At 37.2% G+C, this 118,600-nt stretch overlaps 2 protein-coding genes and 1 long non-coding RNA gene across 43 annotated transcripts; 2 read left to right on the top strand and 1 right to left on the bottom strand.

Annotated features, from left to right (window-relative positions):
* Positions 1–13,943: 13,943 nt before the first annotated feature.
* LOC110007329 (uncharacterized) lies at positions 13,944–14,465 on the bottom strand. Its single transcript, XR_016047448.1, has 3 exons — positions 14,351–14,465; positions 14,179–14,240; positions 13,944–14,047 (listed from the first exon to the last, which is right to left on the bottom strand). It is a non-coding gene; the product is annotated as an uncharacterized LOC110007329 (long non-coding RNA).
* A 2-nt stretch (positions 14,466–14,467) lies between these two features.
* Positions 14,468–78,035, top strand: LOC18435190 (DNAse I-like superfamily protein). Of its 39 annotated transcripts, XR_016047432.1 has the most exons (15): positions 14,473–14,558; positions 14,731–14,950; positions 18,668–18,831; positions 30,676–30,741; positions 30,849–30,901; positions 34,894–34,974; positions 64,257–64,347; positions 65,819–65,911; positions 66,002–66,034; positions 66,184–66,281; positions 66,706–66,823; positions 67,049–67,134; positions 67,217–67,301; positions 74,382–74,601; positions 75,629–75,853. XR_016047432.1 is itself a non-coding variant. In XM_088855645.1 (14 exons), the coding sequence occupies exons 2-14, from the start codon at positions 14,894–14,896 to the stop codon at positions 75,689–75,691; spliced, it is 1,128 nt and encodes a 375-aa protein (XP_088711771.1). In that variant the 5' UTR covers positions 14,468–14,558; positions 14,731–14,893; the 3' UTR covers positions 75,692–75,853. The 39 variants fall into 39 exon arrangements, 25 of the variants coding, with proteins under 25 accessions (XP_088711771.1, XP_088711770.1, XP_088711768.1 ...); XR_016047446.1 differs by lacking the exon at positions 74,382–74,601 and having other exon boundaries at positions 14,468–14,558; positions 18,628–18,831; positions 66,184–66,418; XM_088855645.1 differs by lacking the exon at positions 74,382–74,601 and having other exon boundaries at positions 14,468–14,558; positions 18,628–18,831.
* Positions 78,036–83,937: 5,902 nt separating this feature from the next.
* On the top strand, positions 83,938–100,807 carry LOC18435192 (stem-specific protein TSJT1). Of its 3 annotated transcripts, XM_088855639.1 has the most exons (6): positions 83,948–84,424; positions 84,557–84,797; positions 85,077–85,197; positions 85,675–85,781; positions 100,183–100,232; positions 100,361–100,807. In XM_088855639.1, exons 1-5 carry the CDS (start codon positions 84,222–84,224, stop codon positions 100,189–100,191), a joined length of 681 nt encoding a protein of 226 aa, XP_088711765.1. In that variant the 5' UTR covers positions 83,948–84,221; the 3' UTR covers positions 100,192–100,232; positions 100,361–100,807. The 3 variants fall into 3 exon arrangements, with proteins under 3 accessions (XP_006845306.2, XP_088711765.1, XP_088711764.1); XM_006845243.4 differs by lacking the exons at positions 100,183–100,232; positions 100,361–100,807 and adding an exon at positions 89,010–89,226 and having other exon boundaries at positions 83,938–84,424; XM_088855638.1 differs by lacking the exons at positions 100,183–100,232; positions 100,361–100,807 and adding an exon at positions 86,531–86,748.
* The last annotated feature ends 17,793 nt before the right edge of the window (positions 100,808–118,600 follow it).

The following is a 118,600-nucleotide window of genomic DNA, read 5'->3' as shown; positions in this document are numbered from 1 at the left end:
GGAATATAGAACTACCATATGACAAAAGGGAGTCCTGAACGATCAGAAATAGCTTGGTTATTTGGCTCAATTAAATGGCTCACTACGAATTATGAAAAGTAGTCATTCTTGTTGAGGATTAGGAATATAGGATTGCCAAATAACAAAAATACCCCAAACCTAAATAATTACGGTATTTTTTCTAATGAAAAACAAGAATGGATGTTTTGGCCATTTTGCAATTCCATTTTCCAAACCTAAATAATTACGGTATTTTCGTAATTTCTCTCACGCAACTTAAATGGGCATATTACCAAACTTTTGTTCTAGATTGTACAACAACTTGGGATGTCCTAAACTAATTTTCGTGGAGGTTCTCTTATGAAATGAAATTTAAAAAGTAAACCCCCTTCAATGATTTTATAAGATAATTTAATCCTTTTAGATTTTCCCCATAAATATATGTTAGTCCCAGAAAAAAAGCATATCTATCTTGAACATGTATGGTTGCATCATTAAAAAAATCTATGACATGGAATATTTGACCAGCAAGAACAAACCAACATGAGAAAGAATGATCAAAATAAAAATTAATGCTCCCTAGGGAGCATGGTGGCTATTTGTTCCCTTAGGCAAACCCCACTTAGAAGTACTTTTAGCGGTCGTTTAGAAACCTAAAAATATATTGACTGTGAAATATATTACTGGCGTAATACATTACTGCGTAATTACTATGCATTACCTGGAAATGGATTGTTACTGTTTGGGTAGTATTTGGATTGTTACTGTTTGGGTACTATTTAGATATAACCTGGGAAATATATTACCCTTATTTGACACGGTTTAATATGTAATTGTTTACATTGCACCTTAAATTTGCTCTGACATGTCTCTTAAACATAACGATTTAATATGGAATTGTCCACAAAAGGACCATTTATCTTTTGTATGCGCAATCATTCGCGTCCTTTAAATTTCAAAATGGGTGGTTGTATTAATGTCAATGAATAAATACAAAATTTCAAAAAAAAAAATCACTTCATGACTCACTTCAAGCCATCCAAATTGAGATTTAATATTTGAGAATGATTGTGACATCCATTCACAAAAGATAAATGGTCTTTTTGTAGACATTACTATTTAATATTGAAATGCATAAATATACCTACTATACCATGCTTGTCATGCCTTTAATATTGAAATGCATATATATACATAGCATGACTATACCATGCTTGTCATGTCTCAAAGAATAATAACTTAATAGTGTGAATTAATATTGGTCATAAACATTGAGTGAACTATTTTTGTCACACCTTTAAATATCATTAATTTGTAGTTTAACTAGTAAATGGTGATGTATTTTTTAAAAAATTTATTGTGAAATGGTAAAGAATTTTAAAAATTAGATTGAGATATTGGAAGAGGACAATGTGTAATTAATTCATCACTTATTTATCTGTATCTAAACCCTAATCCCAAAAACTCTTTTTTTTTTCCAAAAGAGTAATCATTATAATTTAAATAAAATATAATTTATCACTTCTTTTTTGTCTTGATCTAACCCTAATCCCTGAAAAAATCCTTTTTTAAAAAAAAAATTTAATGATCATTATAATTTAGCTGCACAGGTTGCTTGGAGAGAGAGAGCAGAGAAGGGAGACTCGAAGAGGGACAGATAAAGGAGAGAGAGAGTAGATAAGGGAGGCTCGAAGAGTAACAGAGACGCTGAGAGGACTGACTATCAAAAGGGCAAACATAGAACATTTGGTTTCCATGAACGCATTCCGTGATGAAGAGAGACAAAGGTTGAGGAAGCAAAGAAGATGAGAGAGGGTGGATTCAAGCAAAATGATGGGAGGTGATAAATTGATACGATAATTTAGAAATGGCATTGAATCTCAAAATGATGGGAGGAGATAAATTGATACGATGATTTAGAAATGGCATTGAATCTGGAAAATAATATCTTGAGAGAGAGGGAAGTGGTAGGCTTACTAGGTTGAGAGGGAAAATGGGAGCTTGAGAGGGAGAAAGTGGTAGGCTTACCGGGTTGAGAGGGAAAAGGGGAGCATGAGAGGGAGAAGAGGATATACATAGGAGAGATGGAAAATGGTTTTTTAGATGCATGCAATAGATTACCCGTCACGGGCATAAAAGATTTCCCAGCGTGTAATAGATTTTACGATATTTGGGTAAATATTGTATAATATATTTTCATTTCCTTACTAATAAATTTAACTAGTGTAAATGTCATATTTCTTAGTAAACTATTTTCTTATAATATATTTTCAGGTACCCAAATATCCCCTGGTTTCATAGCCATTTAAACACCATTATCTCTTGGTTATCTTATGTATCCAAATTATTATTTTTAATACCGAAGTTATTACAATATTCTTAACTTTAGTGGAATAATGGGCATGTGCATTAGAACAATTTATCATATGTCATGATGAGCAAGCTCTTGGAATTAGGCCGCGACAATATCTCTATAATATTCGAAGTGGGCAGGAAGAGTGTGTTACTGCACTCTAAGCCTCTAGCATAGGCAATTGGATCTTCACCACAAGACTAGTTTGGGTTTTGATTCTGTGATGCATCGACTAGACTAGGTTCATTAATACCCCATCGTTGCCGATTGTGTCCAATGGTAGTTAAAGTTTATTAGGTACCTGTAACGACCCTGAATTTTCGGAACTAAAAAATAATGTTAATATTATTGATAGAAATAAATACAAACAATAACAAAAATAAAAAAAAATAAAAAAGCTCTTTATAGTATGATGGTTCATATAGGCATTATGGTCCTTAAGGACCATCATTACTCTTATTCCATTTTACCCTTCACCTTTTCCTTTCAATTGGCACGCCCTTTTTAGTTGACGTGGGTTTTAAACATTACACAATTAATATTAGTACTACACCTCATGTATGAGGTGGAGTTTAATAAAGTAATATAATAATAAGTTTTAAGAAGTTAAATAAAAAAAGGGTAAGGACTCTAGCCCTGTATAACTTTCTTTCTCGCTCTCCCTCTTGCAAACACGTTCTCCTTTTTACAAATGCGCTCTCCCTCTTGCAAACACGTTCTCCTTTTTACAAACGCAGTGAACTCCTTCTCTCTCTAGCCGAATTTTATCGAAAATTTCCTATTAAATATTATAGGTAAGTGACCTCATTATTTTGAAAAATAATATTTTTAGTAAAATTGTGATATTTTATCTATTGTTATGAATTTTAAATGCTATAAATTATTAGAAATAAAATTTTAATTTTCCTGTCTATTGTTCAGAATTTTAAATACTGTAAATTATTAGAAATGAATGTGATATTTTTGCTTTTAGTAAAATTATGAGATTTCCTTATACTGTTTTTGAATATTTAGACATTGTAAAATTCATATGCAAATGTCTGCCTTATTATTTGAAAAACTAATATTTTTGCACTTGATTGTAGTATTCCATATGAAATGATTATTTACAAATTGGCAATTCCATAAATTATGATAATTCCGTATTTAATTTTCGATTCTCATAAAAGTTCGTCTATTGATACTAGACTGTTATCATGTTAGATTTCAAGAATGTTCTTCAGAACTGTTACCTTTCATAAATTATTGCATAAAATGTTTAAATGGCTACTTATAGATATTTCAATGGAAGTGATTGTTATTAAACTGCTTCAAGTGAATTCATGTTAATGTCTTCAATGATACTTCGCATATATGATATTGTTGTTTCTGATGTTTAAAGAGTTTCAGATATAATTTTGAGTATAAGTGGACCTGCAGTGATTGTTAGGACCTATCCGATTATGTCGGTATGGACTATTTGGACTCATCCGGGACACCGGTGAGGTATGTTCGGACTTGTAGAGATTGTTAGGACCTATCTGGCTACGCCGATAGGGACTATTTGGACTCATCTAGGACGTCGGTGAGGTATGTTTGGACCTACAGAGATTGTTTAGACCTATCCAGTAGGGGCTATTTGAACTCATCCGGTACGCCGGTGAGGTACGTTTGGACCTGCAGGGGTTGGTTGGACCCATCAGAACGCTGATGGGGTGTATAGGTGACTTATTTGGGATGCCAATAGGGTATTTTATGAAATCCTTCGAATTATGCATCTTTTTTAAAATGTTTATGTGCATTTCCTTCATTTGGGTTATGTTTGTTATTCATAAATGCTTTTGCTCGAAATTCTTCCTCAGGTGGTTTTAAATATACATTCTTCATAAAATGTTTATATCTTCCAACCATGATTATTTTTAGGACCATGATGATCACTTACTGAGTAGCCAAACTCACCAAACTATAGTAAATATTTTTCAAGGTAATTGCAGTCTCATAGTTAAATGCACATCAGAACCAGCTTGTGAAGAAGATACAGTCATGTCATAACTAAATTCTCCTTTGTATCTTTTGTTTAACTTCACCACTGTAAGTTTTTGTTCTATCAACAGATGTATACCTAGATTTCATGTTAATACCAGTTGTGAGCAAACTTTGTACAAATTTTAATTAATAGCAAAATTTATTTTGTTACAATATATATTAATAGGAATTTGAATTTGTTCATAGTATAAGATTAGTCTGTCGCACATCGGGAATGTTAGAAATCTTGGGGCGTGACAATTATGGTATCAGAGCTAAGTTAGTTTAAGATTCCTAGGAAATTTGAAAAGAATGTACCTTAAGTCAAATTTATTGTATGTACAGACTGGTAAGAGATCAAGATTCAGAATGGCTGAAGATAATATGGAAGGAATTCATTAAGCCTTGGAAAATATGGTTACCCTAATGCAACATCAGATGGAGAACAACAATCCACCCAGGTAGTCATTTATGGGAAATGGTGGGTGTAATATCGAACAATTTAATAAATTGAATCCACCTTCTTTTAAAGGTGCTGTAAACCCACTAGAAGCCGAGGGATGGATTATACAATTGGAGAAAATATTGGAGGTAATGGAATGTCTTGATGATAAGAAGGTGGCCTTGGCAGTTTTTATGTTAGAAGGTGAAACACAACATTGGTGGCGAATGGCAAAATGAGTATTGGTCCAAGAAAATAAACCCTTGACTTGAGAGGTATTTCTAGAGATATTTAATGAAAAGTACTTCCCAGATTTTATTCGAAACAAAAAAGAAATGGAATTTCTGGAATTAGTTCAAGGAAGCAAGACAGTGGCACAATACAAGCCCAAGTATACTGAATTGGCCAGGTTCGCTCCACATATGGTCAACAACGAAGTAAGAAAGGTAAAAAAATTTGAAAGGGGCCTCAGACTAGCCATCAAAAGCAGAATATCAGTCTCAAAACTAAGGAGTTATGCCAAAATAGTGGACAGAGCTCAAATTGTTGAAAAAGACTGCGAAGATTACCAAAAGAGGAATAGTCAGATAAATCAGTATAGGCCCACACCACCTAATCGATAACCCTCTAAAGGAGCGAACAAAAGGCCAAGGCCGACGTCATTTCAAAGCCCACTATATCCTTGTAAAAAATGTGGGAAGAGACATGGGATGAAACCCTGTTATTGGGAAATCAGAGCTTGTTTCCAATGTGGGAAGTTAGGGCACAAGATCAAAGATTGTCCTGCCTTGAAAATGCAGCAACATTCGGGGCCTGAAGAGGCAGCCCAAAAACCTCAGATGAAGGGGAGAGTATTTGCAATTACCCAGCAAGATGCTCAGGCCTCAAAATCAGTGATCCAAGGTACTCTTACTATCTTTCAAAAAGCAGCTTATGTTTTGATTGATCCTGGATCTACTCATTCATTTGTGTCACCACACTTTGCATGCCACTTAAGGGTAAAGCCAGAACAATTGGAATACATTCTAGAGGTAGCCACACCTATGGGGAATTCAATTAATACCAATCTAGTATATAAGTATTGTGTGATAAGGATAGAAGAAAAAGAAATGTTAGTGGATTTAATACTCTTAAAAATTCAAGATTTTGATGTGATCTTAAACATGGATTGGCTCTTTGCATACCATGCAAGTATTGATTGTTACAAGAAAAGGGTTACTTTTTATATTCCGAATCAACCAGTATTTTTCCTCGAAGTTATCAAGGAAGCCTCTCCACCATTTTTAATCTCCTCAATTTGGGCTAATCGCCTCTTTCAAAAAGGATGGCAAGGCTTTCTTGCCTATGTTAAAGTAGATAGAAAGGAAAATATAAACTTGGACACCATTCCGATAGTGCGAGAATTTCCTGACATATTTCCTGAGGAATTGCCAGGGTTACCACCTGATAGGAAAATTGAATTCTCTATTGAGTTACTTCCCGAGACAACCCCAATTTCTAAGGCCCCTTACCGAATGGCACCTGTGGAACTTAAGGAACTTAAATAACAATTGGAAGAACTGATGATGTTCCCAAGACAGCTTTCAGAACAAGGTATGAGCAATATGAATTTTTAGTCATGCCTTTTGGATTAACCAATGCACTGACTTCATTTATGGATTTGATGAATCAAATCTTTAAGCCTTTTCTGGATAGGTTTATTGTGGTAGTTATTGATGGTATTCTAATTTATTCCAAGGATCTGGAGGAACATGAACAACATGTAAGATTGGTGTTGCAAATATTAAGAAAACAAAAGTTGCATGCCAAACTAAGTAAATGTGAATTTTGGCTTGAACAAGTGAAATTTTTAGGACATGCGATATCAAAGGAAGGGTTATCAGTTGATCCTTCAAAGGTTGAAACCGTAGTTAATTGGAAACAATCAAGTAATGTGACTGAAGTGTGGATCTTTTTGAGATTGGCAGGATATTATAGAAAACTTATAGAAGGATTCTCTCAAATTGCAACCCCATTAACTCGATTGACATAAAAAAATGTTAAATTTGAATGGACAAAGGAATGTGAGGAGAGTTTTCAAGAACTAAAAGATCAATTGTCTTCAGCACCTATTTTAACTATTCTTGAGGGGAGTGGGGGATTTGTAATTTATAGTGATGCTTCACATAAAGGCTTGGGCTCTATATTAATGCAATATAGGAGGTAGTGGCATATACATCCAGACAGTTGAAAGAATATGAGAAAAAATATCCAATTCATGACTTAGAGCTGACTGCAATAGTATTTGGTTTGAAAATTTAGACACAAATAGTGCTACACAGATCATAAGAGCCTGAAGTACCTTTTCTCTCAGAAGGATTTAAATATGTGGCAGATAAGATGGATGGATTTCTTAAAAGATTATGATTGTACAATCTATTATCATTCAGGAAAGGCTAACGTTGTGGCCGACGCTTTAAGTAGAAAATTTACAAGAGTCTTAGCTTGTCTAATGATCCAAGAAATGAAATTGTTAGAAGAAATAGTGGATTAGCATCCGACTCCGTCCTTTAATGGTGTGGTAAGTATGATTGCCAACATTAAGGCAGAATCCCAATTAATGCAACAGATTTGGCCGGCACAAAAAGAGGACCCTCAGCTTATAAAAATTTAAAAGAGGGGATGTTGGAAAAAAATGACGAATTCTCTATAAGCAGTGATGATTTGTTAAGATTTAGAGGTCGGATTTGTGTTCGAATGATGATAGTGTAAAAAGAGTTATATTTGAAGAAGCACATCACTCCCGCTATACTATACATCTCGAAAGTATTAAAATGTATCAGGACCTGAAGAAAACCTTCTGGTGGAATGATATGAAAAAAGATGTAGCACTATTTGTGTCTAAGTGCCTAACATGCCAGCAAGTAAAAGCTGAGCATCAAAGGTCCGCTGGGTTGTTGCAGCCTTTACCCGTGCCAGAATGGAAGTAGGAGTACATCTCTATGGATTTTGTCTCCGACTTGCCTAGAACAAATTTAAGGCATAACAACATTTGGGTCATTGTAGACCGGCTGACCAAAGCTGCCCACTTTCTACGGATCCATACGACTTATACTTTAGATCGACTAGCCCAGTTGTACATTAAAGAAATAATGCGGTTACATGGAGTTCATGTCAGTATTGTATCGGACAGGGACACTCGATTTATTTCTAAATTTTAGGCTAGGCTACAATCAACCATGGGGACGAGACTCACCTTTAGCACTGCTTTTCACCCCCAAACTGATGGACAATCGGAGAGGACCATCCAGACCTTGGAAGATATGTTGAGAGCCTGTGTCATTGACTTTACAGGAAGCTGGGATGACCATTTACCTCTGATTGAGTTTGCTTATAATAATAGCTTCCAAGCCAGTATTCAGATGGTACCATATGAAGCCCTGTATGTAAAAAAATACAGGTCACCAATTTGTTAGGACGAGGTTGGTGAAAGAAAGCTTTTGGGGTCAGAAATCGTCCAGGTAACCACAGATAATATAACATTAATTCGAGAAAGGCTCAGGACAGCTCAGAGTGGGCAAAAGTGTTATGCCAATAATCGATGAAGAGACCTTGAATTTGAGGAAGGTGATCGAGTTTTTCTAAAGATCTCACAAATAAAGGGCATCATGAGATTCGACAAGAAAGGAAAGCTGAGTCCCCGCTACATCGGACCCTTTGAAATCCTGGAGAGAGTCGAAAGTGTCGCTTATAGACTTGCCTTACCATCCGAATTGGCAAACATCCATAACGTCTTCCATATATCCTCATTACGAAAAAATCAGCCCGACCCATCCCATATCTTGAAATATGAACGTTGACCGATCAGGAAGGACATATCCTCCATTGAGCAGCTAATTTTGATACTGGATAGGAGGGTACAAGTGTTGCGCAACAAGGAAATTCCTTTTGTCCTTATATTATGGCAATACCATTCAAGAGAGGACTCGACTTGGGAACGAGAAGACGAAATCAGATAAAAATACCCCTATCTTTTTCAGTAATCAAGTACACAAATTTAGAGGACTAAATTTCTTTAAGAGGGGAAAAATGTAACAACCCTGAATTTTGGGAACTGAAAAATAATGTTAATAGTTTTGATGGAAATAAATACAAACAATAATAATAATAATAAATAAATAAATAAATAAAGCTCTTTATAATATGATGGTCCATATAGGCATTATGGTCCTTAGGGACCATCACTACTCTTATTCCCTTTTACCGTTCACCTTTTCCTTTCAATTGGCATGTCCTTTAGTTGACGTGGGTTTTAAACATTACACAATTAATATTAGTACTACACCTCATGTATGAGGTGGAGTTTAATAAAGTAATATAATAATAAGTTTTAAGAAGTTAAATAGAAAGAGGGTAAGGACTCTCGCCTTACATAACTTTCTTTCTAGCTCTCCTTCTTACAAACACAATGAACTTCTTCTTTCTCTAGCCGAATTTTATCGAAAGTTCCCTATCAAATATTATAGGTAAGTGACCTCATTGTTTTGAAAAATAATATATTTAGTAAACTTGTGATATTTTATCTATTGTTAGGAATTTTAAATGCTGTAAATTATTAGAAATAAATTTTTAATTTTTCTGCCTATTGTTCAGAATTTTAAATACTGTAAATTATTAGAAATAGATATGATATTTCAGCGTTTAGTAAAATTATGAGATTTCCTTCTACTGTTTTTGAATATTTAGACATTGTAAAATTCATATGCAAATGTTTGCCTCATTATTTGAAAACCTGATATTTTTGCACTTGATTGTAGTATTGCCTATGAAATGATTATTTACAAATTGGCAATTTCATAAATTGTGATAATTCCGTATTTAATTTTTTATTATCATAAAAGTTCGTCTATTGATACTAGACTGTTATCATGTTAGATTTCAAGAATGTTCTTCAGAACTGTTACCTTTCAGAAATTATTGCATAAAGTGTTTAAATGGCTACTTCGAGATATTTCAATAGAAGTGATTGCTATTAAATTGCTTCAAGTGAATTAATGTTAATGTTTTCAATGATACTTCGCATATATGATATTGTTGTTTCTGATGTTTAAAGAGTTTCAGATATAATTTTGACTATAAGTGGACATGCAGTGATCGTTAGGACCTATCCAATTATGTCGGTAGGGACTATTTGGACTCATCCGGGACACCGGTGATGTATGATTCAACCTGCAGGGATTGTTAGGACCTATCCGATTACGTCGGTAGGGACTCTTTGAACTCATCTGAGACGCCGATGATGTATGTTTGGATATGCAGGGATTGTTTAGACCTATCCGATAGGGGCTATTTGGATTCATCTGGTACGTCAGTGATGTATGTTTAGACTTGCAGGGGTTGTTTGGACCCATCAGGACGCTGATGGGGTATATAGGTGACTTACTTGGGACGTCAGTAGGGTATTTTGTGAAATCATTTGAATTATGCATATTTGTTAAAATATTTATATGTATTTCCTTCATTTGGGTTATGTTCAACTGTGGATTTGTGAAAAGTGAGATTGTTATTCACAAATGCTTTTGCTCACAATTCTTCCTCAGGTGGTTTTTAATATACATTCTTTAGAAAATGTTTATATCTTCCAACAATGATTATTTTTAGCCAAACTCACCAAACTATGGTAAATATTTTTCAAGGTAATTGCAGTCTCATAGTTAAATGCACATCATGACTAGCTTGTGAAGAAGATATAGTCATGTCATAACTAAATTCTCCTTTGTATCTTTTGTTTAATTTCACCACTGTAAGTTTTTGTTCTATCAACTGGTGTATACCTAGACTTCATGTTAATATCAGTTGTGAGCAAACTTTGTACAAATTTTAATTAATAGAAAAATTTGTTTTGTTACAATATATATTAATAGGAATTTGAATTTGTTCCTAGTATAAGAATAGTCTGTCGCACCTCGGGAATGTTAGAAATCTTGGGGCGTGATAGTACCGATATAGTCCACTGAATAAATAATGTGGAAAGGACAAGGGTCTTAACCTCATCACATTCATTCTTTGCGACATACACATGACTTCCTTGCCTTTGATTATGAAGCTTCCTGGTATGTTTGGTCCCCAAAAACATGCCCAACAGTCATAAAACCTCTAAACCATAGAACAAATGGACCAGATAATCACCAAGAGGGTTGGAGGATAATCCCTCAATCAAGGTCCACATGTGTGGTTCCATGGTCGTTATAAAGTCATGGCACATGTAGACTTTCTATAGAATATTGTTGTTCCTTATGTGAACTATCTATGGGCTATATGTAGGCCTTTTATGGACGTATTGTTACCCGGTCTGGTATGGCTTGCCTTAATTTTCCAATGGAAAAAGTCTTGACATTAGCCAATCCACAACATGTGCATATGATATATGCATTTTGGAAGCCAACTCTATCAGGATGATCATAGGAGACATACACATGTACTAGAGAAGGCCCCCATTTATGATGCTTGTATACTAATCCCTGGCGGTACACCTGCAATCTACTTTAATGCCAGAATCTAGACATCTATTGGTTAACTTTAAGGACTAAATATGAATCCTTGCTTAAAACCGTAGGTCATGGGTTCTATTAGGCTAATTTAAGAAAATAGTTGAGGGAGGGATAAGCCGAGTGGAGTGTCTAATATATTAACGTTTTTATTATTAAATGTACCTAATTTTGCTCCCAATATTCTTTTGGAAGTCCAAACCAAATCAAAATGATAAAACAAACCTAATAGATAGGTTTTCGATATTTTATAGAGTTTTATGGAAATTTTTAGAGACAAATGAGCTAAAAAAGTTGTTTCCAAAATTTTGAATAAGGACAAGTGGTTGTGCCTAGACACATGTGGGGCCATGGGTATGGTCCTCACTATTCTCACACGTGGATGACATCATGATGATATCACCAAGGTGGTATTATTTTTACAAGACCATGTTTGATAGCCCATATAAGTGTTTGTTGTTGATTGTGTTGTTTTAAATTACACGAGTGAATCTTGGTATATCTTCTAGAAGGGACATAGGGTTTAATATTTGGATTAAAACTTTACGTCTAATGGGAAATTAAAAAGCCTATTTGCGTGACACTTGTCCGACTCAGATTCACCCCATATGCATTCTATATATAAGAGAGAATCTCACCTTATCTCTCTCTTCCTCTCTCTCTCTTCAAGTAAATTGAGAGGGAAGAAAAACCTAAGGGATATGCTCCTCACAATTTAAATTCTCTCTCTAGATCAATAAAAGTAGAGATGGGAAAATTGGACTTTGTAAAATATTTGAATTTTGATTTTGAAAAATTGAATTCCATATCAAAAATAAAAATGGGAGGAAAATTTAGAATTGAAATTTGAATTTGGAGATAGTAGTGTTAATCTCATCCTTGGATGTTAGTTAATTTATTGATGGATGACTTAGATCAAAGCCTTTCTCACCCCTTAAATCTCTATGATCAATGATCCAAATAAATAATCAAATTAACCTTCAACGCACTCTTTACAAATCCTATAAATAAGGGTCCTCTCCTCCAATTTTATCGCCTAAACTCTATTGCAAAGTTATGATACCAAATTGGAGAGAGAGAGGTCCCCATAGAAAGGCACACCCCACCTAAAGAGAGAAAGAGAGTAGCTCAATGCCCTAGCCATGCCTCATGTCCATGAGCACCAAAGCTAAGCCATCACACTTTGTCCTTTTGCCCATGCATCCTATGGCTCAATGCCTCATTAATAGAGCTAAACTTCAACTTTTATGCTTCTGGTTACGACTAATTTGACTTACTTACAACAAGATAATTCATCTATTTAGAAGCCATTAAGTTCAATTTTATGAGTTACCACCATATCTAATTGCATGCTTATGCATGGTGCCTCATATGCGCAATTTAGCCTAGTTTTGCACCACGTAGTTCTTCAAAGCTCAATTTATGATAATGAAATAAGCCTCCATTTGAATGATTAATTGTATAATGGTTATGTTTTGATTGCTTCTCAGTTTAGAGGATTAGAAGGACCAATCACTTGTGCTATGGGTAAGGAGATATGGTATGGGATGTAGTTAAGTCTCAAGGAGTTGATCTCAAGCATTTCTTAATAGAATTGGCTTTCCCGTGGTTGATTGCATCTTAATTTGCAGGATGATGTCTTCGCTGTACAATTTGTTGAGTCATTGTAAAGTGAAAGGTTGTATTTGGGTCAAGAAACTGTAATCGTAAAGTGTTCGATGAAATATTCAATGAAAAGTGTTTCTAAGTATCAATGGCATTGTATTTCTGCAACGTTCACTGGATCAAATGAATGGAAATGTTTAGGGGGCTATATTGAGGGTTTTTTTTTGTCATTTTGAGTTGCAAATCAAGTTGGCCAGTGAATATATTAATTCATTATTAATGTAACTTTTATTTATATGCATATGCAAAAACCGTGTAAAAAGTCACTTGTATTGAAAATTTAAAGTATATGTAACAAAACTGTGGTCTCTATACCTAGCACAAATTTCATCCCAATCTAATATTCGAAAAAATAGCAATAGATGAATATAAGATCAACATTTCTAAACAAGCCCAATAGTCCATACTGTAGTTAATCTAGAATGCCATAATGTCATTTGTCTAATATTGATCGGATTGTTGATATTTGATACAAGTATTTGGCTTTTATCTTTTTTATAATAAGGTGAAAGTTGGGTGTCCATTATACTAGCCTTCATGCATTTGAAAAAAAAGTAAAATGATTAAAATACCCTTAAACCTTTGATGGGTGTGTTGATCATTTTAATTTGCTCCAATCATTTTTTATATATTTTTAAAGAGTAATGATCCTATAAGACCCTCCTCCACTTATGTGTGTAGGACCCTAAAGGATCACTATTAAATTTGACATGGATCTTTAAAAAAGTTATTACATGGGTGTGAGACTTGAGTTTTATAAAGATCCGTATCAAATTTAATGGTGATCATTGGAATCCTATACGTATGGATGGGGAAGGATTCGATAGGATCATTTCTCATTTTTATAATATGCTCTAAACCCTCCAATTTTTTTTTAGATTTGAATTTTATAAAACAATAAAAATAAAAAATGTCAAGGAAACAAATTTGAAAAGAAACAAATTTGAAAATGATATTGTAGTCCATCAACCATGTCCGTGCTTCGTTCTTTCATGGGGGCATGGAACTGCCTGTATCAACTCTTCAGGAAGTTGGAAGTCTCAAACATGCCTTCAGCTGCAGCACAATTCCTGTTATCAAACACGAAAGTGCAAAAACTTTATAGTTTTGGTTTCAAAACACAGAAGTTCCAAGATCAAAAAACACAGAAGTTCCAAGATCAAACACACCAGAAAGAACTACCGCACCTAGAGCTTATGGCTCGAAATCGACGTTTTCTGGAAGTTGGAAGTCTCAAACATGCCTTCAGCTGCAGCACAATTCCTGTTATCAAACACGAATGTGCTAAAAACTTAATAGTTTTGGTTTCGAAACACAGAAGTTCCAAAAATTAAAACACACTAGAAAGAACTACCGCACATAGAACTTATGGCTCGAAATCAACGTTTTCCGGAAGTTGGAAGTCTCAAACATGCCTTCAGCAGCACAATTCCTGTTATCAAACACGAAAGTGCTTAATTCCAAGAATTAAAACACACTAGAAAGAAGAACTACCGAACATAGAACTTATGGCTCGAAGAGCATGCTCCCAGAATTCTATGCCGCATTCGGCCTCATCTTCTTCTTGGTACTTCTTTAGATCAAAACTTCTCGCTCCTGTTGCGGTTTGTGGAAAATCCATATTGTTTAAATCTCCCTCCCTCTTCCCCTCCCTCTCCCTCTCTTTCTCTCTCTCGAAAATTAGGGTTCCCATGAAAATAAGTGGTTCCATCTCCGCTGATGAGACCTGTATTAAGCAGGAGGAGGGCTTGGTAGTCTCTACCCACTGTGGCAAACGTCAAAGGTTTTCAGTAGAGATCTCAGCTAACTTCCAAAGTTCAGACCAGGACTTCAATCAAGAGGTCGTGACTTCGAAACGCAAGAAGCACAGCCGAAGAGCTTCAAAAAAGAGGAGAAAAACTTATGAACCACAACAACGCAGATGGGTTTTCTCTTCCCATGATTTGTCTTCATATAGAGGTGATTTTGCAATTTGGTTTTGTCATTTCTTTTTCCTTTTTGGATTTTTCTGGTTCTGTAAGGGTGGATTACAATTGGAGTTATTGTCTTTTCATTTTATTGATGTGGTTTAGAAATATGTGAGTTTCTTTTATTGTTAACAAACACATTGCGACTGTGGTTTATATCTTGGTGCTTCTTAGAATGAAAGGCTTAGCAACTGAGTATTCGTTTACTTGGGGCTGGGTTTTTTTTTTTTTTTTATTTTTTTTTTTTTATCTTTTCTTTGGGGTAAATCAATGGGAATGGTATTGTAGGGTTCTCGAGAACCCTTTAGCTTGCGGAACCGGGAATCCCACCCAAAATCGATGAATACAAAGTTGATGAATACAACTAAAATTTGAGCACGAGAAATAAAGCAAACATAAAAAACACACCACAACAACACATGATTTTCGTGGTTCACCCTGTAGGGCTACATCCACGGTGTCGGCAACTAGAATTCCACTATCACAATGAAGATTACTGTTTTGGGTTACAAGAGATAATACCTATTGCTAAACATTGGTAAAAGATCATCATCGAACTTCCCTTCTAAACCCGCTCTCCAACACCGTCAATCAACATCCTCATTCTCACCGCAATACCACTACTGGAAAGATAACTTCGAGAGCAACATAGAGATATTCTCTCTCTAGAAGTGAAAATTAATCAACCCAAAACTTATGAGAATACCGCCCCTCTCTCAGAGGCTATGTCTCTCTCTCTTGAGACCCATCTGTACATTGGAGATCTATTCCCATAACCCCAAAGGGGTGACCCTCATAAGATGGGTATTATGTCCTCCTTCACTCTCTTCACTTTCTTGCTTCCCAAGAAAGCCAATTTTCTATTTGCCATAATACCCTAATATTTAGACGAAAATATGGGTATGGTGATTTAGTTATCACCAAGCCCAACAGCCTATACATTTTCATTAATGAAAAAAATAAAAATAAAAATAAAATGCATCACAGGATCTTAGGACCTTTTTGATGGTTAACATTTGTTAGTTTGTTACATCAGCGAAGGGTAATAACATAATGAAATAAGGATGTCGGGCCCTTCAGATCGTTGATTGGCTGACCTTGCACCATATTTAGTGTAGTGTGCTGGCGACCTGGTTTGCTTCTTAGAAAGTATGCTGGATAGACCATTCTATGTTACACAACATTGATAGACCATTCTATGTTACACAACATCCAACTCCTTGAGGAGGAGGAAGCCTTCCTGCTATAGAATGATTCAGGAACGTAGAGTCACTCTTTATGACTAGGTGGCTACAATCCAATTCTAAAGCCAGTTATCCTTTTTCCAAAGCCTTGAATTGTGTGGTATTGTTTGAATTGATGCCGATTGGCAAAGCAAAAGCAGAGAAATAGCAACCGCTGTGACCACAAATTGAGCCATCACATCGTGCTACCCCTGGATTACAAAAAGAAGCCCCATCTATATTCAATTCAAAAAATCCCTCTAGTGGAGAGACCCATTGAACATAACGAACCTTAGATGGTTTAACATGTTTGACTTGCTTCCAAGTCAACTTGAGGTTACTTGTGATAGCTTCCTCACTTGAAGAACTTCTAGATCTTTATGTCTGCTAAATCCTTAACAATTGCTAGGATCAGATGTAAATTACCTTCCCCTTGGACTCGCCTCAGTCTTCAAATATGTGATTCTTCTTTTCACGCCAAAGACATCATATGATAACCAGAAAGAAAGAAATTCAGACATGTGACATATTCTTCGATTTGCATATGTGTATTCTCCATTTCAAGAAGTCTGAAGGAGGTGTTGCCCCACTTGGAAGTATCTACAGCACTGTAAATGATATATTGCCAGAGTAACTAAGGCTATCTACGAGCAAGAAACAAATTATCAGCAGAAATCTCATTGTTATGTCAGAAAAATGTAGCAAGAAGTTAGCTGGGCCTCTTGAGACTTTAAAAGATGAAAACTGGGAAGCTCGGGCTGAAGGGCAAGCCAAGTGAACTCCTTTTCTCTTAGGTGAGTAGGAGCCTTCCAAACTTCATTTAAACCAGGACGAATAAATCCTCTCAAATGAATTATTTCCACACTTATTTGATCGTGAAATCTCCATCAAGTGCACTGACCCCAACAAGCTTATTCTAAAATGGCTCAGCAGGAAGTGGACAAGAATCTATTGCACTCCAGGCTGAATTAAACCTCTTGAAGTAGGAGTGGGCAGGACCCAAGCCTGAGTTGACTCGTGAATGAAAGCAGCCACTTTCAAAATGGGGGGGAGTCCCATGCTCTCTATGTAGCTCTAGACCATATATATCCAAACTCCAACCTTCTAGAAGCCAAGGATCCACCCAAAGATTTACTGGCTCCCATCCCATACTAGTACCCCTCCAAGCATGTGAACAGTTCTTCTGGATAACCTGCCACATAGAAGTATTGCGGTAGTATTTGTACTTTCTTTTCAATTTTCTTCCCTTCTCTGAAAAGATGATCGTTTTATTGTAATTTTGGGTTAATTCTAATCCTGACTGTATTAAGTAATGTTTCTTTTACTTCGGTGTATATTTGACTCAACTGTCAACTCCATGAACTGGAGCGACCTTTGGCCTTCAGTCAAATCCTGTCCAATTTATTTTTGTGGTCTTTGATCGAAATTGTTTCACCAAATGGTTGTTCTCATTTTGGAGCTTGCTTAAGTGGACAAACCACATCTCCCTTTTTTTTTTTGGGGGGGAGAATGGTTGACTATTTTTCATTATAGCTATGGCTATTATAATACAAAAACTCCTATAGGCAGCACACAAAGATTGGTGATCTACAACAAAATGGGAAGACTAGTAAAGAAAAATGAAACACAAAGAGCATTTGAATTGGTTGGTGTCATTAGTGTCAATTGATCAAATAGTAATTTTTTAATTCTGATAGCATTTGAATTAGTTGTTATCAAACCTTTGTTTAGTATTTAGGAATTCAACAGTTTTATACCCTTTAAGGGTTTTTATTTCTTTGTAATGCTTTTCGATAAATCTTAATGTTATATGAGTGCAGTTTGCATACGGATGCATCCGTAGTTGTAGAGGTAAGGTGCACCTTGCACCTTCAAATTTTATCATGGTATATAATTTTGATGTAAAGTGTTCTTAGGATTATCTCAAAATCTATTTTTATATCTAATTATAAAATTTTAAATTTAAAAAATTGTTAAAATCAAGTAGATCTATAAACATATGAAAATCTTGAAAATAGACAATGTAGATAATATGTTGTAAAATGCACTATTTCTGAGACTTAAATTTTTTTTGTTTTTCATAATCATACATCTCGATGTCGAGATGATCAATCAAAGGGTTTTTCAACATTAAAACTACCTTTTCCGATGGATTTTTGAGGGGCATCCGTAGTTCTACATTATAAGGCAGCATCCTTATGTAACTCTTTCCATGTTATATATCTGACAAATTTGCATTCTGACATCTGGCCTTCCCATAAATTCTTTAGCAAGTAATGCTTGATAAATCATGTACTACAGGAATTATGTTAGTGTGTATTTCTGACTCTCAATGAATGAAAAAATTGAACTCAGTTTGTTTTACTTTTTGTTGTCTGTAACTTTGTTATGAAATTTCCATCACTGTGCAATCTATATGTTTGTGATTTGTGATCAGTTGTGGCAGAAACCTTCTCAAGTGATAACAGGAGTTTCGCATATTGCAGATAGGTTTGTGATTGTCTCCTATAACATATTAGGAGTCGACAATGTCTTAAAGCACATGGACCTCTATCATCATGTTTCGCCACAAATTTTAAATTGGGACTGGAGGAAGAATCTGCTACATGAGGAGATTAAATGTTATAAGCCAAGTATTTTATGCTTGCAGGCATGTGTTGTTCCCTTTTTAATGTAGTTTTTGTTCATTACGAGGTCAGCCTAGTGATGTTGGCTGCATATGTTTTTGCTATTCAACTTATTTGCTCATACTTTGTAGTTTGGCTTTTCTTGTAATTTATTTAAAATGAAGATTTTGTTAACTTCTTCGGTAAAACCTATTGATGTTGACTATTTTTGATATGATAACAAAACGTGAAGGGCAAGATGTGATGAAGTTAAGCAAGAAAGATGATACTAACGGGTCATTGAATAATGCTGCTGAGGACCTTTTTACTATAACCATTGCTATACTTAGTATTTTAATAAACGGATTTGGCCGCCTGGGTAGCCAGTACGTGGCTAGCTTTCGAGGCGGCCCGAGCGGAGAGGGGTGAACCTAAGGGTGTTGTTGGGAGGTTTGGGTTGGATACCGAACACCCTAGTTGAACTTAAGTAGTAGTCAATAAAGGAAACAATTTTTAAAGTCATATATACATGAGTTTGAATCGTGAAATTGAATAATTAAAACTTTAGAAGAGTGAAACTTGCTTAAAATTTATACAAAATTTTATGGATCATTAAACAATTTCAATATGCCATAGTTAGTCTACACTCCACAATCTATGTTGATCAGCATGTTTCTGAAAGTCATAAAAGTCAAAATTCAAAGACTTAAATGTAAAACAGCAAAACAAGACAACAAATTTTATAAGCTCAAATCTCAAATTGATTACCTCATCATATTCACCACCACCAACACCACGAACACCATCATCTCCATCTCCACACCATCATCTCCATCTCGACAACCACCACCAGATGTATCTGAATCTAATGATGCCAAGCAATCATTATCAAGTCATCCACTTCGACATATTGCTCTTCTTCCTCAGTCTTCTCTGAGTGAGTCTCCTCCTCCCCTTATCTTCTCATGGCCTTCCTTTTAGATTTAGATTGGTGGCTGGCATAGGGCTTAATGGGGTTGCAATAACCTTTTGAACTTGTCTCCAGCTCAAATTCTCTTTACGGAATATTGCATGATCTCCAGCATTGGCCAATCAGTCATCGAAATAATCAATATGTCTTACAGAAATGGGGTCGTGTTGATGGTGATGTTGATCTCGCGCTTTTAACCTCTGATTATACTGAATGTAAACAACATCGTGCGGTCTCTTTTGCTCGAGCTTGTTTCTCGTTATTGTATGCATCAGTTGGATAATGCATGAATGCATGATTAGAATTTAGAAAAGTATAATATAATTTAGGGGTTAGGGATTCCCTAAAGGGACATGAAGACTCTGCTTAGGAAGTTAGGAGTAAAGGACTAGGAAAAAAGTCAGTTACTCGCTTTGGTCCCATATCAACTGTTCTCTTCCCCTTTGCATGTGCGTAGACCATTGGCTTTTGGCCCATTCTTTAGGGAAATACGTGTCACTGTGCTTTGCTCTCTAGGCCAATATGTAATGCAATGACAATAGGAAGCAGCAGATCTAGTCCCCCCCTGACCTTACTAACTCCCTCTTTTTGTAAACTTCATCATCATGGCTAAGACTTGGGTGTTGTCGTATATAAACATAGTAATAGCTCTTGCTATCTTCATTGTTGTGTTGACTACTGTCAACTTGCTTATTGCCTTAAGCATGAGGTTAATGTAGTCGCTGTGCAGGGTGTCCAAATATGTGTATTCTCTTCACCACTAATAAGCAGTTGCCATATTGGCCATACCTGTAACTACTTGAGAAACGTATTATTTACCCCCCTCCTTTGTATATTTATGTACTAAACTAAAAATAAACTGCACATCAATAGTCTATAAATAAAGATATCGCTATTTTAAAGAGTTTTTTGCTAAGCATATATAATAATATAGAGTGAAAGGGTCCACCCACATATTCTTTGAGGTTTGGAGCAAGATCCCCAAAAGGTTGGGATCAAGATCCCAAAAGGTAGGGATCAAGATCCCCAAGAGGTTAATACATAGAGGCTGTGGAGACATGAAAGGAAGGAATCGGAGGTCGCTTAATCGCCCCTGCCTCCCTCCTACCACCTGGAGCGACATCAATGCCTTGTATCCTAAAACACATCTGCATCGTCCCCCCCCCCCTCTGAACTCTTTGCCACCGGCCTTTACCCACAAATCCTCTTTTGTGCAAGTTGTTTCGTCTCCCAAATCTAACCCGTTTCTCAGGTCCCTAGCAGTCCTCCTGTCTCCCCTGTGGTCTCCCCCTACCTACCATTTTGTATCACCACACTTTGGAGGAGACAGAGACTCACCAAAAAACTTTCTGCTTCCTTAATTGGTAGTTTTCAACCGGAACGAGATGACTTAAGAGGAATCGAAAGGTGGGCCAGAAGCCTCTAGGAGGAACCCAACTTAGTATGTAGACGTCTCTCTTGTGGAGATTTGGTTTTTTCCTTCTACTCTCAAGAAGAAGCTAATTTAGCTCTACTCAAAACCTCTAACCCGTCGTTCAAAGGAGCCTGTTGCTCTCTTCGGCGGTGGTCACCAAAAGAAGGCTCTTTCAGGAAACAAAGGTTTGGCTCACCCTCCATCACTTACCGCTTCATGCATGGTCACCAGAGACCTTTAAGAGAGTAGCGACAGCTTGCGGCAATCTCGTGTTCATCCACTGGATCTCCTTGGAGTCTCTACCTTTGGGCTCCATTCGACTTTTGCTAGAAGTCCTGGACACCACTTCGATTCCTCAAACGGTATGGCTCAAAATAAATAATTTCTATTACCCTCTCTCAACCTCCTGGACTTCGGCTTCACCCCCCTCCCCCAATTTCCTTCAACAATCCCACCTGGTTCCTACAACGGAAACTCTTCTCAGCAGTGGATGGTGGTGACTAGGAAAAAACACAACCGTGAGTGGCCCCACCGGCGACCACCCGATAAAACTTTCTCTAAGGTGCCCCCCTTGGATCATCTGCCCCAGAAAAATGTCTGGCGCCCTCGCCCACAGCTCCGGAACTAGAACAGGGGGTTGGCCTCTCTTTCGGTTTTGGATGCGTCCGCCTCGAAACCGTTCTCTGCACCTGACTCAATTTTTTATCCGAGTCGTGGAGCGGTACAACTTTCCGAGCCCGCGTTGATCCAACGATCCGAGAAAGAGGTGGTTGAGGATCCCTCCCCCCCCCCCACCCTTCTCGAGGTTGGGGGCCCCTTGGGTCATCTGCCCCATAAGAATGTCTGGCGCCCTCGCCCACAGCTCCGGAACTAGAACAGGGGGTTGGCCTCTCTTTCGGTTTTGGATGCGTCCGCCTCGAAACCGTTCTCTGCACCTGACTCAATTTTTTATCCGAGTCGTGGAGCGGTACAACTTTCCGAGCCCGCGTTGATCCAACGATTCGAGAAAGAGGTGGTTGAGGATCCCTCCCCCCCCCCCCCCACCCTTCTCGAGGTTGGGGTGATCGACCCGACCCATCTTCCTCTTATCCCCCTCACACGCTCTCACCTGGCCCACCTCTTTTACCCTATCCGTTTCCTCCTTTTCCCACCGCCTCTATCTCTGCCCTTCACTCTTCCCCTTTGCCTGCCACGCGTCCCCTTGAGACACCTAATCCCACAAACCTGGTGACGGCACCCCTTCTACCCTCCCGTGCCTATCACAGCTGTCCAACCCCCTCCATTTGTCTACCTCGGGCTCCACGTTACATCCATCGTAGTCAGGTGTCCCCCAGCTGTCCCCGTCCATTACCGCCTTCCCCCCTTCTTCTCCCCAGGTGTCAGCCTTTGTTGATGCCTCACCTTCGCCTATCCTTTGCGGTATTGGAGCCCCTCTCTCTCTCGATGTTGGCGCCTTACTCGGCCCTCACTCCTCTGTTCACCCCCCCAATCTTCCTCCTAGCCCAGACCCGTTACCCGACCGTCCAGGGCCCCGAGACTTTGAGCTCCTCGAGCTGCCTTATTCTTGCCACCTGGCAGCCATCCAGCCCACAACTGCGTTTATGCCGCCGCGACTGTCTCATCCCACCCACTTGTCCCCATCGACTACCTCTTCAGTACTTCCGTCGGCGCGTCAGCCAAACCTCTCCCATCAGCTACCTTTGTTGGGCCTCACCTCTTCGTCTTCCCCTACTCGGCCGGTCTAGCCCCCTCAGAAGTCCACTTCGCAGCTGCAGAGCCATGAATCTGGGTCAGAGTTAAAGACCGAGACCACCCTGACTACTGTTCCCCCCTCAGTTTCGCCTCCTCCAACCTCCTCTGTGCATGCGCAGAGCCTCGATCCCTGGCCAGAGGTAGTGCACGAAATTTCTCTGCCAACTGCTACCCAGGCGACTCTCCCCCCCTGTCTCTGTCTTCCTCTTGGTTGGTCTCTCCTCCTCCCTCTCCCTGTTCTCTCTCTCTCTCTTTCTACCCCCTCAACCTTGACTTCCTTCTCCCCTAGGGTCAAAAGCCTTCTTCTTAACAGAAGATGAATCGAGAATCTTATCCTTTGGGCATTGTTGCTGCCCAGTCTTTAAACCCCACCCCTCGGCATCTATCGCCGATCTTCTGGCACCACACCTCTCCTTTACCCCACACCTGGTCCACATCCACAGGCCTCAAAGTATTCACTATGTTTGGCCCCCCAATTCCCCCGTTTTTCTTTCCTCTTACACATCCATCCAGACTCACCAATATCTCACCTACCTTCCTACTTTATCCTTTCTCCCGATCGACTACCCACTGCTTCACCCCTTGACCCTGCTGCTATCCCTAGCCTTAATCCTCTGCAGCATCGACCACCTAACCCTTCCCTTATTTCGCCTCTTCTACCCGTGGATACTACGGAGAATTCAGGGACTCCCTAGCATACCCTTATTAACTCTACCCCAGGTGTTTTGCCCCTCCCTGCCCTACCCTCTGATATCTACCCATCCGTCCATCCACCCCCTTTTTCCTCCTAAGCTAAACCTGTAGCACAAATGTCAACCCCCTCCATTTCCCAGGATGGCGAAGTGGTCGAGGAGAATACTGAAGACGAGATCAATATTGAAGAAGATAGAATGAGAACTATATACAGAATAATGGGTTTTGAGTACGACGGTCTTGAAGGACTTGCACACAGATACATCACAGCAGACGCGCAGAGCAGGTTGCAGGTGAGACTCAAAGGCCAAAGAGAACTATGCAATCTTTTCTCTTCCTTACCTTTGCTAGGGAAGCCCATTGATTGTCGCCCTTCCCCCTCCACTATCGACTGCCCAAGGAGATCCCCCTGGCCTCCTCCCCTGCCTTCTTCTCTTATAAATGAAACTGTTCATTTGGAACATCAGAGGGCTCGGACAGCTCGCTAAGAAAGATGCAGTCAAACCTTTCACCTCTAAATTCTCCCCTACCATTTTGGCCCCCCTTGAAACCAAACTACCAGACCCTGACCTCCAACTCATTCGTCGGGTCTGGGGTAGGAGACCGTGCTAGTGGGTCTCTTTGCCGGCGAATGGGGCTTCAGGAGGCATTTGGGTGGTCTGGGATCCATCCGACCTCTCTCTTAACTCCCACTTTATAGGAGAATTTTCAATCACCCTTCTACTCTCTAATATATCTGATGGTGTCCCGTGGAAATTGTCTGCCATCTATGGGCCGGATTCTCTGACCATCAGACATAGGCTTTGGTCTGAACTGGACTATATAGCATCCCTTCCACACGCCATTTGGTGTGTGGGTGGCGATTTCAACATCGTCCGATGGTCTTATGACAGAAATTCCTCGTCCTTAGTCTCCCGGGAAATGAGGAATTTCTCAGATTTGATCGGTCGCAATGAGCTGATCGACATTCCTCTTCAAGGATGCCAATATACTTGGTCCAACCATAGCACCAACCCCACCCTTTCTAAACTTGATAGATTCCTTATTTTTGTCAATTGGGAGGAATGATTTCCGAGATCACTTTCCTTAGCCTTACTACATTGGACCATTGTCCAATTCTGCTTGATACCGATGCTATCACTAGGGGCCCTCGTCCTTTCAGATTTGAACTGCATTGGCTCCACGAGAAGGCCCTACCCGCCCTTGTCCAAACCTGGTGAAATTCTTTTGACTCTCAGGTTGCGGGGAGAGCTGGCTTTGTACTTCAGAAGAAAATCCAACTCCTCAAAATGCTCTCAAATCTTGGAGCAGAACCATTCATGGGAATTTCTCGCACTTAAAGTCTACCTTGCTGGAAAGTATCAAGAACCTTGACCTTATCGAAGAATCTAGATCTCTGAATGCCGCTGAGCAAGACCTTAGGTCCAAAGACCAAATTGGAGAACCTTTCTACTCTAAAGAAAGAAGATATCTATTGGTTCCAGAGATCGAGGGTATCTTGGTTGAAAGTAGGGGACCACAACACTGGTTTTTTTCACCGGATAGCCAACTGCCGCAGAAGAGACAATGCTATCTCGATGTTAAAAGTCAACAATTCCTACATTACCCAACCAGGTGAAAGTCAACATGCAATCTTAGAGTTCTTTCAGAATTTATACTCTTCTCCCTCTAGCCCTAGACCAAGATTATCAACCCTCGACTTTCTGACTCTCACTGAAGTTCAAACTGCTTGGTTAGAGCGGCTTTTCTCAGAAGAGGAGATCTTTAAAGCCGTAAATGCTTTAGGCAGTGACAAGGCCCTTAGGCCAGAAGGCTTCTCGGTTGCCCCCTTCAAGGAGTTTTGGGATATTTTCCACCCTGACTTCCTTAACTTTTTTGAGGAGTTCTTCCACAGGGGAACTCTCAACAAAGCTATGAATGCCACCTTCCTCGCTCTTGTCCCTAAAAAAGAAGGAGCTGAGGAGATCAAAGCCTTCCGCCCAATCAGCCTCCTCAACTCCTCTTACAAGATTCTGGCAAAAGTCCTAGCCTCTAGGCTGCAACTTGTTCTACCATCTATCATCTCTCCTTCACAATCAGCCTTTATCAAAGTCAGACAAATTCTTGATGGAGCTTTAGTGGGCCATGAATGCATTCACTCGAGACATATCACCAAGAAACAAGGGATTATTTTCAAAATCGACTGGGAAAAAGCCTATGACCATGTCGACTGGTTAGTCCTGAATGAGTGCATGGCCAGAATGGGATTTGGGGAGAGATGGAGGAAGTGGATGAGTGGCTGTTATTCCACCCCACACTTCTTTATCATCGTTAATGGAACACTGTTCGGCTACTTCCCTTCCTTGAGGGGTCTCAGGCAAGGAGACCCTCTTTCCCCCTTCCTGTTCTCTATTGCGGCTGAAGTAGTCAGGGTATTTCTTCCTGCCAAAGAAAGGAATCTACCCTTCCATCCCGCCAGGCGTCTGTCTACCTTGTCTAGGACATGGGACCATTGCCGCTTTCTAGGCATCCCCAAACCCAAAGGTAGGCCAAGATAGGTAGTAGGGAAATCCTGGACTTTGCACACCCAATCTGGAATAAATGCTCAAATTTCAGCAGATAACAAGGCTACACCCTACATACTGGATTTTTCCATATTAACCTTGAACTATGTTGCTGATTGGAACCAGCTGAGGAATCTTTTGAGAGCTCTAACTTCAATACGGGTGGCGTCCAGGAAAACCAAGGTATCATCCGCGTATTGTAAGTAGAGAGGAAAGAAGAAAATGAGGAGTCTTTAGAGAGAGAAGAAGAGGTTAAGGAGGAGAGAGAAGAGAAATCTATAGAGAGAAAAGGTGTTAAAGACGAGAGAAAAGAGGCTTAGTTGGAGAGAGAAGTAGATGGGAAGGGGGAGGAGAGGAAGATAGAGAAGGAGGTAGGGAGTTTGGGTATAACAAGTAGAGAGAAATGAGAAGCAGAGAAAGTTTGTTGGGTGTCCAACAATTCGGTGCTCAACCAGAAATACAAATAAATAAGAAGTAGTAAAAGAAAAATTAGGCAAGGAGAGGGAGGGTAAAAGAAAAACAAAAGCTAAAAGAAGAAAAGAGGAAAAAGAAGTGGAGTAATTGTCGGTCTTCAAGTACTCATTTGTGAGCCCCTCCTTGTTTTAGTAAGGGCTCGTTGAGATCATGAGTTGTAATGGCCTTCACCCTTGGCCCAAACTGCCCCATTGCTTCCTACTTAGGCCGTAGGCTTTTCATGCTAGCAGCATTGAAAGAAATTCCTGCTTGATACATCCATTGGGCTATGTACTAACATGCCTGACCCCTATCTTCCTTCTTAAAGCTGTTTTCCATGGTAGTCTGCTTCTTTCCTCAAATTGCAGCCTCAATAAGAGGGAAATAAAAATCTAGATGCCTCTTTGCTCAAGGCCTTCTCCCCCAACCCCTTCTCCTTGTACTAGAGCCCATGGGTTCTCCTTCCTTAGCATATATATGTTTTTCTTCTTTGACTCCATAAAGATTCTCAGATCTTACAATGTCCTTATAATTTTTCTTTCCTTATGTTTCCTTTGTCCTGCCTCAGGATGGGCTAACATATCTCTCTTAACTTCAAGAGGCACCTTTATGGATAGGCCTACAACCACTTTAATGCCAACCAAATGTTCCATTAATTGATTTGTGCCAATATTATAAATCCCATTACAAAATTTGCGTTTTGCTCTATCCTTGTTATTTTGATTGGGCAATATTGCATATTTTCTATCATAATCAACTTGTTTATTTGTACTAGAAAACCACACTGTCACCTTGCCCAATAGTCAACAAAGAACCACCAAACTTAAAGCAGCATCATCATCATCATCCGAACTTTATCCCAACTATTTAGGGTCGGCTATATGAATTATGTTCCGCCATTCTACTCTATCAAGGGCCATGCCCTTTGTCAGACTATAAATCACCATATCTCTTCTCACCACTTCCATCCATATCCTTTTGAGCCTTTCTCCTGTCCTTTTAGAACTTTCTACTCAATCCAAATGGCCCCTCCTAACTGGTGCTGTATTAGGTCTACACTGCATATGGTCAGCCCACCTAAGTTTACTTCTCTCATCTTATCACCCATTGGAGCCACCCCTAAATACCCTCATATGTATTCATTACGAATTCAATCCTTTCATGTTTTGCCACTCATCCATCTCAACATCCTCTTCTTAGCTACGCTCATCTTATGATTATGTTGTTTTTTGACCCACATTCCGTCCCATAAAAGCATGACTGGTCTAATAGTCGTTTTATAAAACTTTCCCTTCAGTTTCATTGGTCTGTGGTGATCACATAAAGCTCCAGGTGCACATCTCTATTTCGCCCACCTAGCTCTTATTCTATGTGTTGCATCTTCCTCAATCAGGCCATTCTCCTAGATTATTGTCAATATCGTAATCTCTTTTAGGAATTTCTTGGACATCAATTTTAACTACTTCCTCGTTCTACTCCTGTTATTACTAAACTTGCATTCTATATATTTTGCATTAGTTCGGTTAATTTTTAAACCTTAGATTCTAGAGGATCCCTCAAGAGTTCTAGCTTTGCTTTGATGCCACCTTTAGTCTCATCAATCAAAACTATGTCATCCGCGAACAACATACACTATAGTACCTCAGCCTATAGATGCATAGTTAACTCCTCCATAACCAACAAGGTTCGAAGTTAACCATTAAAAAAGAAAAAAAAAAAGGAAAACAAAAATGGGGCTGTCCTGAATTTGTTGGAAGTTAGGAGGACTTTTAATGGAGTAACAAGACGGGATTGCGAGCTGTGCTGAGAATATGTTTTGTGTGGAGATCAAAGTGAATGGTGTGATAGATAATTATCTATACAAGTTTCACCAAAAGTCTTTTGAACTTTTAGAATTCATTCTACTAGAAAGGCCGTGTAGTTATTTTTCTATATGTTGCTTTTGTACTAAAAGTTTCTATTTATATGAAAGATTACATCGTGGGGGACACCTTGCAATCATTTTTTATTGTCTATGAGAAGAATCTGTTTTTTTATTCCATGTTTATCTTTCTTTTGGTTTAGTGCACAATAACTTTTTTAATTGTCTCAATTTGTAACTTGCAAGATGATTGGATTTGCATACCAATATAAATTGTTTACTTTTATTTTTGGAGAAGTGGATAATATTTGTGTCCTTGTTGTATCATTCTTGAATATTAATTTCACATTATAATGCATATGTCCAAGCATTATTTCATTAATGATCTATGGGCCCTTAGTACTAAAATATTCATTGGATACGTACCTCAAGGTTAAATTGTCTTTTTGAATTCCTAGGACAGGTTTATTGGTATTGTAGTTATCAATACATAGGAAAGTAACCTGTTAAGGGTTGATCTCCCTTTGCTTATGTAATTTGTTTCCTAAATTTTCTTGTTCGTTGCATATTCTTCGAAGAACTATTTGACATAGTTCACCATAGTTATGAGACCCTCTCAGTGGAATGACCCAATGACCATTCTTCAACATGCTTATGTACAGAGTCTAGTGTGTAGATTGCAACTTCTATAGCAAGTCATATCCATAAGGATGAACAAATGGACATATCACTGTAGTGCAAGGGGACTCTCTCTTATGCACGTTTACAAGACCCTTCTAGGTTGCTTCCCAAGATGTGGCTATAATGTGTACATGCCGTGCAGTTGTTGTTGAGGATTTGGGCCTTACCTCACAGGCCTATAATCGCATGAAGGAGACCACCGGCTCTTGGCCCACAAGCATCATCCTTGGGTATCTCTCCGACCTCAACGAGGGATGACCATACAAATAATGTAACCCTTAATGGTAGTGCCTATGCCTAGGGGTAAGGGTTTTGGACGTGACTTGGGCCTGGACCGCTCAACTCAAGGTCAGTCAACCAACAATTCATGCATTCCCACAAAAGTGTACATCCACTATAATTTTTATTTTTACATGCTCTCAAGGCCTTTAAAGGCTAGTAGCCCCATCACATTATGTATTAATGTGGTGCACTTTTGTCTCGAGTTATCAAAAGATCTGTGGTAAGAATGAGACACTTTGTAAAATGCCACTTTCCTTATGTGAAATATCGAAACTAAAATTTGATCATTTCTTGAAACACATTCCTGTTCGTAAGTGGTAAGGGAGGTTATTAAAATGACTGTACAGTGATATGATCATATGTTTTGAGCTCCTTGGGAATGGAAGACTCTTCTTGGGTTTGAGGTCCAGTGACTATCCAACATGGGCAGCAGTTTGGAGTCCCATGGTATTCTCCTGTAGTGCAGGGGCCTCCATGAATGTCATCAGATGGGTTATCAAGGTTGGTGTTATCCCTTGAGACTGATTATGTATTACTGCTGATTTACACTGTAAATTTAATACTACAAATGTGGCTCATGCAAATAGAGAACGCGTCGTATATAGACTAGCAAATATGAATGCTGATAAGGAATTTTTTGAGCATTGGAATTATGCCATTGTAGTTCCCTGATCCCTACTTTATGTAACCAGCCTTTGCCTTCCATTTTTTATTTTGTCACAAAACACTGACCACTGATGATCACTTTGGTGAAAACTTCTTGCAAAACCCTGTAATCTCTAGATTCCATATAAGGATATATTTTGGAGAATAATGGAGAAGATATCAGTGGTAGAAACTGATTTCAAATAAAATTGGTTGTTTATTTCCATTATTTTTCATAAACTAGATTGAAGCTGAGGTGAAAGGGTTAATTGGAGTAATACAAATATAGGTTTTGACTGTTGAAGCTCAAGTAAAATGGATTCCATTCAGAACCTTATATTATGGAATGAGGTGGTACCCTAAGTAAATGACTTGGGCTTGTGGCCTGCATGAACAGTTGTATCACTCATGCTATTGGGCTTCAACTTTCCAAATTTTACAAATGTACACTTTATTTCCTTCACTCTAGTCTTACTTTATTCAGTTGTATTACTTTTGAATAACCTTTTTTGATGTGACTTGTAAATTCACAATTGGTAACTGTAAGAAATGTGCATCTTTAGATCGTATATAATTAGTTTTCTTTACGTGCAGGAGGTTGATCAATTTGATGATATAGTTATGTTGCTCAAGAAAGATGGCTATGAAGGTGTTTACAAGGTAGTTTCACACATCCTGTCGGGATTAATTTCTTTCTTACACGGCATTATAACAGATAACATAAAGTAAGATCTGAATTTCAAGTTTCTCTGATTACTTGGCTCTAGGGTCGCACGGGAAATGCAAACGATGGATGTGCTGTATTCTGGAAGGAACACATGTGAGCTATTTAGATCTTCGATATAATGTACTGGAAAATCCATGGTTAATTTGTTCACAATATTATATTTATTTCACTTATGGTTTTTCTATTGCAGTTCCACTCGATTATTCATTATGATTTGATTTGAGTGAGTTCGGTCGTGGTCATGAGGATGTATCACTGGGAACTTCAATCTATTCCATTGCAGAATGCATGATATGCAATTTGAGTTTCATTAAATATGTTATGAAGTATAGTTCAGAGATTGAGGCTGCCATATTAATTGATCAGTTGTGCATTATGTTGATTACTCTGAGCATCTTAATAACTTGAAATATTTGTATATGCAAATCTATTCTCAAATTTCAGGTAATGTTTTGCATCTGTAGTTGATTATTTCTTTCCTAGCATTGATACTGGTATAGGCTTATTTTTTGTATAGTTCATATTGATGTGGCTGACATGCTCTTTATCCTCTCCTTTGTTGTATTGAATGTAATGTTAATGAAATAGCAAGATGCACACCCCAGTTTAAGGGATATGAAAATATTGCATGCCTCAGTTATTAGCAAGCCAAGGGGCTACCTAATTACCCAAAGAGGTCTGTATAGGGACTTGGGTACAAACAGTAAGTTTGTTTTTTTGTCACAACAAGAAAGAGAGATGAGAAGACCAAGGAAGAGTAGTGTGAATCCCTTAATCAGTGTGTGTTACGTGATTAATATTACATTGCTGAATGTTAGTGTATGTATAATTACATAAATGCCCTTATCATCCACGGATACTATAAAGTCCCTTAACATCCACAAATACTACAAAGTAATAAAAGAATAAAGTACTAATAACAATAGTGCCTCTTATAAATGACACAAAGTCATGATGCATAGTATTAACCATAGTTGTTGGGATCGGGAGTGGGAATGGTACCTGGATCCAGTGTTTTAAAATGTTGGATGTGGTCTGATGTGTTGGAGGGGCTTATGTGCCGATGTGGTCCAGATGCCGGTGCATCGCCATGATGCGATCAATAAATATAATAAATTCTATTTTTTTTAAAAAAATAGGTTAATACATAGAAAAAAATATGGAGGTGATTTATATGATAGTAGGTATTTAGTTTTTCATTAACTTCAAAAGTATCAATTATCGCCTGTCGGAAATTTTGTATCAACTATTCCCTGATAGAAACTAGAAACTTGAAACTAGCATCATAAACATTCAACAACCATAATCACAAATTTGCAACCCGAAAATATTTTGTACTAAAAGTCTATGAAGATTAAAGAGTTCAAAAGTCAAGCTCAAGACAAATAAATCATCATCATTTCTCAACTCTAAGTCTTGAGATTCTAAATTCCAAATCCTAATGAGAGAAGTTATCTTGAGAGTCTCCATGAGCATCATCATTCTTAACTTCGCCTAAACTTCTTCAAATCAACACCCAAAAGAAGTAAAAAATCAACAACCAATCATCAAGCATTACGAAAATCTAATAACTTCACAAAAAACATTGTCTGCCGCTTTCTTTTTTTTGATTGATTGATTAAAAAAAAGCCATGGATGTGGCTATTTTTAGTTGTTTCGGGGTATAATACCTCCTAAAACCTTTCCCCCCTTTTTGGGGCTCAAAATGTCCAAAATACCCCTGTCCGATGGTTGTTTTTTACAGAAATGACTGGCTGCCAGTGTTTCAAAAAGCGCTAGGCGGCTCCTAGGCGGTCGGGTGGGTCCAGGTCGCCCAGTGCCTAGGCGGGCCCTCAGAACCTGGGCAGCCCAGTAGAAGTATTTTTTTTTTGGGTTTTCTCTCTCTAAAATAGCCTCTGATGAGTTTTAGGTTTCAAATGAACCTAAAACCCACAATTTTGCCTCTTTAGTATTAAAATAATGCTAAACAATACCCTCAAGGAGCCGCAGTTCCGCCCCTGGGTGGGGCGCAGGCCCTGATCGGCCTCCTAAGCGGGTTCAGGCGGGCACCCAGGCATTGGGCTGTCCGCTTTTTGAAACAATGCTGGCCACACATGCGGATTATGTGGGATGAAGCCGCATATGCAGAGAGATGCGGCTTATATGCGGGCGCAACTCTCCAAAGCACATATGCGGTCTGTTGTGATGCGCTGCCAAGCGCATAACGCTTTATGGAGCCGCATATACTGCGATGTGGCCGCATTTGAAAACCATGCTTGCATCGGGATCAAGAGCCGGGGATCGTGAAATGCTTGAAGATCTCTCTGGTTGGGAATGCTGTCCATACAGTTCACGTTTTAGGGATTGAGATCCCCAAATGTTAGGGATTGAGATTCCAACCTTTTGGGGATCTTGATCTCGACCTTTTGAGATCTTGATCTTAACTTTTGGGGGATCTTGCTGCCTACCTTGAAGTGTATATGATCTATGATTTTGTATATTCTTTAAAGTAGGGATCTCATTATTGATAGCTAGCTAGCAAGCAATACAACTACATTCAGAGTATGGTTGTGCTGTTAGTTGGCTATAAACAAAGAAAATCATCAATTTGGTTGTTGTCTTCGTCTTTAAGGTTGAGATCAAGATCCCTAACAGCAAGAATCGGGATCCCTATTAGTGCCGATCGAGATCCCAAAATTTAAAAATCAAGATCCCTGAGAGATTCGTTTTGGCAGAGTGCCTACTAAAGTAGTAGGAGATCTCGGTAACTATGGTATTAACAACCCCTCAAATTGTTCATTGTGTTTGAACATGTACAATTTGCCTTTTAGAAAGGGAGGCCATTCATTGGTGATCTCTTTGGTGAAAATGACTGTGACATGCTTTTGGTGCCGATATAATCTGTTCAAATCACCTTTGATCCTAGGGTTGCCCAACAGCCATGCTCGGACTGGGCCTTAATCTGCCCGAGCCCGGCCCACAATATATTAAGGCCTCGGCCTGAATATCTCTTTGGCTCAGGTCTGGGCCCAGCCGAATGCCTCTCCCAACGCTCATCAACTTTTCTTCTCATCACAACATTACTCTAACACGTACTTAAAGAGCGCTTCATACATGGCAACTAGGTCATGACTTATGTTTATTCTTAAGGACCTTGAGACACGAGCATAATCTGCATAGAAATTCTAGTGATTATAAACTTGGTGGAGGGTCTGGAATTTCTAAACTTGGGGCCCATATACTGAACCGGCCTGGTCACCGTAGGGGTCCGACCAGTCCTTGGTTGGGCTCAAGTGAGACCCTGAGTCCTGGCAGCTAGGATTCACTGAGTCCGAGAATTTTCCTTTTCTTATAGTTTTGGCCAAAAAAAACTATAAGTTGGCTTTTCTTAGCCAACAATGGCTATTAAACTCCCAAATCTGAGCCTTGGAATCACTTTTGAGCCCTCCATTGAATTGAAAAATGATTTTTGATAGATCGACCAAGTTTCACTGTTGAGAGAGTTAGAGATCTGAAATTCGAGTTCAGAAAAAGCTTCATACAACCTTGGATCTTGTCAATCCGAAGCCAAAAACACTTTGGTGGTTTATCTAATAATTTCTGTTTTTCCCTTTTCTTTTTCATAAAATTTATTTATTGTATTTTTGTACGTGTCTTTAGGTTTTTGGTGCTCTTAGGGACAGATGCTCATCCATACACATTCAGTTTGGGTTCCAATAATTATTCATTTTCCCCAAAAAATTGAGATTTGGAACTAAAAAGCTTTCTTATATATATATATATATATATATATATATATATATATATATATATATATATATATATATATATATATATATATAGCATTTCTTTCGTGCTTTTAGGGATGCAGATCTCCAATCAAATGTGTTTAGTTTACCCCTATTCATTTTGCCATATATATACATATATTTCATGTAAATATCGTTAAAAAGAAAGAGGTGATAAACAAGTACTTCAGTATCCAATGGATGCATTTGGATTGTGATGTTAATTTGGAAGTATTATGTTCTTGCAATTTGGAAGTCATTTGGCCTTTTCCCCCTTGTTCCCTTTAGAATAATGTCATCTTGCTTTTATGTATACAGGTTCAACCTTTTGCATGAAGAGAGCATTGAATTCAGAAAATTTGGGCTTCGGGACAATGTTGCTCAACTTTGTATATTGAGGTATGCTGGTTACATAGTTTTAAGGCTTTGGTTTGATTTCATCTTGGTTTGAAGCTTCAATCAATCTTGGGAAAATTAATGCTTTAATAATCTAACTCGGAATCTATCATATGAAACATCTTCCCATGTTTGCTTGTCAATATGAAGAACCGTAGTTGTTAGTTATCAGGAGTAGGAGCGTGTGATCATGATAATCTAGAGGCCACCTATGGTGTCGATAACTGTTCATACACCTAGAATTTTAGGAATCTTGATCCCAACATGTTGGGAAGCTGGATCTCAACTTTTGGGATCGCATGATAATTTCTAAAGTTCCAAAACCTATATGGTAAAAACATCTCTTTTTCTTTGAAAACTATATAGAACATGATTTTGCAACATGATTTTGAAACATGATTGTTTTATTTTTTTAGTATATAAGTATTTAACAATTGTTTCCTTATAAAAGATCAATTTAATAAAGTGTCATTTATATCGACCAATCTGTAAGGGATTGGCAATGTGTTCTGTGCTATGGGAGTGATATCCACCCAAAGTCGACCTCCAAGGGGATGGATGCTGGGATTACCACCAAGTTGGGAGATCCGAGTAGCTATGAAAAGAACCAAATTTCTTGTTGCTAACTAAAGAACAAGGACTATGTTATTCAATCTCATTTACTTCTTGACTAGTGCAAAGTGTTTGTACCTATGTATTATGTTTGTTCTTCTGTAATGGTTTCACAGCTGTCAGGAGTTGGAACTGCAAGTTTAGTGATTGTGAAGGTTTCGCAAGAGTTTCGTTTGCATCTTCTCTTGAATCCAATGTTGTGAACTAATGAAAATTCCCTTCTAAGAACTACCACATGACAAACAATACAATCTTCTTAACTCGTCTGTTCCAAAAACAAAATAAATACAAAGAGGAATAGGTTAAATGAAGTTGCATGTGAGTTTGACTTATAAAAACAAAAGGCGTGCAGCTCAAGGGGAAAAAAAAGGACTCCCCAAATCAGAGAGAACCCCTTCAAGCTTCCTCCCAAATGAGGAAGTTTGCATCACAATTAGCTTAAATTCAAACATGGTAATACAAAATGGATTCCCCTACATTGTCTTGTAAAATTTTCTTTATGATGCTAGTTGAATATCAATGGGTGTTCACTTTCTCTCGAGGCTAGTGTTATGATATCAGGTGAATGTTCCAAGTAGTAAGAAAAAAAACCTGGGACTTTTTAAATAAAGCTTCATCTACATGGCCTAGGATTCCCTTGGTATTAGCCGTGGTTACCAGAAACGTCCTACCAAGGAGTTGATTTCGCTATAGAATTCCGATACTACATTCCAGGAAAGGGATCTTGCTCCATTATACATGTCTTAAATTTTGCAATCTCGATGCTAATTATTAGGATTTAGGGATCCAGGGCACAAGTCACATGGGATTCAGATTCCCTCACATTGTATAGTATAACAGTGTGAGTATAGCAATGTGGTATAGTATAGCACTGTATTGTACTATTGCCTTGTAGTGTGGTGTAGTATGGTAGTATGTATTTTATGGCATGGTATATACTCTATAGTTGTGTGTACTAGATTTAAATATGGCAGCATGTAGTATAGTATAGGAGAATATAGTATAGCACATATGTATTGTAGTATTGTATATCAGTATGGTACTGTATAATAGTGTTTTATACTTGTATGTTATAGTAGTATGTACTATACTACTCTACTAGTTAAGTGCTCTCATGGGCCTCAAATTTTAACCAGATGGAGCATAATCCTATATCATTTATTATTTCATCTGGATTAAGTTTAGATTGAGCTCCCCCACATATTGGGATCGAGATCCCTAGATTTCAAGATATGCAGATCAGCTCGGAGAGCTTTGTGTTTGTTATAGTTCAGTGGTCCTGATTCTAATCCTGGATCTTATTTGATCTATCCTAGTAAATATGGTGTTTTTTGGCAAAATAAATTATTCTTGGGTTGTATATCGCATGAGACATTGTATTTGGGTCTAAGAGAGGAGATCCAAGAAATACTACCATTCAACAAACTAGATCCATTATGTCCACTATGGTAAGGGCCCAAAAGAAATAAGAATCTTTTATGCTTTCTTAGTTTGAAGTAATCCATATAGGGGACCGTAAATATTTATATTCACTCTTTCTACCCTGTACCCAACATAGCTTGACACTCTTCCATCGTATAAGAGACCTCTCTCAGGAAAACACATTTTCGGCTTGGTGGTCAGAAGATTCCATCATAGGTCTCCCCAATAAACCTAAGAGAAACTCTAAGAGAATTCCCAAATCTTACACCACAAGGGAGATGTAGAAAGATGTGGTCCTTGGTTTCTCTTCTCCTCTCCCACTCTAATTACTAGTTGAAAGCATTTTTGGAGAAAAGATAAGGCAGAAACATCATTCTTAGAAAAGATAGTTGAAATTAAAGTAGATAAGAAAACAGTTTGGTAGGATCTAGAGAGAGAAAGATAGGAAAGAAAATAAAGATGATGAAGAAGAATGGAGAGAGAGTGAGACGTGTGAGAGCTAGAGAGATAGAGAGGGAAAGTGAGTGGCGTAGGGGTCACTTGTGACCTCTACCCCTCTTATAACATTAATTAATAACTCTAATTACAACTTATGGACAATACTGCCCTTAGTTAGAGACATAAGATGAATAAGGACTAAACAAAAGATAAATGACAGTTCTGTCCATCAAATACAATAAAGCTTATTCTTTTAATCTCCAATAGTCCCCCTCAAGTTGACACGTAGATATCAATCATGCCCAACTTGCTTGTGATATCATGTAATCTGTCTGGTCAAACTGGTTTGGTGAAGATATCTACAAATTGATCTTTAGACTTTACATGAGGAGTCTAAGTGATCTTGGCAGCAACCTTCTCTCTAATAAAGTGACAATTTGCTTCATGTGTTTAGTTCTTTCATGAAAAAATAATTTTCTGCGATGTGAATGGCTGCTTCATTGTCACAATATAGAGCCATGGGAAGGTTAACTCTAACACCCAAATCAATTTCTTTTTATAGAAATTTCTGGACAAGCTAAATATTATTATATAAATTTCTTTTTTTATAATTCCTATTTTTGATGGGCATAAGAGCCCTTTCTAAATTTTTGTTTTAGGTTTTTTTTTTTTTTTTGTTCTCTTCTATTTCTTATCCATATAGATTTGTTTCTCGTTGATATTTGGATAAAACATAAAAGTAAGTTTCAAATAGAGATGGATACATATTTTCTATAACAAATCTCGTGTCTTTTATTTCATTATTTTTTTCCGGTGAATGGCTCCATTCAATGGTAACCCCCGTCTATCAGAACTATGTTCACCTGATCCCACCCTCACTCCCTCCCAGCCTTCCCTGCCACCTGGTCCCTTGTCCCCCAACCTTAGCTCCCCACCCGTCCATCATCTGCTTGGTGGGACTTCACATCTTTGCTCAAAAGCGTAGATTCACTTCATTCCATTGTCGGCCTCTTCAAACCCAGGAGGAACGACATCAAGGGCATCAAGAAATGGGGCCAAAACTTCTGGAAGGAACCTGACTTTGGTTGCTGCAGGCTTTCCCATGGCTCCACTCACAGAGCTCTCCAACTCGAAACACCGACCTTCAAAGGAGCATCCTTGTCCTTGTCTACTTGATATTTCTTCGCTGCTGCTTTCAAGAAACAGAGGATATGGCTAAAGGTTTCAGGCATTCCCCTTCATGCTTTTCATCCTTCACCTTCAAACTCATTTGCGACCTTTGCGGACTGTTTGTTTCCATCCACTGGGGCTCAAGCGAATTCCTCCCGATGGACTCCATTCAACTGTTAGTTGAGGATTTTGGATCCTCATTCCATCCCTTCAGAGCTGTCGCTTCAAATGGGGAAGGAGGAGGGAAAGGAAAAACAGATGCTTAGGGCAAGGGGGAGGTGGGTGGGCAAAAGGGGGTTGTGGGGGTAGAGAGAAGGGGTGGTTGGAATGGGTTCAAAAGGATAGGAGGTAGAGAGGAGGGAGGGGGATTCGATGAAGGAAGGGTGCTAAGGGAACGGAGGTACTGGAGTAGGGGAGCAGGGGAGCAGGGGGAAGTGAGGGGGAATAAGAGCCATGAGCTGAGGAGACAAGGGAGGACTGGAGACAGTCAGAGGAGATAAGCTGGGTTGAGAAGGCAAAGGGATGGAGGGCAAGCCTGAGGCTGAGGAGAGAAGGGCCATGGGGGAAGAAAGGGGAGGAGAGGATGAGCGGTGATGGTGAATGAGGTTGGGTTGACATGGGATGACAGGAGGGGGTGGAGGCATTGTCTACGATAATTGGGAGTGGAGAGGTCCGGCTGGCTAACGACAAGGGCAGGGTGAAAGGCCAAAAAAGGTTGGCATTGAGGGGGATGATTGTTGAGGACAAGGGGGTCAGAGACCTCAGATAAGGGAAATGAATCGCTGTCGTCTGATGGAGGTGGTGTGCCTGGTTGCACACCATGTGGAGATCGAGCGGAGGATGAAGACGGCTGGAAAGGGAGGGGGGGTTATACAAAGGGCAGGTGGATCTAGGGATGAAGGAAGCGAGGTGTCTCATCGATGAGGGAAAGATTTGGTAAGGGGGAAAGGTTTTGGGGACTCAAGGAAATGAGAGGAGAGGAAAGGGCAGGTTGTACGTGTAGGGAGGGAGAAAGGGAGGTGGATAGGTGGCGGTCCACGGGAGAAGAGGAGGGACAAGCTTAGGCTGGGGGGGCAGCAACATGCAAAGAGTCATCGAGAAAGAACAAGGGAGAAGGACGAGGGGCTAACATGCTGACGTCATCCAGGGGAGGGAGAGGGCCTTGGGGGTGAGCGGTGGCAGCCTCATGGGCATGGGCAGAGTTGGCTGTACGTGGTTCGACATGAGCTCTTGGATGTTGAGATCTACAATGAAACGAGGTCTTTCTCCATCAACATGAACGAATGGTGATCCACTCGTCACTAGGGGGTGGAGGTTGCGAAGGAACTTGGGGCTGAACATGGTGCTCGGAGTGCGGAGAGGCCAGCTCCCAAGAGGTGTGGATGCAGTATAACTCCCCTTTCCCTACCCCTCTCCCCTCTTCTTCCCTTGGTACTCCTCTCTCCCACCCATTTGTAGCCTATAACGCCCTCACCTAACACCCCTCCCCCTTGGTATTCTCCTCTCCCCTCTTGTCCCTCATAACCGACGCTTCTGCAATCGACCCCCTTTGGCCCCCCATCGCAGTCCCATGATCCACCCCCCTCTCTACGACCCTCTTCCACCGCAACTCCTTAACTCCTGTCCCCACCCTTGAGACTTCACCCCTACCACTTCCATCCCCCTCCCCCTTAACCCCGCTCTCACCCACCAGTGAAGCCTCCTCGCTATAGCAGGCTGAACCTTCCTCACCCTTTGGCATTGCCCTCTACTTGTTGCCCCATTCGCTTTCCCACCTGTCAACTCAAGCCCAACCTCAAGCTCTTGCTCAAGATCACCCTCCTCGGTAGATTCCAATTTTGTCAACCAGATGGACAACGCCTAGGGAAACATAACGGATGTCCTCAAGGTAATGGGTTTCAAAATTGACGGCTTGCGAGAGGACATAGAAGCCTTATTCAAATCGGATGCCCAGACCAGATTCAAGATAAGTGGCAAGGGTAAACATGAACTCTCAAAGCTGCACTTCAGGGTCAATTACGATTCTGGGACTCCTTCATCTGGTGCTCCTTCTTCCCTAGAGGCATCCTCAGGGCTCAGAACCCGAAAACGCTCTTTTAGACGTGTCTCTACTTCCCAACCCCTTCCATGGAGCTTCTAATGTGGAACATCAAGGGGTTGGGTGACTCCCGCAAAACCAGCTCGATTAGAGATTTCTGCTCCAAACATTCCCCATTTATCCTTACCCTCATAGAAACCAAACACCCCCCCCCCCCCTCATCGTGGCCAACAAGTTTGGGGCCACAAACTGTGCCAATGGGTGGCTCTTGCTGCTGCTGGCGCCTTCGGTGGTATCTAGGTCATTTGGGACCCTACTTCTCACACCCTAATCACCTCTCACATCGCCTCCTTCACTGTGACCATCACCCTCTATAGAATTTCTGACGATCTCCTGGGGAAGTTCACAACAATATGTCGCCCTAACTCAAGACTCAGCCAGGAGCCTCCTTTGGAACGAGCTTGTTTCTGTTGCCTTCCTTCCCCACTCTTGTTGGTTCATAGGTGGTGATTTCAACGTCACTAGGTGGTCTTTCGAGAGGAACTCGACCTCTAGGGTCAGTCAAGTCATGACAGATTTCTTAAGACTTCATTTCTAGCAACGTTCTCATCAACATTCCTCTCCTAGGAGCAATCTTCACTTGGTCCAGTCATCCTTCCTTCCCCTCGCTACCAAATTAGACCATTATCTTATTAGCTCCAAATGGGACAGTTCCTTCCTTGGCACTCACTCTCTGGCCCTCCCCAAGCCCACCTCAGACTACAAGCTGATCCTCCTCAACAACCACCCAGCCTCGGTCGGGCCTCGACCCTTTCGCTTTGAGCTGGCCTGGCTCGAAGAGCCGAGGGATAATCTAATCTCCTCCTGGTGGTCCTCATTCTCCAACTGAGGTCATGGGTGGGCCGGTTATCGCATTCAGGGAAAACTTCAGCTTCTTAGAGGTTTCCTCAAATCTTGGAGCAGGCAACTTCCCTGGAATTTCCATGCCCTCAAAGGGTATTACCTTGCTGCCATCAACCATTGGGACCAAACAGAAGAGCCCTACAACCTCAGCCAGCATAAAATCCAACTTCGGTCACAACTCAAACCTGATTTACCATGATTCCCTCAAAAAAAGAAGGGATATACTAGTGTCAAGTGGCTCAAATGTGGGGACCTAAACAATGCCTTTTTTCACAAAATTGCAAATTGTCGTAGGAGAGAACACCATCTCTCAGCTAGTTGTTGAAGGTGTTATCCTAGACGAACTCCCTCAAATCGAGAAAGCCGTCATTGATTACTTTGCCCTGGTCTTCAAATCACTCGTAAGACCCACCCCTAAGATGACTGACCTCTCATTCCAAAGCATTCCCCTCGACTGTGCTCTCTAGCCGGAGTGCCCTGTCTCAGAAAATGAGATCCTCATTGCCATAGCCGATCTAAGTCATGACCGAGCACCTGGCCTTGATGGTTACCCCATAGCCCTTTTCAAGCATTTTTGGGAATCTCTTCGCCCCATCATTATTGCATTTTTTTAGGAATTCCATGAGGGGTTATTAACAAGAGTAAGAATGCTAATTCTAAAAAAAAACAAGAGTAAGAACGCTACCTTCTTCGCCCTCATTCGCAAAGTGGAAGTGGCTGAAGAACTCAAGGACTTCAGACTCATTAGCCTTATTAACAGCTCCTATAAGATCTTAGCCAAAGTTCTGGCTTCTAGGCTTAAGGAGGTCCTAGGATGGGTGATCTCCCCCCACCAGGGAGCTTTCGTGAAGGGCCGCCAAATCTTGGATGGTGCCCTGGTTGCTCATGAGTGCATGCACTCTAGAATCATATCCAAGAATTCCAGGACTCCTAATCAAACTGAATCGGAAAAAATCTTATGATGATGTTGACTGGGAAGTCCTGGTTGAAACACTCCTTTGTGTGAGCTTTGGTCTTCAATGGCATAAATGGATTAAAGGTTGCATCTCTAACCCCTTTTCTTGGTTCTTATCACCCTTGTCCCCATTTCTCTTCGCTGTTGTTACGGGGTCTTTAGCAGGTCCTTGGCAAGGTTGTACCAGCATGGTCTCTTGGATGGCTTTACTTGCTCCAATGGACGCCCTGTCATCTCTCACCTTCAATATGGCGATGACACCCTGGTTTTTTATGGGGCCTCCAAGCAGCAAATGGATTCGCTTCTCCTCTTTCTTAGATGCTTTGGATTGGCCACCAGGTTTAACGTTAAGATGGCCAAGTCAGAGATGATTGGCATCGCCATGGAGCCCTTGGCCACCAAAGTTTACGCATAAAGATGGGGCTGTGCGGTGGACACTATTCCCTCCACCTATCTGGGGCTAGAAATGTAATCCTCATCAAGGCTACCCTATCCTATAGATATGTAATCCTATGGGCCTCGGGGGAGGCCACAGTCTCGTGGAGACTAGCCCATGTCTTTGACAAGATTTTCGACATTTGTAGGCTTATTATTCATGTTTCATGGACTCATACTTGGTAGGAGGCAAACCATGTCGCCAACGCCCTCGATAGAGAAGGTACAACAATGGCAGGAGAATAGTTGCTTTCGGCCTTTAGGAGGTTTTTGGGTTCTTCAGCCTCTTGGCTGCTCACACTGCTGTATGTATTTTTTGGACGGTTACCACCTTCTCGGTGGCTTTTGTATAGAGCTCCTGGCTTGTGGGAAGCCCATTTTTTGGCAACTTGTACATCTATACTCTTTACTACAATACAATAATGAACACATTCAAAAAAAAAAAAAATTCAAGAGATTTTTTAAGCAAATAGATTTTAGGGATGGGAGTTTAGAAAGAGAAGGGAGGGGAAGACTTATGGGAAATTCTGAATTTTATTGCTTCAAACATTAAACTGAATCATTTAAGGGTGTGGTTTCCATAAGGTTTCAACCTTAAACAATCCAATTAAGGCGTGCCTTCAAATTAATTTTGATGTAAAATATTCTTAGGATTATCTCAAAATCTATTTTCATATCTAATTATAAAATTTAAAATTTCAAAAATGGTTAAAATCAACTAGATCTATAAACATATGAAAAGTTTGAAAATGGACGGTCTCGATAATGTGTTGTAAGATGCATTATCTCTGGGACTCAAAATCCTTTTTTCTTTCATAATCATACATCTCAATGTCGAGATGCTCAATTAGGGGGGTTTTCAACATTAAAACAACCTTTTGCTATGGATTTGTGAAGTGCATCCGTAGTTCTACATTTTAAGGTTGCAACTTTATGTAAACTTTTTCCATCCTTTATAAGCAATCTGTATATCTCCTATGTTAGGATTTAACAAACCTAAGTTGGTGTTTCTTACTTCTTAAGCTTGACTTTCCAATGTATAAGGGTATGAACCTTTAGATAGAAGGAAAAGTGAGAGTAGTACATTCTCACTTCAGTTGTTAGTTGGGTGTCTGCCCTCATGCCTGGTTACAACATAAGCATGATTACAACATATGGATAGTCGCTTTCCCATTTTAATTCCTTGGAAGGAAATTGATTGAACTTGCAGACTCGGCAAGGATAATTCAATAGAGGTTGTAGTTGTTTAGAATGTTTTTCCATGGTTGAGATTTGTTCACGATGCAGATCGGTACAATCTCAGGATGAAGATCGACCAGATCCGAACCACAAACTTCATTTTTAAAGGTGATAGAGAGTGAGGACGATTCAAATTTCGATCTAAGGTCAGATCTAATCAGAAATGAGCAGATCTGTTCTTAGATCAGTGGTAGAGCCAACTTTTGATCCAGAATGTGAAATACTAAAATAAAACAGATAAATGGTACAAAATCGAATAGAAGAATGAAATAAAGAAATGGAAAGTGAGAAGGATACCTGGTCGAGCTAGTCAGCCCAGCAAACCTAAGGCTTCAAGGCCTCGATCGGACCCGGACCACGACTGTAATTTCTGTCATGGATCCTCTATGTCTCTCTTCAATATTGACCAAGCCTTGGCTTGGTTGAATGGGGGTTTTTCTTATCAAGGGCTGGAAAGTTTTTTCAAAGGGGGCTAAGGTTTTAAGGTTGTTTTCCTAGATCTAGGGTTTTATCTTAGGTTTCACAATCTTAAGGATTTCTATGGCATATCACTCCAGATGATTTAAAGAGTTTCTAACATCAAAAGGGGTCCCAAAATCACCTTTATTAAGGCTCAAATCGTATCGGAATGAATATATCCAAATATCATCAGATTTGATTGTTCAAAATGCTCTTTGGGGCCTAGGCAAAACGGGTCTAGATTTAATGAATCTGCCCAAAAATGGTATGGGAGTGGTCAACATGCAGAAACCGCCATTTTGGGGCAGTCGGAGCTAGGCAACACCACTATCGCCCAAACCAAATCTGCTCAGAATTGGCAGATTCCAGTTTTGGGTGGTTTTTTGTCTCCTGAGCTGCTGCATACCAAAATTCACACAATTTGGGCCAACTTTGGGTTGGGCGACGCTACTGGTATCTCTCAGATAAAATCCGCACAAATTGGCATATTCCAGTTCTGAGGTGATTTTCAGGCTCTTGAGATGCTGTCCGCCAAGAATCACGCAATTTGGGCCAATCTGGGCTGGGTGACACCATTGGTGTCTCTTAAACCATATTTGCCAAGAATTGGCAGATTCCGGTTCCAAGGTGATTTTCAAGCTCTTGAGATGCTACCTATCAAAAATCACGCAATTTTGGACAATCTGAGCTTGACGAGACCGCTGGTGTCTCCCTGACCAAATTTGCCCAGAATTGACAGATTCTGGTTCTGGGGTGATTTATGGGCTTACATGATACTGTCTCCCAAAAATCAGGTAAAAATCTGCGGTTTTGCTAATTTTACTTGATTTATTCAAAAAACAGTGAGTCTGCAGGATTTTGGCAGGTAGTATGTATTATGGTGGTCTATAGTCCGGGGGTTTCTAGGATAGTGTGATCCTAAGGCTGTCTAGGGTTTAGAAATCCATTGAATTTTCCAGTTTTTAAAATGGGGTGTCTACAACTGGCTCTCTTTGGCACTCCCTGATCTTCGAAGGATAGGTGTAGACACTGTTGACGTTTTAAATCATCTGATGTCACGTGGTCAGAGGGCCCACAAACGTTTCCCTCTAAGACATTACGCTCCCCGCTCACCCACCAAGGGCATTTTCATTCTAGTGTTTTCGGCTTGAGATGTTCCAATGAGTTACACAAATTTGAAATTCGAGTTGGATTTTCTGGCCATCCCACTTGACTTCAAAGGTTTTGATTTTCAAATTCTTGTACTTGGCATTTTCTTTGATCCCCTTAGGGTTTCCTAAGGTCTTCTATAGGTTTTACTTGTTTAGGAAATGGTTTACCCGGTTAATTCTGAAGAGAGAGATGAGGCGGCAACGCGGTAGCGTCATGAACGGGTGTCCAAGCTCATTTGTTTTTATAAGTCTTTTTAGAAATTTTGAAAACAATGGGGGATTTGAAATAGAACTCGGAGTTTTGGACAAGTCATGATTTTAGCAAAGAAATTAAAGTTTTTGAAAACACAACATATATAATGAAAATTTTGAAATGAGAAAGATATTTTGAAAAACAAATTTTTAGTTAGCAGTTTTAGATCTTGCAACCATAGAGCCCTCTTAGCAGTTTAACGTCATGCAGTGATGAACGGTTTTGTACCTGCCCCGACTCTGTTGCGTCACACGGGTTTGACGTTGAATCAATATTGGGTACTCGATCTTTTTGTCGTCATCCGGGTTAGAAGTATTCTTGTCTCGGCTCTTTTACGTCAAACGAGTTTGACAATTTTTTGAATCGTGATTTTGGTCGGCAGTTTAAACTCGTGCCACCAGGGAGTGCTTGAAAATCGTTGAAAATCAAGTACTTTGAAATTAATTTGAAAAACAGTCATTCTTCAGGAGAAAATGCATATCAGAGGTTGTTTCAATCCTCAGAATGCCGACACTAGTAGTTTCCCCTAGGCGACATGCCCCTTGTCGCCCAATTCGGGCTCACAGATCGGGCGACACCCTGTGTAGCCCAGGCCACTGACCTCCAAATTGATTTTTCTTGATTTGGCAACTTTGGTACTTGTCATATTCTGTTAGATTTTGAATTTGAAGTCTATGAGGTAGGGTTTTGACAGGATTTTCATCATTCTCTTATAAAATTTTCTAGACCTTCTTCTCTGCAAACTTCCTTCTCCTTCTTCCTTCTTCCTTCCTCTATTCAATCTTCTTCTTTCTGATCTACCGGGGTTCCTAAGAAGAAAACTGATCTCTCTGAAGGCAAGGGCAAGACGATAGTCCATGCTGAAGATAGAAGGGAGGAAGATGCTCTCCCTCCTTTTGCTAGGGTTAAGCACTTTCTTGTGGACCTCCCATCCCATATTTCGCAACGCTTAAGCCTTTAGGACAGGTGATGCTCCTTGGCTAACTCAGGGCTATCCCATTATTGACCCTTGGTTTAGGCGTTGGTTCCTCTTAGTTAGGTAATGGCCTGACCTCATAGCCTTTCGATCTCAGTTGTGGGCATCTTGATCATGGCCTCTTGCCATGTGAATTTTCCTCTCTTGGAGGGCCTTGCTGGAAGGTTCAATTTTAGGACCAATACCTTCTTCCTCTCTACAGGAGAGGCGACTCGTACTTTGGAGGAGGCCGCAATGATCTCTTGCCTGAGCCTGTCCGGCATTGCATATCAGCTGTCTACCGCGACTGACAATTACTCCTTAGGTACGCGACTATTGGGAGTCGCCTACTCTCCTCATGGTGATTGGGTTGACATGGAATTGCTGGTATTCAACCGAGAGCGATCCCGGGCAGCCGAGCAGATCCGCATCTTCCTCTTTGTGCTTTTGGGATCGGTTCTCTTTTCGAGTGGTCGGCAGATCGGTCGAAGTTCTCTCATCCCCCTAGCTCATGCTTGTTGGGATAGAGCGGGTTATACCATCGTTCTGGCCGTGTTAGCAAGCATATATGGGGGTCTTCACAATCGGGTTACCCGAGGCGATTGATTTATCGAAGGTAGCGTCCTGATCTTCCAGGTGTGTTTCTGAGCTAAGTTATTTCCTTCATTTTTGCTTCTGAAATTTTATTTGTGCCCCGCTTCTCCTCTTGGAATTTGATGTTTTGCTCAGAGGGTTTTACCCAAAAAGACTTGAATTGATTTGAGGGTTTGACGTGGGAGACACCAGTTGTGTCGCCCAAGTCATCCTTCCTCAGATGGTCTTGGGGTTCCTGATTCCTTTTTGTGTGAATTTTTTGAGGGCTTCTGACTCTGATTTTCTGCAAATTTGGGATGATGAGCATGTCACAGTGATTCTTCCTCCTTGTTCCAAATATGCTGTGTTTGTTGCTTTGGGGCTGGCGTCTGTTAATGACACCTCTCGGTCCCTTGATGTTAATTATTATCGCAAGATATTTGACGAGTTGTCGTCCTTTGATTTTGTAATTAGGGGTCTCGAGAATGTGCCCCCCTTGTTTCTGCCACCTATGGGATATTCATGTCTCCTCTTGGTGGGGCAATACTTCACCAAGGGCTATTTCCTTCAGAAGGTGCTTCGTCAATTTCTGTACATTCAGAATTATACATACTCTGGAGAGGTAATCGATCGTTGCCCTGTCTTTTCATTATAATGACATTCTTCTACTCTCCTAGATAAGACAGACTTATTGTGGAAGGGGAAGAAATCTTCTTCTGACGAAGAGTTGATCAAGAGGGACAATCTTCATGGTGGGAGCGTGCTTGCCCTCTTCCATTGTGCCTTAGGGCTCCAATACCTCGAGGCGAATCTTCTGCCCCTGTCAAGAACCCTGCACCTTCTCAAGATGATGGTGCTTCTTCTTCGAACAAGCGAGCCAAGTCTAATGAAGATGTATTTGACATCAGCCCGGAGGATGTACAAGTCAAATTGATTCGATGGATGGCCTTTGTGGCAGCTCTCAAAGAGGAGGATGAGTCCAAATAGAAGACAGTGTAGTCGTAGGAGCTTTCTTTTCTTCATGTTTTAGTTTGAATAAATTAATCTCATGATCACCATGATTTTTAACAGTTTATTTTCTTGAAGTTTGTTAGGAAAGTGGGAGTTGCTGTCTCTGGACCAAATTTAGTTGCGCTAATGCATGTAATAAACACATATTTAGATGAATGAATAAAATTTGGTGTTTTGAGAATTTTGAGATATCTAGATTTTTTTTTTTCAATTCTGATTGATATTTTGGGACTTTGGAGTCTTCCCTTATTTTTTAGAATTTTTTGAAATTTTTCTGAATTTTTTTTATGTTGGGAGACAAGGGGTGTGTCTCCTGGGAGACAGAAGCTGAATCGCCCAGGCAACACGGGCAGTGTCGCCCTTTTTTTTATAAATCATTTATTTCTTTATTTGTTTAGTTATTTTGGAGGGTGGGGGACACCTCGCGTGATCGCCCAACCCTTCTATATGGGGAGTGCCCCTTTTCCCTCTCCTTTTTATTTTAAATTTTGAAAAGCGATACCCTCTCTCTCTTGATATTTAATATTTTTTATTTTCTTTCTCTAATCTCAATCGTCCTTTTCCATCTATCTCTTAATTTCTCATTTCTACTCTCGATCTCTCTTTAAAAATTGAATTCGAGTGTGTTTTAAAACCTACTTTATCTTTTTCCTCTTTAACAAACTTGTCCATTTCCAATTCTTCTCTCTTTTTAAATTTTTTCTATCAAAGATTCATTTTTGATTTGAGAAATCAATGGAAAGTAATTTGGGTTGTCGAAGATGGACGGCGTAGAGCGCTAATGGACGCTTGGGTCGGGTTATGTTTCGAAATCTAATTGTCAAGAGAAGGTATGAACTCTTGCCTTTTATTTTTAAGAATGTTTCAAAACATAATGTAGGGGCGACTTTGGAGGGATGAAAATCACGTGAATTTTCGTCCAAATTCAAAATTTTTGCTTTAATTGTGAAATTCACATAAGAAATTGCAGTTGTTGTGATTTCTCTTTTGACAAAAAATCTTTTTTGATGCTTGCTTTCTTGCTTTGAAAATTGCTTGGACATAACTTTGACATGCTTGTCGTAATGCCCAAATTTCAAAGTATGTCTTATGAAAGCATTGCAGATCATCATTTGCTTCGAAACTGCCAAAGAAATAAAACAATCCAATTTCACTAAAGTATTAAGACAAACATGTCAATGTCATGTCCAAGCAATTTTCAAAGCAAGAAAACAAGCATCACAATGGATTTTTTCTCAAAAGAGATCACAAGAATTGCAATTTTTTATGTGAATTTCACAATTCAAGATATTTTTTTGAATTTGGACAAAAATTCACTTGATTTTCATCCCTCTAAAGTCGTCCCTACGTTATGTTTTGAAACATTATTAAAGAGAGAAGGCAAGAGTTCATATCCTTATCTTGGCTTTTAGATTTCGAAACATGACCCGACCCAAGCCTCCATTGGCACTCCTTGCCGTCCAACTTCGAACACCAGAATTACTTTCGGCTGATTTCTTTAAACAAAAGTGGATCTTTGATAGAAAAAAAATTTAGAGAGAGAGAAAGGTTGGGAATGGACAAGTTTGTTAAAGTGGAAAAAGATGAAGTGGGTTTTAAAATACACTCCAATTCATTTTTTAGAGAAAGAGTAGAAATGAGAAATTAAGAGAGATAGAAAAGGAGGATGGAGATTAGAGAAAGAAAATAAAAAAAGTCAAATATCAAGAGAGAGAGGGAATAACTTTTCAAAGTTTAAAATAAAAAGAAAAGAGAGTGGGAAAAAGGGCAAGGCCCATACAGAAGGGTTGGGCGTAGGGGCGACACAGGTCGTATCGCCTAGCCCAGGTGGACATGTGAGCTGTTCCCCCTCTTGAAACGGGAAAAAAACGGTGACATTGCCCGTGTCGCCCGGGCGACATCGCTTGTGTCTCCCAGGAGACACAGCTTGTGTCTCCAAAGAGACACTCCCCCGTGTCTTCCAACACAAAACAAATTTAGAAAAATTTCAAAAAATTCTAAGAAATAAGGAAAGACTCTAGTGTCAAAAAAATCAATCAGAATTGAAAACAAAATTCTAAATATCTTAAAATTTTCAAAACACCAAACTTTATTCATCCATCTAAATATAGGTTTGTTACATGCATTAGTGCAACTAAATCTGGTCCTGAGACTCCAACTCCTACTGTACTAACAGACTTCAAAGAAATAAAACTGTTGAAAATCAGCTCCTACGACTATTCTGTCATCGATTGGACTCATCCTCCTCTTTAAGAGCCGTCAGAAAAGCTGCCCATCGAGCCAGTTCGACTGGCACTTCCTCCAGGCTTATGTCAGAAACATATTCATTGGACTTGACTCACTTGTTTGAAGAAGAAGCACTGTCATTTCGAGAAGGTGCAGGGTTCTTGGCAAGCGTAGAAGATGCGCCTCGAGGTATTGGATCCCTAGGGCACAATGAAAGAGGACAAGCACCCTCTCACCACGAATCATAATTGGAAGTGGTTATGGGCTTGTCCTTGATCAACCTTTTGTCAGAAGAAGATTTCTTCCCCTTCCATGATAAGCCTGCCTTGATTAGGACGGTGGAAAAATGTCGTTGTAGTGGGAAGACAGAGCGACGATCGATTGCCTCTCCAGGGGATGTATAGTTCTGAATGTACTGAAATTAGTGACGCACCCTCTAGGGGAAATAAACCCTCTGTGAAGTATTACGCCGTCAAGAGGAGGCATGAATATCCCTTAGGTGACAGAAACATGGGTACATTCTCGAGACCTCTAATTACCCAATCAAACGACGACAAGTCGCCAAATATCTTGCGACATTGATTAACGTCAAGGGGCCGAGAGGTGTCATTAACATAGGCCGCCAGAGCAGCAGATACAGTTGTTGTGGATTGAGGAGAACGAATCATTGCAAAATCTCATAGTCCCAAATTTCTATAATCTCTTCGGCGTCCCAGGATTGCTCTCGGTTGAAGACCAACGATTCCATGTCAACCCAATCACCATGAGGATAGTAGGTGGCTCCCAACTGTCGCGTACTTAAGGAGTGATCGTCAGTCACGGTAGACGACTGATATGCAGTTTCGAACAGGCTCATGCCAGAGATCCTTGTGGCCTCTTCCAAAGTACGAGTCGTCTCTCTTGTAGAGAGCAAGAAGGTATTGGTCCTAAAATTGAACTTTCCAGCAAGGGCCTCCAAGAGAGGAAAATTCACATGGTAAGAGGCCATGGGCAAGATGCCCACCATTGAGATCGAAAGGCTATGAGCTCAGGCCATTGCCTAACTAAGAGGAACCAACCCCTAAACCTGGGGCCGATAACGGGATAGCCCTGAGTTAGCCAATGAGTATCACCTGTCCTTAGGCCTTGCGAAATATGGGAAGGGAGCCTCACAGGAAAGTGCCTAACCCTAGCAAAAGGAGGGAGAGCATCTTCCTCCCTTCTATCTTCAACATGGACTATCGTATTGCCCTTGCCCTCAGACAGATCACTTTTCTTCTGAGGAGCTCTGGTAGATCAGAAAGAAGAAGATTGAATAGGGGACGGAAGAAGGAAAAGGAAATTTGCAGAAAGGAATGTCCAAAAAATTTTATGAGAAGAGAATGATGAAAATCCCTTCCAAAACCCTACCTTACAGACTTCAAATTCGAAATCTAAGGAGATATGGCAAGTCCTAAAGTTGCTAAATCAACAAAAATCGATTTTGGACATCGGTGGCCTGGGCAACACAGGGTGTGTCGCTAAGATCCGTGCTTCTGGAAATTTTTATCCCCAAAATGCCATGCCCATGCTGAAGTTCCAAGGCATTACCGGGATTGAAACCGCTTCCAATATGCATTTTCTCTCCAAACATGACTATTTTTCATATTAGTTTCAAATTAATTAGTTTTCAACAACTTTCAGACACTCCCTAGTGGCACGAGTTTAAACTGCTGACCAAAATCACGATTCAAAAAAACGTCAAACTCGTGCGATGTAAAATTGTCGAGACAGGAATATGTCTAATCTGTATAACGACGAAAAGATTGGGCACTCAATATCGATTCAATGTCAAACCCGTGCGACGCAAAAGAGGTGGGGCAGGTACAAAACCGTCCATCACTGCATGACATTAAACTGCCTTTAAGGCTCTATGGTTGCAGGAGTTAAAACTACTAACTAATTTTTTTTTTTTCAAAATATCTTTCTCATTTCAAAATTTTCATTATATGTCTTGTGTTTTCAAAAACTTTAATTTCTTTATTAAAATCGTGACCTGTCCATATCTCTGGGTTTTATTTTAAATCTCCCATTGTTTTCAAAATTTCTAAAAAGACTTTTAAAAATGAAGGAGCTTGGACACCCGTACATGATGATACTGCGTTGCTGCCTCATCTCTCTGTGCAGAATTGATTGGGCAAGCTTTTTCCTAAATAGGTAAAACCTTTAGAATACCTTAGGAAATGCCAGGTTCAAGAATTTGAATTGTGAAAACCTCTGGAGTCAAGTATCATGGCCAAAAAATGCAACTCGAGTATCAAGCTTGTGTAACTCACCAGAACATCTCACATCAAAAACCCTAGGATGAAAATGCCTTTGGCGGGTGAGCGGGGAGCGTAATGTCTTGGAGGGAAAAGTTGGTGTGCGCTCTGACCACGTGATATTAGATAATTTAAAACGTTAGCAATGTCTACTTCTTTGACACTCACCTATCCCTCGTAGAATAGGGAGTGTCAAAGTGGGGCAATCGTATATATCCCATTTTGAAGGCTAGCAAATTCAATGGTTTTTTAAGCCCTAGACAACCTTCGGACCATACTATACCAGTAAATCCCCGGACCATAGACCACCATAATTCATACTGCCTGCCAAAATCCTGCAGACTCACTGTTATTGGAATAAATCAAGTAAAAATAGCAAAACTACATATTTTTACTTGATTTTTGGTAGACAATATCACGTAAGCTCATAAATCACTTCAAAACCATAATCTACCAATTCTTGGCAGATTTGGTCTAGGAGACACCAGTGGTGTCGCCCAGCCCAGATTGGCCAAAATTGCTTGATTTTTGGCAAGCAACATGTCAGGAGCCTAAAATCACCCCGGAACCAGAATGCCAATTCTGGGCAGATTTGGTCGGGGAGACACTAGTGGTGTCGCCCTGCCCAAATTGGCCCAAATTACGTGATTTTTGGCAGGCAGCATCTAACGAGCCTAAAAATGACATCGGATTTGGAATATGCCGATTTGGGTGGATTTGGTCTGGGGGACACCATTGGTGTTGTCAAACCTAGACTGGTCCAAATTGTGTGATTTTTGGCGGCCAACATCTCAAGAGCCCAAAAATCACCACAGAACTGGAATCTGCCAATTTTGAGCAGATTTGGTTTGTGCGACACCACCGATGTTTTCACATGTTAACCACTCCCAGACCTTTTTTGGGCAGATTCATTGAATTTGGACCCTTTTTACTTGGGCCCCAAATAACATTTTAGATATCGAATCCTTTGATATTTGTATATATCCATTCGAGTACGATTTGAGCCTTTAAAAAGATGATTTCAGGATGATTTCAGGACCCCTTTTGAGGTTAGAGACTCTTTAGATCATCTGAAGTGATAGGCCAGAGTAATCCTTGAGATTGTGAAACCTGAGAGAAAACCCTATTTTTAGGAAAACAACCTTGAAACCCCAGCCCCCTTTGAAACAAAATTTGAACCTTAGATCAGAAAGACCCATTCAACCAAGCCTAGGCTTGGTCAATAATGAAGAGAGATACAGAGGTATCCTTCTCACTTGGTCAATACAGGCGAGGCCTCGATGCCTCGGGTTTGCTGAGCCGACTGGCCCAGCCAGGTATCTTTCTCACTTTCCATTTCTTAATTTTCAGTCTTTTATTCGATTTTGGATTGTTTATCTGTTTTATTTTATTATTTCACGTTCTGAACTAAAATCTGGCTCTGCCACTGATCTAAGAACAGATCTGCTCATTTATGAGGAGATCTGACCTTAGATCAAAATTCGAATCGTCCCCATTCTATATCACCTTTTTAAAAATAAGTTTGTGGTTTGGATTTGAGTGATCCCCATTAGGAGATTGCCCTGATTAGCATCGTGAACAGTTTGGCCCCCACCGTGGGCATTTTGAGCTAGATCCGTGCACAAAAAAAAAAGAAAGCTTGAGATCACCTTTTCAAGGGCACAGTTTTGACCAAAAAAAAAAAAAGAACTTCGAGGTATCTTTGGGACTGCACGACCTTTTGTCAGCGATAAGGCTTGGCTTATCCCCTTTTTTGCTCCCTTGCTGTCCATACCTCTCTGCATCTCCTCACACCAATTTATTTGCTTTATCAGGACCTTGCTCAAAGTTCAAGTCATCATTCTTGTTGATATTCTATTGAGATTCTGTTTTTTTTCCATATTGCGTTTGCATTCACCTTGTTTGGGTCTCTTCACGCTTTCTTCAAAAGGAAAATGAGGTTATTGTTAAACAGTTCACAGAAGGTCACCTTAGAGGCGTCCTTGCTGTAATTATCTCTTCCCAATGGTTTTGCACTCATGTTATCTTTATCACTACTTCCCTAAATTGGAAACAAAAAAATTCATTCTATCCCTTTACCATAGTTCAAGTCCTCTATCTTAGACCTTACCTGTTTTCTTTTATTGCTATTTTTGCATGAACTTTTTTGTGTGGGTATGCCTTATTGCTTTCTATTAAAAAATAATAATAATAATTTGTTTTAGGGATAAAGCTTTGGGGTTCGATTCTTTGCTTTTTTTTTGGGTAAGTACAGTGGTAAGTCAGTAGGGATTCTTTGCTTTTTAATAGGATGAAAATTATCCTTTTAACTAGTGTGGTCAAACACACTTTGAACCCGCTTCATTGCCATTTTTTTTTTTCTTTAATAGGGAATAAAAATCACTTGCTATTTTAATTAATTTTTTTCCCTACTCTTCCAAAAAAGAAAAGAAAAAAAAAAGTCGATTTTCTTTTTCTAAGATTTTGTAGCTTTCTCACTTTTTAAATAAATATAAAAAAAACTGAATTTTAAAAGTCTTCTCAATTTTGGCAAAAGAGAAATTACTTTTTAAAAATCAATCTTTTTTAAAAAATAAATTAAAATAAAAGTCATTTTCCTTAATTTTTTATGACCATCTTGTTTCCCAAAAAAGAAAAACAATTTTGTTTTAAGAAGTGTCTATTTTCCTTAGAAATAAATTTTTTGCTCTATGGCATTTTCACATATTTAAAAAAAATTAAATTTTCTCTTGTCATTTTAAAAAAAAAAAAAATTTTTTTTTTTTTTGCTAAACATTGCTTTTTTTAAGCCACTTTGTCTTTCAAAATAAAATAAGATAAAAAAACAAGTAGATTAGGTTGTCAATTTCCTTATCTCTTGTTTCTCTTTATCTGTAAATAGATTAAATTTTAAATTCTTTATCTCATTTTTTATCTGTGTCTGAGATAGATTAGGTTTTTAATTCCTTATTTTTTCTTGTATCCCTATCTTGCACATTAGACTAGGTTTTATCTTCTCTTCTCTTTTTAGGCTGGGTCTGAATTTATTTGAGTTGATCTTATCTCTTTGATTTTATCTTTTGTTTTAAGTCTTATATAAATAGTTTTGAACTTTCTGGATTCTACTTTCTTGCTAAAAGTTTTTTTATCTTTAAAAAAACAAATCCGCACTTTTTAGGGCTCTTTGTATCAAAAAAAAGAAAAAGAAAAAGAAGAGAAGGACCATTCTCAAAAAAAAAAAAAAAGGAAGAAAAATCTGGTACCCTCTCTTGTTAATAAAAAATGTATTTTCAAGTCCTCTCACTTTTCAAAAAAGAAAATAAAAATTCATAGCTTTTTTCTTTAAAAAAAAATTAATACTTTCAAAGTCATCTTAAGAAAAAAAAAAAATCCTAAAAATCATTTTTCTGAAAAATAAAATTTCTTGGAAGGCAGTCTTGTTTGAAAAAAATAAAAAAATAAAATACTTTTAAGGCTTTTTCCATTTTCAAAAGGAAAATATGCTTTGCAAGGAAAGTAAATGAAATAAAGGCTTATTTTGTTTTTTTAAAAAAGAAATAACGTTTGCTGCAAAAGTTGCTTTTTTTAAAGCCACTTCATTTTCTAAAAAAAAGAGAAGAGAATCTTCATTATAAAAACATTATTAAGCTCTGAGCCCTCTCCGTCTTTCAAAAAAAAGAAAAGAAAAGAAAAGCTCTTTGTCAAAAAAAATCTCTTTTATTTCTTTGCTTGTAATTTGACATTGTCACTTCTTTTCATTAAGAAAGAGGGGTAAAAAAAAAAATATTTTCCGGGGCAACCTACACTATTGTGCCCTGATTGAGTCACCCTCGACTTTGGGCACACTCAGTGAGGCACGGATTGTGCGCTGTTGTCACTTTCTTAAGTGCAAACTTTCCTAGGGGTTACCTACCCTTGCACCTCAATTGTGTTATTGATTGATTGAGTTCGATTTGAAAGTACACTTTACTTGGCACGGGCATACCAAGTACTCATATTTCTTTACTGCGTACCAAGTACTCACATTTCTTTACTTTCTCTTTGTTTGTGTTCTTTGCTTGATTTGTTTGGTTGCCACTTCTTGCACCCAAACACTCACGTGATTTTTTTTACACACTACTTGTGCAAAATGGACCGAGGAAGTTTGGGAAACCAACAAAGATTTTCGAAAATCGCCAAATCTGGCTTTTTACACACTACTTGCACAAAATGGACCGAGGAAGTTTGGAAAACCAACAAAGATTTTCGAAAATCGCCAAATCTGGCTTTAATATCGTGAGAGGAACCTAGTCTTGAGAGTCGAGGTGGTTGGGATTGACTTTAATTGTGAGCGCCCGTCCATAATCCTTAGCCTCAAAGCAACACCACATATAGCAGGACCTGGTTGATTCCTTTAACAGGTGACCAGGGCCTACGTGGGGACCTACTCGGCCTACCTGCATTTCAACATTTAGGAGCCCTCTCAGACCTAGCCTACCCATAAATTTAGGGCAAAGTTTTCGCGTGCATTGCTTGCTTATCTAGCTTGATTAGTCTTAGATCTCAGTCTGTGTCCACACCTGATCCGAATTGAATCCTTTTCGGTCCAAGTCCGGGCTCGTACTCAGCCCAACCCAGGTTCAAACCCGATTCATTACCAGGTCTGAGCCTCTAGGCCCCCTTTGGTCCGAGCCAAGGCTCACGCCAAATCCAGGTCCACAACTGGTTTGAATTCTAAGTCCTTCTGGGTCCGAGTCCAGGCTCGTACCTAGCCTCGATCAGGTTCACACCCAGGTCTGAACCTAGGCCCCCTTTTGGTCTGAGCCAAGGCTCATGCTAAATCTAGCCCAGATCTCAATCTGGGTCCACACCCGGTCTGAATTTGAAATCTTCTGGGTCTGAGTTTAGGCTTGTGCTCAACCTAGCTCAGGTCCGAACCAGGTTCACACCTAGGTCTGAACCTAGGCTTCCTTTTGATCCGAGCCAAGGCTTGTGCCTAACCCCACCTTGATCCAGTCCGGGTTAACACTTGGTCTGATATCCAATCATTCTAGGTCCAAGCCCAGGCTTGTGCTTAGCCTAACCCAGGTCTGAACCAAGTTCACGCCCAGGTCCGAACCTAGGCCCCCTCTCGATCCAAGCCAAGACTCGTACCCATCTAGTCTGGAGCTCAGTTTAGGTCCTAATCTAGACCTAAGTATATAATTGCCCGTAGAACTAGACTAGGTTCACCTTAGTTCAACGTTCAAACCTAAGCTCATCGAGTCTAAACCCAGGTCTTTCTAAGTTTAGGTTGGAACTCACGCCCAGTTAAACCCAACTCTTGAGTCAAGACCAAACTTGGTTTCGAGCTCAAGTCTGTCCAAAAGCCTTCACCCCAGGTCTAAACCCTGGTTTAACTCATCTCTTGTCTAGGTCTAGCTAGGTTCGAGTCTTAGTCCAACTATGTCCAATTAGGTTCAAGTCAAAAGGCTAGTCTAGGTCCATACCTGAGCTAGGTCCAAACCTTCCTATTTTAGCACAAGTTTAAGAGTCATGAGCCAGGATCAAACCAGAACAAGGTCCAACTCTGCGGCTCCAACCCAGTCTAGATCCAGGGGACCTAGTCAATTTGAGAGGCATTGCCATTGTGCTTCCTCACAAATCCATAGTACTCATGTCAGTGAGCCAAGTCTCAACCCATATGGAACCAAACCTAGTGGTCCGGGCTGCCCAATATGTAACCCTAAGTGCCGTGATTTAGAAGCCATGAGCCAACATGTTTGTAGGGTTCGTAACACCCTGAACAATTAAGGGGTAAGGCCAAGGGCAATCCTCCAAGACATGGGGGTTAGCCTCAAATCCGGTATGCACACCAAGAGTAAGTCCCGACCCAGATCTTTGAGTCAGACAATCGTAGCCGAGTTAACCCCGATGTTCAGTTAACAACCTAGCATTCCAGTCTTAGCAATCAGCCAGTTAAGGGGCAAGTGGGTTAACACATAGCTAGGGAAAGTCTACCCAAACAACCCAAAACTAGTAAGATTAGGGTTTGACCTAACCTCGTATCAAGACAATCCTAAGGTGCATGCATTCTTTCATGACCAGCTGAACCGAAGGTACACCATCTAGCATTGTCAATCCAGGCAGGTTAGGTCAGAAGCTCAAGCTATAGGCCATGTCCAGCCTGTCGGCTCAAACCAGGATAACCTTCGGGATGCTAGCTTGCCAGTTCAACCAACTCAGGGCCATGAGTCTAACTCTAGTCATCGCTCGAGTCCAGGATCACCTTGAGAGCATACTCCATCTGACAGTAGTTATGGTCTGCCTTCACTTTTTCAGTCCAGTGCTAGGGCAAGAGAATGTCCTAACCCTAGGGTTAGATCTTGTAGTCAAGGTCAGGTACAGGCGGACCTCACTACCCAAGGTCAAAGGTCTAGTCATCAGCTCGAGTCGTCCATCTCAAGCAAGTGGTGATCCTATCTTGCAGCCCTTCTTGCATGGGCACGTTGTGCAAACTCCGAGTAATGGGTCAACTCAGGCTCAATTTAACCCTGGTGAGTCTATAGGCCGAGAACCGATATACCAAGTTCAACACACTCCTCAGGCTCAGCCCTTAGGGCAACCTGCTACATAGGCCCAACTGCCAGTCTATGCAAGCCATATACTGCAAACTCAGGTTCAACAGACCACGCAACCAAGCTAGGTCACGTTATACCAACAACCCAATTCATCAACATGAAATGCCTCCCAGACTCTTTAGAAAGGTTGAGAATAAGAGATTTCTCAATTCCTAAAGCTTATGTACAAGAAACCCTTGGACACCTAGAAGATCTACCAGTAGGGTTTGTGTTGCCATAATTCAGAAACAAATTTTATGGTGAAGAGGATCCTGAGAGACACATCAACGCTTACCTGTTAAATGGTCCATACACTGCGAGACCTCTGAACCAACGTATGGTCATTTTCTCACATAGCTTATCAGAAGAGCCCCTGATGTGGCACAATAGATGTTTGAAGGATAACCCTCAAACAACTCTTGATGAAATGTTTAGGCAATTTTCCTCCTGCTATCATGGGGGTAGATCAAGGCCCGTCACCCTTGGTGAGTTAACATCCACCAAACAAAAGTTGGGCGAGTCTCCTTCTGACTTTATAACAAGATTCAGAGAGGTAGCTATGCGAGTTGCTGAAACTCCACTCCCTGAATCTGTGAAGGTAGGCATGGCATTAGAGAACATGGCCAGTGAATATGCCCCATTCTTCAACAAGGGGTTGATCCCTTACTCGTTTGATGCTATGCTTGAAAGAGTATCCCGATATGAGCGAGCCAAGTAGGATGAGGACTTAACCTAATGATAGTCGACCCTCCACAAGAAGGAGAAGGGAATGAGGACTTGACTGTTGAGGAACCCTTGCAAGAAGGAGAGTGAACTTGATTGAGAAAAACGACCTTTCTGCAAACCAGCCACGAGAAGAGTCTAAAACTTACTCTACCACATAGATGATGCAGACTTCCACGCCAAGGGAATTCACTCCCATTGACAATCATTTTAACTTGTTATTCCAAGTGAATGCGATGGAAGATGACCCACACACATGGGATGGTGAATTAAACTCTCAAGGGATCCGAGATGAACCCAAGCATAAGCTCGGTCAAGGCTCCAAAACTAGTGATTCCTGGAATCATGGAGACAAAACAAAGAAAAGAAAAAAAAGGGCACCACTGACTCTTCTTCTTAGCATTTTCTTCTTCTTCGAAAATAAAGAAGAAATCCGCCTGGCTGAAAATCCGAAAGGAACCCCAAGCGTTGGAAAAAAGGCTACTGGGTTGAACACCCGAAAGCGACCCCGGGCCGATAAAAAAAAAAAAAACAATCTGCTGGGCTGACAATCCAAAAGGAACCCCAAGCATTGGGAAAAAGGCTATCGAGTTGAACACCTGCAAGGGAACCTGGGGCGATAAAAAAAAAAAAAAGAAAAGAAAGAAAGAAGGTTACATCTCTTTTCGTCTCTTCTCTAAAGTCTTTTTCTCTAAACATCTTCTCCTCCCTCTTTTGGAGTCAAAATGGAGTCAAAGAAAATCAATGAGAATTAGCTTGATAGAACATGGTTAAAGATCTCGATCATCTGGACTTTGAAAGGTAGGTGGTGGAGGAACAAAATTGGAAATTCAAAGAGATTCTAAGCACTCAGGGGCAGTATCCTATATTTTTCAAGACTCTGTTTTGCTCGAAAATTTTAGAAAACTCTCATTTGAATTGAAATACAAGAGTCGAGGTTGGAAGATAAGGGAACACTTGATGACTCCTCGTCTTGAAGATCCCAGCAAGGACTCGACAAGCTCATGTAAGGGTCCACCAAAGGGGTCACAAGTGGTTAAACTGTAAGACCCACATTTAAAAAATAAAAATTCTTGAAAAGTTCATTTCAAAACTTTTCTTCTAAAAAATGCTCCTTGATGGCACAAGGCTAAATTGCCAACCAATTTCAAATGAAAAACCTTTTCATTCAAAAAAAAAAGTTTAAAAAATGCTCCTTGGTGGCACGAGCCTAAGCTGCCAACCAATTTCAAATGAAAAACCTTTTCATTCAAAAAATAAAAATAAAATAAAAAAATGCTCCTTGGCGGCATGAGCATGAACTGCCAACCAATTTCCAATGACAAGTCATTCAAAAACGTCTAACCTCGTATGACGTTAAAGGTCGGGTGTATTAAGAAAACGTCTAGCCCTGTATAACATAAAAGGTCAAGTGTATCTGTCTAGCTCCCTATGACGTTAAAGTTCAGGTGTATCTGTCTAACTCCCTATGACATTAAAGTTTAGGCGCATTCAGAAAAAGTCTAACACCGTATGACGTAAAAGGTCGGGTGTATCTATCTAACCCCGTATGACATTAAAGGTCAAGTGTATTCAGAAAATATCTAGCCTCGTATGACATAAAAGGTTGGGTCTATCTGTCTAAATTTGTACGATGTAAAACGTCGGGTGTGTCCGTCTAGCCCTGTATGACATAAAGGGTTGGGTTTATCCATCCATCATTGCATGACGTTAAATTGCTTAGAGGGATCTATGGTTGCAAGAGCTAAAATTGCTAACTAAAAATTTGTTTTTCAAAATATCTTTCTCATTTAAAAATTTTCATTATGTCTTGTGATTTCAAAAACCTCAATTTCTTTGTTAAAATTGTGACCTATTCAAGCTCCGGGTTCTATTTCAAATCTCGCCCCATTTTCAAAATTTCTAAAATGTCTTTTAAAGTGAAGGAGTTTGGACACCCATACATGATGTAACCGTGTTGCAGCCTCATCTCTCTTTTCAAATTTGATCGTGAAACATTTTCCAATTAGGAAAAGCTTTTGAAACCCTAGGAAACCCTAAAGAAAATCAAGGACAATGTTAGGTTTAAAGATTTGAAATTGTGAGAACCCATGAAGTTAAGTGGCATGGCCAGAAAATCCAACACGAGTTCCAAGGTTGTGTAACTCATCGGAACATCTCATGCCGAAAACCCTAAGATGAAAATGCCTTAGATGGGTGAGTGGTGAGCGCAATGTCTTGGAGGGAAAGGCTGGTGTGCCCTCTGACTACAAAACATCAAGTGGAATTTAAAATGTTTGCAGTTTCTCCTTCTTTGAAACCCACTTGTCCTTTGAAGGACAGGGAGTGCCAAAGAGGGGCAACTATAGACACCTCATTTTAAAAAAAAAAACAGGTAAATTCCATGATTTTCCTAACCTTAGGCACCCTTAGGACCATACTATTCCATAAGATCCCTGAAATTATAGAACACCGTAGTCCATGGTCCCTATCATGTAATCCAATATCTTGGCATATCTTTTTGTTATTAGAATATATCCATTCCAGCCAATTTGGGCCTTTAAAAATAGGTTTTAGTGAACCATTTTAGGATTAGACCATTAGACCGTGTGTTAGACTTTAGACAGTGTTCCTAGGGAATCCAAAGAGAAACAATGAAACCAAAGAGCAAACCCTAGATCTAGAGAAGCAATCTTGAATCCTTAACCCCCTTTGAAACCAACTTTCGGCCTTAGATCAACAAAACTCTAGTTCAACCAAGCCAAGGCTTGGTCATGTTTGAAGAAATAACAACAAAAGACACACGGTGTAAACACAACCGTGGTTCTGAAACAGGCGAGGCCTCGAAGCCTCGGGTGCCTCAGGCCAACTGGGTTGGGCATGTAACCTTTGCACAATCTCAAGGATTTCTCTGGCCTATCTCTCTAGATGATCTAGAGAGTCTCTAACCTCAAAAGGGTTCCTGTTAAAGGGTACCAGAATGGATATATCCAAATATCACTGGATTTGATAGCTCAGAATGCTATTTAGGGTCAAAATACATGGACGATTCAACGAATCTGCCCAAAAATGGTCTGGGAATGGTCAACATGCAAAAACTGCCATTTTTGGGCTATCGGAGCTGAGAACCAGTGGTGTCGCCCAGACCAAATCCGCTCATAGTTGGCAGATTCCAGTTCTGCGGTGATTTTTGGGCTCTTGAGATGCTGCCTGCCCAAAATCACACAATTTGGGCAAGTCTGGTTGGGCGATACCAGTGGTGTCTCCCGAACTAAATCTGCCCAAATTGGCAGATTTCAGTTCTGGGGTGATTTTCAGGCCCTTGAAATGCTGCCGGCCAAAAATCACGCAATTTGGGCCAATTTGGGCTGGGCGACATCTGGCGCATCTCCCAGACCAAATTTTCCCAGAATTGGCAGATTCCTCTTTCGGGGTGATTTTCAGGCTCCTGAGATGCTGCTTGCCAAAATTCACGCAATTTGGGCGGGGCAACATAACTGGTGTCTCCCAGACCTTCTGGGGTGATTTATGGGCTTACATGATACTGTTTGCCAAAAATCAGGTAAAAATATGCAGTTTTGCTAATTTGACTTGGTTTATTCCAAAAACAGCTAGTCTGCAGTATTCTGGCAGGCAATATGGATTACGGTGGTCTATAGTCTGAGGGTTTACTTGGATAATGTGGTCCTAAGGCTGTCTAGGGCTTAGAAAACCATTGAATTTGTCAGTTTTCAAAATGGGGTGTCTACAAGATTCTATATCCTTTAGGATATATGCTAAAACTTTTCGATTGTTCTAAAATTGGATGAATTCATATTAATACACCCTGAAGTAGTTACGTCCTTTTTCATTATATTAAATATGATTTCATTGAACTTATCATTGTCTAAATCATGTAAATTCATAGGTATAAGGGCCGTCATTGTGAGCGTAATTTGCTCGTGGGAAACATACATGTCCTATTCAACCCAAAACGTGGAGATGTCAAGCTTGGACAGGTAAAACAATTCCTTTCATTGGAATTGAGCTATTTATGTGGTATTTGGGTTTAAATTTTGTGTGGAGGAAATTAACATTCACATTATTGCCTTATGGATTTCAACATTGACTAATTTCTTCTTGTGTGCTGTGATACTAGGTTTAATGGAATGATATCTTAGGTTGCATCTTCTGTAGTTAGAGAACCTGCCATACAGTTTTGATGTCTGATTGGTTGGCGTTCTAGGAGTTTGTACAAATTTGGGAAAGGGGTCGGATTTTTTTTCCTTTTCTGTTGTAAAAGAGGACATAAAAGAGGTGTTTTGCCGATTTATATATATATATATATATATATATATATATAGCTGAGTCTCTAAACAATAAAAACTTTCACTAGAAGAGGTTTTGATGCCCAAATATCCTCAAATTGATCATCTCGACATCAAGATGCATGGACATAAAAAAAAAATGGATTTAAAGTTTTGGAAATAGTGTATTTTGTAATGCATTTTTGGATTGTTAATTTTCAAGATTTTCAAGTTTTCATAGGTCTGTCAATCTACACTATTTTTGAAGCTTTAAACTTTATAGATAAAGATGAAAATATATTTTAAGGCTATCACAAATATTTCCAGTATTGAAACCACATTTCTCGACACTATTTGAAGGTAGGCTCTAATTTGGTTGTTTAGATCGTAGGCTCTATACAAACTGCACCTATATGTGTGTGTGTGTGTGTGTGTGTGTGTGTGTGTGTGTGTGTGTGACGGCATAAGGGTCTCGTGAACAGGAGTTGCAACCTTGTGTTAACTGCCATTGGGAAAATCAGAAAACTGCATATTTTCCCCTTCCCAAACCCAGCCTAGACTTTAAAGTTTTACCTTCTTGTACTTCTGAGTGATCAAATTGTGTCCTGCACGCAAATATTTTATTCTTCATGTTGGAGAAGATTGCAATCTTTGAAAATAATCTTTTGTGTCAGATGGTGTAACTTGTTAGCTTGGATATGATGTTCATAATCATTCTTCATTTAAATGTCAAAACATCTTTTGAGCCAGAACAGTGAACATAGCTTTATTTGTTCTTAATTGGTCTCCACATCCAAGCAAAGAAGAGTTCTTCTTCAACCAAATATGATATATCTTAAGACTATTTTGCTTAGTTAAAAACTTTATTAGTATTTATGTTGTCTCCAGAAGCATCTTCGCCCGCTAGCAATTGCGCTGGAGAATGTGGCTTCACTGATCCGACCTAGAATAGTCGGAACTCAATCCTGTGATGAACCAAAGCAGAAAATGCTTAATTTGTAATTTAGCATAGTTATTTGGCTTTATAAATGGGAATTTCTTTTTAACTCACATGTCTCTGTAAATCTCATGTAATTTTAGCTTCTGATGGTTAGGTTAGCTGGGAATTGAACCTTTCTCTAATTTTAAAATTGAAAACTTTATTCTGCATGCTAATTGTATAAAACATTGATGTGGTATATAGATTCGATTGCTTCTTAAGAAGGCCCATACCTTGTCTCAACAATGGGGAAAGATTCCTATTGTACTCACTGGTGATTTCAACAGCTTACCACAGGTAGTATTTTGTGACATTGTTGCCATGCTGTTACGTCTGTGGGCAATTTTTGGATCATACTTTCTAATAATACCTCTTTCATTGTGTCAGAGTGCCCTCTATCAATTTGTAGCTTCTTCCAAGGTGAGCAATCTGGGTGCTGCCAATCTATGTTTTTGGCATATGTTTATGCATCATCAGAATAGACTTTAGACACTGCTCATATCTCCTATATCTTTTTTGAGTTCTCTCTATTGCGTTGGTTAATTTTTGGGAATGAAAATTTGTTGTAGTTGGATCTTCTCATGCACGACCGTAAGAATATTTCTGGCCAGATTGAACACTCATCATGGCAGGATCCAGTCGAGCAACAAAGGAATCTCTCAGCAAGGTTTTTATCTAGGAATAATAAAAAATGCTCTGTCCATTGTATACCCTATCCAGATTAAGTTCCAGTAAGCAAGAACACATATCAGGGGGACAAATAATATCACACACCAATGGTATTGTGTATGGCATACAAAGGAGGTATCCTCAGTCTATTCCTGATAATAAACAGCAGTGATCAATTACACCCTATTGTGTTTCCTGTTTGGGTCCATTATATTTATAATCTCCACATTCCATCCTCACGAATGGATGGCGGTTGCTGCTATGGTTTACGTTTATTAAAGACCATATACCTTTGGAGGATTTTCTGCTTACCTTATGCGGACCACTCAAAAGATGATCGTTGGAAGTTTGAGCGGTTCCCATTTTGGTGTATTACTTTGTTCTATTTATTTAACCTATTGTCACTGGTTGGTGTGCTTCAGATCTCCTTGGTATTCATATATTTGGAGTGCAGAAGAGAGAGAAATTGCAACTGGCAAGGCAGGATGTACCCATCTCCAACATCCTATAAATTTACGGAGTGCATACTCAGAAGTTGCAGTAATTTTTCTTCTGGGAACCTTTTTACTTGCTTATTTTGGCCTTTCATGCAAGCACTCTGTTATCAATGTCTGGTTCATTTCCATACAGGGAATTATGAAATCTCATCATGGTCAAGGCATTGAACTTTTATTACTTTTATCTCTTGCCTTTGTGCATATACCTGTGTGCATATATATAATACTTGTAGAACTCTTACCTCTTGCGAATTCGATTGTTTTTTAGGGAACTCATAATACAAGGGATACTTGTGGAGAACCTTTGGTATCATCCTATCACTCCAAATTTATGGGGACTGTGGATTATATCTGGTAACATTTTAAACCATCAACAACTTGTAATTGATGCTGTTTAGCATGCTCCTTATATTACAGCCAATTACTATTTTTATAGGCACTCAGAGGAACTTGTTCCTATTGGGGTTGTTGATACCTTGCCAATCAATATCCTACGAAGACGAAGAGGACTCCCGAGTGAGGTAATCTCTTCATTTATTCTGAATTCCTTGTGTACTTATACAGATGGATTAATAATGGTGAAATTGTGACTAAAATGCCTGGGAGTTCAGATGAATGTCCTAGATAAATATTATGAGATTCTTGTGGTTTGAGCCAGTGAATTGGTGGGCACCAGGGCAGATTCTTGCCTGGATATGGGAATCAGCCCCGTTTAGAGTGACCCACTTGGTTCTATTAAAGAAATGGGTGACTCACTCAAGGAACCGGATGATTCTGTCTGATAGAATTCATGGTTCGCACTCATTTTATTGCTTATTATTTTTTATATTTAAACTTTAAAATTTAAAGTATTATTTAGATTTTTTTTGGACCAGTTCCCACAGATTAGTCCAATCGGTGACCAATCCGTTCACCTTAGCTGGGTTTTAAAACACTAATTTGAAAAATTGCTTTCCTAGTTTCAAGCAACAGATTGTCTCCCTTCAGAATCAGTTAACATGCACTCTTTGTTCATGTCAGAAGAAGAAATGTCCTCGGAATATTTCTCTTCAGTTTCAATCATGTGATGTTTATGATTCCCATGCCCTATAGTGATTTAGCCATGCATGTACTCTGTTTGTGCATATCATATGTTCATTCCTTAGTCACTCTGATGTGCTGCTGTTTGTAAAATGATGGACATGAAATGAGCACTTAAATCTGGTGGCATCATGGATCAATTATGGAAGAGGTGACCCAAGCTGGATGAGAAGGGCTGCAATACTGGTTATTTTTGGTATGGAGAAAGATGGAGAGTATGGAGAAATGGTTTGGAGTGAGAAATTGTGGAGTTGATGTGGTACTGATTTCACAGAGATGCATCGAGCTGATGTATAGAAAGCTGGTTGTTTCTTCATTTCATGGAGTTGGCTGGGTAGCTGAAGCCTTAACATCAGGATGTAACTTTCAATGTGAAGAGGTTGTGAATGTTGAAGACATAACCAAATGACAGGTTTCCTACCTAAGTTGTTTGCTGGAGGATGGTGTCATTTGGTTAATTAAGTGTGCTATTTTGGTCCACTAGTCTTGGTAAAATACTTAGGGTAGAGGTGTTTGGGCCAGTTAAACTAATCTCATGAACTTGGGGTACAATGTAGTCAAAAAACAAGACAATACACCTTGAAATTTTCCAATACACTTGAGAACGCAACTTGCAAAATCAAATAACGGCATGGTCACTGTAACTATAGTGAACAATTGACTTCAAAATACACTCAAATGAGATGATACAACTCAATTACGATGCCTCGTATATAAACAAAACAATCTACACAAGGAGATCATCAAACTACACATGTATAGGGTGCTTTTGAAAATTCTGCACCACTCAAATTTACAAGGCACAATTTTACATCAATAAACTCCATAAAATTCAACAAAACATGATCTCCATTACAATAACATGCATATGCGTAGGTATGCAATGCATTATGAACATGGGAAGCCATTTGGAGCTCTCGAGTGCCCGGTTTACGGCCTTGGGTCTTAGCTATGTGCCATTGGGTTACATGCGATGACATATCTCAAAAATGGTGAAATTCATCATCTAATAAGTGGGAAGCCAAGCATCTTCTGATATACATTTAAAACATGGAAAGATTTGCAGAAATCTAAAGATCAAATCAAGTTGGAAATTCGTGGGAGAAATTGGGGCTCTTAAAGCACAAAACCGGTTCAATTAAGTTATTTGAGCTACAAAATTTTGATATAGTCTCCTCTTATGAAAACAACAATTCAAGGGATTAAAAGCAAGATCTAGATTAATGTGATCACGAAAATCTCAGAGAAATATGAGTCAAAATTACTTTAAAAATCAAAGGGAGAAGCTCATGGAAGCTAGATTAAAATATGCATAGATGATGCCTTCAACTATGTAGATCAAGAGGGATCAAAGTAGATTCAAACGATCAATGATCTAGTCATCAAAGGATGAGGATAGCTTGCTTAATTGGGGATTTACATGAAGAAGAAACAATAAGAATCAAAGAAAAATGGGGGTGATCTTATTCAATTGTTGAAGGCCTATAGACTAGATCATCCATGGCTTCAATATGAGCTTTGGATCACCATTAGTGGAGCAGTGAAGGAGCTTCAATGGAGCTTTCTCTCACCTTAACTTGAAGACAATTCTCTAGAGAGAGAAAGGAAGAGGAGAAGTGGCTTGGGCGTGCCAGTCTATGAGTGAAGAGAGAGAGCATGGCATGCCACTTTTAAAGAGAGAGTGGATGTGAACTCTTATGTGAAATGAAGGTTCAAGGTGGTATTTATAGACTTTTAACCCTTAAGTATATAGATGTTTCTAGATTGATGAATCATGGGCATCCATCTCATCATCTAATGGCTACAAAGAGATGCTTGATCCTAGCCCACCATCTACCATCATGCCATAAAGATGTATGGTAAGGATTTAAACACCTTTATCCTCCTTTAATTCACGTCAATTTCCTTTGTTATTAAGGTACCCATGCTCTTTACATTTAAATAATTCAAAGCCAAGATGGAGGGCATATACCCTTATTGTAATTTGACAAAATTCAAGCAAAAAGCAAATCTCAAAAGTTTCCTCCATTTTATAAGAGCATGTGGGGTTAATGAAATCATGCTACATAAGATAGGTAGGTAATTACACATTTACCATATACCATTACCGTTAGGCTTGTAATTACAAATTTTATACCCGTGTTAGAAAACTTCATACATGTGCACAAACCCCTTGCTTCAAGCATTAGACATGTGCTAAAATAAACTTTCCAAAGTACAATATTTCACAAAAATTCAAATTTCGATGCCCCTCACTAAATCAAATGAATAACAAAAAGATATGGGGGGTCCCTTTAGGGGGTTGACGCCACCCCCACTTCATCCTCCACGTGGGGTAACGTGGCACCCCCTAGGCCTCGACATGGACACCCATTGGCCATTTGGGTATCTCGTGTGGGTCTCGGGGACTGTCCTTGTTTGTCATTTCTTCAAAATAATTTTGAAAAACACATTTTCTTGCTAAGAAAAATCCATTTTTTTAAAAAAAATCCACAAAATCATTTTAATGATTTTCTATCAAAATAAATCATTTTTTTCATTGTTTTTAAAACAATGGCAAGGGAAATTTGGATCCTTGGAATTGAATTATGAATCATAGCACTCCTCTTGGCTAGACTTGGAATCCAAAACCACCTTCTCGGTATGTTCCAACAAACTCATGATCTATAATGTATAATCAGGTTCTCATGATTTTAGCCTACCAAATTCAAAGTATGTTCCAACAAACTCATGATCTATAATGTATAATCAGGTTCTCATGATTTTAGCCTACCAAATTCAAATTATGAGTGGCCTATCAAATTTAAAGCAACGAGTGACACTGAATCCTCAAGTATAAGTGAATTTCTGGTGCATCCCCTAGAGGACATGCACATGTGCATACCTCTAACCAGTAGATCCCTGGAAGAGCGGCTTCCCATGCATTGCAACTGTATATGCACATGCTACAAGAAGGTTCTAAAAGTCAGAGATTTAGGTCAATGCCCTCTATTGGCCCTAACCTACCCTTACATGGCTATTTTGTCATCGAGCTCGTATCACATAATCACATAAACACATACATTGTAACGCCTTGGCCCGTCACTCAGTCATGAGGCATAAACATAACAACTGACCCTGACTAAAGAGGTAACCATCACCCCTCTCAGTTCCCTTCCATGCATATAAATCCTCCTCATGACTCAATTGGGGTCCCATGACTCTTTGTCCCGGTGTGCCAAGATCCTAGAGTCTTGTTGCTCTTTTACTCCCATTGAAGAGTCCCCGCTGTCGGACTCCGATTTCGATAGTCCAAACCTATTTTTGGTCCAAATCAGTCCATTCGGGATAGATCGGAGATAACCACGGTGTAAAATACGACTTCCCATTCCTACTGATTGCGAAATAGACTCCATCAGCTGCCGGTACTTGCATTGGACTTTGAACGTCCCGTAGCTCTCTCCTTCAACCAGTCTTTCCCGGTGTTGGCATTTTCAGATCTCAAAGAGTGAGCACTGGTCTTGTAGCATTAATGGCCTTGATTTAATATTCATTTTTTTTGTGATTGATTTACTTCTTATTTGGTCATTGAAACTGAAATGGGCTCCATATAACAAGAGCCATTGAAAATATTAGAATTTAAGGCCTTGAAAGGACATAATTCCAACACAATTACCCGAATCTCTCACCTAAAGTTGTAATCTCGATTCGGCGATCCGATAAGGAATATTCGTAGAACCCTTTTTCCATGAATTCTAGAATTTTGATTCCCTATTTTAGGAATCACGATTCCAACATTTGTAGAATCCTTTTCCCAATATTTAATGATTCTCGATTCCGCTATTGGAGAATCTAGGTTCTGCTCTTATTGAAACTTGTTTCCACATATAACGATACTCGATTCAATTGTTTTTGAATCTAGATTCCTGAAAAAGTATTGCATTTCGTAAATGCAAGAAACTACAAACTAATTAAACATCGAATTTGGTTTCCTCATAGGAACTTGATCAGTTTTTCTTTGGAGTCGTAATACCACAAAATCAAATACCAATACTCTAGGTGTATAGATATGTGACTTATAAATTGGCTGATATATTTATGGATTTTGATTTGAGTTATTTGGAAACTAGCAATGTTCAATAAGTCGGACGCAGCCACCTAGGCGGGCGCCCAGACCTAAAACAGCCGGTGATTTTTTTTTTAAAGTTGGATCCCCCACACCTTCCCCCATTTATTGTATTACTATATAATAATAATTACACATTAATACTATTTTTTGGTTTGCCAATAAATTAATAATTAATGTTACATGCAAAAAGCATTTTCATAGTTATTATTTTTGGGTTCCCGATAAATTAATTACTATCACATGCAAAAAGAATTTTCCATAAATTAGTAATTAGAAATTAATACTATTTTTTTGGTTTTTTAATAAATTAATAATTAATGTTATATGCAAAAAGAATATTCGTAATTATTATTTTTTGGGTTCTCAATAAATTAATTACTATCACATGCAAAAGAATTTTCGATAAATTCGTAATTAGAAATTAATACTATTTTTTTGGTTTGCCAATAAATTAATAATTAATGTTACATGCAAAAAGCATATTCGTAATTATTATTTTTGGGTTCCCAATAAATTAATTACTATCACATGCCAAAGGAATTTTTGATAAATTAGTAATTAGATATTAATACTATTTTTTTGGTTTTTCAATAAACTAATAATTAATATTACATGCAAAAAGCATATTCGTAATTATTATTTTTGGCTTCCCAACAAATTAATTACTATCACATGCAAAAGGCATTTTTGAGAAATCAATAATTACAAATTAATATTATTTTCTTGAGGTGTAAAATAATTTTTTTTGCGCCACCCGAAATTGTTTTTCCTCCATACCTCTGCAAGCTGCCTTTTCGACCACCTAATTGGCTGCGTGACCACCTAGGCGGGAGCCTATTTCTAGCATCTTACAATAATCGCCTTAAGAACGCCTAGGCGTTTTTTCCCAAAAGCCGCTTAGGCGGTCGGGCGGCTGACTTTTTGAACATTGGAAATTGGAACTGGAGATGATTATCTTCCGTAGTTCATGTGTACTTTGAACAATATTCCGATGAATGCGTTGTTGAAGTTTTAGTTCCATAACGTTCAATGCAAAAGTCTAGAGTGTCTCCATCTTCTGTGCGTGAACCAGGCTAGCCTTCTTCTGGACCTACTCCTACGGTGTGTCCATCATCTTCTGTTGTCACACAGAAGCTTCTCGATGCAGCTCGAAGGGGCGAAAAAAGGAAGAAACTATAGCTGCCCCCCCTACGGCGCCTGTTTTCCCCTTCTCTCTGGGCACAATATTCCCATTGGTGTGTAATGAAAATCATGTCGAAGCCATTGTATCTTTTAGTTTTTAATTGCACGCAATATGTAATGTTTAACTATCATTTAATGTTAAAATCTCTATATGTCTATCCATGTATATTATTTTTTAATTCATGGGATATGTAATCTTCTACTAACTTCTAATTCTATCACTGTCTATCCATGTGTCTACTTAAAACTCGATTATAAGGGTGTTAGGAATCTCAATTGCTAGATGGGTCAAAACTTGAATCCAAGCTACTATGAATCTCGCTTCCAATCTAGGTCGAATCTCAATTCCAAACTGGTATGAAAGTTGATTCGAAATGCCTAGGAATCTCGATTTCAAAGATCATAGAGCTAGGAATCTCTATTCCATCTATGTAAGGATCTCGATTGCGTTTTAGTCGAATCTCGAATCCTATAAAATAAGAATCTCGTTTCCCAACAATTCCTCTTGTATGGACGTCAATTCTGAAAATAAAAGTCTCCTAACGAGCCACAATTCTATGATTCTGATTCCTAAAACAATTCAGATTTAGAATTGTTTCCAACAACTATGGCTTGGGATAGTGGTAGGCTTTATCTATTTGTATTTGGATGAGGTGTTGGTTTATTTGGGTCTTCTCCTGTTTTAGTTCAACTGAGGTTTGACCTCTCACTCTGTTTCCCCTTTTGATATTGACTTTGAGTTGTTTCCCAGTAAAGAATGAATATTTACTATTATCTGTGGTCAATATCATCAGCAGATGTTATGATGGTACTTGAATACCATGTGCGAAACAAAGTGGAATATTCACATTAATACTGCAAATATCTGTTCTTCTATCATAGATAAAGATATGTCCATAAACAAGATGGTACTTTTGCGTTTCTTTTTTATGTTTGTAATTATAAAAATAAGTTTCTTTGCTCTTTTATCATATGTTTTGTTTTTCGTATCTTCCCATCTGATGATATTAATGATCGGATCCCTCTGTCCAGAAGCCTCACAACATAGCAAGTTACTTGTCCAAAAGAACAAATCTAAGAAATAATAACAGCTTTTACTGGTGTGTCAAGGCACTAAGCAAGACATTGATTTTTTTCCCCAAAAATATGTAAGTTGAAGCACCTTCTATAGGAGGTGATACCAAGTATTGGGCCTCTAGTGCCGCCGTCTAATGAAGTCTTCCTGTTCCAGGTTTGGACCCACCAACCCAGACGTGGTGGATTGGGTGTGTCTGGAAAGGGAGGGGGTGGCGACCCAACTAGGTCTGGCCTTGGCCTTGAACACCCAGGTTGGATGGGATCCATGTCAGAGTCGACTCATTTTTGGAGCTGAGTCTGAACCCAGGTCAACTGGACAATCCATTGGGACTGACCCATGCAGGTCAGGTCCTGGTGGATTAGGACCTAGCCAGGTTTTGATCTAACTTATCTGGTTGGGCCAAATCCATCCCATTCACAGTGGTAGCTGCTGTTGCGTTGTTATCTAACCATGCACCTTCCTTGCCATCTATTTTCTGGAAATCTTTTTTTCCTAGTTTCTAAAGAATTGAGTTTGTAAACCTTTGATGAATTGTCTAGTTTTATGTGTACATAAGACTAGCTACTTTTCTCTTTCGAGCCCTTGTCATTAGTTATATAACTTGTCAAGTTAGAAAGGTCGAATTTTGAATTGAATTTCATTCTATGTTTAGGATTTAGTTACGTCTGTCTTTGCTAATGATATGAAGTTCCGTTTATCATATTCACCCTCTAAAAAAAAAAGGAAAAAAGGATTGGGTCTATGTTGGGGGGGGGGTGTGACCCAACGAGGTCCGAGTCTGGACCCAGGTCAACTGGACAATCCATTGGGGCTGACCCATTCAGGTCAGGCCTCGGTGGATTAGGAACTAGCCAGGTTTTGATCTACCTCCGACTTATCTGGTTGGGCCCAATCCGTCCCTTTCACAGTTGTAGCTGCTGTTACGTGGTTATCTAACGATCTATTTTCTGGAAATCTGTTTTTCCTAGTTTCTAAAGAATTGAGTTTGTAGACCTTTGACAAATTGTCTAGTTTTATGTGTACAAGGCTAGCTACTTTTCTCTTGCGAGACCTTGTCATTGGTTATATAACTTGTCAAGTTAGAAAGATTGAATTTTGATTGAATTTCATTCTATGTTTAGGTAGTTACGTCTGTCGCCGCCCCGCGCCCCCCCCCCACCCCTCCACCAAAAAAAAAACGAAAAAATATTTCTGTTTATCATTTTATCACACTGTTATCAATATTTGCTATATTTTCAAAGAGTTGATTTTGTGCTATTGCTGTTTCATGTATTTCTTGGATCTCATACTTGTTGCACTTCAAAATTCCTGTGAGATAGGTTTTGTGTTCCTCGTTAGTGGTGGTTTTCTATTCTTGGAAGTTTCTTCTCTTGACCCAAGTTTTCTTATGGTATTTGCAGAATTGCGGCAGCGATCACCTTGCTTTAGTATGTGAATTTGCTTTTGCAAATCAAGTGACCTAAATTTTTCCCTTGTTTGAAAAGTAATTCAATATTTTTCCTTGTCATTATTTATTTCCTCGAGTCTCAAGCTGATCCAAGGTCACGTTTTGTCGTGCCAATTGTTCGATAACCACTTGAATGACTGAATTCCTACGAAAATCATAATTTTAATCTTTCACATCATCTCCTATGATTCTTTCTTGTAGCAAATGGTCTGAAATGTTCTATATCATTGAATTGTCCTATTCACTGAAAGTTCTACTGAACTGCAATGGTTGATATAGATTCTCAAGTCCAGTCTGGTCAAATTCAATAGATGAAAATTTGCACTGTTGAATTCAGAATCACTTGTAGAGAGAATTCTTGCATTTTTTGTGATGCAACTCCATGTCTTCACCATCTACTTCTTCCATTTTCTTTCAGTTTGTTCAATTTCTCCTTGTTCTTTAAAATTTGGGTCCCTTTTTGGGGCTGCTGTTGCTTGGGCTTGATTGGTTTGGGTGTTTTGACAAATGCACCAAAAAACAACCACCCCAAGATCAAAGAAAGAGAAAAATGTTGTTTTGGAGGGAGGGGTGTTCATTCACTAATGCAGCGTTAACCTGTGGAGCTGCACCACAAACTGCTTGTCTTTTTAAAGCTTGAGAACCCTAAACCATTCCCAAATATTAGAAATAGTACTCCACAAGAAAAGGGCAAAAAAAGATATGGGGTACCATAAAAGCCCAAAATCTAATCAATTTTGTGCAGCCCTTGCTGCACCAGAAACATCTTCTAAATTTTGAGCCAGGTGCTGTACCCAAAAACGTCTGGTACGACCTTTTGAAAAAACTATGCTCCAGTTGAACGTAAATCAATAGATCCTACCCCACACTATAGGGATGTCATAATTGTTATAATTACTTTTGAAAAATGTTCAAACTAGGAACTGGGTTCTTATAATTTTCCTTTTTCTTGTTGAACTTTCAGATTGTTTATTGGTTGATACACATGGGAAGATTTTATATCATTGTCTTTGTGTAGATTTACATGACTTGTGGCATCACTTTCTCATCCAGTACTTTTTCATCTATTCTTCTTTCGTCGTGTTGCTAAAGCTAACCAACTTGTGGCATCACTTTCTCAGCCAGTACTTTTTCATCTTTTCTTCTTGAGAAATATGGTTCATCGTGTTGCTAAAGGTAACCAACTGGATGTATCGAGAGAGGGAGAGAGAGAGAGAGAGAGGGAGAGAGAATCCCTAACAGCTTGATGGTGATTCTTACTTTCTTGTACCACGTGTCATATACAAAGCATGATCCCCAAAAGGAAAACTATAGAACACGCCAATTTTTTTTTTTTAATGTTTAGAATGGGCCATTTACCATCACAAAGTTCACAATTACTCTTGCTGCTGACTGCATAGGGGCAGATGGGGTGTGTTATTGACTAAACTCAAAATCCAGCAAAACTTTTCTTTAATTTTGTAATACACTCTTAGCTACCTGAGTTCACATCTGACTAATGAGTGGTTGCACCTTGTACTACACGGCTTTGCAGAAAACAGTCCGATAGAAATATGGCAGATTCGAAGGGAGCTCCCTATGTTATCCCTTCAGACAAGTTAGTTTGCTTTTGCCATATGCATCTTTGAGCTCATGGACTTCTGTAATGACTCATTCTTCACCTCTCTGATGTGCCATCATATTTACCCATTCTCTAAATCCCTTCCATCAAGCTTTCCACGGTCAAGTGGTATAGCAACTCCCTGGGCATTTTCAGCGATGCCCTTTTTCTTTTGCCCCCTCAGAATCACAAATACCTAAATCCTCATGAATGTTTTTTAGCTTCGTGCCATTTCTCATTGATTAAAGCACCCGCATTAGATATCGAGAATGATGTTCAAATTAGAGTCTAATTGAGCTTTAGACAAATATCCAGTGGCTTGGGTAACTTGCTCCTTGATCTATCTCAATGGTTGGTAGACTAGAGAGGAACCAGCTTTTACTTTTAATTATGTCCTCGACTCATCCATTGAAATTTATATTGAAACCTGGGACACTGTTAACAAATCATGATCCGTTTCCTGAAATTCGTGGAACTGGTGTAGCAAGAGAGCTTCTTTTGATTTCTTCCTTTCCAAATACCCAAATGATGGCCTGCGGACACCTGTTTTACACCTATGCTCTTTTATTTAGCTAAACAGAGAGTTACAAGGGGGAGGTTGTTGCTTCTTCGCCTACAGAATGAGTTGATTGCATATTGATTTCAGTTTTCTGGATTTGCTTGTTTTTTGATCTATTTTTTTCCTGAATTGAATGATTCTAGTAACTTCCATTAAAATAAAGCAACATCAAGTATGTGATGACTACATTGATTCTTAAAACCTAGAATACTTTGGAGTTTTGAACAAGTTACGACTTCATCTGCTGGTACAACTAACATACATTTGTTATGTAAGGCATGTGCAACCATGCAAATGCTGCGTGAAGCCGTATTTCCAAATCTTTAGAAGTTTTTTAATTCAAGTTAGAGAATCACATCATCCCCTATGAGATAAGATTTTCTTATTGAATAAAATAAAGTATTATTAAATACAATAAAGTATAAATACCAGCGCTAAAAGAAAGGTATCAAGAGGCTATTTGTCAAAGAAAAAAATAAAAAAAATAAAAAAAGGTATTGAGGAGGGCTTCTCATGCTTTGGATCTTGGGTTTTCTCTATATAAGGGTCTCACAAACAATCTGTTTTAGGGTGTTCTTGCAGAGAAAGAAACTTGGGGCCGAAGGTTAGCTTTGTAGAGGGCTTTTCTGGAGTGAGAAACACTTTTTTTTAGATAAAATTAAGAGAAAAATTGAGCTTTTATTGGGATGGTGACGGTTTCTAGAGAGGAAAAAACCCTAGTTTATTACGAATGGAAATTTATGAGATGACAGGTAGGACCACGAAGATGAAATTGTATCATATTGAAGAATATTTTGGTGGTAGAGATTGTCATTCCAAGTCGGCATTGATGATTTTTAAAAGAAAAAAAGTTTATATAGAGCTGAGGCTCTAAATAATCAAGTAAGAGCCTACCTCAAAAATTTCATTAGAAGAGGTTGTTTTGATGCCCAAATATCTTCAAATTGATCATATTGACATCAAGATGCATGGACATTAGAAAAAAATGGATTTCAAATTTTGGGAATAGTGTATTTTGTAACGTATTTTTAGACCGTCAATTTTCAACAGTTTGAAGTTTTCATAGATCTGTCGATCTACAATATTTTTGAAGTTTTAAACGTTATAAATAAAGATGAAAATATATTTTAAGGCTATTGAAACTACATTTCTCGATATTATTTGAAGGTAGGCTCTAATTTGATTGTTTAAATCTTAGGCTCTATACAAACCGCACCCTTTTTAAAAATGCCATTGCATCCCGATTAAAAATCCCTTCAAATCTAGTTTCAAAGAAAAATAAAATAGAGAGTATTTAATTGATCCAATAAAAAGGAAGAAAATTCAAAAAATTATATGCCTTTCATATTATGAGACAATGAGTGGGTTAAGTCTAAATTGGAATCCCAAAAAGAGGTAACAAAAAACGATTCCAAAAAAAGAAGAAGAGAGAATGGTGAGAACAAAAAAAAAATTGAATAAATCATAAATAGAATTAAATAGTTGACAAATATTACCAAGGGACTAAAAAACAATAAGAATTAAAAATGATATATACACTTTTTATTTCGCTTAATTTTTTGATTGGAGCAACATCCAACATGTTGGGTGAGTGTAGCCATTAAAGGCCTTATGAGTGCTTCTAATAAATATTTTGATAAAATGAAACATAAACTCAGTGGGAGTATGGTCTTGTGTGGACCATATTAAGCAAGCAATGTTTGGTGATACTGGACTGAGCTTTACGAGCTAGGCCAGTCGGTTGGGAAAAACTTATGTTACTTGGACATAAAAAAACAATCTGGTAAGGATTCTAATAGGTCATCCTTTGGTGAGATGTGAGTATGCTCGGATGAGTGAGCAGAGGTTCTGTGTAACTTTTGTGTGTGATCGTGATTATCAGAGATGGGAGCTAAAGCTTCATTCGTGAGCCATCACACGTCATGTATATACGATGGTCGTTTCGGGAAGCGAATAAACTTTCAAGGTGAAGCTTATGCATATGCGAGAGACACCTCTATGTGTCATAGGAGCTGTGGTCACATCAACTCTAGGTGACATTGGTATATATCTTCGGGAGAACTTGAAATCCACAAACTGAGATTACGACCCTTTGGCTCATCAGCCAGACTTTCGTAACCCACTAATGAGCCCCTGCATGGACAATGGGCCTTGGGAGATATTGGATCGGTTTGATAAAGCAAGTGTGGGCCGTAGTCCACAGTTGAAGGTGGAGTGCCCCAGAATTTATTTATTTAATTCCTAGATATGGATCATTTTCCCATCTAACGAATTTAATTATATTTGTTTGAATAATATATGATTTTTAAAATTATTATTTGAATATTTTTAAATATATGGATATTTTATTTATCAAATTTGGATTTATAAAAACATAGATATTGATTTTAGATTGATTTAATTATTTATATTGGATTTTATGAATTTCTAAAAATCATATAATTTTTAATTAATTTATTTTTGCATGAGAGGCCCAATAAGCATACGGGGCTACTATTGCAATGTGGGTGGGGCCCATGAGTGCCACTTAGGGTGGCATGCCCCACTCTAAGGAGCTTTCCAATTTTGTTGGATCAAGTTTTGGTTTGAAGAAAAATGTTTTTGATTTTAAGAAGCTTTGAATGAATTTTTAAAAAGCATGAAAAGGCTTGTGCATAATTTTGGTAAGCACAATATTATGAATGGAAATATTTTATTTAATTTTTATTGATGGGAAAATAGTTTAAGAATGAGGGATAAATGTTTTAGCATCTTCTATAATTTTGATGGCCCATCTATGGAATAGAGGGCTCAAATCTCTCACCCCACAAGTCACCCAAGATCAATAGTTCATATTCAATATCACAAGAAGATGCAAGCCAAGGCAAACTCTAAAAAATCCAAATATTGGTCAAGCACTATAAAAATGGATTGATCTCTACCAAAATCTTTACACCTTCTCTTACACTTAATTCCCATCTCTCTCTCATATCTTACAAAGGGGGCATGCCTTACTTAGTTTATCTCTCTTTCTTAAGAAAGTTTTTTTTTTTCTCTCAAGAAAGTTTTTTTCTCTCTCAAGAACAAAGGGCAAGCCCCACTTTATCATCTTTGATATCTCTCTCATGGTGGTTCTTTCAACTCTCTCATGATCTCTCATCTCTCATTGGAGTTTTAGACAATAAGGTTGTGGTAAAAAAAAGAAGTATATCTCTCAAACTAGGTTGCTAAAAGAAGGGTTTGAGATTTGTGATAAATGAATTCGTTGTTCCATTAGAGGGTTTTGACCTAAACTTGTTTTCTTGGTTGAGATTGAAGGTTGATCATTGATCCTGCGCCATCGGATGGTGGTGAGTCAGTGTGGAGTGTAATAAGCCATGTTAAAGTAATCTCCGGCGCTCTCTTTTTGTTTCTTGTCATATTGGTTATGTTATCTTTATATTCCAAGCATAAAAATTATATATATTTTCTTTGTTTTAAAAAAATGGGTTTAGTGGCATCAAGGTTTTTAAGATCTTAAATTTGCTAGTTTTATTTTCCTTGAGGCTAAGAGTTATTGTAATAAGAATACTTGTAAGTGATATTCACCAAAAGACAAAATAAAAAAGAGAATAGTGAAAAGGGTGAAAAGAAGAAAAAATAAAATAAAAATATCTCCCGACAAAATCACATTAGTCTTTCTTTCACAATATACATGCCATTTGTTGTCTTTTCAATATTTAATGAAAACTAGATATTTAAAATCTTGCGAAAAAATTTATATTCCAAGAACTAAATTTATCAAAATGATGTTGGGCTGAAATGGTATCCTAATTGGTGAATTCAACTTTTATTTATTTACTATAGAGAACATATACCATGAGCCAATGGTGAGGATCATATGCTACAACAAATTAAATTAAAAAAAAAATTGAAAATGATATCACAACCTTTCATTTTCACGTAAATTTTAAGTTAGAGCATCATGCAACACATGCCATTGGCTTTCCAAAGTTTTATTTAAAAATAGAATTTTTAAAACCTACTTACGAATTAGAGCCCACCTCAAAAATTTTACTATAAGAAGTTGTTTTGATGCTTAAATATCCTCAAATTGTTCATCTCGACATCAAGATGTATGGACATGAACAAAAAATAGATTTCAAGTTTTGAAAATAGTACATCTTGTAATGTGTTTTTGGACCGTCAATTTTCAAGATTTTTCAAGTTTTCATAGATCCACTCGATCTACACCATTTTAAAGCTTTTAATTTTATAATTAAAAATAAAAATATATTTTAAGGCTATCATATATTTCGATACTATTTGAAGGTGGGCTCTAATTTGATTGTTTAGAGTACAAACTGTACCTATTAGTAAATAATATTAAAATTTAAATAATGTATATTTGATCCGCACGGAAGCATACGACAAACTGCCGTTTATTTTATTTTAGTTTTCCTGACCTATTGCCAATATTCTGATAGTTCCACTTTGATTGCACTTTAGTCAAGATGTAGTTAATCACCATCATTCGTTATTGGGGATGGGCGATGAATTATATTTCAGCTTTGTTTATTATTATTACTTAAATAATAAGACATTGGGATCGTTTTCAACGATAAGTTTCTCCCATGTCCTCGGACTAATGACATCTGTTCCTTATTTCTAATTACCTATTTCAAATGTCTCGATTAATTTTTTATTTTAATTTATAACTTATTTTATTTTATTTAACAATTTAAATTTGTTGAGTTTTACTGACGATACGATCTTTGATAGAATATAATAGCGGAATAAGATTCACATAGCTTGGAGATAAAGCTTTGATGACGATATTTAAATTTGTCTACCCTGGGGATTCAAACAGCAATTGCCCGATTGGATCAAAGCTTTGGGTGGGGTGAGGATGTTTTTTGAAAACCCTAAAGTCACTTGATTCCCCTTGTTTTTGAATTTCGAAAAAGATAGTATAAGAACATTGCTTTCAACTCAGAGGTCACCCTTACACTTAACCATCAAATGTGAATTCAAATGGGTAAAGGTGTGACACTAACAATGCGTCATAAAAGTTTTTTAGAACTTTATGCATTGTTCTTAGTGTGAAAATTTCAAATCTAATAGCTAGAGATGGTTATGACTTTTTTTGTACAAAAAATAAATAGTTTTATAATATACATTCCCATAATATTTAATTTTAATTATATCCTAAAATGATCCGACTTGCGGAAGTGGTCTTAATCGATCTAAATTGGTTTGGCAGGTACTATTTCATGACCTAGTTTGAAGTTTGAAACACCGAACTAGAATCAAGAACAGTTTGATGCCAAAGTATAGTGTGCACCCCAGCAAAAACCTGAACTCACCCCAAAATTTGAAAACCATTCATCGCACCATTCAATCTTGAACAAATAAAAGACAACATGCCCAAAAAATAGTCCACAAATGATGTCCATCGAATGGTTAGATATTATTGAGGGTTGGTATGATTTTTAGTTTCTAAAGTATTAATCAAATTTTTTTTTTTTTTGAATTGTTCATTTGGTTAATCAAAACATTTTGTCTTGTTTCAAATGAAAAATCCTACTATATAAGTGTTTTGCCCTGCCAGAGTAAGTGTATTGCGTACTTCTGCGGGAGTACACCACACTTCACCCAAATTAATTATCATCCGTCATAAAAAAAATTAGGGTGCGGGTTGTATGGAGCCGCGGTTCTAAACAATCAAAGTAAAGCACACCTTCAAATAGTATCAGAAAAGTGTGGTTTTAATATTTAAAATCTTTTGATCGTCTTAAAATATATTTTCACTTATAATGATAAAATTTAAAGTTCAAAAAATAGAGTAGATCGAGCAGATATATGAAAACTTAAAAATCTTAAAAAATCAACAGCTCAAAAATGCATTACAAGATGCACTATTTTCAAAGCTTGAAGTCCATTTGTTTTCTCGTGTGTTCAGGCATCTTTAACTCGAGATGATCAATTTGATGATATTTGGACGTAAAAAAAAAATCTCTTTTAGTAAAAATTTTGAGGTGCTTTTTAGTTTGATTGTTTACAGCCCCGCATATATAAATTTTTTCCAAAATATTATGATCAATTTGTTTAATTTGGTGGTATGAATATGAATAAATAAGATGCTCAAGTCAAAAAGTTTGCTCTCCTTTCCCCCAAATCAGGGAAGGGCGCACTCAGCCTCAACAGACACGCCTTGGAATCTTCTCTCTCTCTCTACAGCTGAGCTGACCCATTTCTCATGCTACAAGCTTAAATGGGCGTTCATAGCAAGGCGGCATCCTCATCTTAAATAGGCTCTCTCTACTTAATGCCAAAATTCTCTCCCCCCCTCTCCCCTCTTTCATACCAGAGTTTCTCTCTCTTTTTCATCAGGGGTATAGTTGTTGAGGAGCTCTTCTCTGAGCTAAGATGTTGGCGATTTTCAGCAATGACATAGTGTCTGGACCCCAAGAGCTCATTGATGCTGGAAGTCGAACACCATCTCCGAAAACGAACGCATCCGATCTCTTGGAGACGTTCATCAGCCGTTACCCAACGGCCGTATCCGCTAGGGTCGGCACCGAGGCCTACATGTCCTACACTCATGAAAATCAGCCCTTGTTACAACCTAGGTATGAGCAAAAAAATATCAAACCACTTTTTCCTATTTCCTTTACATAATATCAAGAGCTGATGATCAAAAGTCTAAAATACATGGCATGTGACTCTCTCTCTCTCTCTCTCTCTTTCACTCTTTTGTGAAGGTCTTTTGCTATGAAAGAGGAGATGATGTGCTTATTTAAGGGGAGCTTGGAGAACTATGGGAGGTTGAGGCAAGAGTATGGGCTGGGGAAAAACGGTAACGAGGTGCTTTTGGTGATGGAGGCGTACAAAGCCCTTAGGGATAGAGCTCCATACCCTGCTACTCACATGGTCGCCCACCTTCTCGGCCAATTCGCCTTCGTTATCTTCGACAACTCCACCTCCACCGTCTTCGTCGCATCCGTCCGCTCTCTCTCGCCTCTCTTCTCACCCTCTCTATGAAAAATGAAATCGATTTAGCATTTCCTATTTTACCATCTTTAGGCACATGGATTTGTTAATTGCAGCCAATATATGAATGATCATCTTCTCTCATTCTATGGAAATGAAAAAAATGAACCTTTTGATCCCCTTAAACTGAATTATTGAAACCCCCCTCTCTCTATCTCTCTAGATATAGAGAATAATGAAACTTTAATTATTTCACCATCTCGGATAAATGAATCTCTCTTTATCATTCAGGATCAAGAGGGTAGGGTTCCATTATTTTGGGGAATAACAAAAGATGGGTATTTGGCCTTTGCTGATGATGTAGAGCTGCTCAAGGCATCTTGTGGAAAATCTCTGGCATCCTTTCCCCCAGGTGAGGAGGATTTTAGAATAAAAATTGAGAGTGGTTTATATAAGGTTGCATCTTTGATCAATCAAATTAAGACATACGTCCAAAATTTTTTTAGATGTGATTTTCGTGTAACAAATTCTTAAGATGGCTTGAGAATCCATTTTCATCTCTAACAATAAAATTTTAAACTCTAAGCGTGCTTCAAATCAAGTAAAACTATAAACATAATTTTTTTTTGAAAATTGACAGTTTAAATAATATGTTGCAAGATACACTATTTTTAGGACTCGAAAATGTTTTTTGTTTTCATATTTATACATCGGAGATGATCAAGTAAAGGTGTTTCTAACATCAAAACAATATTTTTTCATGAACTTTTGAAGTCCACTTTAATTCTACATTTCAAGATTGCAACCTTATATAAACTTTTTCCATAAAAATTTGATACGTTTATAATATTAAGGAAATGTGTTTGTTGTGTTTATGTGAAAATGGAAGGTTGTTATTTATGGAGAGCATCGGAGCTGAAGAGTTACGAGCACCCCAAGAACAAAGTAACCGCCGTTCCGGCCACAGAGGAAGAGATATGTGGTGCAACTTTCAAGGTATCATCTAATCCGAGTCGATAGGTATCATCTCATCCGCCTCGACTTAAAAATTGGTGGGACTGTCTGGTTCCCTAATATACAGAAGTTCCCTAAAAATTCAGTGGTTCCTCTAGTCAGCTAGGATCCGAAGGGTTATCGCTTGATTATTACAACGGTTACTTTCAAACTGGATATAAAATGGAAGTAAATATACTTACAACATTTTTGAACCTCACTATAAAATATCCTGCAATATATTATAGACTATTTTTAATTACAAATTTTATTTTTGGTATTTTTCTCTAAAGTTTTTATATTTGTAATGCTGTACAACGAAATTTGCAGTGAGAGAGCTTAAACTATTATGATCCCTGAGTTTTATCTTCAAGACCTACGGATTAATAATTTTTTAATGAGAAATAATGCTCTCGTTTATTTTAGAATATATCACTAAAAATTTCGCATAGTTTGGACATATCCATGTCAGTTACTACCCACCATAAAAGTTCAAATCTTGACGCCTTATTTTTATGGGATTGTATATTATGAGACTATGTATTTTAGTTACTTCTAACGATAGCGATTAGATGTAAAATTAGATGGCTTGGCGTGTGATATGTAGTTCAAGAAATTATTTTGAATTTTGTGTTTAGTTAGTGCACTCTTGTAACCAACAGATTTGAAAACCTAATGGACAAGAGCAATTGTAACCTTCTTGTATCACAAGCAACTGACCGCTTTGTATACTTTTCTTTTTATTTGTTTAGGATGCAGTTTCTATGAGGCCTAAGATGATAAAAAAAGTAAAGCCTTACATCGAAATCTTGGCTGGAAAATACTTTGAGCATAGAAAATCCCTATGCTGGCTCTAAAATTTATTTCGACCACTTATTATGAAATTTATCTTGTGTATCCACAACCACTACATAATATGTTACAATATAGGTTATTTTTATAACTTGAAATACCAATTATGTTTAAACAATTACAATGATCAAGGTCCAGATAATTGATTTAAAGGTTCTATGACGTCAGAACTATAATTTTCGGTGAGGCTTTACTTCTTTTTCCATAAGACTTATTTTAACATTTTAAACTTTATAAACTCTCTTAGTGGGAGATGTCGACTTGTGTCGTGTCTTTAGGAACAGTATAAATTACTCGTCTAAAGGCAAATTTACGGTTACTCCCTTGGTGAAATGACCTATTCAAGAGAGTTTTTTAAACTAAAATGTTGGGGGATTTGCTTTAACATCACAAGCTGCATATTTTTTAAGAAATAGATTTTAAGTATCAGAGCACTAGATTATTTGATCGTCCATAAATCCGAGTCTTTGCACTTCTTATCGACCAAGGGACAAGGCCCATGGTAACTCGTGCGAGTCCTAGTGTACTCATTTGGGCAAAAAAACATTAGAAAAAATGAAAAAGAAATAAAAATGTGGAAAAAATTAAATAAAGAAAGGAAAAGTAAAATAAAACTGAAAGCAACGTTAAAAAATCCAAAAAGCTTAAAAACGTCATAGCAAAAATGGATATAAAAAAAAAATCTATAGATGGGAAAATTTAAAATAAAAAATTATAAAAATAGGGATTATGGAAAAAAGCGCTCACCAATCATTTTAAAAAACATCTAAATTATATAAAATAACTTTGTACAACATTATATTTTTTTGACAATATTTTTATCTTTAAATTTTTTTTATGTATTACGAGTACACACAACTCGGGCATACTTGGACTTGCTCGAGTCAAAGGGCGAGTCACGGGACCATGCTTTTGCAATCCTAAAAGAACGTGCCTACTGCATTTTTTTCCCATCGATGTGTTTTCAGGCATAGTTTTTTTTTCATGAAGAGTGCATTTTGATGCTTTTTAAGTAAAAAAAAGATGTAAACCTCCCTCTCTATAATTTTAATCTCAAAGAAACTTTCCAGCCCATAAAAAAACATACGTACCCTTGACGTTTAATCCCTCATTATCTTTTTCAATGTCTCAATTATAACGCGGCCCATTTTAACCCCATCATATAAATGGAATTTGGGATGTATCTTTTAACCGACTTGTGATCTTCATGAGATGAGAGGGAGTTCAAGGGAGGTTATGTGTGTGAGAGAGAGGAAATAGTTCATGGATGAGGAAGAGAGAGGAAATAGTTAATGGGTGAGGAGGAGACAGAAAGAGCTGGAGCTTTTATAGGGTTTGGATGATTGGGTAATTACAAAAATAAAAAAAATAAAATGAAAAAGATGCAGAGGGGGTTGAACATCACTTTATTTTTAACTTTATATGGGGTCTATCGGCTTTTCCAATGACCCTTTAGGGTTTATTTGGGAATATAACAATAGAGAGGGGAGTGTATGCCTTTATCTGAGTAGATCTAGGTCAATCGCTAGATTGAATATACAACCAGCTTGTATTAGGTGTGAACCTTAAACGATCAAAGTAAGGCACACCTTTGAACCTTATCAACATATGTGATTTTTGTGTCAGAAATATTATAATGGCTTGGAAATCTATTTTCATCTTAAATTATGAAATTTTAAAGCTTAAAATACAATGTCTATTGGGTAGATATACAAATACTTGAAAATCTTAAAAACTAATGGTCAAGATAATATATTACTAGGTACACTATATTTAAGACATGAAATCTTTCTTTTTACGTATTCATATATCTTGAGGTTGAGATAATCAATTGAAGAATTTTTATTTTAAAAATATTTTTTTTGATAATTTTTCTTTTTGTTGCACCTTACCCCTATAGCATAAAGTAACAGAAAAAATTTATATAGAGCCGAGGCTCTAAACATTTAAATTAGAGCCCACCTAAAAAATTTCATCAAAAGAGGTTGTTTTAAGCCCAAATATTCTCAAATTGATCATCTCGACATCAAGATGCATAGACATGAGAAATGAATGGATTCCAAGTTTTGGAAATAGTGTATCTTGCAACGTGTTTTTGGACCGTCAATTTTCAAGATTTTCAAGTTTTTATAGATCTACTTGTTGTACACTATTTTTGAAGCTTTAAATTTTATATTTAAAGATGAAAACATATTTTAAGGCTATCACAAAGATTTCCAGTATTGAAATCATATTTCTCGATACTATTTGAAGGTGGGCTCTAATTTGATTATTTAAAGCCTCTGCTCTATACAAACCGCACCCTAAAATAAATGCCTTATATAAAATTTCTTCTTTATTATATCAATATGATTTTTTTTTTCTTTTTTTATATTTCAGGTTGAAAGACCGCACCTATGCACAAGCCTAGGAGTAGACATATGAGATAAACCAAAGCTAAGCTGAAGCCGGTCGCTATGTAAAGTGTTCATGTTTTCCTCCTCTTGCCTTTAAGTTTTTTTGATTTTTTACTTTTTAATGAATAATAATATAATAATATGGTAACTGTTGGGTGTATTAAAAAATAATTTAATAATATGGTAACTGTTGGGTGAAAGATAAGTCCCATTTCCTTGTTCTTATTTTATTTAAGAGAGAGAGCATTGGCGTGGTGAAGCCGGGGGTTCACGGGCCTCGTCACGAGTCACACACTCAACAGTCCAACTCCTTTCTTCATTATTTTTTCCCCAAAAGGTATTCTATTTCTTCGGGAGTATATTGTTCATTTACTCCCTAGGATAAATTTACCACAAATTTTGGGGATATACTTTCTTTAACACAACAATTAATCTTAATAAAAAACATTTTCTAATAATTATATCTTTTAAGCATTCGAAAGAAAATAATGTCTCAGGATTAATAGAAACTCTACGATTTTTAGAAGGCGAGAAAATTCAAATTTTTTATTTTAAGACTAGTGAGGTTCCTAAAATATCAAATTGAAAAACAATTTTCCCATGTGACCGAGGGAGTAAAAGAATATTATGCTCCCATAGGAGCATAGTATACGCCATCTTTGCTTTTTTTTTTAGTATAAATTCCTTAATACCTTGAAAGCGATTTTGACATGTGCTAAGTATTCACAACCAGAATTAGTCTGAGATGGATGAGCCTGGATATTGTAAACATACGGGTTTGGTAATAAATATATTTTTTAAATATAATTTGATTTTAAGTTTTAGAGAATATATAATTTTTAACATGACCATCATAATGTGAAAAAAAAATAAAAAATAAAAAAATAATTATATTAAAAAAATAAAAATCGACCGTTAGTTCCGTGAATAAAAGCATCAACAATTTAGTAATGTCACATCATAAATATTATAAGAGTAAAGATATGAGATTTAAAGTGAAAATGTAGCATCACGAGACAGAGCAGTTCCCCTAGAGCTAGCAGCTATATACATTGAACATTGAGTTGTGTGTTCGATGGTCAGATATTATTTTAGGGAAAATATTAGTAAGATATCAAATCAGCTCAAAAGATTATTCTTAAAAGCCAAATGGATTATCTTAACGTGGAAAGCATGGAAAAGTGCTAGGGTGAGGTTTATACAAGTTTGACGCCATAAACCAGTAAAATAAGACGCACCTCAAAATGGCGTAAAAAAAAAGTTGTTTAAGTGTCAGAAATTTTTGTGATAGTATGAAAATCTATTTTAATCTCTAGTTATAAAATTTATAGTTTCTAAAATGATATAAATCTAGTAGATCTATGAACAATTGAAAATCAGGCAAATTGACTTTTTAGATAATACATTACAAGATACACTAGTTTGAGCACTTGAAATCCTATTTTTCTTTTATGCCCATGTATCTTGAGATCGAGGTGATCAATTGAACAAAACGACACGGTTTGGTAAGTTTTTGAGGTGGGCCATACTTCTATAATATATTAAACTTTTTCCAAAGTGGTGTTATATGCGTGAGGAGATGGAAAATTACAATGGACTCCCTAAGGCATCACAAATCCATTTTTAAGTTAAATGTAGAGTAGTGGTCTCTCAAAAAAATAAAAGTACAAATCAACAATTTAAATATTTTCTCAAAAATTATTATTTTAATATCTAAAATTAATTTACGTTATATATTAATGATCTCCATCTTAAAGATTATACATACCTAAAAAATTAACTATAAAATCCATCTCAAAAGTAGATAATTAAGAAGCGGACCACACATCTACATAAGTTCTAGAACTTATAGAAACCATGTTTTGCAATAATACTGCTTAAATAAAGTCACAATTATTTTCAGCCATCAGATGTGAAATCGATGTGAAATTTGATGCTTGAGGGTATATATCACTGACTAGGCATAAAGTTTAATAGATGCTTTTTTGAGCTTTATGAACACATTTCAAGTTCTTAAATTTCACATACTAAGAGTGATTGTAATTACAATGGATTCTCTCTCATTGGATAGGGTTCTCTTCTTTCTTCTCGCTCATATTGAATGGGGTTTTCTTCTTTTCTCTCTCTCTCAAACAGACGAATTCGCTGCGTATATGATTGGTGCCAATTTAATATGGAATATGTATTCTCTAATGTGGCCATTGCAAGAAATTTAACCTCAGCTTTCGAGGTTATGGCTACTAAAAACTGGAGAATAAAAATTATCAGTTTGCCTAAAACAAAACTCACTTGACTTTGTAGTGATAACCATTATTTTATCCATTACCCTTTGAATTTTTTACGGGTTTGAACTCAATTACCTTCTTTCCAATTAATGTTTGTCTCATTTCCTACATGCCCCCATCACCACTTGAATAGGCAAGCTCTCAAAGTTTTTAGAAAGTTTTGTTTAAAAGGAGAGAGAGAGAGAGAGAGAGAGAGAGAAGTGATCCGAGCAGGAAAGAAATACAAGGAAATTGGATGTCATTTGACCATGGACCTACTCCCGAATAAGTGTGTTTTTTTTATCTTTCCATGGAATGAGTTGCATCGGTCCAGTAGATTTTACCTACTGCCCAATAGTAGTATTTTTATATATTTTCTTCTTATAGATCAAGGAGGTGCATTTTAAACTTTTTTTTTTTATTATGAAATGAATGTGATAGTTAACTAACACTCAGATATGAAACAGATTCTCAGTATACCCATTTTAAGTAAGAAAAAAGTTTATATAAAGTTGCAACTTTAAAATGTAGAATTACAGATGCATCTTAAAAATTCATTGGAAAATGTTGTTTTAATGTTGAAAAACACTCTAATTGATCATCTCGATAATGAGATGTATGAATATGAAAAAAAACGATTTCGAGTCCTAAAAATAGTGCATCTTCGCAACACATTATATAGACTGTCTATTTTCAAGATTTTCATATGTTTGTAGATCTACTTAACTTTAACTATTTTTGGAGTTTAAAATTTTATAATTAGATACGAAAATAGATTTTGAGAAATTTCTAAGAATTTTTTACACCAAAATTACATGTTGTGATAAAATTTGAGCGTGCACCTTAATTGGATTGTTGTTGCAACCTCATAGAAACCACACCTTTTGAGTAAAATGGTGAAAACCTATACTGTAATGCCCCAAACGTTTTTTTAACATAAAAAAAAAGCTTTTTAAGAAAATTTTTCTTTTCAAAAAAATTATTTTAAGGCCAAAGTGGACTGAAACAACAGATCATGTATCGCCAATCCACCGATCGAGACTGGTTACCTTCCCTATTCGTTCGGTCCATCCCAGGTCTCAAACATTGGTTGAGAGTAAGGAAACATTTCATGTTAATATCTCATGTACCATATATTAACATCATTTGGCTCAAGTCAAAATGGGCGGAGTTCAGGCTTAGGGACCTTGAATTAGTTTTTCCTTTTTTCGAGTTATGCTTGTTTCAATGTATTAAACCGCAACATAGAAAGATAATATAGTCTATTGCTTGAATTATATGACAAGAAAAATGGCAGTTATACCTCGACTTATCTAGGCTTAAGAACCAAGATCTTACTTTTTCTCATCGGAGATCTTTATTTTGGGTTCCTAAGCATGAGCAGAGAAGAATGATACCATTTTTGTTTGCTAACATTAAGTTCCCAAGGCAAATGCTCTACTTGTTCAAGGTTTTGAATCCTAGACAGGCTAATTCAAGCAATTTAAACAAATTTTATGAGAGTTGCTTGACTGAAAGGAATAATATAAAGTAACTACACTAATGTTGGAAGGAACAATGTACTTTAATACCATTTAACAGTGGTGTAAATAAGCACAAAACTGGAGAGATCCCTTCAAATTTGAGCCAAATGGTTAAAATTTTGTGAATCACTAGAGAATCCGGTTCGGTCAAATTACAAACCTAAAATAGAACCAAATCTCAGTAGATTTGACCCTTTTCTAGATCTACCGACAGCCCCGGCTGAATTTTCACACCAAATTTAAATCTTTAAAAGAAAAATCTAAAGAAAAACTCGAAAATCAAGAAATTAACATAAAATAAAAATAAATCAAAATATACAAAAAAAAAAGGAAGAGATCCCTTATCTGAGGAACCTGGAGTTGTGGTCTTTATTAAGGCCGTGGATGATTTACACATTTGGCTCCTTCTCTTTCTTTCTCGAAGATTTGAATTTAAAGATTTTTTGGACTAGGTGATATTATTCCTAAGATTTTGATTTTTAGATATTTTTAGGGAATTTTTGAAGAGATTTTTGCTTAGGGTTCATAGCTTAGGGTTTTTCTAGGTTTTCCTAGATCTATTGTTTTCTCTAGACTAAGGAATTTTTTTAGGGATTTTTCTAATTTTATAGGATTTTTCTTAAATTTCTAGGAAATTTGGGATTTTCTACAGATTTTTTAATGTTTTTCTATGTGGGTTCAGAGGGTTTGTATAAGCTTGAGTTCTAGGCATTTTTTAAAGAATATTTTTAAGAATATTTTTTTAATTTCCTGAGGCTTCACTCGTCAAAATATGTTTAAGAACCGACCTAGAGAACTCCAAAAGCTTTCAAAAGGTTCCAAAAGACTATGGGATTTTCTGGATAAGTTTTAAATTCTGAAAATTTATGCAAGTCGCCCTAAGTCACGCTGCCGAACACGATACATCATGCAGGATCAAAGTGAAATTTTTTGAAATAAATGTGTTCGGGCCATACTTTTCAAACAGTAAGTCAGATTTGAGCAATTTTTGGGCTGTTAGAAAGCTTGTGACCTCCTCTATAATTAAAATCATATTTGGTCCATTTTGAGTGAGTTTAAAGGGGTTTGCAAGGCTGGAACTTTAGGGTGTCGGTTTTCAAGTTTTTGGGTATCAAATAGGTGTTTAGGCTAGTTTTTTATGTTTGTTAAGCTCAAGGGTATCTAGGATTATTAGTTTGAGGTATTACGTAGGTGTATAGTCTAAGTTTTAGGTCTAAGAAGTGACTAGGGTACATGGTTGAAGGTTTTGGGTACTTCGTTGCCAAAATTTCAGGGGTATTTACAATAATATTCAAAGGAGAGAGAGAGGAAAAGAGATATCCCAATATGAAAGAGGGCAAATAAAAAAAAGAGAAACCCAATCTAAAAGAGTACAAGAGATAAAGAAGAGAGACAAAAAGAAGAAAAACCCAATCCAATATTTGGACTACTCTTTTAATTTAACTTTAAAAGAGAAAAGTAAATGAGATAAATTTGAGCATTTATTTCCACATGGCGGATGTGGGAACGACATTAGGAGCCAAGCATCTACAAAACCAAGATTCGCCACTCAAATAAATGAAAAAGGTAGGGCATACTGACAGTGTGTGCATGCATGTTAAAAAGACAAGTAAACTAAAAAATAAAAATAAAATAATAAAAATAATAATAATGAATAAAAATTTTATTGGGTACTGGATTGCTTGTAAAAGAGTTATTTGACAAAACATGCCGGTTCAATCAAAGAACCATCTGGTTCTGTTTGGAACTGCCTAGCTCCCAATATACTTAAAGAATTGGGCTGGTATCAATTATTCTTGGTCAGATTGGGCAGTTCCAATCTGATGTAACATGTTTTAAAACATTGCTCCAAATAAACAGTACTTGAACGATATCAACGGAGCTGAGTAAATAAAATGCCATGGTTAATTAGGGTTTTGCATCTAGAACATGAGCAATTAAGTATTTTTAAATAAAATTTTGAGGAGGTACCAAGTGAGAAATATTTTGTAGTAACTGCCCTAAACTAATTGTTTGATTGTTTCAATGATAATTTTCCATTATTTTTTTATTCTTTTTATTGGATTCTGTCTCATCACACTTCTTTGAAATCCTATTCAATGTTGTAAACTATTTTTAATAAAGGAATAAGTATTTGGCGAGCCAGCTGACTCACCTATTTGTGTACATCTCCCCTCCAAAACCCATCTTTAAAAATCAATCTTAAAGGTTGACTTTGGATCTAAAGTTTTAGGTTTTTTAATCTTCATGACAATCACATGACTCTGGAATTTAAAAGGTGGACTTTGGATCTAAAGTTTTAGGTTTTGTTAATCTTCATGACAATCACGAATCTGGAATTTTAAATAAAATAAAAAATATATATATATATAGCTATTAATCTAGGACTCAATTTTTGGATGTCTGTCTTGCAGATAGATGTTTGATGTATAAGAAGACTCATAGAAAATAGGTGAGTCGGTTGTGTAGGAAATTGTAGGTGAAACGGTGCAAAATAATAAGACTTTTGTTGTGAAAGCAATTCGGAACTACAAACTCTCCATTTATAGGAATGAATAAATTGTTATCAAGACAATATTTGCCACTTACTCGTAAGAATCAGTGCCATATGTTTGTACGCCCGAAAATGTTGGCGGAGCAATTGTAATCTCTACCTTGTTTTTTGGACCTAAATACATCGAGGATTGAGTTGTAGAGAATAGATCTCGTAAAATTGTGATTTGAGTAGAGGACTGGCCCCAAACGGATCACCGGTAGTGCCGGTTTTTGAGACGACCAAAATTGGAAACTTGCTAGAAAGTCTAAAAATGAGGTTTTCGAAGAAAAAGATATTCAAAATAAACGAAACTAAAACATATAAGAAAAAAGAGCCTCTATGCCTAACACCAAGAGCCAGTGCCAATTCAGGTTTAGTACAAGTGCACCAACTTTCTCTGAGCTTTCAGGGTCCACTAAGCGAGGTGATCATGGACGAATGTCGTTTTGAAGGTTCGACAATGTGGGGTTTTAGGTCTGGGCATGCTAGGTCTGAGTATGGGTCTACTGGGTTGAGGGGATCTTGGGATAGTATTGGGTCATCTTGAGTTTGGTCGCCGAAAATAAGGGGAGTTAACACCTATTTATAAACAGATGGCCACCTTAATCATCGTCCAAAGTCTGAGATCAAATCTGAACTATTTGATATCAATACCATTGGTGGCCTCATCGACATTGCCGCCAACGTCGTTATGTTTTGCTACTATTAAATCATTTAAAAATGGAGATGCCAATGCTGACATTGATCGGGCATACTTGTGGATTGTGTAATTCGCAACCCCTTGATTTACGATCAATGTGATATTGGGCGTTGGCATGTCAGATGACCCAAGATGCTACTGGCAGCGTTAGCGTCGCTACTGGTGTTTCACGATCAAAATTGGACAGAACGTGGCTGGATGTGAAGTTAAGGAGCTACCCCTGGCGTCCAAGCAATGATGGTTGCTTTCTTCAGCAATTTGGACATGGCTCATCTCTCAAGAGGTTATGGGTATATAAAGATGGGTTTTACTAAAGGGTTTTAGACACAGATAACATATATTTAAGGTTTTGACTAAAGAAAGAGAACCTTTCCCCTTCTACGGGAGCGTATTCGAATTATATTTTTGTAAATAGTACAGCCCTTGCGGTTTTTCGACCACAAGGGATCTACGATGTATGTTGTAGTCCTGTTCATTTATCTACGCCGTCTGAAAAATCGGACGGCGCGAAGCCTATGGGCGAAAACAATGTTCATTTTCGCCCATAGGCATTGCGAAGTGTTTCTTTCTCTCTCTCTCTCTCTCTATATATATATATATATATATATATATATATATATATATATATATATATATAAATATATATATATAAATAAAGCATTTATAAAACGCCTATAGGTGAAGTTCTACAGTGTTTCACCTACACTTCACCGTCCAAAGTTCATCACACGGTTACAGGTATCAGGTAGTATTTGAATTTTTATAATTATTGTACTAATCAGATTTATCTAAAATTTGGGGCATGTGTACATATGGCCAAGTCGCACCAAAATAAAATATTAAAATAAAATAATAGTATTAAAATAAAATGATGAAATTACCTCTGAAACTTTATAGGGGTTTTTGTATAATTTTTATTATTCAAATTATTTGTTTTGTATTTTATTATGTACAGCTCATTAAAGTGCACACACCTACAAAATTTCAGACCATTATAATTTGTAAAAAAATATTAAAATTCAAACACTATCAGACATTTGTGACTGTGTGATAAACTTTGAACGATGATAAAGCCGTAAGTAAAGTACTGTTGAGCTCCTATAGGCATTTTCTTATAGTATTCCACCTACGGCTTTATCACCATTCAAAGTTTATCACACAGTCACAGATGTTTGATAGTGTTTGAATTTTAATTTTAATTTTTTACAAATTATAATGATATGAAATTTTGTAGGTGTGTGAACTTTAGTGAGATGCACATGACTAAAATATAAAAAAATATAATTTGAATGATAAAAATTACACAAAATACCCCTATAAAGTTTCTAGGGTAATTTCGTCATTTTATTTTATGAGTATTATTTTTTTTATATTTTATTTTGGTGGGATTTAGTCATATTTACATACAGGCAAGCTTTCTATGCTTCCCCTATAGCATAGAAGTTCTATCCTCCCTCTTATCCAACATCCATTATGAATGGAGGGCTACGATTGCCCCAATCGCAGTGCCACGTCTCTACACTATTTTATTTTTAATTTTTTTCTATAAACTATTTTGACACCAAATTTTGGACGTCTATTCCTCTATTAAACTTGCACTAGTGAAAAATATAAAAAAAATATTTTCAATAAAATAAAATGACCAAAATACCCCTAAAATTTTTAAGAGGTATTTTGGCCATTATATTTTATCAAAAATTTATTTTTAATATTTTTTTATATGTGTGTCGCAATGAGAAGATGGCACGTACCAAATTTCATATTCATACAATTTGTATTAAAAAAATTAAAAATAAAATACTTTGAGACATCAAATCTAAGATCAAACGGTGAGTGGCTTTCTCGATCAAAATTGGATGGCTGGATGGTAGGGGGAGGATAGAACTTCTATGTTGTAAGGGAAGCATAAGAACCTTTCCCTTTACGCACACCCCAAATTTTAGATAAATCTAATTAGCACAATAGTTATAAAAGTTTAAATACTATCACACAACATGTGATGAACTTTGGACGGTGATGAGGTGTCCGTGAAGTACTGTAGAACTTCACCAATAGGCATTTTATAGTGTCTTATATATATATATATAGGGTTTAATTTGCTTATGGACGCATTCGTAGGTGTAGAGGTAAGGTGCACCTTCAAATTTTATCATGGTATATAATTTTGATGTAAAATGTTCTTTATCTCAAAATCTATTTTTATATTTAATTATAAAATTTTAAATTTCTAAAATGGTTAAAATCAAGTCGATCTATAAACATATGAAAATATTGAAATGTGAACGGTGTAGATAATATGTTGTAAAATGTACTATTTCTGAGACTTTAAAATCTTTTTATTTTTCATAGTCATACATCTCGATGTCGAGATGATCAATCAAAGGGTTTTTCAACATTAAAACTACCTTTTCCAATGGATTTTTGAGGCGCATCCGTAGTTTTATATTATAAGGTAGCATCCTTATATATATATATATATCTAGGAAAAGTCTTCCTAATGCATATAGGTGAAATGAATAGTGATTTTGCCTACCCTCACACCGTCTAAATTTCATCGGTCACGATTGCTTGATAGTATTTTATTTTTAATTTTTTTTCTACAAGTTAGAATAACCTGAAATTTAGAAAGTATATACATCTTACTAAGTCTCATCTAATAAAAATATAAAACAAATTATCTGTAAAAGTAAATTGATAAAAATACCCCTGAAATATTTTGAGGGTATTTTGGTCAATATTTTTCATGTAAAATATTTTTTCTTTTTTTTTAAAAATATTCTCCTATTTTTTATGAATACATACTCCAAATTTTAAGTTATTCCAATTTGTATAAAAAAATAAAAAATGAAATACTACCAGACAATCTTGACTACACGATGAACTTTGGACAGTGATGGGGGTAGGCGAAATCAGTGTTCATTCTCACCTATATGCATTGCATAGTATTTTCCCATATATATATATATATATATATATATATATATATATATATATATATATATATATATATATATATATATATATATAGAAAAATCCTTCCCATCACCTATAGGCGATAGGGAATAGTGATCTCGCCCCACTACCATCGACTGTCTGTTTAATTTTGGGGAAGCTCACGGTTGTGATCGGCTTGAAACCAAATCACGTGGCAAAGTAAAAAGCTTCAAACCGATAAAAATTTCACCCCATACGCCTCTCCTCTATCGTTCTCTGCTAACCTGCCCTGTCTTAAATTTCAGGAGCTCACCTTCCTCTCCCCAAGCCACGCTCTCCTTCTCTCTATCTAAACTCCAACGTCTAAGCACATTCCTGCTTTCTCTTTCCTCTCCCCAAGCTACGCTCTCCTTCTCTCTATCTAAACTCCAATTTCTAAGCACATTCCTGCTTCTCTTACATCTGCCCTGTGCTCTCCATTGACCCCTCTTGATCTTTCTCTCTCTACCAATGAAAAAAAAAGAAAACTCTCTTTCCCTCTCTAAAACCACCAGTCCAGTGTTGGTGTCGAGATGGTTCTCCCACTGGTGAAACTTGGAGCTCTTGCCTTAAAGACTGTGCAAACCCATCCCGTTAAAGTTGAACAATGAGGGCGGCTTGCATCCTCAATTCTGCCAACACATCATCAACTTCACTCAGGCTGAAGAACAATGTCGATTTTCTCTCTCTAATTGTCTTTTAAGCAGCGTTTAAGCTAGTCATAGAGAGCGGTCTGTCACTTTTGATCTTACAATGCTTCGAAGCTTTTGGCTTTGTTTGTTATGGGAATTTTTTCTTTCTATCTTTCTTGTGCAATTATTAGGCTGATCGTTGATATTGATTCATTGCAATGGGTTTCTTCAAATGTCATAGAAATTTGTGTAGAATCTGCATCCTTCTGTCTCAAATTCCTCGCATTTTGCATTTGTCTTGAATCTTGATCGTTATGACCTTAAAACCATGACATTGAGATGCTGATAGAATTGCCTGACCACTGGAAGGGATTTTGTAATCTGTTTATAATCCATCTTCTTGCTTTTGATTATGATGGTAAAAAACATGATTGCTCATCTGTGTTTGCTATCTAATTATGATGGTAAAAAGCATGAATGTTCATCTGTATTTGTTATCTAAACAAAATTACTCCGGAATTTTTGCAGTTTTTGTGACACTCCCGAAATAGGTGCAGTGGATGGACTTGTGCCATGTGGTATCTGCCAAAATTGCCGCAAAATCCTTTAATTGTTCGTTACTGATGTTTGTTAATGAAGCTTTTAAGGTCTATGATGTTTCTTTATTGGAATGCATGTTAATATGTTACCATGTCCTATTGTGCAGGCTTGTGAATGGGAATCAATTAACTAGTTCTTTGCCAAAAGAGATGTTATCTTCCTAATTTGGATAGTATACAAATAGACCAGAATTATATTTCAAGACCAATACCAAAGTCATTTGCAAACCTAAACATGACAAAGCACTTGTAAGTTGTACAACATTTTTTACTTTTGCTTTTAGTTTGCACCTTTACTTGGCCCTTTTGTAATGTATGTCTCTTTGAAAATTATATTCCTTTTGCAGTCACATGAACAATGACTCACTTAGTGGGCAAATTCTAACAGAACTTTCTGCTTGGTTCACTTGTCAGTGCATGTACCAATATGTTGGGTGTGAATCCATTCAGATTCTCTAAGTATGGGTTGGAGGTTTAAGGAATGTATTATGACAATCATTTGACATATATTGAACCAGAGATCTTCACTGAGAAGCTCTCTCTCTCTCGCTTTCCATCGTCTCTCCAGACAACTACATATGCTTTGCCTCCTCTCTCTCTAAATTTCTGCCGCTCTCCCTCCTCATTCGCTCTAGTTAGCTCGTTGTGGCTGCTGGCATCTCAAAGAGGCAGCATGCTGAGGAAAATGCAACCCAAGATGACTCAGGATTAGGGCACCGAAATTGGTGATTAACAAACAATTTCTTCGATTTATAATATGTAAATCACCAGAAAAATCCTAACTTTGATTTGAAAATTTAGTTTTCTGAGTAAAACCATAAAAATTCCTACTGAAATTTCGTTCATTTTTTCCTCAGCGTATATGGATTTTTTTATTATAAATCAATAAATAAATTTGTAAAGAAAAAACTATGACAAAATCACATACCAAAATGGACAAAGATTAAATCATCGTAAAAATCATAACTTTGAGTTCCAAATTTTATTTTCCGAGTAAAACAAAAAAAATCCCTGCTGAAATTTGAGTTCATATATGGTTTTAAATTTGTAAATAAAAAAAAATGACAAAATCACGTGCCAAAATGGACAACTATGATAATAACCAAAAACAATATTACTTATTTTCTATTTTTTATTTTCCCCAAGTATTTGAAATTCTATGTTTTTTGAATTTTGAAAGTATTAACTTATAGTCATTTGTTAGTTGCGTTAAGATGTTGAGAATCATATTTGCTTGCACTGTTTATAGTCATTTGTTAGTTGCATTAAGATGTTGAGAATCATATTTGCTTGCACTGTTTATAGCTAGTTTTCTTTGTTTTGTATGTTCCATTTAAATGGAACTTTGAACCTTGAGTCTGGATATGATATGAAAAGTGAAGTGGTTGTACTATGTCATCTTTTGAAGTTTATAGTCGCTTATCATACATATGGTTGGCTCAAATTTTCTGGATTTTGAGAATAAACAATGATTCTCATTTCTTTGCCAGTTTCTACTTTCCAACTGTTTATCAATATATTGGGATTCGAGTTAAGTTGCCATGGTTTTTATTTTTTGAAAGCTTATCAATCGTCATTTATATATGTATGTCATTTAAATGACGAATGATACTATTGTGTTCCTCTTCAAATGGAATTCGGTTTTCTTTTTCTTTTTGATTTTTACTTTTTTAATTTATTTTAGGGATATAAAATTGTTCATTTTTCGTACTTTTTATTGAAAATGCTTGCATTGTTGTCTTTTTTGCCTTTGAACTTGTAATTATGATTCAGTGTATATTAGAAGGCAATTTTTTGTGGGTATTCCTGATATCGTTTTTTTTTGAAGTATGATTATGTTGTCGTATTTATATATTCTCCTACTTGCTTCTCATTGTTGACCATATAAACCGAACATGTATACTATGTGTTTGTCATGGATGCCTCAACATCAGCGTGTCCTTCCTCTCTTGGCGACATTACTAGTTCAAAAAATGGGCATGAGTGTAGTGCTCAAGCTATAGTAGATGAAGCTTATCATGATTCTACATTTGATGAGGATATAGTTGCAATAGATGGAGAAGGCAGTCTTATACTTATAGATGCAGAGGCAGCCCTAGCAAGAGGTGTAAGTATCAAACCCACAGTAGGAATGACATTTATTGACAAAGATGAAGCTTATGATTATTATAATAAGTACACAAAATTGGTAGGGTTTGGTATAAGAAAGGGAAGAACCATTTGAAAACATTGTGGAAAAATTTGTCAGATCATAGAATGTTGTAGGCAAGGTTTTAGTAGTCAGACGTATAGTGGGAGTGAAAATACTTGGCCCTACACAAAATGTGGATGTCAGGTAAAGATCCGCATTAACAAGAATGAGAAGCAGAGATGGGTTATTGCGAAGTTTGTAAAAGAACATAATCATATTTTCACAATGCCCAGCAAGACTAGATTCATTCGATCTCATCGAAAGATACCAAACTCAGTAAAAACGATGATTGACACATTGGAGTCTTTTATGGCTAAGTTAGGGTTATGATGGATTACCTTATCGAAGAGGCTAGTGGGACAGAAAATGTCCCTTTCATTGAGAAAGACCTTGAAAATCATATAACTAGAAAAAGAAAATAACTAAAAGGGAAAGAGGGTACCGTTGTTATGAGTTGGTTGCATGCGAGAAAGGAATTGGACCGTTCAGGTGGGGAGGATGATTAGTCTTATATGGGTTAATTCAAATTCTATATTATCATACTAATTTTTTAGCGATGTGGTAACCTTTGACACCATGTACCAAACGAATAACTTTAGTATGTCTTTTAGCCCAATCATTGGAGTTAATCATCGCACTAACACAATTTTTCTCGGATGTGCTATCATCTTCACTGAGACTACAAAAACTTTCATTTGATTATTTGAGAATTGGCTAGAGGCAATTGGAGGCTACCGACCAGGTACAATTATCACCGATCAGGCTTTAGCTATAACAGCTGCAGTTATGATAATTTTCCTAAATACTAATCGTCACTATTGTAAGTGGCATATCATAGGAAAGTTTAAAACACTTTTAAGTCATGTTGAGCGTGCACACCCATTATTCTTAGAAGTATTCAAGAAGTATATTGCAGCCCACACAGTTGAGCAGTATGAGGCTGATTGGTTAGCTATGACTCAAAAATATGATCTTCAAGAGGAAAGTTGGCTCAAGTGGTTATATGGTTGTCGCACTCAATGGGTTGATGCATACATAGCAGATAGGTTCACGACCGGCATGAAAACCACATAACGAAGTGAAGGTTTCAATCGTCATTTAAAGATGTATGCCACTTCTGGAACATGTTTGACAAAATTCATTAATGCTATTGAAAAGTTGCAAAACAAGAAGTTCATCAAAGAAAAAGAGAAAGTAAATATCTTACATACACACCTGTTTTAAATACCACCTTTCTTATTGAGGAGCATGCAGCAAAGATATACACTCAGAAAGTTTTTGGAAAGTTCCAAGAAAAAGTGGTGAGATCTTCAAATTGCCTTAGCAAATTAATAGAAGGCACTGATGAATTTGCCAAATATAAGGTGGAAGACATTCGTGGTGCGCCTATCCCTCAAATGGTTACATTCATTGAATCAAGGATGAAGTGTATATGCACATGTTAGATCTTTGAGCGTGTTGGAATCCCTTATTCACATATGCTTAAAGTGTTCAACATGAAAATTGTATTAAAGATTCCATCTAACTACATTTTGAGCCGGTGGACATTGGAGGCGAAAAAGGGGGTCAAAGACAAATGTGGTGGTCTTAGTTCGACTTCATCTAAATTTTTGAGGTTTATTCGACATCATGAGCTTCATGACATTGTGAGAACAATTGCAGAACCAGCATTAGAAAGTGATGTTCTATTTGAAAAAGTGAAGTTGGGTTTATGCAAATTAGTTGAAGATGTCAATGCAACAAGAGAGCATTTGTCGAATATTCTTGCACCGTCACCCTCCACTCATTACAGTGTCGCTGAAGATGAAGTTTATGGCTACAATAGATCAGTTGATGCCTCCCCCCTTGTACTTGATCCACTATGCGTACGAACAATTGGACGACCAAAGACTAAAATGAGAAAACCTTCATGGGATAAAGGACAAAAAACTTCTCTGCAAAAAACACAGTTGAAGGAAAAGCCACATACTGGAAGGAAGTGTAAAGTTTACAATAAGAGTGGGCATAACAGGTGTAATTGTCCGGTGAGGGCGAGTGGGATGTAAGTGTTTGTCTACTTTATGTTTTGGACATAATAATCATACTTATCTTTATTTAGTTTTAGTTTTCACTTATCTTTTGCTTTATGTATTAGACTAATAAAACATATTTCTCTTCCAAAGCCACTGAGGACCTCAAATTGAATTGAGGCCATGAAAACGAAAGGGTTGCAATTGCATGGAGGATATGACAAATTGCGGGATTGTATTCGCATGGAGGATATGGCAATTTGCAGGGTTTCATTTGCACATATGCATAAATGATTTTTTGTATTGACTAATTTTTTAAAATTTGGAGAAATGTAAATTCCCCTTTTTGTAATTAACTTTCGAGGTTATGTGAATATTGAATAGTCATATAATTTTGGGGCCATGTAAAGGACCTATTTACGGGGCATGTAAATGACCTATTTATAGGGCCACGTAAAGAACCTAATTTCGGATCATGTTAAGGACCGATTATGGATAGTGGAATTCATTTATAATGAAATGTGGGTTTACTTGGATGTGACTTATTTATGAGGCATGTAAAGTGCTTTTTTGTAAAGGCTTTATTTTTTCATGTGTAACATTTATATATGCAATGTGGGTTTACATAGATAGTGAAATGCATTTATATCCAGCTAATTCTCACTCTATTTGGTACGTTGAGTGCTTGATACATTCATAAAAATTTTATTGCATTGATTATCTTAGGGTGAGTACTAGTATGTTTCTAACTTTCATAGATCTCGGATTTGAATGATCTCTCTTTTTATCTCGTCTCAACCAAATAAATGAGCTTATGTTGTTTCATTGTAGTTGATAACCAGATCTCTCTCTCTCTCTCTCTCTCTCTCTCTCTCTCTCTATATATATATATATATATATATATATATGTGTGTGTGTGTGTGTGTGTGTGTGTGTATCTAAAAAAAACAAAAAAGACAAACTAAATATACCAGAAATTAGAGAATTTCATTCACAAAAGATTATCATTAATTAAACAACGATTAATTACTATCATTTATAAGCACTGGAAAGATACAAGGAGGTTAAACACCTCATGAAATAGGAAAAAACCATATACAAATAAATCTTCAAAAACGGTAACCCAATTGAGTTGACTCAACCACCAACAAGCAATTTATTTCTTTTTGCTTCTTCAAGTTTCACTCTTCCATTCGAATGATGCAGCAAAGGCTATCCCTTTGAGCATGTATTCAAAAGTCTTATTGATCTCTGAGAATGGGACTAAATGTATGATGAACTTCTACATGTGACGTGTACTATCTTCATATATTTGTTGACAGCATATGGAAGGAATGGAAGTGAGCAATAGGAATGTGATAGAGAGTTTGAAGAAGAGAAGTCATGCAACAAGTTGCTCCTAGGTTTTTAAGCACAACATAACCAGTTTTTTTCTTAGAGTTGCATAACCAGTAGTCAGCAACTCTACACACAGCATCTTCTGCTTCCACTGCTATTGTATCATTAACAAGATACCCTTTGTTCGGGTCATATAGTGCACTTCGAGGCATAGATGATGTGAAGCCCCAATCACTTTCTCAGGCATTAAATTAGTATTCTGTATCTGCATAAAAGAATAATTTAGATGCTTCGGAAACTATAAATTCAAATTATCATGCGACAAGTGCAATATGATGCATAATAGAATATATGAATCTATGAAGTTCATAGATGAAGTATACAAAGGTGTAGCACTGCTAGATGCACATTTCTAGTATCATAACAAACAAGGTAAATAAAATTAGTGAGGTCGATCTACCAGCAGCATAGTTCAAAAAAATAAAAAGTAGAATCAAAACAAAAAATGGTGCATGCACAAGAATGATACATTTTGAAAAGGCTACATTCTTCAGAGTGAAGAAATACCACCAAATGTCACTAAGACTCAAAGATGTGTCCCTTGATTAAACAACATTTTTTTTAGCACAACCATTGTTGATTTTTCATTCATAACAAAGTGAAATTGACAAAGTATGGTTACAAATCAGATGAATGAGAAAACCTAATAAGTATTAATTATTCTTGATCTGCGCCACCGTTTACCCATTTCATAAAAAAAATAAAAAATAGGGAGAAATCTCCACTCTTTTACACCCAGCAATGGCATTGGGAGAATATCGTAGTTGGCATCGGCACATCAGGTACGATCTATTGTAGTTCCTAACAAAGCCCTTTTCTACCTCAATGTTGCTTGACAACCTCATAACTATCAATAGACAAAACAAATCATCATATAGTTGTCATGATACACATAAATATTCTTACATGCAGTGAGTGGTACATGTCTTAAGAGAGAAGAAAAAATAAAGGAATGGAAGTGGGCATCATGCATGTGATAGAGAGTTTGAAGAAGAGAAGTCACGTAACAAGTTGCTCCATGGGTTTTAAGCCCAACATAACAAGTTTCTTTCTTAGAGTTGTACAACCAGCACCACAACTTTTGCTTCCACTACTATTGTATCATTAACAAGATACCCTTTGTTCGGGTCATATAGTGCATTACGAGACATAAATGATGTGAAGCCCCAATCACTTTCTAGGGCATTAAATTGGTGTTGTGTATCTGCATAAAAGAATAATTTAGATGCTTCGGAAACTATAAATTCAAGCAGCTGCATATTAGCTCAATCATGCAATGCTATGATGTTTCTGGTACTTCCAGATATAGATTTCCGAGTCTAATGCAACACAAATAACCAAGAATTCAACAAGAAATGATGACTCCAAGCAAGAACTTGCCCATATACCATTAGTTTCATGTAGTATATTTCTATTAGCAGTCAAGGTCAAAGTAATATGTGCAATTATTAATATGGGCTTTATTGACAACCCCTAATGAACAAAAATACAATTAAAAGTGATAATAAAAAATGCTTATGATCATGCAACTGTAGCATTGGAGAGTATATTTCTATTAATGCGATTTGGTTTCGAGCCAATAACAACTACGAGCTTCGCCAAATTTAATCGGATTGTCGATGGTAGTGTGGCGAGATCACTATTCTCAATTGCCTATAGGCATTAGAAAGACTTTTCCATATAGGACCAACAAACTGAAGTCACTATACTGTGAAGAATGCACTAGAGATCCCTATGGAGAATAGGTTATTTTGAACATAAAAAGGTGATTAACATAAGCATTCTTTCAGTAGCGTATCAAAGAAATATGCTTTCTTCATGATGTAACTTCAGCTTATAAGTATGAAACAATTATGAAAGTAAAATTTCAAACATAGAGGAGCTAGAAAATGTGGATGTCAACCATTTTAGAGACAAGTTGTTACTTGTTAGAAGCCCCTTCATAAGGATTGGCACAAAAGCAGTGACTTAGATGTTCAATTAAATGATGGAAAAATAACAAGAACTATTTGAAAGCTTTTAGACTTCACAAAACAATTTTCTAATTAGTTAACAGATGTGTTCAATCCTAACTTGCTTTTAAAGAAACATTGACAAACTACTCACAACATAAACATTCCCTAAACCATGGATACACACATTCTCACATAAAAAAAAAAAAAGAGAGAGAGAGAGACAAGTTTCTGGTCAAACTATTGCAAGTTGACACAAGGCAATCATTCAAAGGGTAACCACATTAGATATATGTCAACAATTTCGGGAGCATCACAAAAACTCTGAAAATTCCCAAGCAATTTTGTTTAGATAGCAAATATAGGTAAACAATCATGCTTTTTACCAACATAATTAGATAGCAAGCACAGATGAGCAATCATGTTTTTTACCATCATAATCAAAAGCGAGAAGAAAATGCTGGATTATAACTAGATTACAAAATCCCTTCCAGTGGTTAGGCAATTCTATCAACATCTCAATATCAAGGTTTTAAGGTCATAACGATCAAGATTCAAGACTAATGCAAAATGCGAGAAATTTGAGACAAAAGGATGCAAACTCTACACGAATTTCTATGACATTTGAAGAAACCAATTGCAAATGAATCACTATCAATGATCAGCCTAATAATTGCACAAGAAAGATAGAAAGAAAAAATTCCGACAACAAACAAAGCCAAAAGCTCCGAGGCATTGTAGGATCAAAAGTGACACATCGCTCTTTATGACTAGCTCAAACACTGCTTAAAAGACAGTTAGAGAGAGAAAATCGACCTTGTTCTTTAGTCTGAGTGAAGTTGATGATGAGTTGGCAGAATCGAGGATGCAAGCCGGCCTCGTTGTTCAACCTGAACGTGATGGGTTTGCACAATCTTTAAGGCAAGAGCTCCAAGTTTCACCAGCAGGAGAACCATCTCCACACCAACACTGGACTGGTGGTTTTAGAGAGAGAAAGAGTCTTCTTTTGTTTCATCGGTAGAGAGAAAGAGATCAAGAGGGGTCAATGGAGAGCGCAGGGCAGACGAAAGAGAAAGCAAGAAGGTGCTTAGACGTTGGAGTTTAGATAAAGAGAACGAGAGCATGGCTTGAGGAGAGGAAAGTGAGCCCCTGAAATTTGAGACAGGGCAGGTTAGCAGAGAACACCAGAGGAGAGGGGTATGGGGTGAAATTTTTATCGGTTTGAAGCTTTTTGCTTTGCTGTGCGATTTGGTTTTGAGCCGACCACAACCGTGAGTTTCTCCAAAATTAAATGGACGGTCGATGGTAGTGGGGCAAGATCACTGTTCCCTATCGCCTTTAGGCGATGGGAAGACTTTTCCATATATATATATATATATATATATATATATATATATATATATATATATATATATATATATATATATATATATATATATATATATATATATATATATATATATATATATATATATATATATATATAATGAGTAGAGATATTTTTGTTACTAAAAAGAATATCATTGATATTTTGATTAAAAGGCATGGCTGATTATAGAGTGAAGTTTTATGTATTTTATTAATATAAATGCTCTTGTCTTTTAGTTAATATTTTATATCATTCTCAAGATGATAAATATACCATTTGTCATTTAGTGAATATATCAAACTCCAATTTTTTTAGCGATAAGAATATCTCTTGTATTGTAGTAATGGAATATAAAAAGGGTTCTTCAATAATTACATTTAAAATCAAATTTATCTAAAATTTAGGACGTGTGTACATTTGACCAACTTGTACCAAAATAAAATATGAAAAAATAATTGTCAAAACATAAAATGATGAAACTACCCCTCAAATTTTATAGGGCTATTTTGATCATTTTTATCATCTGAATTATTTTTTATATTTTATTCAGGTGGGCCTCACTAAAGCACATACCCCTACAAATTTCATGTTCATATGATTTGTATAAAAATTATTAAAATTCAAATATTATCGGACAATTGCAATAGTGTGATGGGCTTTCGACAATGATGGGCTATAAGTGAAGTACTGTAGAACTTCATCATCTAGAGACATTTTTAAGTGTTTTCCTAATCACACCCCAAAGGAGAGTGAATTGAACAACTTATTGCAGAGAGCGAGAGAGAGGCTCCCTTTAAGAAGGACCAACACGAGAGAGTCCCAATTGAGTTGGATTTCACCTCGGTATCACTCTTTAATCTAGATAGAAAGAAAGAATTAACAAAGCTATATTTGGGAGGATAGGTATTTGCTTTCATCAAGCATTGCAACTTTCCACTTTACATGGTCATTTATGTCTCTCTCCCGATGAACCACATTAAATTTTGCAAAGTGTTTTCTTCAATTTTCAACTTATTTTTTGTTTTCACCTCTTCACGCACACATATACCATAGCGGGTGAAATCGGTTGGTTCTTGCAAGGTGTTCATTATCGGGCCCAAAAGCCCACGAAATTGTTGTGCGTGGAAGCTCTAAACTTGATGGATTAATATTGGTAAATAAAATATGTGAAATAAAGTAAGAAACACATACAACAAGAACATAGATTTTCGTGGTTTATTCCAAAAGGGCTACATTCACAGGCACGGCAAACATAAATCTGTTATGCTGATGAAAATTACATCAAAATTTTTGAAGCGAATCTCGATAAAAATACAGTCGAGCAAACCCTTTTAAACCACTCTCCCTTTCTTATCTTTACTTCTTGCAACCATTACCAATATCACCTGATAGAAATGCCCTTTCTTCTCTTTACTTCTGGCAACCATTATCGACAACACCTGATAGAGACGTGAGAGCAACGAGATACTAACTTTCTCTCTAACTAAAAGGAAAACAACCTAAGAAACAGCCCAAAATCTCTATGGGAACCGCTTCTCTACCAAAAACCAACCTCTCACAGGAGACGCCATCAATGTTTCACTTCATAAGAAGCTCTCTTCCCTAAGAGGATACACCATCAATGTTTCTCTTCATAAGAAGTTGTCTTCCCTAAAAAGAAATTACATCTTATGCACAGGTGGCTCTGACTCGCTCCATTTAGAAGAACCATCATTCCTATATGGTGACCCAAACTTGGCACACCAATTCTGGACTTAGATCCCACATATATAAAGTTAGGAATCGATATAAAATAGAAAACTTCTTAAAAATGTACATATATCTCAAACCAAAGAGATATATCCAAGAGTGCTAATCCTTTTTTGATTTCTATTCCCAATATCAATCTCTGTCTCACTTAATATGGGAATATCTCAATCCCATATAATATGAGATTTCCTTATATGGGCAATTTTGGATAGCCCCAAATCCAACAGAAACTCCCCTAATCTTCTACAGTGAACCATCGTCCTAGTGAGAAGGCGTTCAAGCCCAACACAATTATAATTAAAAAAGTATATAATAATGTGACTATTTACCTTTTGTACAAGGTGTTCACAATTAATCTTGACTTTTGAATATGAAATTGGGGGGGTCGCATTTATTCCATGGACGAAGCACAAAGCTCAAAAGAAATTTTCTTGAACTTTGTAGCATACTTAAACTGTCAAATTTCATATCAGAAGGTTATAATCAATTGTGACCTCCTTATACAATAGGTAAATTAATCTTCGGAAGAATAAAAATCCCAAAAGGGCAAATTTATTGTTCGGTGCTATATTTATTTTTTTATTTGAATTGTTGACATTTCGGGCAAAACAACGTGCAATTTGCTTGTGAGTGCTACACATTATTGACCTCATACCATGAATCTAATCTTATCTAATTTTATTTGAGTAGGAAAGAATCTGGGTATGGGTCATGGTGGTAGCATGCTTAGTTATTACATTGTAGTTTTCAATTCTAGTGACACCACCCATTGAATTATCCCAAAAAATATAATAATAATACTAATGAATTATTTGAGTTGTATATTGGTTTTGGACTTGAGTTGGCAGTTCACAACTTGACTCAGCATAATTTTGAAGTTGTTTAAGTAAGAAATGTAAGTCAATCTTTACTCAAGCTCAGTGATTCAAATTCAAGCAAATATCAAGAACTCATTAACTCGTGCAAGGACAGCTTGAATATGGCCAAGCTCGACCCTTGGACACGCTTGACTTTACCAAATAAAAAATAAAAAAATTAAAAGGAGAGAGTATGAAAGACTAACTAACCCAAAACTTTTGGTAGGGGTGGCAATGGGCCGCACAACCAAGCCCTGTTTGCTTAGACTGGCCCTATAAAATTAGGGCCTGAGGGTTACGCTTGGACTCCGACAGGCCCGACTACAGTTTAGGCTAGGGTTGGGTGGGGCCTGGCTCGAGCCTGTGGGAAACAAGGCCGGGCTTGGTCTAGCCCTATGAGGAACAAGACCGGGATTGGGTCAACCCTGGCCCATGCCAGCCCTAACGCTTGGGTGTCAATGTAATGTACGGTACGAAATTTAGAGAAATTTATCCCATTTCATCGGGACAAATCATCCAAACCCGACATTTGAAATTGCATTTGAGATGTCAATTTCATCAACGTGCTTCGAGCCAAAAAAGGCTGAATTTTCCGAAAAGAAATGGCGAATGGCTACAGTAGGAGGCGGCTTTGAAATCTCTTCATCTTGGAAAATTTTTCCACACTTCCATGAGACCATGCTCTTAAAAATGATTCTTCATTGTCTTGTCAAAAAAAATAATGATTCTGCATTCATTTTAATTGGAAATTCAATCAATTCGACAGCAGAAAGAACCCCAATTTCAAGTCATTCCACGTGGGAGAATAGCATAAGCCGATGGGCATTATTATAGTTTCCATTTTCCAATGAGGTAGACAAGTGCATTTGGTTTTATTTAATAGTAAAAATGACCATTAACTCTCTTTCAAATTTGTATTCCTATTAACCTTTCGGGTTAACCAAAATCCCTTGCATTCTTTTAAGTTAAAAAATTTGAGGCCATTCACTCTCTAATTATGTTTTTTTTTTGTTCTTTTTATAAATTTGATTTTTTTGTTTTACGAAATTCCAAACCCAAACATTAGTCATCCATTTTTTTTGTGACTTGATATACAAATTTTATTAATGATAATAATAATTATTATAGTTAATTCATAATAATAATAACAATAATAACAACAATCATATATTAATTGTTAAAATTTCATCTCTTATAGGTATTTTGATAAATTTTTTAATAAATGAATTATAATAATCCATTAACAATAGTAACAAATATCTTAATTAATCATTTTTCAAGTTCAGAAGATATTGATATAATTGCAAAGGCTTGTATATAATGAGACCATTCACCTTTGATACAAGGTGGTCATGATTACTTACAACCATACGAAGTGAAATTTGATAGCTTGAATGTGTTACGAAGTTCGAGAAAGTTTCTTTTGTTTGAGTTTGATTAATGCAATAATTAGAGCCACCCAATTTCACATCCAATGGTCAACATTAATGTGACTACTTTGTATCAAAGATAAATTATCTCATTGTATATTTTCCCAATTGTAAAATAGGTCATAGTATTAAAGAAAAATTCATTTTCTTTTCATGTCTAAATTTATAAAGTGGGATCCACATAGGTAAGATTGGTTTTAGGCAACGGAAGAGAAAGATAATGAACCATTTTGTAAAATAAAACTATCAAATTTGTAAAAAAACCTAAAAAAAACACAATTAGGAGCTAACAGTCCCAAAATATTAAATCTGAAGAAGTACAAGGGATTTTGGTGAACCCAATGAACTAACAGGGATAGAAGTTTCGAGAAGGGGGTAGAAGTCATTTGCCCTACGTAATAAATAAAAACTAGTAGAAGTACTCCCCCCCCCTCCCCCCACACACTGATTTACCAAAAAAAAAAGAAAAGAGGTAAACATGTGTTTGTGCAGAATCTCATCTTCCATCTTCAAAAGAACGGTGGATGTATCATATACCCTTACCATCGTCATGATTTTCGAATGGAAACGCGCGTATTTGTGTGCTAGAGGTATGCGAATAGTTTTAAGCTTCATGATGGCACAGATTAAACCATCCAATGGCTATCTTTCAGCCACATGGGCGATGGTATTGTGGTCAACTATATTTAGACTATTATTTTTGTATATATTTTTAGTGCACTTAATTTAGGTGGTGCACATCTCTTCAAAATTTCATGTCAAATGGATTTGTAAAAAAAAATTTTGAAAATAAACAAAGGTAATGTTCCCTAAGCCAAGAGCCTCACAAACGGATTTCCATGTATTTTGATGAGAGAGAGACCTCACGAGAGAGAAGATGGTGACGAAAGCCAATACATGGAGATGGAGAGAGGGGGAACGCGGGCATTGAAGAGCTCTTTATAAATTAACAAAAATTGAGACCATAATTGGGAGGGACTAACAATTACAACCAATATCCTTTTCTAATTTGTGAAAAAATGAAGACATTCACATAATTATGATTATTTTAAGGCATCCCACATTCCAAAATTTGTGAGTAGGTTGTCCTAAAATCGTCTAGAATATAACCGATATGTGGGAAAAAAAAAATGTATGAAAAATGTTTATATAATGCATCAAACTTGTAATGTAGATGGGATACACACCTCAAAAATAAAACATCCATTAGAAAAGATTGTTTTTAAGTTGAAAAACTCTCCAATTCATTATCTCCGCCTTGAGATGTATGGGTATGAAAAAAGTGATTCTAAGTCTTAAAAATTGTGCATCTTGTAACACATTATCTGAACCACTCATTTTCAAAATTTTTAAGTGTTTATAAGTTTGCTTGCTTCACACCAAATTTTGGGATTTTAAATTTTATAATCAAGCATGTAACCATCTTTTTATACTATCATGATAATTATCGGCACTAAAATTGCATTTTCCAGCAAGTTTTGAAAGTGCGACTTGCTTTGATTGTTTAAGGCGGCACCTCATATAACCGTGATAATCTACAACTCACGACTTTTGAAAATAGAAAAGTTAAAGTTAGAATGAGTTGTGAATGACACATTTACTAATTATTTGATTTTCTTTTAGCAAAAGTTATGCTAGCAAGTTTGGGTATATGTATAATTATCATTAAAGACAATGTGTATTTTTATTATTTTATAAGGATAAAGTAGAAATTACACTAATGAAGTTTAAATACACTTTTTATTATCTTAGAAGGATAAAGTTGAAATTCTAATAGATGACAAGGGTATTACACTAATGAAGTTTAAGTACACTAAATTAAAAATTGTCATGATATATTTACGAAAATCTCGAATATATCTATAGTAATTAAGCTGCCACGATCCCAATGCCGTGTAGAAGAGGGGTGGTTTAGCAATAAGACCTGAAAGGTACGACCACTTATTTGTATGGTGTTTTTTCTACGGGATTGTAGGGAAATGATATAATGCAATGGTTGTATAGTAGTATAATGTAACCACATTTTTAGAAAATTATATTTTTGGCATTTGTATGACCCCAAATTTTACACACACATTCTCTTTATCCTCATAATCAATCCTATGAAGAAAAAAAATTCAAATTTGCACCCTAGATATGATAAAAATTAGTACCCATCCAATAATGAATCTTGACCATGTATTTGGCGAATTTCAAGATCTAGACCTTAACAAATTCAAAATCACTTCTTCTTTTTTAGCATTATTAATCTAATGATGATAACACTATAGAAAAATTTTGGGAATCAAAAAATCCTTCTGAGGCTTATATCTAACAATTTCAATAAAATAGATGGTTTATATTAATTGGGCTAGAATGAAAACTTTCTAGAACATTTTTCTAAAATTTTCTTTTTTGTGATTGTTTTTCGTAATGAAAAGAGTGTACATTTAAAAATTCGTTTCAAACAAGTGTCTCTAACATGGTTTTTTAAGATGGTTGCATTATACTATTATACAACTGTTGCATGAAATCATTCCCCTATACAATGAGATCATTTACTTTTTATGCAAGGTGGTCACAATTCTTTACAACTATTTGATGTGAAGTTTGATAGATTGGATGTGTCACAAAGTTCGAGAAAATTTCTTTTGAAGTTTGAGTTAGGTCAATAGAATAATTACAGCCACCCAACTTTACATCCAATTATCAAGAATATTGTGACCACCCTGTATAAAAGGTAAATAGTCTCATTTTATACTTTCCTTTTTTCCTTTTTTCTTGAGACATCTTTCTTCCCTTCTTCTGTTCTCTCTTTTTCCTTTTAACTCTTTCTAGGTATCTCCCTCCTTTAATTCTGGGTGCGGTTTGAAAGAAATACCAATGTGATCTTGCCGGAGAATATATATTTATAAAGATTAAAAGTAAAACCAACAAATCCAAAGTCTAATCTTAATGTTATTAAACTAATTTTCTTTAAACAAAAAATAACCACTAGAAAAATGAGAGAGATGACACCATCTAGGTGGGGCGTGCCCCTTCGGTCAACCAAGAAAGGGAGAGATAATACAAGAGAAAGGGCACTTATTATAGTCTTGAGAAAGTTTCTAGGGTTTATCCTTTTTTTTTTCTTTTAACCATTATCCCATCAACAGCAATAAAATAAAATAATACTAATGATAATGTTGTGTTTTATCCAAAAATATGCACAACCCTTATCATGCGTTTAAAGATTCATTCAAATCTTTCTCAAGATAAATCACATAATAACTTGGCCTCCAAGCCAAAGTTGTTACTCTTATCAACTCAACTTTATAGGAAAGATCCCAAAAAGTGGGGCGTGCCACCCAAAAGGTGGCTACGTGGCTCCACCAACTTAGGACATGTTTGGGCCCATGTGCACAATGGCCCCAATGTTGTTTTAAATATTTTTTAAAATTAATAAAATAAATTAATTTGAATGTTTAAAACATTGAAAAAAAATTAATATCTCTATTTTATAAATCTAAATTTTATAAATAAAATATCCAGATATTTAGAAAAATTCAAATAATAATTCTAAATCATAGCATCATAAAGTAAAAATAATTAAATTCATTAGATGAAATAAGGATCCATATGATCTAGGAATAAACATTTCGGGCACCCCACCTTCAACCGTGAACTATGGTCCACACTTGCTTTATTAACCGATCCAGTGTTTTCCATGATCCACAATCTATGCAAAGGCTCATTAGTGGGAAACCAAACTCTTACAATGAGCCAAGGCTTCACAATCTCACTTTTGTGGATTTCAGGTTCACCTTTAGAGATATGCCAAGATCACCTAGACCTGATGTGACCACAGCTCATATAACGTATTACTCTAAAAGGTGGTTCGCTTCCCTGAAACGGCTATCATTATGTATGTCGTATGATGACACATGGATAAGGCTTTGGCCCCAGTCTTTGAAGGCCACCATCACACACAAAGGTCACACAATCACTCGACTCACTCATCCGGGCATACTCTGACCTTATCAAGGGATGACCTATTAGAATCATTATCAGATAGTTTTTCTATGCCTATGTAACGTAGGTTTTTTCTAATTGACTGTCCTAGACACTAAAATACAGTGTGGTATTAGCAAATGTTATTTGCTTAGTATGGTCCACAAGGGACCACACTCCCATTGAGTTTATGTTCCATTATATCAAATGTTTCATTACAAGCACTAATAAGGCCTTGATGGTCACACTCATCCAACATCTTCCACTTGGCTTTTAAGGCCTTATACTCTCTCTTCACTTTTTATCACATATCTTACAAAAGCATTAGGCGCAACTTCTTTTGTTAGAGGATCTACAATCATCAGATCCGTAGATATATAGCTAATCTTGATTTCTCTCTGTCTCACCTTATTCCTCAAGTGATAGAAATATGATATTATTTAATTGAATTTCTTATGAAAATGTGGCTCATTTGATACGTAAATTGTTGTCGTGTTGTCGCGGAAAATCTTTACTGCCTCACAACGTACGAGATAAAAATTGAGTTGATTAAAAAACTTCTTAATCTAAACGGCCTTCTTGACCGCCAAACAACATGCACGTATTCAACCTCCATGGTGGACAAAGCCACCACATCCTATTTCTTGGAGTTCCAAGAAACTGTACATCCTCCAACTATAAATACATATCCAGATGTGGACTTTGCATCATTTGGATCCGTGAGATAGCTTGCATCTAAATACCTCTCAATTGTTATTTCAGTTTCTCCTTTGTATGTAAGAGCATAGTTTATGGTTATCTGATGATTATCTTAACTACCCTCCAATGCTTATCTCCAGGATTTTCTTAACTACCCACTCAGCTAACCATTCTCATGACGAAAGACAAATTTGGCCTTGTTCTTGTCATGACATATATAAAGGACCCAACTACGCTCCTATAAGGCACTCTCTCCATGGCTCTTATATCAATATCTTAGGTAGGATACATCTTACTACTAAGTTTCGTTTGTTTGTCTATTGGGGTAGACATGGGTTTACACTTATCCATATAAAAACTTTTCAGTATCCTCTTACAGTAGGTTGCTTGAGATAGTTGGATAGTTTTCTCTTTTTTATTCTTGTTTTCTTGATGCCCAACACATATGAAGCTTCTCCAAGCTTCTTTATATCGAATTGTTGTACAAGAAAAGTTTTAGTCTCTACTACTAGGGTAATCAAGCTACTAACAATTAACATATCATCCACATATAAGGAAATAAAAACCACCTCACTCCCACTGATATTTTGATAGATACAGTAATCCTCATTATTCGTAGAGAACTCCGCAAGGGCCATGGTCTCTTGAAATTTTATGTATCACTGACGCGATGCTTGTTTTAAGCCATAGAGGGATTTGTTAACTTATACATTAGGTTTCCCTT

The sequence above is a fragment of the Amborella trichopoda genome, chromosome 13 (assembly GCF_054954075.1).
Source record: "Amborella trichopoda isolate Santa Cruz 75 chromosome 13, AtrichopodaSantaCruz75HAP2 v2.0, whole genome shotgun sequence".
NCBI lineage: Eukaryota > Viridiplantae > Streptophyta > Magnoliopsida > Amborellales > Amborellaceae > Amborella > Amborella trichopoda.
Note: the sequence above shows the minus strand (reverse complement) of the source record. Positions and strands in the feature narration are given on the sequence as shown.

Excerpts from the sequence above, each read along its gene's own strand:
- LOC18435190 (XM_020667721.2), top strand. The coding sequence starts at position 14,683 with ATGAAAATAAGTGGTTCCATCTCCGCTGATGAGACCTGTATTAAGCAG. Across the intron at positions 34,975-64,256 it reads GCTCAACTTTGTATATTGAG|GTATAAGGGCCGTCATTGTG; the intron begins GTATGCTGGTTA and ends GTAAATTCATAG. Across the intron at positions 66,282-66,705 it reads CAAAGGAATCTCTCAGCAAG|ATCTCCTTGGTATTCATATA; the intron begins GTTTTTATCTAG and ends GGTGTGCTTCAG.
- LOC18435192 (XM_088855638.1), top strand. The coding sequence starts at position 84,222 with ATGTTGGCGATTTTCAGCAATGACATAGTGTCTGGACCCCAAGAGCTC. Across the intron at positions 84,425-84,556 it reads CAGCCCTTGTTACAACCTAG|GTCTTTTGCTATGAAAGAGG; the intron begins GTATGAGCAAAA and ends TCTTTTGTGAAG. Across the intron at positions 85,782-86,530 it reads TATGTGGTGCAACTTTCAAG|GATGCAGTTTCTATGAGGCC; the intron begins GTATCATCTAAT and ends TTATTTGTTTAG.